The following is a 144,179-nucleotide window of genomic DNA, read 5'->3' as shown; positions in this document are numbered from 1 at the left end:
GGCTCCCTTTCCGGGGGGGTACTCAATTTCGGTCGGGCAGGACCGGGCAAAGTGCCCCCTGCCGCCGCAGCGGAAACAACTAACCCCGGGGTTCCCTGGGGCCTTCTCCACCTTACCTCCCCGGGCCTTTCGGGGAACATCTTCAGCCCGCGGTTTTCCCCGGCCCGAGCGCCGACCCACCTGGGCTGCTGTATATTGCTCCGCCAGCTGTAGTGCCTGCAGGGAGGTTGTGGGGCCGTGACACCTCACCCACTGTTGGGTGTCGTCTTCCAGGTCCATCAGGAACTGCTCCAGCAGAACTTGATCACATATTTCTTCTTTCGTGGTCTCCGCCGGCCGCAGCCACTTCATCATTTCGTCCTTAAGGCTGTGCCACAACACCTTGGGGCTCTTTTGGTCCTTGGTCTTGTTTCCTCGGAACGCCTGTCGGTGCTTTTCCGGGGTGATGTCAAGGCGTTGTAGAATCTCAGCCTTCACCCGCTCGTAGTCGCTGGCTTCAGCGCGGGTCAGGGCTCGGTAGGCTGCCTGGGCTGGACTGGTTAGCAGGACCCCAAGCCTACTGGCCCATTTCGTCCGGTCTATGCCTGCGGCGAGAGCCGCTCTCTCGAAGGTTTCGATGAATGCCTCTGCATCGTCCTCCCGATTCATGCGGGGCATGTTCATATCCCTGCTATACGGGCCAGCCCGCGTCTGCTGCTGTTGGAGCAAATGCTCCTGCACATTCGCTTGTCTTAAAGCAGTCTACTGGTGTTGCTGCAGCAGCTGGGCCACCAAATGCAGCGTCTGCTGCATCACATCCGTGCTCGTAGGGAGCTCCATGGTATGGTAGTGCTTTCCGAGCTAGGCCGGGTTCAGTTTCCCGGCCAATGCATCAGTTGTAAGGGTTGGGGGTGTACCACGTACCGTGGGACCCCGAACCCCGGATGTCCCCTGGAGAGGAGGGGTACTCGGTGGACCGTCCCGCTTCGCCGCTCTCGCCTGCCACAACTTGATGGAAAATATGGGGTTCACCCGTGCCGGGAAGCTGGCGGTCCACGTGGGGTACGGTACCTCCAAAGTCCAGGGGTCCTGAGGGCTCCTCCTCCCCTACACCCTCGCCCGGTCCTCCGGGATGAGCCTCCGTGAGGGGCTCCCTTGGTAGAGTCCCAGTCCGGCGGGGAAGGGGGGGTCCCTCCCCCGGCCGGACCCTCACCGATGTTCCCGCGGCACCTAGTCCCCCTGGTGCCGCTGGCTCCTAAGGTCTGGGGTTATCCCAACCCCCGTACGTATGTCTCCTGCCAAGCGGGTTTTCCACGGCCGGCCTTCCCCGCCCGCGGGTCGTCCTGCGCGACCACGTGTCCCGAAGTCTCTGTAGAAGGGTTCCCCCGTCGGTGGCCCCCTTCCCGGTTGCCCCCGGGGTCTGTGTTACCTTCAGGTCGTCGCGGCCTCCGGCCGTTGCTGGTTCCGCAGTTTCCTGCGTCACTGGTCCCTCTAGGGCCGTGTGGGGCTTCACCGCCCTCCGGGACGCCGCTGCTGTCTCTCACCGCGTGGCTCCCGGCTCCGTCTCCGCCGGCTGCTCAGCGGCCGGCCCCTGCTGCGGGGCTCCCGGCTCCGCCTCTGCCGGCTGCTCCACTGCCGGCCCCCGCCGCGGTGCTCCCGGCTCTGCCGCTGTCGGCCGCGCCGCCGCCGGACCCCGCCGCGAGGCTCCCGGCTCTGCCGCTCCCCAACTCACCGTCCGCGGATCCGCGGCTCCTGGCTCCGCCGCTGCCGACTTCCGCCGTGTTTCTCCCGGCCTCCCTGCATGTGGCTCCGCCGCTTCTGGAGTAGGCTCCGGGTGGAGCCTCCGTCCCCCTCTGCGGGTAAGCGTTGCCTTTTTATCCTCCCGCGCCGGTCCCGCGCCGGCGCGGTTCAGGTTCCGGCAAACATTAAGTTCCCCGCCGGGTTTCCGGGTCCTGGCCCGGAAACGGGGCGGAACTCCGGGGTTCTTCTCTCGGGCCGAGCCCCGCGGGGTCCTGGCCCCCTCACACAGACTTTTTAAAGTCAGTTTTGTCTGAACTGAAATGTAATCAAATAGTGATCTTTGTAAAATCTTCATTTTTTAAATTAAAATGTTACTAATATTAAATCTTAACATCTATGTTCTTTATCAAACTAAAGTTGATACAACCAATAATAATTTGCGATGATGCAGAGTAGACATCACTTTTCTTTAAGCTTTCCCATTGTGCAGTCAGAAAGGAAAATATGTGGGGACAGCAGGGAGCAAGTAAAACAGAGGAATTGTAGGTCAGTGACATGGACATACCTGTGAAAAGGTTAAGATTTCCTGCTGTGGCCCCTTCTCCCCTTGAGGTAGAAACTATTCTATTGATAATTATCCAACAAAGATTAAATACAAGATGCAGGAAAGGTGTTGGAGGTGGGGCAGCATACACATTATTTATCCACACTCTTTCCAACCTTACAGCATCCTCCTGGTCCTATGCATCTTGCCCTCTTTGTTACACAGACATCCAGGTTAAATGGAGGGTGTGTTACCTCACCAATGATGTGTTGATTAGTTCATTTTGCTGGGAAGGGGGAGATGCAGGTTCAGACCCTCATCCACCCACCCCCAAGGTAAATGTGGCTTGGTACTCAAATGCCTTGTTACCAGTTCTGCACCAGCTGTAGCTTCCATGCGGTGGCTGATCTTAGATTAGGGTAAGACAGTAGTTCTTGTGATAGAGAGCCTTTTACAACTTTAAGTTATTCTAATTGCTGTTTGACCTGCAGGTATAACCTTCAATATTCTGAAAGGTTCTCTCCTCCCACTGATGCTATTCATTGCATTTATGAATCATCTCAAAAAGATCCTTTGTAAAACAGCGGAATGGGTGAGTAAAATTTTCATGAAAAAAATAACTTCAAATGCCCTCTGTGCCTGTTGGCAAAGAACTACTACATTAGCAGTCAAAAAGGGATCAGTGGTCAGCCTTAACTAGCACAAATAATTGTGCTTTATTCAACGTGCCTTCTGCCCTAACATTTAATCAAAATTGGAGTTTAATGCCATGGGTGCAGTTGTGACCGGCAGGTAGATTTGCTTGTTTATAAGGAATGTGAAGATCCTCACCTACTCCCACTGGAACACTTCAGGGATGAGAAAATAGTGGGGAAATAATCAAGAAGTAGTTAGGATAATGGTTATTTTACGTAAGGGATCTTCCTCTCCCTGCCACTTCGAAAACTTACCTTTCAACATGACCCCTCCCCTGTACATTAATTTCTGTATCTATTCTAGCACCTTAACCTTAACATGCTATATTGCATGACTCGGTATTTCACAAATAGGCCAAATTTACATTCAGAAACAGGGAGTACCCTACTTTTCCCAAGGGGTTTGATTTGGTATGTTTGATCTGAAAGCACCTGTCATACTTTTGGCATTTTGCTTGGAGCCTCATTCAATAACAGGCACTGTTTTCTTTTAAATCATGATGATCATTCCTTTCCCCATAATACAGTTCTGCAGTGGTTAGAGATTAACCCAGGATAGTTTCATCATTTCATAGTTAGTAGGGTCAGAAGGGACCTGAGCAGATCATCAAGTCCGACCCCTGCCACAGGTAGGAAAGAATGCTGGGATTAGATGACCCTGGCAAGGTGTCTATCCAGCCTCCTCCTAAAGACCCCCAGGGTAGGAGCCAGCACCACTTCTCTTGGAAGTTGGTTCCAGAACCTAGCCACCCTGACTGTGAAGTAATGCCTCCTGATATCCAGCCTGAATCTACTCTCTGTCAGCTTATGGCTGTTGTTCCTGGTTACTCCCGGTAGTGCTTGGGGGAACAGGGGCTCTCACATTGCCTTCTGGTCTCCCTTGGCCAGTTGATAGATGGCCACCAGATCCCCTCTCAGCCTCTTCTTGTGGAAGCTGAACAGGTTCAGATCCCGTAGCCTGTCCTCATAGGACCTGGCCTGCTGCCCCCTGATCATGCGAGTGGCCCTCCTCTGGATCCTCTCCATGTTTTCCACATCCCTCCTGAAGTGCAGCACCCAGAATTGGATGCAGTACTCCAACTGGGGCATGACCAAGGTCGTATAGAGGGGGAGGATCACCTTCTTGGACCTGCTCATGATGCATCTGTAGATGCAGGACAAGGTGTGGTTAGCCTTCTTGACTGCATCCCCACATTGGTGGCCCCTGTTCATCTTTGAGTCAATAATGACTCCAAGATTTTTTTCTGGCTCTGTGTTGGCAAGACAAGAGTTCCCCAGCCTGTAGGTGTCCTGCTGGTTCTTCCTCCCCAGGTGCATCAGCTTGCACTGGTCAGTGTTGAAACCCATCCAGTCTCATCCACCCACCTCTGTAACCTGTCCAAAGCTAATTGCAGCTTGTCCCTCCCCTGGGAAGACTATGTAAAATTCAACCAAACCTACAGCAGTGTTCTAACCACTAGGCTCTAATTTCCTTTGGAAACTGTTCTAGAGGAGGAAAAAGGAGGAACCGGGGTATGGGAGGATCTAGGATTTTGAAAGGGGGATGCAAGTGGTGTTATATATCATTGCATAACACAAAACATATTTTTCTACAATTAGAAAAAGACTAGAAATGCTACTAATATGCTAGGGGTCTAGGTCTATATTATTTAGTTTAACATCCAAGGGAAACCTAATATAATTGAGCTGGGGCAGGGTAGGCATTGACTTTCAATTTCCAGGGTAGGGCATGCACCTAGTGTCAGGGAGTATAGCTGTTATGCTCCCCACCCCCAGTCTAGTCTAGAAGTTTCCCTTGCACTTCAATGTGTGTATCACACAGACATTCAAGCATGATCCCTAAAATGCCCCCCACTACCTTTTACATAGTGCCCTGCCAACTCACATGCTTCCTAGCTCCACTCTGTCTCCTGTTATCTACCAATTTATCTATGCTCAGCCCTAACCCATCATCCCCCCATTGCTCCACTAAGTCCTACTCTGCCCCATCACTGCCTCCATGAACTAACTGAATAGACACTCACCTATCATGACCCAAGCCCCAGACCTCTCACCATCTCCCTCATACCCCACTGAGACTTCACATTCCCTTTAGAGCACCCAAACCTTATTTTAGTCCTTTATGCCCTGAGCAACTCCCACTACCCTGAAGCCCTTTTGCTCCCAACATCCTTCAGCCCCAAACTCCGTCTTTCCCTCATCCCCCCACCACTATAATGCCATTCCATATCTCCCCATGGCCTTCCTCCCCAAAAAGAGCTTTTTGGTGCCCATGACTTGATATCTAGCCCCTGATGCCTGCCTTATAGCCTCCAATTCCAGCTGGTGCTAAGGCTATAACTGCTACTAGCATGCCCATAACTGGCTTCTGCAGCCTTCCACCCTTAGCTTACATTTGGACCAGGGGAGGACTCCCTCCATCTGCTTAAAGCACCCCTACCCAGAGCAGTCAACTTCTCTGGATCCACTCATGTTCACCTTCAGGCCATCCTGCTGGTTCAGTTTCCCATAACACCTACTTTATGCTACAATTAATAATACAGGAAAGGGTCACAGCAGTGACTTTGCAACTCTCTCCTACATTTGACTGCTGTTCAGTCAAGAAGCTGAACCTACCTTTAACCCTGCTCCTTTCTTTCCTGTTGCTGATTTATTGTAGGTTCAAATCCCCTAGCATCAAAGGCACCCAATTCAGGTTGCTAGGCACTGGGTGGTTTTGTTCCAGGTACTGGCTCACTTTGCTGGACATGCTGAGGGGATGATTAGATATACATTACCAAAATAGATAACAGGATAATTATTGAAGAAAGGGGAGCTTGATTAGTAGAGAGGAAGGGTTGTTAACATATAAAGAGTGAAGTGATTGACAGGAATCAGGTAGTTAATAATTAGCTTCATCTCTGCCTGAACAGGAATGCAGAAATCTGATAGTTTGGTTGGGTTTTTTTTTTTTCATTTTGTTTTGTTGTACTCTGAACTTTGAGTAGAGCAGAAATTGAAGGGGCAGGTGGGGGAGAAGGGGACACTGCATCACCAACCTTCCCCCAACCCTGGGCTCTATCCCTGAATGGGGGATGAAAATATGGACACTTTCCAGTCCTTGCTCCTTTTTAGACAAATATGTGTTCCTTTTTAGACAAAATTATTAAAGTTTGATTTTGGGGGTCATAGAATGCATTTATAATCTGGTGGTTAGCACACCCTGAAAGTAGTGGGAGGCCTAGATTGAAATCCTCCTTTGCCTCAAGAGAGATTTATGCATTTTATCCTATTACCGTTTCATGTAAAATTGTGAATGTTAAGTGGAGTCAGGTACCTACTTGCAGCCTTGAGAAAAACTTTTGACAAGAAATAAAAATAATCCTGTAAGTATAGACAGGAATCCAGCATTCAACTCTCCCATTCGACTGTATAATCAGACACTCTGTTCATCGGATCATAGGAAAGTATAGCTGGAAGGTACCTCAAAAAGTCATCCAGTCCAGCCCCCCTGCTCAAGGCAAGATCATTTGTGACTAGACTGTCCCAGCCAAGTGTCTGTCTAACTGCTCTTGAAAACTTCCAAGGATGGAGATCCCATTCCACAATTTATTTAGGTGGCATCCTCAGCATCAGTAAGTTCTTGACCTCCTCAGAGTTTAAATTTTCTTGCTGCAGCTTGATGCCATTTCTCCTAGTCCTGTCCCCTACAGTCACAGAGAAAAGCCCATTTCAATCCTCTCTGTAATACCTCTTCAGGTATTTGAAGACTGTTATCAACCCCACCTCCCCGCTTCTCTTTTCCAAACTAAATAACACTAGTTTTTTTCAGCCTTTCTCCATAATTTTTGCCTCCTAGGTTCTTCTTCATCTTTGTTGCTCTTTGCTGGATTCTGTCCAAACTGTCCACATCCTTCATGGAATGTGTGGCCCAAAACTAGACATAGTTCTCAGTACTGGTGAGGCCTCACCAGTGCTAAGTAAAGCAGAGAAATCACATCCTTTGATTTGTAAATGACACTCTTGCTAATGGAACCCAGTATGCTGCTAGTTGTTTTTTCAACAACAGTACACCATTGACTACATTGGTATACATTCTTGACAAGCTGCCACAGGTGGGGTGGTAAATAGTCACACCCAGGCAATGTGTTGCCTGTTAGAGAACTCCCCACAGCATAGGAATTGAAAAATATGAGTTAGCCAGTCTTCAGAATAAGAAGGTCCTAGAATGCTCCAATCATTAGGCTTATACTTAAGTTGGAAACTACCTTTTCCTCAGGCTGTATTTATGACAGTGGTTATGGTTGGTTCATTTTGTACAGAGGTCATGACTGTGCATATATCAACAAGTGCTAAGTGAAACACTGTGGATTTAGGTGGGTTTTAGGTGCTGAATCATCTCCTACCTGTACTGGAACAGAGCTTAGGTAAGATTTAAGCATCAAACTCCTCAGATTTGGATGCTTCTAGACATGCATGGAAACTTAAATTTAGGTATCTAGGGACCATTAAAAAAATTAAAGTGACTGAATGAATTTAGTCCCATAAAGATTTTAATGCCGTAGAAGTATTCTGGATTACTTCTTGTGATTTAGATTACTAAATTTCCTAAGACCTATTAGGATGCCAATCTGGATCTGGCCCCTTGCCCATAGGGTTAGGTTTTTTCAACTGGTAGCTGCTTTTATTTCACTCTTTAGCTGCTCCCTTCTTTTAGTGGTTCCACAGTAAGAACCATAATATTTTTTCAGGTATCTGAAACAATATTCCTACAGAATAAGGACCACTACTATAAAAATATTAAAATAAAGACATTAGGGAGTTCACAAAAGCAGGTACTATATTGATGCTTACATTCAATTACTGTGCTGTAAAGCATTCATTCCTCTAGAAGACCCTATAATTTTAAAACATAATACAAAACCACAGCAGGTGTCACAGTGATGGGCTGTGCCTACTGCATCTCACTCATATTACAGACAGTATTAGACAAGCAAGTCTCTGTGTGTATTCTGTAACACAAGTCAACAGTCCCTCTATCATCACTTCAAACCACTTACTGAGATCTCATTGCTGAGACCAAGACACTCATTAGTAGGGACTAAATCCTTCATTACAGTTTGTCATTTTTTTTAAAGTAATAAACTAGCCTAAACAGAATACATAAACTAAACTTCCAACATTAAGGGTTTTTTTAATTTCAAATAATATCACTCACATGCACACACATACCACACATACCTGCTATATGAAGAAGCTTGGTTATTTGATTTTTGCAAATCTGTCTGTTTCATACTGAACAAAAAAGTATATTTCTTCTCATCTCTTAGCAGGTATTTAATAATGGATGCTGTTTTACTGTCTAGTTTGTTTGTTTTTTTGCTAATATACTAAGTCACATTTAGTAGTCTATTGTGAAATATTAGCAAAAACAATTAAACCTAAACCACAGTTGACAAAATGAATGATGAAAAATGCATTTTGTGATGTCTTTCTGTTTTATTTAATATCTGAGTGAATGTACTCACTAACTTCTAAATTAGGCCCAGCATAAAATTAAGACCCCACATAACTTCTTGGATTGAGGATTTAAGTAAGTCACAAAGGACACACCTACACGTGTGATTAGAGTGGCTGAATAAAGTCCAGTGTAGTTCATACTAGAGTTTGTTGTTCCTGGGAACAGCATTTATGTGGGCATGAGACCACAGCACATTGAGCCAGGATGGTGCAGCCCCCACTAGCAGAGAACCCAGAGGTCAGCCTGCCAGCTCACAGCTGCTCTGCCCCAGCTAATGTGCTGCAGAGGGGCTGGTTGGCGCAAAAGGGTGCGACAGTGTGGGGTTAGTCAGCAGGCAGCCCCTGCACTCTAGCACCCTCATGCCTCAGCCAGCCCCAGACACCATCTACATGTACATTGTGGTAGAGTAGATAACTTCACTGTAGGAGAGTACTTGTGTCATGAAGTACTATCCTATGGCTGAGTTTATTCGTTTACTCTAGCCTAATAGCACTGGATGTGAAGATGGTGATGCTTTATTGTGGAGCTAATTAGTCAACTTGCAGTAAAGCGCATATGTAGATGCCCCCCAAAGAGTGTCATAATCACAGTTTGAAATTAGTAAGGCTCTTCCCTACATGAGGATATGTATAAAGGAAGAAACTGTTCAAAGAACATGAAAGTTTCATGCATGTATTATAAAATAGTCATTGACTGATAATGGTACTATGTCTCTAGTAAATAATACCAGAACTGTAGCTAGCTATTGACCAGTGGGCCATGGTATGGGCTCACTGCATACTGTGGCTACTACTGCTACTGCAGATTTGGCAGCATGGGCTTGAACTTCTGTGGCTGTGTGGCAGGGTCTCTGAACACTGGTGGCAGCAGCCCCTGTAGGACAGGCTCCTGAGGGTACACCATTCTGGCATCTTTTCCAAATGCGCACTTCTCAGAGAAACCTAAGTGTGCTTGTCCCTAGTTATGCTTTTGAATAATGCATTCATAATGCCATACAAGATAGACATATAGACTGTTGGACTGTGAGATATGTTGATTGTTCCTGATTTGCTATCACCTCCAACATCAGCAATCTTCAACAAACAGTTTCATGTCAGATGTGAATTTTTTTCCTAAAATTAGGTCTAATGTGGGGATGAAGGCAGGGCAGCACTGACGCCTCATCAAAATTAATATCTGATATAGGACATCCATTGGGTGGGAAATGATGCACTGTACTATGGGAAGATTTATTCTTTTCCATGGGACTTAAAGGGCTGAAGATGCCAGTCCAAAACTGCAAAAAAAATTATAAACAGAAATTATATTTCAAATAGATGTATAGCTATATAAAATGCACCCTTTATCATTTTCTTTTCCCTCTGATTCTGATACAGTTGGAGAGTGGTAGCCAGATTTTAGAGACTCAGAGATTTGAAAAATAGGATCGATAAAATTGTTAAAACTCCTTAAATCATTTCTAAAATTTTTGTTCTGTAAAATGTGCACCATGTACTGAATACATGATGATGTGATATGGTACAAAGGATTTATTGGTATGCATTCAGGATGACCTACATAATTTCTTCATGATTTCACTATGCATATGAGTAATGCCATTCTTCCCAAAACTCAGGGTGATAAAACTTTTATAGTATGCTACTCTTCTACAACTCCATTAGTAAGATGTATGGTCTTGATTCTGGGCTCCCTGTGTAAAGTGAGCACTGCAGCTATAGTTCCACAGATACTGATTAGTAGGTTGCATATCACATATGCACAAATGCAGATAGGACCTCCTTTACTTAATAGAGCCAAAGATGTGGATCTTGAAACCATAGTCCTATTTTCCTATATGTCCCATTGTCTTGTCTTGGTGGCAGCATCTGACAAGAGTATTGTATAAATGTAAAGTGTTTCTTGTCATGAAATATGGAGAAGATACTGAAGGAATATGGAGAGTACTACAAGTGTCAAAGGCAGAACCCAATTTCACGAAGTAGACATAGGTGCCACTTACCTGCCATTTACCCAGCTAGCTGTATAAATGCAATTTTACTTCTTCCCCTCCCCCACAAAAAAACCTGAATCATGGTTACCCAGCTAAGTGTATACCTGGCTACACCTTTGCTGTATAACTTGGATTTGTGGCCACTGAGTATGCTCCATAAAAATCTACCTCCTCTTTGGAGAAACTCACTGTCCATTTATACCTCAGAGTGCTTCTATTCCCCTCCTCTGTGCATTTAGAGGTTGCTTGGAGCCTGTGCACACAGAAAAATGATTTTGTATAAAAAGCACAACTACTAGCACGTAGCTGCTCACAGTTGGTGCTGCTATTGGTATACTGCTTTGCAACTCATTTGAACCTGGATTATATATAAAAAGCCCTGAAGGCCTCATGCACCTGTAGGGCAAGTGGCAAACAGTGGCAGTATAAGGTAGGCTGTGTGCAAGAGTCAGTGAAAGGAGATCCCAAGAAAGCAGAGCGCTAGGTATAGGGTAAGCATGATAGCTGTAGGAACCAGGGAGAAAGGGAGCAGATTAGGGGCCAAAGGAGGTTAGAGGGGCACAGGATCAAGTTACAGACATTTGGGTTAGGTAGTTACGGTCAGGAAGCAGAATACACCTAGCCAGAAAGCTTTTACATGCAGGTGTATAAGTGGCAAAACGTGTGTCGGTACCAAGAAAACGGCGATGATGCACTTTTGAACTAAAACACCTAAAATGTGTTTTAGTTCAAAAGTGCTGCTATTGGTATACTGCCATTTTCTGCACGCTAACATGTGTTTTGCAGCTCACATAACTGCATGCACTGCAGCACAGCATGGATCAGCTCTCATAAGAAGCAGCCTCGATTATACTGGAGATACAGATTCAATTAATCAAGTCTGCTCCGTTCCAGCACAAAAATGCATGTGTATAAATGCCCATATATCTTAATTATCAGCAATCACTAAATGTCTTTATGTGACATCGTTCACATCCAGTTTTTACCAAACCTTCACACCAGATAGGGGAGCCAGTTAAATAGAACACTAAGTTCTATTTTGGTATCTTAGACCCAATTTATCCATTGTTTTTCTATCCTTTCTTATTTTAATGTATCTGGAAAAGAGTACTTTTAACTTCCCCAGCACTTCTACTTAGGCCATACACCTTTCTGGTCACTGGGAGAACTTTTCCATGTGCTCCAGGGGTGGGGGAGATGGTGCTTTAATTAGAGCAGCTCTAAGATCCACTCTGATTAAAATGATTCCATGTCTCCTGTATCAGTATTTCCACACTTGAAAGTGGCAGCAGGGGTGCTTGAACTAAAGCTCATTCAACGAGCTTTAGTTCAAGCACAGGGACATTGATAAATGAACACAGGAGGCTGTTAGAGCATGGCAATTGCCATACTCCAACAGATTCGATTAACTGGAATTCCAGTGCATTGGAGTAGCCTTGGCACTGATGAATAGACACCCAAGGTCTGTGACTCAAGCTGTTACTGATGCTGACTTTAGTTCATGCTGCCAATTAGCCTGCATGTGATTTCTATATGCACTGGCCAATGGGTGCACCAATTCATACTCCATTAAGGTCTATGATATGCACTGCTAGACATCAGACCAGCCATGTGGAGGTTTTTTGTCCCAAACTTCTGTTCTGTTATGGGTATATGCTGTTTCTGTGCCAAACTTTTATTCTTCTATGGGCATAGGCCAGTTTCTGATCACTTATATGGGTAAAAGTGCAATATCTGTACCTGGCCTAGGAGATGTCTGGGCTAAAATAGGACTCCCCTCTTCTGGAGATATTCAAGCAAACCCTAGTTCCTGTAATGGGGGCATCTATATATCCAATAAGGGGAACAGAATATTAGATACTAGTTTGTGAATATTAGGCAGGTGAATATTAATTGCATGCTATACTTACCATAATACTTGAAACATTACAAGAACATTACAGATTGGGAATCAATTCACAATTGTCCTAGTTTAGAGGTGTCCATATGTACACTTCCAAGGGTTCATTCACTTCTACATCCTCTACTGATTCTTCCTTCTTTGTGAGCAGTAGGTCAAGAATAGCATGGTCCTCAGTTGATCTCTTCAACACTTGCACTAGGAAGTTGGATCCAACACTCTTCAAAAACTACCTGGATTGCCTGTGCACTGCTGTTTTGCCCTCCCAGCAGATGTCAAAGTGATTGAAGTCCCCTATGAGAACCAGCCTACAACTAGTTTAAAACCAGCTTAGAACCAGAGAAGTTTTTAACCACTGATATGATGAGGTAAGATAATTATTGTATAATACAGACCTTAAAAGCAGCTATAGCATAAAAGTATAGAGAGAGCACAGGGGAGGGGGTAGTGGGCACAGGCATTTTCCCCCAAAAGATGTATTCAGAATTTGCTCTAGAAACTGTTTGTGACTACCTGCATGTTCAGTCAGCTGAGATCAGTTTGGGCAGGAATCCTGTTTCATCCAGTAGATCAGGGGCAGGGAAAGTCCAGTCTGTTGGCCAGATCCAGCTGGCAGGGTACGCTATTTCCCAGCAGCACCTGCCCACGTGGCTAAAGCCAGTTTCCATGGAGACCCCAATAGTAGCCGTACTGTGATAGTGTGGGACTGGTGTTTCCATGAAGACCAGACCCAGCAGCACTGGCAGGCAGAAATGGTGCCAGCCTCTTCCTGGTGGGAGAGCTGAGCGGGGACTGTGCTGTGGGCAGGAGTGGGGTGGGCTCAGCTGCTGCCATTTGTGTGGGGAGGGCAGTGGTGGTTCCAGCAGTACTGCTAGGAGGGGTGGCTATGGGGGGCTATGGGAATTGTTGGGTAGCTATAGGTCCCCCAAGCTCCCTCTGGCACCATCTCTGCTGGCAGGACCCATGGCAGGGCAGAGAGTTGTTCTGGAACTGGGCTTATATCCTGCAGGAGTAATAGCATGGTCCAGAGCCAGGACAGGGCCATTATCTGCAGCCTGCATGCCCTGGGCAGGGATGTGCAGGCAGCAGATCATGGCTTTGTCCTAGCTCCTTGCAGCGGTGACAACATAGTCTGTAGCCACTGATTCACTGTCATAGATGGACACCAATGTTTCCATGAACAGTACTCCAGGCATCCTACACTGCTCTTTTCCTCATCCTTCCCCCAACCCTTACATGACAACTAGTTATTCTGGTATGTACTCTACTGTCCCAACCTACGTTGCTTACACTTGACCTAATCTGTATCATCCCAGGCTGATTTGGGCTGTGGGAAGAGGCATGAGTCCAGGTGGTTAAAGAGGTCACCCCAGTTTCCAGCTTCCTGGGGTGCTCTGTGCTTTTGTGACTGTCCCACATCACTGAAGTTTTTAAGCAACATGTTCCCCCAAGCCACCTATCAATTTCATTCAATTGGTGGCCCCTGACCAAGCTTTGGGGCATTTCAGGCTTATTTGGCATCTGAGGGTAATTAAGTGAGTTCCTTTGGCACTTTCCTCCAAGCTGCTTTCAGTTCTATTCCATTTATGGCAACTGACTGTGGTTTAGGATATCCCAGGCTGATTTTGGGGAGGAAGAGGAGTGTCTAGGTGAATAGAGGAAGTACCCCTGATTCTGCATTGCTCAGGTACTACTCAAGGTCTCTGCAACTTTTGAGCAATACTTTCTTACAAGCCACTGGACAATTCCATTCTATTCCTCAAAACTGATGTGGAAACTTCAGGCATCCCCAAAGAACATCCCACATCCAGAAGCAGGTGTACCCCTTCTACTCACCTGAACATTCCTCCTTCCACCATAATCAGCATGAGATGTCCTAAAGCATGGCCAGATGCCACTAAATGAATGAAAATGAAATGCCTCTTCTGGAAAACTTTTTCTAGAAGTGGTAGAGACCTTAGGCAGCCCCTAGAATACCCAGCTCCCTGGAAAGTCAGAAGCAGGGGTCCAGATATCTTCCCTTGCCCCTGAACATCCCTAGGGAAAATCTTCCTAAGGCCTGAGCAAGAGACCTTGGCCTCCCACAGCACTCAGTCCTCCCCTCCCCTCAGGAAAGAAGCAGCAGGGGATTGCTGTCCCCACCCCCAACCATTCCTTCACCCCAAGTCAGCCTGGGATGCAATGGACTCATTTTATTTCACTTTGTGTACATTATCAGAAATTGAAGTAAAGTTGAAGACTGGCTTGAGGGAAAATGCTTTTTTAAAGCATCAGGACCCTAAGGTGTTAATTTACCCTGCCTTCTTTTGGTAAAGAGAGAAATCAAAGGAGGGAGAAAGATTGGAGGAAAATTAAGAGAGAGAGGAACACCTCCGCAGCATGCAGATTCAGGGAACTGACCATATATCTACTCATGCATCACTCTCATGGCTTGTGACATTTGTATGAAATTACAGCCCTTTATGTCACATCTGATTGTTGTATATGGTATATAAAATAGTCATCCTGTTAGTTTAAAGTGCAAAGTTGAAATCCCCTACTGCACATCAGTATATATGAATGTGATAAATGCATGGGCATGCAGGTTTAAAATTCTTTCAAAAGAATGTCTAAAAAGCAGAATAAGCCTAGCTAAACATGAGAGCTACTATTTGTCTCTATTTTTCCCCTCTTCGTCTGTCTGTGTATGTGTACACATTAATTCATTCCATAGGTCTCCATTTTGTTCCTAGCAGTATGTAGTCATAGGTGTCTATTTATGTGCTCCAACATATTCTAATTAGAATGTGTAAGAGCAGACTCAATTAGTCAAGACTAATTACAATGCTCCAGTATTCCTAACCATCATGAATACTCAGTGTCCTAGGTTTCAAAATGGTGACGAGGGTGCTTTAACTAAAACTCATCAAACAAGCTTTACTTAAGGTGCCCCTACTGTCACTGCTGAATACACATGACACTAATGATAACACCATAAAGTGGCTGTCTGGGAGCCACTCTAATTAAAATGCTTCATCGCCCCACTGTGGAGCATGTGTATAGACACTCAAAGTATATGTGCAAAAAATCCCTTTCTCCCTTGTGTTGAACCATGCCATGATGCTTAAAACAATTAACTTTATAAAGAGAAATAATTTTATTGTAGGTTAAAGAAAAAATGTTTAAACTATAATTCTTGGACTAGTAATGTCTATCCAGAGACAAATACTTTGATTTTCATAGTACTTTAAATGTATAACTAAAAGAATAGAAATTAAGCTTGTGTACAGACAGAATTGTAAAGCCAGATTCTATTTTGCTGTGCCACAACAACAAAAACAAAGTAATTGAGACCATTTACCACTGCCATTGTCAATGTTCAAGACTTAACTGATAAGGACAGCAAACAGTGCTTGTTAAACAATGGGTGTTAAGACATGACTTGATGAGTATCAGGATGAAATGACTTGGAGTTTTTCACATAGATGTACATACCTGTCTTCATGGCCAATCACGTACAACAACATATCTAACCAAAGTGTAGACTGAAATGTAATTAATGACTATATACGTGTGACTGAACCCAGACAAGTTGAGGAATCCAGGAATCAACAAGCGCTCAGATATTTTAGGGTTCCTGTCTCCTGGCTGTGTCTATCTTTGTATTGCCATTGCCTAATCTGAATGCTAGCTAACCTCTAGTCTAGCTTGCAATAAAGTCATTTTCTTGTGACAGATGAAAACTATAACTCTAACAAAAAGGCAAGGATTTCTTAGGACAATAACTTTCATTGGACCAACTGTACAATTTGGATAGAGTTAGACAAGTTTTGAGTACAATACATTCCTTCATTAGGTCTGAGCAATAAGAGTCAACACACCACGGAAAAGGAGGAGAGAAATTCCCAGGTGTAACAGACAAACAATTAGCAGAGGAAAAGAAGCTGATTACTGGGAGATCAAAGCCTATGAAAAAAGAGAAGCATCTTTCTCATCGTTCATGTGTGAGCAGAGTTCAGGGAACAGTTTATAATGAGTCACATAAGTGCCCAGTCCTTGCTGATTAGTGCCCTGCTACTTTGTGAATTTTTGTTCCTGAGTTCACCTTTTAATGCTGTTAGGTAGATTCCACTTGAGCACAAGAATAGTGAGATCCAGGAGAGTGATTGTTCTGTGAGAAGGGTGCTCATATATTATGTATGTATTTCTTTGTCCTTTATATAATATTTTTTAGAGAGCATATTTTGTTGTGTAGTGGGTATTCAGGTTCATCCACATAGTTGCCAGGAGGGCATTTATTGAATTGTATCAGATATATCGTGTTTTGGGATAGGCAGATGTAGGAACCATGGATCCTAATGATTTCATTATAGAAGGTATCTAACCAAGTGAGCCCACTTTGTCCCAATTTGTTTACAGAGGACTTGTGTAGTTTAGGTAAATTTACGGTCTAAGTGTGATGCAGAAATACACATTCTAAATACTATAAATTGCTATTTTTAGAGCAATTGCTTGGTCCTGGAACCCAAAAGAGATGAAGCAATTCTTAATTTGTTAGGCTCCGGAGCAGTGAGAGACACGTGGGTGAAAGCCCACTGCGTCCCCACTCCCCTGAAGCCCCCCTGACACCCCAGACACCCCCAGCAGCCACAGAGCCCACTGCTGACCCCCAGCACAGCCAAAGGCAAGTGGGACTTGTGGTGGCAAGGAATTAACCCCTTTCTGAGTGGGAGGAGGAGGCTGCATGGAGTCAGGCCAGGTCAAGATTCCACCCAGGCCCCAACTTGTCCCAGCCCCCCAGGGAGAGAGAAAGGTAGGAGGGGGTACTCACCAGCCCCCTCCAGTAGGGCAGGGCCCCCCAAATTCTGGGTAGGGCCCTCCCTTGCCCAAGAGCAGCTTTCTGCGATGGCAGGCCCAATGAATATGCGTGCAGTTTAAAAGGGCCCACCAACAGCAAAAAAAGCCCCAGTTAGGCTCCAGAGAGGCGAGAGATGTGTAGGTGAAATCCCACCATGCCCCAGCTCCCCAAAAGCCCCCCAGACACCCCAGACACCCCCCAGCAGCCACAGAGCCCCCTGCCGACCCCCAGCACAGCCAGAGGCAAGCAGGGCTCATAGTGAGAAGAGGTTAACCTCTCTCTGAGTGGAAGGAGGTGACTGCGTAGAGCCAGGCCGGGTCAAGCCCCCACCCAGGCCCCTACTTGGCCCAGCCCCCCAGGGAGCCATGCAACCGGAGCTGCACAAACAGTCTGCACAAACAGGCTCACTTGTCTCCTGGCACATGAGTTAGAGCGGAGTTTGTGCAGGAGGGGATGCAGAAGGGCCCGAGGCCCTGCCTGCAAACTCCCCAGGGTAGACAGTCCCAGCCATAGCCAGCCTGCCAGAGGCATGACATGGAAGGGCATATGCTGCATCCTGAAGGTACCCTCGGGTTCTGCGTCCTCCCCACACCCGGGCACCTCAGAGACCGCCACCCAGACGGAGCCCATGGTTCTGGGCCCCATGCAGATGGAGCCCCTGGATCTTGTCTGCGGGGACTGCCTGTCCCTTTTTCAGGCTCTGGGGCCTGGGAGCATGGCCACATCCCCATGTGGCGTCTGCTCCCTTTTGAGGTCTCCAGCATGCCAGATGGAGGAGTTCCAGACCACAGTCCAGAGACAGCATGCCATCAGGGACTGTGAGCAGGAGATTGACTCCGACTGCACTTCTCCCCCGACATCTCATGGGAGGACCACTCAGCAAAATCCAAGCGGTCGCAAAGCTTCCTCTCGTGTGTGGATGACCTCTACATGACTCAAGAAGTCTATGGGCCAACAAGAGGCAAAGCTCTGGTCGACCTGGTACTGGCTACAGGGGTTAACCTAATCAGTGACCAAGTGATTGATGGGAAGCTGGGTGACAGCAACCATGAGCTTATCACCTTCACCATCCACTGTAAAGCTGGCAAGTCAGTCAGCAACACGAAAGTCCTTGACTTCAGAAAAGCCAACTTTGACAAGCTCAGGAGGCTTGTCAGTCAGGCCCTAAGGGAGCATGACCCCAGGGAGAAGGGAGTTCAAGAAGGGTGGTTGCTCCTCAAGGGAGCAATCCTCAATGCACAAGCTAAGTCTATTCCATCTTGAAGGAAAGGCAGCAAGAGGGCACAGCAGCACCCCTGGTTCTCCAGGGATCTAGCAGACCTCCTAAGTCTAAAAAGAAAAGCCTACAAAGGATGGAGGACAGGATTCACCTCCAAGGAGGATTATTCTGCACAAATCCAGTCCTGCAGGGAGCAAACCAGGAAAGCCAAGACTGCAACTGAACTCCAACTAGCTTTGAGCATCAAGGACAATAAAAAGTCCTTTTTCAGATATGTGGGGAGCCGGAGGAAAAGCAAAGGCAACATTGGACCTCTGCTGAACCAGATGGGGCAACTGACAACTGACACCTAGGAAAAAACCAACCTATTAAATGGGTACTTTGCGTTGGTCTTTCATCAGTCCCATGGGACACCCATGCCTGCTATGGGGCAGGGAGGTCTGGGTGGGGAAGATCCCCGGCCCTCCATAAATGCTGACCTCGTGAAGGAACATCTTGACAAGCTGGATACCTTCAAGTCAGCCAGCCCTGACAATCTACACCCCAGGGTACTCAAGGAGCTCTCCCACATCATATCCCAGCCCCTGGCATGGATCTTTGAAAACTCCTGGTGCTCTGGTGTAGTGCCTGAAGACTGGAAGAAGGCCAATGTGGTGCCTATCTTCAAGAAAGGGAGGGAAGTGGATCTGGCTAACTATAGGCCCATCAGCCTGACTTCTATCCTGGGTAAGATCTTCAAAAAGTTTATTAAAGAGGCCACCCTTAATGGACCGGCCAATGCCAACATCCTAAGGGATAGCCAGCATGGGTTTGTTGTGGGTAGATCTTGCTTGACCAATCTCATTTCCTTCTATGACCAGGTGACCTATCACCTGGACAAGGGAGAAGAGATTGATGTCATGTATCTTGACTTTAAAAAAGCCTTTGACCTGGTATCCCATGATCACCTCTTGGCAAAACTGGCCAATTATGACCTTGGGTCCACCATGATCCACTGGCTGTGAAATTGGCTCCATGTTTGGACCCAGAGGGTTGTAATTGATGGCAGTCAGTCATCATGGTGTCCTGTGACAAGTGGGGTTCCATAAGGCTCTGTCCTTGGACCCATATTATTCAATATCTTCATTAACGATGTGGACATTGGAATCAGGAGTGGACTGGCCAAATTTGCCGATGACACCTAACTTTGGGGCAAAGCATCCATGCCAGAAGACAGGCGGGTGATCCAGGCTGACCTGGACAGGTTCAGCAAATGGGCGGATGAGAACCTGATGGTGTTTAACACCAAAAAATGCAAGGTTCTCCACCTTGGGAAGAAAAACCTGCAGCATCCTTATAGGCTTGGCAGTGCTATGCTGGCTAGCACTATGGAAGAAAGTGCTTTGGGGTCATCAATGACCACAAGATGAACATGAGCCTGCAATGTGATGCTGTGGCTACTAAAGCGACCAAAACACTGGCTTGCATTGATAGATGCTTCTCAAGCAAATCCTGGACATCATTCTCCTCTTGTACTCGGCCTTGGTGAGGCTGCAGCTGGAGTACTGTGTTCAGTTTTGGGCTCCACAATTCAAAAAGAATGTGGAGAAGCTTGAGAGAGTCCAGAGGAGAGCCACGCGCATGATCAGAGGTCAGGAAAACAGACCTTACAACAACAGGCTGAGAGCCATGGGGCTCTTTAACCTGGAAAAGCACAGGCTCAGGGTGATCTGATGGCCACCTGTAAGTTTATCAGGGGTGACCACCAGGATCTGGGGGAACGTTTGTTCACCAGAGCGCCCCAAGGGATGACGAGGTTGAACGGTTATAAACTACTGTGAGAGAGTTTCAGGCTGGACATAAGGAAGAATTTCTTTACTGTCTGAGCCCCCAAGGTCTGGAACAGCCTGCCATCAGAGGTGGTTCAAGCACCTGCATTGAACACCTTCAAGAGCAATTTGGATTCTTATCTTGCTGGGATCCTATGACCCCAGCTGACTTCCTGCCCTTTAGGCAGGGGGCTTGTCTTGATGATCTTCTGAGGTCCCTTCCAGCCCTAATGTCTATGAAATCTATGAAATTTAGTTCTGATTATGACATAAGATCTGGTTTTAGCAGTAACAATAGATAAGTTAATCTGTAATACCAAATTATAATATAACCAAATTCAACTTCTTTACAGGAAGGGATAGGACAAAAATTCTATCACAAAAACAAGGAACGACAATGTACTTTTTCACAAAATTAATATTTCATATATGAAACTCACTGCTACAGGGTGGTATGAAGAACAATAATATAACCGGCTTCAAAAAATGGATTAGTAAAATGCACAGAAGGTAGGCCCATCACAGGTGGTTAAACAAAAGAGTAACTGATATAACCTACTGCCAAAGACTGTGAAGGCATGACGGTGGATGGATTTGTCTACAAATTCCTCTGTGCTATTTATGTTTCCTCTAATGTATGTGTCCCTTACTACTGAGAGAAGCTGGGCTAGGTGGACCTATGACCTGACCCAGTACAACAATTCTTATGTTTTTGGGCTGTGTTCTTTTTAACAAACCTAAACCACATCTACAGTAAGATAAATGCCCCGTTTGTTAGCATGCATATGCCTGTTTCAATCATGGGCTTCCTACACATATGCTTGTTTGCATTCAAATTAGAACACTCCAGCATGACCTCACCATCATGGCTTTTAAGACCCCATGCATCTTCAAATGTCCATAGAAGTCCTTTTTCTAAACTTTGTTGAATTAAGTTTAAAGTGTCCTGCCACCACTTTTAAACATGCAGGGGCTTTATATATGTGACAATATGCCATTTTAATCAGAGCGGTTGTCCAGAAACTGCTGTAATTAAAATGCCTGAAAGAGATCCAGGGGTCATGGTTGACCACAGAATGAACATGAGCTACCCGTGCAATGCTATATCCAGCAGAGTGAACAATACACTGGCAAACATCAATCAATGCATCTCAAGCACTGGTGCAACCACAACTTGAGTACTGCATCCAGTTCTGGGTGCTACACTTTGAAAAGGATGTGGAGAAGTTTGGAATAGTCCAAAGGGGGGGCCACACAGATGATTACAAGTCTGGAGAACAGGCCATACAAGGACAGGCTGAAGGACATGGGACTGTTCAGCCTGGAGAAGAGAAGACTTAGGGGGAGGTCTTTGTGGCAGCCTATAAGTATATATAGGGCAAACATCAGGAGCTGGAAGCACATCTGTTCACCAAGGCACCCCAGAGGAAAACAAGGAATAATGAACATAAACTGTTAGAAGACCGCCTCAGGTTGCATATAAGGAAAAACTTCTTTACAGTTTGAGTGTCCAGAGTCTGGAATAGACTTCACCCAGAGGAGATGTAGTAACCTACCCTGGAGATCTTCAGTAGATGACTGGATGCACACATTAATGCCTAAGAGCAGGGGGGCTGGACCTGATGATCTTCTGAGGTCTGTTCCAGCCCCTAACTTCTATGAATCTATGCCAGAGGATCATTGTTGGGGTAATCCCCTCACCCTGGAAGAGTAGGGAAATCCCCAGGGCTGGAGGTTCACTGTAATCCTGGGATTTCCCCACACTCTTGGGGCAGGAGATCATCGATGCAGTGATCCTCTGTTTCCAGGAGTTTCCTGCTCCTCCACAGGAGGAAGGGCAGAAATTGCCCTGCAGCAGTCATTTGTCCCCAGTGGTTTCCCCACACCTTTGGGACAGGGAGACAGCCACAGCATGGATCCTTCAAGCTCTCAGGAGTGTGAAGGGTGCCCCTTCAACTGGGTGTGTGGGGCTCCAAGCCATGGGAGCCTACTTCTTACCAGTGCAGGGGGAGCCTACTGTTAACAATTTAACCTACTGTTAAAAATAGACAATTAGGTAGATTCCTCACCCTCCATATGTGCTGTGTTCGAGAGTTTCATTATCCTTGTAGTTAGAATGTCTTTTATAATAATCATTTTAAATCTTGATAGCTGAAAATTAATCTATTTTTTCTCTCTTCTTTTCCCCAAAAGACTAGGAAAACTGTTGATCATCATATATCTTATTAACACTCTTTCACAAGTTGGTAGGGAACAAGCAAAACTGCTGTAAAGAATATCATAAAATACCAAAACCCTATGTACAAAATTCACATTATGGATTTAAATGGAGAATAAAATATAATAATTTAATAATCTAGAATGCTTTAAAAGATCTAAAACAATGATTAAATATTTAAACCACTTCTTTCCAGGGAATTTGCAACATTGGAAGTAGTTAACATTTTGCATTATGAAATAACTTTGGAAATTATGGGACTGGTTAATTATAAGCCCTCAATGATTAATCTAATATACTGTTTATAGATTAATTATTCACTCTGTGTTAATGGACTCAGTTATTAGATAATTGCATCCTAATTGTGAATGGAATAAAAAGAAAAAGACTAACTGGCAAACAGAGGGGAGAAAATCAGATTAGGAATCTAAGTGCTACTGGTTGAGACAATTAAATAGCTAAGGTCAAACAATCAGTTCTGATTTGAGGTGTTGCAGTATTTATTTTTTGTCATTAAGGTTTTGTCAGGGTTTTTGAAATACAAAGATGATCTTGTCAGTCTTGCATTCTAGAACATTTGCGAATGGAAGGTAGCTGCATAACCATATCTTATATTTCTGGATGGTGGAAAGAGAATGCAGGACTTGATTCCAGGTGACAAATAATGAAAAAAAACCATACAATCCCAGCTGACTTTTCATCCCGAGTTCCACATTAAATACTTGAATATTTCTTTTCTAAATTATTCTAAAATCATTATGATTGTGTACAGACGCCAAGATAAACCAGGAAATCATGAAATAGAGTCTCTATTTTCAATTGATTCTCTTGTAAAGACAGGATAAAATACTTATATGTAATAAATCCTGCATTAAATGCATTCATATATTCAATTTAGTTAAATAAACATTTACAATGATCATTTGTATCAAAATGCAAGGAAGATGTGATGACACCTTTCAGACAGATATATTTTTCAGACTTCAGATATGTTATGTAAGGGAAATTGTTCTGTGGAAAATATGAATGCATCCAGGTGCATCCAGATACAGCTTTGTAGGGATGGATGGAAAGACTAACAAGATAGACAGATTACACTGTTTTAAATTAAATATCACTAATTAAGGGATAGAAACATAAAGGGCATTTTATCTTTCCCAAAAAAACAATTGTCTGGAGGAAAAAACTATGACCTGCATTATACAAGAGACTAGATGATCTAATTGTGCTTTCTGTTGTCAAAATCTGTAAATGAATTAAAAACATTACCAACATGAAATACTCCAAGTTACAATTAAAGTAAATCCAAGCATCTAAAATATGGATAGAATGCTTAAGGTAATCAAACAATCTTCATTCTAACTTGTAGTGATTTCAATAACAATGCCATTAGTGTACTATTTAATGAGTGTATAATATTGTTTATTGCCCCTGATGAGAATAAACTAATTTTTAAATATTTTTTTTCCTGATTTACCTCCCCATGGTGTCACTATAGGGCTCTTGGTATTTTAAATTCAAAATCAAAGACAAATGGATTGCTTGTTTACTCTTTATTCACACTGGGTGATAATTCCTAGTTCATATATTTCACAAAACCCAAGAAGTCTGTCACTTTTCTCTTATTCAGAGTAATGAGTAGATAAAGAAAATGTTAATAAAACTCTTACTCATTTTCCAATGGTTTAAATATGTTTTTTTAATCTGAATTAATGATTAATATCTCCCAGAATAATCCTATGATTACTTTTTCTGAATGGCATAAATGACCAGTCTACAAACAGCTATATCAACCATATAAGCAACAGCATATTGCTTATGGGTGCACAGTACATAAAGTTACACATAAACTGTGAAATGGAGTTATCATTACATATATCTCAAAAAAAGACACTGGAAAAAATCTGAGCTGCACTGAAATCTGTAACAAAATTCCCAAAACAAGGCCTGGGTTTTACCTTAATACTTGAAGAATTGGACAATGACCTTTAGTAAACTGTTCCCTACATAACCAATTTCCTTAGTTTAGAAAAAGACACCATCAAATGAAGATCAGCTATGCAAGGATGTGTCCCAGCACAGCCAATACACTTCACTGAGCAAAATGCAGTTGTCCATTACAACAGATGATGTGTTTTCCTGGGGCATGAGAAGCCCAGTTCTACCCCAGGAATTCCAGAGCAGGATCAGACTCCTCAAGCCCCAGAAGTGCCAGCCTGTGTTGTATTGTGATGTCATACAATTATGGCAGTTTTAGAGCAATCTCAGGTGAAAGCTTCATGTTGGTTCAGATCTTATATACACCTCTGGAGGGGGGCTGTGGGTCTGGGCATCCCACCTCTAGATTGCTGACATCTAACACCTAAGAAAGACAGCCTCAAAGTGAAGCCTGCATCCTGGCCAGATGTACTTTGACTCTGGTGACGGCCCTAGGATTTGGTAGACATATAGAACTGTTTGACTGTTTGTATTTTTTGTTGTTGTTATCACTGTGTATCAATACATTTGCCTATTATCAAATGGAAAGGTGTGAGGGTGGGTCCCCTGCCCTGAACATGGGATCTGGATCCTAAATCCAGAGGCAACAATGGTCTCCGTGGTCTCTTTGCAATTAAGCTCAGAGCAGTTGCTTTCAGCATAGGAGAGATGGGAGGGCAGAGGGTGCCACTAGAGTTGTGGATGGTAGGAAGGGGTAGAACAGCTGGGAGCTGTGCATCCTGGGAAGCAAAGCATTTTACCTCCCTTGATCATTCAAGCAATGCCGTGGTAGGACATGGATTCCAGGTTTCCAAGGTAAACCTCCTTTTGTGTGGCTTATCTTTAAAATGTTTAGAGGGTACTTATAACAGTTGAACACCCCGTAACTAATGATTGCTCTCACGTTAAATGCCTTTATGATGTTTGTGAGGTAACTTGTGCCAAGCCTCTTAGTCATTCAACCTGAAGTTGACAAATAAATTGGATATTAAAATGTTCATTATTCTCATCAAATTGATTCAAAATTCTATCTGCTTTTGGATCCAATGTTAGTAGATAACTGCAAAATTTAATGGACTCAGCCTCTATTTCCTTATAGATGTCTTCAGTGTTCTGAGGATCCAGCCATCCGTTGTTGCTTTGGGGGGGGGTGTATATATGTGTGTGTGTGTGTGTGTGTGTGTGTGTGTGTATACACACTCACATATACATATATACATATATGTATGATAAAAACCACATTTGCCTTCAACAGGGCTTGAACTGGGGAAGTGAGTGATATAATCTTCATTCCCAAGGAAAGCACCTCCCACTAGGAAATATCTGCTAATTTGCAAGACAAAAAGCTAATTACAAAATTAGCAGATCCTCAAAATACAGCTGTGCATAATTGGCTATCCTCTTTAGTCTGCTTTCCTTTCCCCTTCCCCCCTCCCCCATGTCCCCTCCCATATGGAATTATAATGCGATGGTTAGGGCAATAACTCAGCTGTGCAACACTTTCAAAAGGACAGTTTTCCTCAGAGCATGGTGTAGTAGTGAGCATGATCTCCCAATAGGTAGCATAGTCAGGTTTAAATCCCTCTTTTATGTAGGACACAGACTGAATAGGAACACAATTTATGGTGGATGAATGGATCTTTCTGAGTTATAAGAAGATATTTCTCTTTTAGACTGTCTACTTCATTTTGATTCTTATTTTCAATATAACGTTCAATCTATAAAAGATTTGGAACATATGAAAAGTATTAAAAAATCATTAAGGAAATAGACTATATAGAACTGTAATTCATTTTTTTTTTTAAGTTTCCTGCAGAGATACTGGAATAACCAAACAATTTTTTTGTTTCTCTTTTTTTTTTTTTTGGTGGTGACATACCTATCCAGCCATGTAGGACAAACGTTTCTTCATATTCCAGATATGAAGTAAACATTCAATACTATAATATGGACACTTCTTAAAGTATACCCCAAACTAGTAAAATCTAGTTATTTTCATAAAAGAAGGAAACTTGAATGTTTACAGTGCTTATTAGATTGTCTCAGACAAATTTAAATTAGCTCTAGAGAATGCTAATGATAAAAATATAGCCATTAGAAGTCAGTGGGAATGAAGCATCTCAGACTTCTTTGTCCAGATTCTGGATAAAGTGTCCAGGTTTCAACTCTGATTTGGCAAGTTTCTTACATGTGTTTACATTTTAAAAAATTGCTTTGCTGAATAGAGACCCAGGAGCTCAAGAAGTGATTTCCTAGCGCTTGGTAATTACAGTAATAAAAAAATGCAGGGATTGTATGGAGACAGTTCTTTGGGTAAATCCACTCTCTCTTTTTATACCAAATAAAATAGTTTGAAATATTTTTCTTTGCAAGCGTTCAGGTCCAAACATCCTTCCTTCAGGCTGAGGAAGTGTCTGCAGTTGGTCTGTGCTCTTCCTGAATGAAACAGAACAGAAATCAGAGGCCAGTATACATTCAAGAATGCCAGTCAGTGAAAATGTCATACAAAAAACTAGAACCCCTGGTTCCAAAATGATACCTTTTATTAGACCAACTGGAAAATGGCAAGAAAATTGTCCTTTTCTACAAGCTTTGAGGATCAAAGTCCAATCCTGACACAAGGAAGTTATTTTTACCTCCCTGCCTGCCATCTGACACCTCCAGGGATGGAATTCTACCTGACCAACACTTCAAAAAGCTACTCAGCACAGCTCACAAAGACACTCTTATGGACCTAGAGGGGCAGCCATCCATCTTCAGCTCCCTCTGTGCAAAAATGAAGTTTTTTTCTTACCTATGAGGACTTTTGACCATCTTGTACCATCTGCACTTTTCCCAGAGCCTGACAAAGGGACTTTGTTCACAAAAGCTTGCAGAAAAGGACAATTTTCTTCCCATTTCCCAGTCTAATAAAAGGTCTTATTTTGGAACCAAGAGTTCTAGTTTTTTGTATGTCTTTTTGTCTCAGACCAACACAGCTACCAAGTACACCCCTAAAGTCAATGAAAATGCAATTTGAGACAGTCAATGGGTGACAAACAGGTGAAGGGTGGGGAGGAAGGAATGTAGACCCAGTAGTAAGAATATAGCTGGTAAATAGTGAAGATGTTACCTGGGGTATGAGATGTTAGGCAGGTTATAATGTGTCATAAATCCCATCTCTATATTCAGTTCATGATGTTTTGTATCTAGTAGGTTGATAAAGTAAAGCTCATAGCCACATCTGCGCAAGGTGTTTTGTAAATTCCCTTTGAGGATTAGAACTGAGAGACTGAAGAAACAGTGGTTGTCACGGGAGAAATGTTTCCCACAGGTAATTGGATATTCTTGTCTTTGATAGATTTTCAGTTACGTTCATTCTGGTGTGCAGTTATGGTTTGGTTTCTCCTACGCATTTCCCTTCACAGCATTTGGCACACTGGATGAGATATATTTTTGGAGGTGTATGTATAAGATCCAGGAATGGTGATGGTTTTATTGTGGGCCGTAGTTATTGTGGGGGTGGTGGAGATATGTTGGCGGGTTTTACATTTCTTGACATGGCCTGGTCAGGATCCATCTGATGCGTTTTGGGCCATAGGAAGTTTGCTGGAATTGTATGGCAGTATTTACATACAGTTATACCAATTCACTTCAGTTCTGACCACTAACTTCTCACCATTTCCATTTGGCCTCTTCCAAGTAGAAACTAGGTGATTATTATATAGTAAAATTTAGCAAATGTTTCATAATGCTAATTTAGGGACCCAATACATGAACTCATTGGGCTATTCATTAACTGTCTTTAAATGTTTTATGAAATTACATCATATGGCTAGCTATATGTCAAATCATTGCCACAGCTCATATCTGAAATGGTTTCTGTTTAAATCTGTGTTTTACTTCTTTTCATAAGTCAGGGGGCCATATAAGCTTTATAAAAAAGGTATCAGAATACAAGGATAATTAATGACAATATTATATTTTGAATAATTTGAGGATGTTTGCTAATATGGCACAACTACAAATACAAAGCACTAGATCAATCAAATTTAGACTACTGTCTGACCTAATGACCTGTAAGGATATATTTAGACTGCAACAGCAGCATATCCTGGCCAATGCTCCCAGGTACTCCTGGATTATCCTTTCCTGTTTGAAAACTCCAAGCCTGGAAAAATGCCAGTGCAAATATAAAATATTCCAGTGCATTGTTCTGCAGTCACCGGCAAGACCATGGTCTCTGATAAGCTTGAGGGTATGTTGAGACTACAGATATATTTCTCAAATGCATTTTTGGATATAGGGCATGTAAGTGGGAGAGGGTATGCAGAATGCACTTGGAGGCATGCCAACTGGGACATATTACCATCACATGTCGATACACGTTAAATCTCTCATTATATCTTTCCTTTAGAATGAAGTGAGAATATTCTCTGTAACAATACTTGCTCCTCTTCCCTCCCTTTTTGCTAGGCCCCACACCTAAAGGTCTACACTACTTGACCATGAAGTTAGTTACACTGAAGTAATTCATTTGTAAAGAGCTCAGTGTAAAATATGATAAATAAGGTTATAATTAAACAACAATCTATTGAGAAATAGGAATAAGTGTGGCCAAAAATAAAGTGATCATTAAGTTGCATATCAACATTAAGCATTGATAAATGTGGAAAGAAAAAGTAAAGAAAACATTTAAAAAACAATCAAACAACCAAACAAACTCCAGCGTTTTACCAGAAAAGGAATTGCATGAGTATGACCTGGCTCCCCAGTATCTATATATCTCATGTGCTTCAGTGGGGCTTTCTGGTGCTTTTATATCTAATAGCTGATTCAATCAGCTGTTAGCTATAAGTGCCAAAAAGCCCTGCTGAAGCACACAAGCTATACAAACACTGGGTGAGCTGGGTCAAACTAACATGATTCCTCTTTTGGGCATGGGCTGCACTTGGTGCAGGGGTGCAGCAAGCTGAAAGTAAAGCACTGGTTTTTTTTTGTTTTTTCCCCACATCTATTAGCAGCCATACTGATATAACATTGTAGTCCCTGCACAGGAACCATCTTCCCAAAACTAAGTGACTTGAAAAGAGAATACCTTGAAAGATGTTCATGATAACCTTTGAAAATGTAAGTTGTATATACAATAGTGTCTAAAGCTGATTCACCAACTTGCTAACAAAACACATAGAAAACACATATTTATGATATATCTGTGGTTTGCAAATCATTTACCATCAAAGCTTTAATAATAATATCACATTTGCAATCCTGTTAAGGAGAATGAAAGGTCAAGGCTGGGTCTCAGTTTCCTAAGCCAACTAAAGAATATTATTTTTATATGAGCAATTTAATGAACTGCCAAAATATTTCCTTGTTAGCATAATAACCCCAATGTTATAAATAGTTCAGAGCTGAGAATTATCCCTTCATACCTGCTATGATTTAATAGCAATCTTTTAAAAAGATGGTTATGGTAGGCTGCTTTCTTTCCTCTTTATTTAACAGTTCCTGCTAAGACAAGAAAAGAGAAAACTTAAAGGAAGAGAAGGAAAGGGAATGGAAAGAATTCTACTGAGAAATTTATTGAGTAGAAAAGCAAACAAAAATCACAGGATTAACCTTATGGAGAAAATTCATTTCAAGCACAATTATTCTGATTTCTACAGCTTTCTTCAAATCACCATCTTTTCAAACCAACTATGAAATTAATGAAAGCAAGAAAGCTCTATAAAAAGAGCAAGGAAAGAAAAGTTCAGCTCAAGTCAACTGGAATCTTTAATTCTGAAACATTTTTCATGAAATCAAGTGTCATATTTCAATTTAAACCTTTTTATTTTTATAATCTTTTTATTTTAACCATTACATTCTAAAATTTAAAGTCGTTTCAACTTAAAAATACTTATTTTTGACTATTTCAAAACATTTTTCAATTGTTTTGTAGACGGAAATTCTTCAGTGCTAGCCTTTTTCCATAAGCCTTTCAGTTTCACTGAGTTGTCATTTTCTGGTGAAGAACATTTCATGAAGGTTATCTGACCAGATAAAGGTTACTGGGAACTTTTTTTATACCCACAAATATCTTCAGTGTCACAAAGATGATCCTGATTTATATTAGCACAAGTATTTATCCCAGAAGAAAAAAAGTCTACCAAATGTAGCACCTTAACATAGAATTCTTCTTCCTTTCATAAGTATTTCATCATACTGTTAGTTGCTACTGCCCATGTCTGAATTCAGCATAAGATAAACTAGACAACATAGCTTTGGATGACTATGGCATGCCTCAGGTAAAGCTATATGGCAGAAGGCTGAAGGAAATAAAACTATTGCTGTTCAAAAATGCAATAATGACATTAAAACAGATTGCCTAAAGTGTCTTATTGCTATCGTTACACAAATGATGAAAACAGACTTACACATTTTTGTAGGATTATTGGTTTTGGTATGACACATCTGACAGCTAATTATAAAGTTCCTGTTATGTCCCCTATAGAGCTTTATAGCAATTTCATATTTAGCTGCTTCTTATTTATAATTTATTTTGATAATGCAGGTCTGACAAGCCTCTTGCCTGAAGCAGGGTCTCTTCCACTCAGGCTCAGACTATCTGAGTTTTAGATAGGTACAAATTGGAAAGAAGAGTAAAATAAGCCTTCTCACTTCACAATCTGTGAAAACTAAGCAAAGCTACAATATAGAGAATACAAGAACATCTTCTCCTTATTGACATCAGCTATATGATGCTTTAAGTTGGAGGACCATAATAGTCTTGATGGAAGACCAAGATTTATGCACTTACTAGCAGAAATAACCAGCTGTGCAAAGACCTAAACATTTCGTTGTCAAAAGAGGTATAATAATCAAAATAGTTTCAAGAGCTCCTCTACAATGGCAGGGTTGTAGTGCTTGCTGTTATGATCTGTGCCTAAATGTTAAGTCAAAGTAAGTATTTTTTAAAATTGTTAGAAGATTATTCAATAAATCCAGATGTCTTGTATGATATATGTTTTACATTAAACACCAGCGATAGATTATTACAGAGTGGCCTCTCACTTGAAGGTCCAGGAGGCCACTCTGTAATAGGGTAAGCCAAGATGACCCAAGTTAAAATCATCCTCTACAGTTTTCTGATGTAGAAGACAGTGGAAGTCCTATAGCAGGAGACTGGCTACCTGGTTATATCCATGCCATAAGATACCAGGAGCCAGGGACTCCTGTAAGTGTAAGAACAATTCATTGTCCTCAATCCCTCAGTTCAAGTATCATCTCTACTATGCTTGATGGGACCTGAGATGACAGATTCATCCTGAGAAGTTCGTCTTTCCACAGGAGAGAGTAGGCTGAAGGCTAGGATTCCTCTTCTTTTCCTTCCTCTAGTCTCTCTCTCCCCTGCTTCAAGGACAAGATGTTTTACCTTGAAATAGGCTGCTTCTTGTTTGAGTTTGCAGCACCACTGGTCGTGGCCAGCAACACCTGATATCGCTTCTCAATGTCAGCATCTGTTTTCTTGAGCTATGCCTTCAATGTGTCATTGTAGCATTTCCTTTAGCTCTCAGACTTTTACTAAACTAGGAGTAGAGCTCTTGTTTTGGGAGTGGAGAGTGAGGCATCCCCACACAATGTCCGGTCCAGTGACATTAATGCTTGAGAACCACCAAGTCACTTCTGGTAATACTCGCTTCAGCAAGCCTGCTGACATTTGTGCAGCAATCTTCCCATTTGATGTGGAGGATTTTCTGGAGGCATTGTTGGTGATACATCTTTAGGCTCTTTAGATGATGATGGTAGGTCACCCACATTTCAGACCTGTAGAAGAGGGGATGGGGGTAATGACTGCATTGTAGACCTGGATCTTCTTGTCTTTCCAGAGACTGCAATGAATAAAAGATGCTGAAGGAATTTTACTTTTCAATGTTTATTCTCTGGGAGAAGTGGCGATTGAGTTATGGGAAGTGCTTAACTACCTCTAGGGTCTTTCTCTTAATGGTAATTTGGGGAGGAGTGGGTCATATTCGTGGCCCAGAGAAGGATAATAGTTCACTTCAATCTTCTCAATGAAGACAGAGAGGCCCAAAGTTTGGTGTGCACTGGAGGCTTTCCTTAGTGAAAGCAAGGATGGTGCAGTCTTCATGGGTTTTTATTCATTTGTTTTGGCGGGGGTTGTTTTTTTGGGGGGGTTGGGTTTTTTTTTTAGTACTTTTGTCTTTGATACGTCTATGAGTAGAATCTGAAAACTATTATAGCCCTGCAAGGGTCTGAATGAGCTCCAGCCACATTGGCTAACACTTTTTGTCCTAGCTACTTTGTCTTTATTTAAGTTTAAATGCTAGGGAACAGGTTGTAGCTATAGTGCAGGTGTGGAGGCCACAAGATTGCCTGAAGGGATGCCCCATATAAGGGTCAGGAACTTCAGGGCAGTACAGATCAAGAGCAATCTTGTCTGGGCCAGGAATGCCAGGGCCTGACAGAGAAAGAGAGCACTAGAGCAGCTTTGTTCAGTTCAGGGACCAAGGGGCTGGTATAGAGAGCAAGATAGGGCTGAAGTCCAGGAGCTCAGGGTCTGTAGAAGTAGCTTTGGGCTGACTGGGCTCAGCCAGAGGAAAAAGGGCTAAAGCTGGAAAGGGTGAAGCCTGTACAATGGCTCTGGGACTGAAGTGGCCCAGTGCTGGTATGGGGCGAGGAGGTCCCTGCAAAATGGCAACTGAGAGATATCTGCAAGGTATGGGCAAGGCTATGGGGATAGCTGGAGGCTATGATTGTAGCTCATAAGAAAACTAGAGTTGTCTTAAAAGGGGAATTTAGAGTTTGAAGCAAGAGAGCCTCAAGGATTGAAGTTTGGAGAAAAAGAAGCCTTGAGGGCTAGATGAAGAAAAAGATACCACCACCTCTGGAGTCAGCCTTCCCATTTACATCAGACGTCAAGGATGGATCCTTTGAGCCTGTCACGTATAACCATAAGGAATGGGAGATCTATAAACTAAGAATTATCTGCAAACCTTGGCCAGTAAGAGACCCTAGATCAGGTTTGTTGCATTGGATAGTACTCAAGAATGAGTGATGAAGCTGGAGAAGTGGTTGCAAATGGAGTCTATCTATAGAGAAAACTTGAAGATTGGGCAGCTGGGCCATTGAGAAAAATATCCAACGGTTGATAGGCTTCAGGTAAATGGTGCAATATTGTTGTCCTGTGGAGCCAGGCCAACTCTCAGGATCTCAAAATTGGGAGGATGAGACACAATTACACATATATACACACAAAAATCAATTATGCACATACACACACACTACCAACTCAGACACATACACATCCAACATTACCAGTCTATGCACATACACACCTATCACCAATTCAAGTACACACACACACTATACACACCAAAAATTAGTTGTCAATATCCACACACTCAATACCACATACACGGATCACTAACTCATATATCACGCACACAATGATATATACATTTGCCAGTTCACACACACAACACCCACCTACACATACATGCAGGTGAGTTCTTAACCTGGGTGGTATGGTGTCTATGTGTGTGCTTGGGGTACCTAGGGTAATCAAGTGTGAAAGATTTCCAGAAGGAGAGCAAGGAGGGAGACAGATGGGAGGATAAGATGAGAGAGGGAAAAATAAGACAGTGAGAGTGCCAATTGCCAGGATTAGATCCAGTAGACAGGAGGGGAAGCTGGGGTTACTTAAGGTCAAGTGGCCCCAGAGTTACTCGAGGTTACTGAGACTTGGGTTTACTTAGGGTTAATGTTCCCCAGGATTACTTGAGGTCACCTGGTACCCTGGGGTGGAAGCAAGGAAAAAAAGCCCAGTGGCAAGGAGGAGACAGCGAGGAAACAGAGAGGCAGAAAGCTTGGAGATGGGTCTGGAAACTGAGAGGCAGAAAGCTAGGAGATCAAGGATCAGGGCTGGGAGGTCAATAAGACAAAAACCCAACTCGGAGTTTCAAATTAACAGGTTTATTAAACAGACAACACACTACACAGCCGCACAAAGTTATTGGTTCCCGCACACACACAAGCACTCACATACACACCCACACAATGGTAGCAGGATAGAAAAAGGCTTAATGGAGGGATTGAAGTCAAGGTGTGTAGGGACAGAGTCCAGGTCCTTTGCTTGGGGATGGAAGGTGGGTGATAGCTACCTATCCTGGGCTGCGAGGTGATCCTTGATGGCCAGTCAGGGTCTTCTCCAGCAAGGTGTTGTCCAGAGTGGGTCACTGGCAGGGCCAATGAGTGGATGGGTGGTGTGGGATGGTGCTGGTCCAGATGGTGAGAGTGTCCCAGTGGGTCTGTCTTCACTACCCCTTTTTATAGGGGCAGACCTTCTATGCCCTAGTGGCAGGGCAAGGCAAGGTTGAAGCCTGGTATACTGAGCATGTCCACTCCAGGCAAGGACGTGCAGTTCAGTTGTCTGTGTTGCAATAGTGGGTTGGCTAATTTCTGTAGGGTCTTTGTCTTTCATATGCGGGGGTTCATGGTTCCTGGGTGAGTCAATGGTCCAGTTGTTGAGCTGATTATTCAGTACATGCCTCCTACCATTGTATCTCAAGCACCCTCATTCATCCCCATTCATTTGGAAACCAATTTATATGAGTCTGGTTAGACATGAGTCATAGGTTACACCCTGTCAGAGGACACAAGATGGAGGCTGGACATTCAAAATTGAAACTTTACGTAACTTGACATTACTTATGCTAAATCATATAGTATCAATTTAAAAAAAACAGTAAAAATCAGAAAAAAAGTAAATCACACAGTAAAAATCAATATAAACATAGTAATTATACAATATAAAACAGTAGATCAAAGAAGGAGAGAGAGAAAAAAACTTGCTACAAAATGCTAAAGCTTATCTTGTATCTTAACTTACTCATACCTATCTACAGGGAATACAGAGGGAGAGAAAAAGTCAGAAATAGTTGGGGAAGGAAGGGAATGCATTTTAAAATTAAAAAAAAAAAAACCTGGGGGTTTTGCTACAGGATGACTGGGAAAGAGGATTGCAAGACAGGCAACAGAGAGTACCTTTAAGTAAATGTGAAGTAAGAATCAGTGAAGTATTAAGGGGAAAGTCTGGAACTGCTTCATACAAGGTGTCTGGGCTCGATTTAGAAACTTTAATGGAGAAGTTACTAAATATGCAGATAAAACTATGAAGTGATATTTGGGAAGAGATGAGTTATTACAAATTTGCTAACCTATAAATTTGAGAAGATGAGTGTGGATGGCTGGAGGGTCAGTCATGAGCTCTGCAAAAGGGACTGAGATGCGAAGGTTGCAATATCAGTTTTCTCCAGAAGCAAGTGCTCCAGAATGGTATGGCTACTACATGGATATTTTGTTATTTCTGATTTTAAACTTCTTAGCTTTCTGTACAAATATTCTGTCATCATTAGTATCAGATTTTGTAAAACAAATGCCCATATCAAATAATTACATCATTTCATAGTTGAAGAGCATAAACATTACAATGACTTAGCATTTTAAATATGTGACCCCAGATTAACCCAGGAAAATGTTGACAATAGCGGAGGTGGGGGTGGGGATGGGATTTTTTGGTTTGTTTGCTTTTAATGTTGAGCTTATCATTGATGTGGGATTCTATTTTCATCGCTGCTTCTGGATGATGTTTCAGTTCAACATTTGTAATATCATCCATGGCCAGTAACATGTTCTGTGTAATGTTGCATTGATACCATTAGTCTGTTCTGCTGATGGATTCTCCAGGCTTTCAGGATGCTCTAGTTGTTTGGGGCTTATGTACTGACAATCATTGCATGCACCACTGCAGGAAGTACTCACTAAATGAATAAACCATGCTTCACCCACAATTATATATAACACCATATGCTATAGAGATACACAGGGTTATACTAACATAATCAGAAAGGCAAAGTGATTCTTCAGCCTCAAACTTAAAATTGATAGGTCTGCCATGCTAGGGAAAGTCTTGGAGCTCAATACAAATGTACAAATGTAAGAAGTATGTTATTTCTTTGAATTACAATGCTAGCTAGATGTCTGAGCTAAGATTAATGGAATAAATGGATCTGTGTCAACCTGGTGGAAGATAGCCAGTGGGGTCCCCCAGGATTCGGTACTTGGGCAAGTGCTTTTCAACATTTTCATTAGTGATCTGGATGTGGGGATCAAAAGCACACTGGCAAAGTTCATCAATCACACTAAGGTCTAGGGAAGTGTGGCCATGCATGAGGGTAGGCTGATGATGCAGGTGGACCTAAACATATTAGTCAGATGGGTGGACCAGAACCAGATGCTGTTCAAGACTGAGTAGTGTAACGTGTGCCATCTAGGGAGGAAAAATCTGTGACAAACTTACAGTTGTGGTGGTGCTACACTAGCTACCACCATGTCCAAAAGGGATCCGAGGGTCATAATTGAACATAAAATTAATATGAGCCACCAGTGTGATGTTACAGTTAGCAGAGCAAAACAAAAACCAAAAAAAAACACTTGCATGCATCAACCAAAATGCATTTCAAGCAAAATTAAGGAAGTTATTCTCCTGCTGTACTCAGAAGTGGTGAGGCTGCAGCTGGAGTATTGTGTCCAGTTGTGGGCACCGCAGTTCAAGAAGAATATGGAGAAGTTTGAGAAGCTTGAGCCAGAGGAGAGCCACTTGTATGGTTAGAGGCCTGAAGAGCAAGCCATATAAGGAATGGCTGACACACATGGGACTGTTCATCCTAGGAAAGAGAAGACTTCAGGGGGATTTGGTGGCAGCTTACAAATATATCAGGGGAGAACATCAGGGGCTAGGTGAACAGCTAATCACCAAAACACACCCAGGTAAAACCAGGAGCAATGAACATAAACTTCTAGAAAAAGGTTTCAGACCAGATATAAGGAAAAACTCTCTTACTGTTTGTGTGACCAGACTCTGGAATAGACTCCCAGCATAGGTGGTGCAGGTATTAACCCTGGAGATCCTCAAAAGGGGATCAGATGGACACCTTGCTGGGGTTATTTGACCCCAGCAGTCTTTCTGGCCCAGAGCGGCCAGAGTGATCACATGAGGTTCCTTCCAGCCCTAAGCTTCTGTGAATCTGGGAAACTGCTAAAACTTCTGAGTCATTGAAGAACTCCGATTGTCTTTTACTGCCATCAGTAGGTTACTAAAGCTGCCTCCATTATGATCACTTGCAATTCTGATTGTTATATGAGACTAATGCTCATGTTGCTTGTTTCCAATTCCTGTCATAAACAAGCATGTGATTTCTATACCTAAAATCAGAATGCTTCCCTTTTATAGCTTGTGAGGATGGACTTAACCTCATTTGAAAAATGTAATAATGAGAATTTTTTAGATGAACTAACTAAGATTAATATGCATGCAAAATATTTTGTAACTCAATGTAAGCCATATAACCAATTGATTTTTGTCCATTGGTTTTAATTATATTAAGCATGGGCACAGTCAAATTTCCATGCTTGCTTCAGATAAAGGATATAATTCAAAGAAAATGCAGAGTTTTAATATAAATGCATGCAAAGAAGGCAGAATTACACAGTTTTTTCAGAGTAAAAAAAAAACAAGAAGAGAAAAAGCATAAGTTTGTAAAATATGGTTCTAACAATGTGCAAAATGTATTGCAACTTAACACTCAGATGCATTGCCCCTGTAGTGAGCTGGCTAATTAAGAAAGACAAATCTCTTTCATTGTAATTACAAGGCATTATTTTAGCACACAAACATGAACTTGCCAATATTTAGATTTTTCCATATATAAAGATACTTTCTACAAGACACTTTCTACATATCCAAAGCATGTTAGGCAAGATAACATTTCATTATTCTCTGCCATCCAGTTACAGGACCAATTTGAAGTTATTTACTGTAGTATTCATATAGCTACAGATTTATAATATTTCTGAATTTCACTTTTCCCCTCATATTTATACTGCCCTAAAGTCCTGTTGTCTAAACTAAGGTGAATTAGATTATTTAAATTAAATTAGACTGTTGAAGGTTTTCTTTTCCTGTCCAGGGAAGTGAGAATATACACGTTTGCCTTTTATCTTGGCCCAGAAAGAAAGTAAGTAAAAAAAAAGTTCCTTTTTTTCCCCTTATGAAAACTAGCTTTTTTACTAAACAACTTTATAAAAATTGCTTCAAAAGATTTCCAAATATCATATGAGACACCTCTGCTGTCTTGAGATCAAGAGCAGCAAGAAATTATCTAATTGATAGCAACATTGATAACAATTCAGTATAAAGCAAGCATCCCCTGTTTGTTCTTCAGTATAGCTAGGGGTGCTTGCCTTTTGCCAGGAGTGTTAAATTCACCGGGAAAGAATGAGGAACAGATAAGCAAGAGGAAGTAGAACTATGACCCAGGGAATAGAATATTACTCTCAGAGTATGGAGTCATGGGTTTTGACCTTGATGCCAGCATACAGATTTTACATTATATAGTTACTATCTTAAAATAGTAGGACAGAAACAGCTCCCACTAAGTCTAGTCTGTAGCTTTATTGTTAAGGCATTCTCCTGAGAAGTAAAAGCTGCATTTTTTAAAAAATTTCCTTAAGGTAAGGAGGACCCAAAACATAGGTCATCCACTCCCTGGGTGATTACTCTAAACACTACAGTATTGGGCAACAGGTGGACATGATCTGCTCTCTCACTAGTTGGCATTAGGCAACAAGTAAGTTACAACACTACTGATTTAGGTCATAGCAGACCTCCAGAAAAAGTTAAAGTTGCTAGGTCTAGATCACAGTAGCTAAACTCTAGATGCATAGTATACCCATTGGGCTTTGTGCAGCCATTCCTGAGTGACCTGGGATCAGTTAGTCCTATCCTGTCTCTGTTTTCCCTCGGGCACCTTCATTGATAGTGTGTCACCTCCCCAGGGAAGTCCCTAATACTTGCCCGCCACATCTAGATGTCTGAGAGTGGGAGGTTCCCTCAAAGCTGAATTTGCTAGGTGTTGTCAATGGATGTTCCTGGGGATCCACCTCCTCTACACCCCTTCCATATGCCAACCAGTTGGATTCATTTGGATGTTAGCCTGCCAGAGCACACTGTGTGCCAGGCCTACAGAATGCCTTGATATGGGCTTCAAGTGTAGCAATATGTTCACAGTGTCTCACTACAGGCTGCTTACTTCACAGAGGTCCCTTCCTTCTGGGCTTGGCCTAGGATGCCTGAGCTGCGCTTGGTGGCCTTGATTGCTGCTTGGGCCTTCTGGGCCCTGGGCAGCCTAATAGCCTTTTGACCAGGAATTCACCAGGAAACTGGCTGAGGCTTTTAGTCATAGGATTGTAGGGAAGGTCCACTAACGGTTTGGAAATTGACTGAAGGAAAGGGAGAAAAAAGTGACTAAGTGGTCAGTTTTCAGGATGGAAAGAAGTAAGTGAAAGATCTATGTTGGGACTGGTGCTGTTTAACATATTCAAAAATTATTTGGAAAAGTGGGTGAGGAGTGAGTTGGCCAAATTTCCAGATAACACAAAATTATTCAAAGTGATAAAGATCAGGGCAGGTAATAAGGAATTATTGCCATGAGGGGTCAAGCCAATGCTCAGGATCTCAATATTGCACTATTAGACAGGACAGTGTGGTGTACAATTGCACATGCACACATAAAAATCAATTAAGCACACATACACAATAATTAGTCTAGGTTCATGCACACCTATCACCAGTTTAAGCCCATACACACTACACACACCAAATTTAGACAGAATCATTTACCAGTTACCAATACCTGCACATCTAATACACATATGTGGATTACTAATTCACACACAATGATATCTGTATATGTATATATGTGTATTCACTAATTTACACACATACTACCCACCTACACATACACACAGGTGAGTTCCTAAGTTGGGTGTTGTGATGTGTATGTATGTGCTTGGTGTATTTGGTTAAGATAAGAAAGGTTAAGGTAAGAAAGGTTAAGGTAAGAAAGGTTAAGGTAAGAAAGTAAAAGTGTAGAGAGTGAAAGTTGCTGGAAATTAAAGTCACCGGGACCAGGATTAGAAATGGTAGACTAGAGGGGGGTAGACTAGAGGGGCCCAGGCTGAAGAACTGAGGCTTGGGGGGGTAGGTAACTTTAGGTTAATTGATCTTAATTGATTAAAAGACAATGCCCAAAGCCTACAGAACAGGTGAGCATGCTGACACAGAGGCTGGGACTGGAGCCAGAGCTATGGGAAGGTAGAAAAGGTAGATGGGGAGAGGGAAAATGGGACTAAGGGAGAGTGTGGGTGTTAAAAAGGTGCTCTGGGTGTGGGGACCTAGAGGATGTCTCCTGGGGCAGCTAGAGAAGTTGCGCAGAGTGGCAGTAGGTGCTGGAAACTGGAGAAAACTTTAGGACAGCTAATAGGAGTTGGGAAGCTGCAGGAGGGAGGCCAGGGGAGGATTACAGAAGGTGCAGGGGAAGCCTGAAAACAGAGAGACGGACAGCAGAAAATCACAGGAAAAGCAGCAGGTGGCAGGGCAGCAGGAAAGCAGAGAAAGGCAGCAGAAAGTTACAGGGAAAAAGGCAGTAGGAGTAGGGGAGGCTGCGAGGTGGCAGAAAAGAGGAGATGGAATCGAGAAGAGATCAGGAAACTAGCAGAGAGGGTGGGGACTGGGGCTGAGAGAGAGAGAGAGAGAGAATGAGGCTGGAATTTAAGATAGGGAAGGGACTGGGATTCAGTAAAACATGACCCAACATGGGACCCTTTAGCCTGGAAAAAGCGCAGGCTCAGAGGTGATCTGATGGCCACCTATAAGTTTATCAGGGGTGACCACCAGTACAAACATTCCCCCATTTCTGACTTTTTCTCTCCCTCTCTATTCCCTATAGATAAGTATAAGTGAGCTCAAACTTAGGATAAGCTTTAAACATTTTTATTTTGGCACCTTGAAGAGTAAATTGGATGCTTATCTTGCTGGGATCCTATGACCCCAGCTGACTTCCTGCCCTTTGGGCAGGGGGCTGGACTCGATGATCTCCCGAGGTCCATTCCAGCCTTGATGTCTATGAAATCTATGAAACTCAGGGTTGCAAATGACAGTATTTTTATTGAACAGGGGAGATGGTGACACAATGTCAAATTGGTTCCCTTGCATCCACACACGTATGCATACACAATGGCAGCAGGGGTTAAAGAGGCTTGGTGCAGGGGCTGAAGTCCACTGAAGTCCAGGAGGAGAGAGAGACAGAGAGAGAGAGTCCAAATTGTAAGTGGAGGTGTGCAGGTAATATCTTCCTATCCCAAGCTGGAAGTTGATCCTTGATGGCCAGTCGGGGTCTCCTTTAGCTCGGTGTTGTCCAGAGGGGGTTGCCGGCAGGGCATCTGGGGTTCACAGGTGATGGGAAGCTGGTCTGGTCCAGATGGAAATGGCGTTCCCACTGGATCTGTCTTCACTGCCACTTTTTATAGGGGCAGACCTTGTGTGACCCTCATGACAGGAGGCATGCCCAGGCAAGGGTCAGCCCCTAGAGTACTGAGCACGTGTGCTCCACACGGGGATGTGCAGTTTTGGGTGTCTGTATTGGTGGGGTACAATGGTAGAGTTCCTGGTTCTGCAGGGTCTTTTGTCTTTCAAATGCTGGGTTCCTGTATCTGTTCCTAGGTGAGGTCCATGGTTCCTGAATGAATCAATGTGAGGTGATGGCCCAGTCATCACAGACGATTCAGCAGAGGCCTGCTACCATTGTATTTCAATCATTCCCAATCATTCTCATTCATCGGGGAACCAATTTACATGGGAAGGGTACAATGAATCATATTGTTGCAACATGGGATACCCGGGCAGAGGACACAAGATGGAGACTTGAGATATAAAATGGAAACTTGACATGACTTTGGTTCACTTACAAACACAGGCCTAAACCATACAATATCCATATGAAACAACTCAAATCAATACAACAATGATAATAATACAATATACAACAGTAAAATTAATACAAACCTAATAATTATACAATATAAAACAGTGGATATTCAAAAACTTGCTGCCAAAATAAAAATGTTTAAAGCTTATCCTAAGTTTGAGCTCACTTATACTTATCTATAGGGAATAGAGAGGGAGAGAAAAAGTCAGAAATGGTTGAGGAAGGAAATGCATTTTAAAATAAATAGAAAAAGAAAAAACTGGGGTGGGGGGGTTGCTACAGAGCTAAAGAAGGACCTTGCACTACTGAGTAGGCAACTAAATAGCAGATGAAATTCAATGTACAGAAGTGTAAAGTGATGCACATGGGCAAAAAGAACCCAAACTACATGATCTCTGGACTGTTCACTAAAGGCATCAATTTATTGACCGGCAACTGTCAAAATGATAAACTAAATGTTAGAAATTATTGAAGAGGGAATTTTGGCAAAACAGAAAGTAACCTTATGGCTCTCTCCAAATCTATGGTGTGTCCACACACTGCAAATTGTGTCTAGTTTTGGTCCTCCCCCCCCCCACAAAAAATAGGAGAACTAGAGAAAGGCAACAAGGACGTTTAGTGCTATGGAGGGGTTCCCATATGAAGAGAGACTAGGTATACTCTGTTTAGAAAATAGACACTTGCCAGGGGATAGGAATGATAAAGCCTTACAATATAATAAATGGTAAAGAGAAAGTAAACAAGGATTTATTATTTACTCCCTCAATACAAGAATTAAGGGCCATAAAATAAAACTAGTAGGTAGTAAGTTTAAAACAAACAAAAGAAAAATCTTTTTTGCTCAGCAGAAAATTCAAGTTAAAAACCACAGGCATGTGTGTTTAGTGTTTTGTTGTTTTCGTTGCCATTGGATGTTGTAGAAGCTGCCAATTTTCTCCAATCCCTTTTCGAGTTTGGCCAGTTCTTGTAGGAAAGGGGCATCGGTAGCTATTGAGCATGGGAGTTGGGACTACAGCCACTCAATCAAAACTTTTTAGATCCCAAATACCAGAGGCCACAAGTGAGAGACAAACTGGGAAAACCCTGTCTATACCCCTCTCGCTCTCCTGATCAGCATATCCATTCTGCCACTGTGCGGCATGGGATATTGGGCAATATAGACCTAATGTCTGAGCCAGTAAAATAGCAAATCTTATGAACTCCCCATTCCTGTTGTACCATGCCTTCAAAAATGTATCAAGCTGAATTTTAAAATGATTCAGTTTCCTTGCTTTCACTTCTTGGCTAATAAGACCATTCTGAAACTTCATGCCTCTGATAGTTCTAAGTCTTCATATGTTCATAGCCAGCATGTAGGCATTTAAGCTTGTGCTGTTGCTGTTTTTCAGCCTAGAAAGCTCTGCTCCTTCTCTAATAAGCACCCCACAAATATATTTGTAAAAACTAATCGCATCCTTTTTTTGTTTCCTTATTGGTAAGTTAAACAAGACAAGATCCTTTAATCTTCTTTTAGAAGAAAAGGTCTCCATTTACTTACGATTTTTGTATCTAATTCCATTTAAGTTTATCTGGAAACCAGATCTGTGTACAATATTCTAAGTGGGGTTTTTCCTATTCTGTGTACTGGTACTAGTACCTCTTTGTCTGAAAAACAGGCATATGTGTTTTGTTGTTTCCCCTCCACCCACTTAGCTTCTACTCCCTTTGCCAAGCTTAAAATAACAGCAGCAGCTGGGTGCTCTGTATCACCGTTTCTGTATAGAAGCACACTTTGAGAATATGCATTTGTCATAATGCTGAACTAAAACTGTGATGTTAAGTACCCTTCCCTCTAGAACAGTCAAAGCACTCACAGAAACAAAGGGACTGAAAAAAGAAAAATGTATTCAAAGTAAGAACCAACAGCACCGCTGCCTTAGCATTTAGAAGTGCAACATAGAACAGTACTAGCAAACCTGCAATTTAAATGGTTGATGAGAGTAGCAATACATCTGTCTTTAAACAGGTGTGAAAAACACAGGAGACAGAGCCATTTCACTCATTCTGTAAGTTCACATGGTCAGGTATCCATCATCACTCGGCCATTTTTGTATGAGAAGCGATGACTGTAAACATGACCATATGTTCATATACTTGCTAATCACCCACACCCAGAAGTCACTGGTTGCTTTTAGAATACAGACGGGTTGATTTAATATCAAGTGTACTGATACTTAATTAAATTTTTAAAAACAACATCAAAAAGATATAAGCTGTTAAGATCCAACTATTATCTCTGAATGTCCCTATAGCAAAACAATTGGAACTTTACTATTTCATTTAGAATAAAGTTACATCAATTTAACTAACTTCTTAAATTAGAATAGAATGCAGACAGTCATTATGTCTTAAATGCTGGTGCATGCTCCCAATCAGTAGCTGTCCATCACCATTTAATGTGATTTAAAAGTTACATTTGTCCATAGCCTTTGTGCCCTTAAATCACAGAAAGCTGTTGCTGCCAGCTCCCTTCGTATTGTCCCTAAAGTCTTGCATCATGTTTAGAATCATATTATGAACCCTGAATCGAACAACCTCTCACTTTTCCCTCTCCTGAATCCCTTTAGCTGTAGCCCAGGACATCTATTTCTGTTCAAATATCTCCTCTGGAAGCTCCAAAGGCAGATTGCACTTTCTGACTATTTCCTTTTGCTTCCCATCATAATATTCCCTCATCTCCTCTTCCTTCTGCTTCTCTGTTTGAGGACAGTAGTATAACTGGTCCTTGGATGCAGATGATCCTGTTAAAGCAAAAACTATAAACTATTACTTTTGTTTGTTTAACTTTTTGTATCACACCAAGCTATACTTTGAAACTCAAATGTTCACTCCACTCCAGATACAATGTTTGCAATTTTACAGTTGCATTTAAGGCTTCCTAATCAGACTGACAATGATAAATGCTTTAATTTATAAGTAAAACAAAATAAATTTTATTTTTGTAAGGATCTTGAATATGCAAGAAGAGCATAGGCCTGAGACACCAAAACAGTAAAAATTATCCTCCTGATGCTTTTTCAGACACTTTTGCCTGTAATTGTCCCTTTGTACCCCTTACCCACTCTGGAAAAATGAAAGGTAAAAGAGAGAAGTCCTTTTAAGAGGAATGAATCAGGCTGGGAGATCACACCCTGGTTGGGATAGATATAACAGAAAGAGAGATGGCAAGGGGAGGCCTGGGAAAGGGCATATCCTTTGATGTAGAGAAGTGTAAGATGCTGCACCTTGGTAGGAAGAACCCTCAACATACTTACAAGGTTGGCAGTGCTACACTCACTAGCACCACAACCAAAAGAGACTTGGGGGTCCTGATTGACCACAAGAAGTATATGAGTCACCAATGTGATGCTGTAGCTGGCAAAGCACACCGAACTCTGTGCATCTACCAAGCAAAACCAGGAATATCATCCTCCCACTTTACCCTGCTTTGGTGAGGTCGCAGCTGGAGTACTGCATCCAGTTTTGGGCTCCCCACTGAGAGAGGGATGTGGAAAACCTTGAGAAAATCCAGAAGAGAGGCATTCATATGATCCAAGGCCTGGAGGGCATGCCATACAAGGAGAGGCTGAGGGATCTTGGACTCTTCAGTATGGAGAAGAGAAGGCTCAGGGGGGACTTGGTGGCAGCCTACAATTACATAAGAGGGGTACATCAGGACCTAGGAGAACAGCTGTTCACCAGAGTTCCCCAAGGGATAACAAGATCTAATGGCCATAAGTCTGATTTAGACTAGACTTAAGAAAAAATTCTTTACAGTGAGTGTGTCCATGGTTTAAAAAAGACTCCTCCCCCTCTCTCCCCTCTATTCCCCCAGAGGTGGTGCAAGCACCTACTCTGGACTCTTTCAAAAAAATCTGGATATTTTTCTTGCTGGGATCACATGATCCCCCAGCTGAATTCTTGCCTATGGCAGGGGTGCTGGACTTGATCTCACTTCCAGCCCCTAATGTCTATAAAATCTATTAAATGAAATCCTGAGAGGCACCCATCTAAGACTGATTAAACCTAGAGAGAGGCCAGGGGGCAGAGGAATATGAATAGGCCTAAAGAAAGGCCTAGGATTGGAAGCACAAGCCAAGTAGAGAGAGTCTAAGGAAAACCTAGGGCCCGGGAGTCCTAACAATGTACCAGCTGTAAAGCAGAGGTAGGAGGCTGCGTCTACAAGGAGGGATCTCTGAGCCCTGAGTGGCAGATGCGTGGCTCATTCCCAAGAGCAAACACTGTTGAGGAAGGAACAAAGTGATGTCGGTGCTGGTCTATAGGTGTTGGTTTCCTGCCCCACTGCAGTTACATCACTGTTCCATATTTCCTGCAACTTCTGAAGGGCAAGTGCACATCATGCCACAGACTTGTTTTCTGTGATGCTGCCATCTTTAAAAATACAGAATCCCTACTTAGATGCTGAAATACTAATGCCCCTGTGAAAGAGAGCACACTGCTATAATTGTACTTTGCAGCTGCTTCTACTCTCCAGGGACCCACATATAAACATGTGCAAATTTATATTATTAATGCCTCCTTTATACATATGCAGCTATGTTTTACATCTGGTTTCTGGAGAGGGAAAGAGAAAAGAGAGAACTGGAAAAAAGGGGTAGGAGCAATTACAGCTATCTGGCAGGGAAAAACATGATGAAGGGTAATGGTAATGGACTGGATAGAGGGGGCAATGGTAATTCCTTGTGTCCAGCAGAGAATGGGGGATGCAGCAGTAGCTGAAATTGACCTCTGGTGGCTGAGAAGGGAGACTATGTAGAGGAAGATGGCTTTGTTATGCCCAAAAGGGAATGCACAAGCTGGATTCACTGTTGCAGGGGAGAAAAAGTTTTAGCATCTTGAAGGGGAACTACCGATGACATTTCTTAAACATCCCTGAGAGTTTTGCACTTCCCAATTCTTTTCCCCATATTTTATATAGTATCACCTGCTTTCCACCCTTTTACCCACTCAGCCATATCTGATACAGCTGCACAACATCAGCATCAAGGATGCTGAGACTGTCAGGGCACCTTAGATTCTTTACCAACCCTCCTCCACTCTACCCTGTGTCTGGTCATCAGCATGCAAAAGAAATATGGTTGCATGGTAGCAGTTTCTTATTTTCACAGAATAAATTTATTTACTTATTTTCTTACATTTTCAAGTGCTTATGATCTTTTTTTCTTCTGGTTCTAGCCAGTATAGCACCTACAGTAATATTAATTACTGAATTCCCTTGAAAAAAAATGAACAAGTATCAGCTCGTAGTACTTAAAAAAATACAATTCTTATACAATACTTACTAAAATAAACACCCTTATCTAAGACTTAGGAACTCCAACTACTCAGCAGAGGTCTGGACTCAAGTACTCTCTAGAATCAGCAAGAACTAAAATAATCCTCTGCTGATAATACTTTTACTCTTAAAGTGTAATTCACAAATTTACACACATTGACACATTGGAAAATTTTTTCTCTTGAAGCTACTATGCAGATTTGGATGAAGTTATAAAAATACATGTCTGAGATTTATTTTCCAGTTGTGATCTTCCTCTTTAAGAAATGGAAGTGTCTAAAATGAACACGGAGGACAACTTAACTTTAATTTTTTGGCTGCTCTGTGTCATTTAGATTGTCCAGTTCCCTTCATGCCTACAGCAGCTTCTGTGACTGGAAGTTGTGTGTCTATATGTGTTATTGGATATTTGAATATTTTCTGGCTTCCCAATGTTTGAGGCATCTAAGTCATAAATTTTTCAGATGTACTCCACTCCAGCAGCTTCAAAGCCAGTAGGTGACAGGATTCTCTAGATACTTCTATTCTAGGCCTCAAAAGAACCTATGTATTGCAGGGCAAAAAGGGTTGAGATTCCTTCCTCAGGGCTGAAACCATGTCAAAGAAACCCCACAGCCCTTGAGGCATGGTCCCAAAAGCCCTGTAATGGAGACACACTTACCTGCTGCAGGTGCAGCATCTGGGGAATGATGGCAGCTTGAGAAACCGTGTGTGTGGTTCACCAGCCATTTATCTATGCAGCTGGAGCTCACATGGGGTGGTGATGTCATCAGAACATGCTGGCCAGTCCCAATAAAAGTTGGCTGCATGAGGGAAGCCGGGAAGCAACACTTGGGAGGTGGCTGTATGCTCCAGCTGACATGGCCTCCACACTGGGACCAGGGACAGGGTCCCAAAGAAGGGAGGGACCCAGGATGGGGTTCTGAAGGGTTCACTCCACATCTGGGTGACACCAAGAAGTAGGGATGGGAAGGATGCCAAGGGATGGACTATAGCACTGCATGGAGGATGTGTGAATAGGGAGGAGGAACAGTTCCTCCCTGATGTTTTCACTTAGTTTCTCTTTTTATTATTTCAATTACCCTTGAGTACGGAGAATGGCCACGAGGGATGAGAGATTATGGGCCCTTGGGGACTCCGGGCAGGGATACTTCATAGATTTCATAGACATGGAGGATGGAAGGGACCCCAAAGGATCTTCAAATGCATCCCCCTGCCCCAGGGGGTCAGCTAGGGTCAAAGGATCCCAAGATAAGCACCCAAATGTTTCTTAAGAGTCCAGAGCAGGTGCTTGCACCACCTCTGGAGGGAGTCTATTCCAGACCTTGGGGGCTTGGATACTAAAGAAGTTTTTCCTTATGTCCAGCCTAAAAGAGTCTTGAAGGAGGTTTTGACTATTGGATCTTGTCATCCCTTGGGGTGGTCTGATGAAGAGGCATTCCTCCAGATCCTGGTACACACCCCTTAAACATTTATAGGCTGCTACCAGGTTACCCCTGAGCCTGTGCTTTTCTGATCATGCACGTGGCTCTCCACTAGACCCTCTCAAGCTTCTCTACATCCTTCTTGAATTGATGAGCCCAGAATTGGATGCAGTACTCCAATTGCGGCCTCACCAAGGTTGAGTACAGCAGGAGGATGACATCCTGAGATTTGCTTCAGATGCATCCATGGATGTAAGCCAGAGTTTTGTTCACTTTACCAGCTGCAACATAGCATTGGTGGCTCATGTTCATCTTGTGGTCATCCATGACCCCCAAGTTCCTTTTGGCCTGGTGTTAGCGAGCCTAGCACTGCTGAGCCTATAAGCGTACAATCCTATGACTAAAAGCATTTGAAGGGAGACCTTGTGTAGTAAGTACTGGGCCCAAGGGACGGCCATACAGCTCCTGCTTTACCGTGGCTCTCTGTGTATCCCATACTTTTCCCCCTGTCTGCCACACTTTGATGTAAGTATTTAATTTGGAACAGGGAGGCTGCCTAGGGGTCCCAGAGCAAGCACTCCTCTCCTAACAGGTGATGTTCCATCACCTTAATAGCTAATGCCATGACCTCTGACATCCCCTCTAGCCAGCTCCATGCCTCACAAGTGTTGCCATTCAATCACTTTCCTTTTGATGGGACCTTGGTCTTCAACCCTTTTCTCTTGCTGGGACTTTTAGCCCAAGTCCCCTATATTGGACCCAGCTTCTAGGCTCCAGCCTCAAACCTGCTTCCAAGCACCTAGCCTGCTTTGGCCCTGTTCTCCACCCTGTTCTGAGCACTAGGCTCTCTGGCTTAGGTTTCAACTTTTTCACAGCTGCTACCTGATAGCTCCTCAAGATCAGCCTCTGGTAGGGCTCAAACAGCTATGTACGCTCTGGGTACTTTAGGACCTTCTCCACTCCAATAATCCCAACCCAAACTGTTGGTTTGGACTATAACAATACCCAAGACCACTGGCTGTAACACAAACTAACCCTTCACAGGGTTCAAACATAACTCCAGCTGCTGGCTGTACCACCAGGCTTCCCTTTACCCTGTGCTGTATTCCTTGCAAGTCAGCAGGAATCTACCTGCATTACTCCCAGGGTAGTCCAGATATCAGCCAATAGCTTCTTTGCCACACTTCTACATCCCTTTCCTTAGCAGCCTCCAGACCAAACTACTGCCTGTATTTAGACCTGGGCTCACAAATTCCCTAAGCCCTGTTCCCTTCCAGTCAGGTGACTTTCCCAAACTGGCTGCAGGTGTGCCCTTTACCTTGCTGGGCCACTTACAGCTGAGGCAGCAGCATCTCTTTGCAGCCTTCCCTCTTACAGCTGGCCCTGTTTAGTTGTCTGGGCTGTAGATGCTGCAGTTTCTTCACTTAAAGTAACAGGAGCTCTAAGATCCATCTTGCACTTTGTCAAAGGATATTTGGAAGTCCAGATATACAATATTAACTGGGTCACCCTGATCCATCTGCTTATTGACACCATCAGAAACTAAGAGTCTATAAATTTAATATGAAAGATATATATAATCATGTATTTGTAATTCCCATATTTTTGCTTTTGTTGCTTCTCTGTAGGGGTCAGGAAAGATTTTTTTCTCCTCCTGAATACTACCAGCGTTTAGGAAATAACCATCTTCCTCTGAGGAACTGTGACTTTCATCAGAGGTAACTCTTTAGATTTTGCCTGGAGAGTTGGTATTTATAAACAATCAGAGATTTCTGGCTACAAATGTATAGAGCCAAAGAAAAGTAGGACCGGAAGGAACCTTTGGAAATCATCTAATTTAGCCTTTTGCCTAAGGCTAGATGATCCCTGTGAAAACCATCCTAGACAACTGTTTGTTAAACCTGCTTTTAAAAACTTACAAAGATAGTGATTTCTCAACTTCCCTGAATAGACTATTTTAATGCTTAACCAAAATCACTTATTTTGACTTGCAAGCAATGCTTCTATTATTTATTACATTTACACACATAATAGGTAGAATGGAATCGGACACTTAAGGTGGAATTCTGTTTCCCTCTGTGCCTCTGAACAGCAGATTCCCATAGCCAAAAAATATCACTTGTGTTCAGATAATGATTCTGTTTCTTTAGCCATGTGGTCACACATGCAGTCAGCTGTGCATGGTCTGGGAAGATATGCAGCTACATTCCTATCATCAATATGTATCAATGTGTAAGACACAAAAATGTAGTAAGCCAGAAACTTATGACTAGCAGGTCCAAGGTGGAGAAGGACCTTCTGATACTTTAGTCCTAGTATCTGAGTGGTTACAGCCCTAGCCAACAGTAGTCTTCTCCTCATGCAGCAAAGTCTTCTCCTCATGCAGCAAAGTCTGTCTACAAGGCTAGGGACAGACATTACACATAAATTGATTTAAGTGACCAGAAACTGGTTTAAGCCTGTAACAGAATAGACATTCAATGCACACAAACCAGTTTCAAAATGGCCCAAACTGATTTGAGATAAACCTGGGTGAATATAGTATCAGACTTAACCGATTTGGCTCAATCCAGTTTATACAGTGTCTGCCTCAGACCCATTCCTGGTTTAACTTAAACCAGGGTCTCCCCCAGAATCCCAGTATGCTCTCTGATCTTCAGCCAGAGCAGGGACAGGCAGGAACAGAAGTCTAGCCAGAGAAGGGCTTAATTCCCCTCTCCCTGTCCCACCAGCAGGGACCTAAGCTGGGTCTGCTGGGGACTCCCCCATCACTGCTGCAGCAGTGGGCTGCCATGGCCCCTGAGGTACAGGGGGAAGGGAGGGGGGTTACTCCACCCTCCACCCCTGGGGACCACAGCTAGGTCTACCCACTCTGACCACTGAAACCTCTGAGCATCCCCTCCTGTCCCCTCCACTAGATGCCAGAGGGAGGGGGAATTAGCCTTGTCCCTGCCCCCATCAAGGGGCCGTAAGCCAGCTTCTGGTCATGCCAGGTGGGGCTGGTTGGGGAGCAAGCCCCAAGCCTAGCAACCACCACTGCCCGCCCCCCTGCCCTGTGCAGCACCCAGGGCTGTAGCTGCACAAGCAGCTGTGGGCTGACCAGAGTGGGGTCTGTTCTGCCCCTTTTGCTTCCAGATGCCAATGCTATGGCTCTACCACACCACATGGCTCTAGGTGGGAGGGGTGGAAATCTTATGCTTAGCATGTGGAGCTCTGACTCCAGATTCTGGATGCCTTGGAAGGTACAAGGAGCCCAGGTAGAAGGTTTCAGTCTGGAGGCTGCAGCCAGAGCTCCACATGCAGGGCAGAAGCTGCTGGGCTGAAGCTCCTACTCACCCCCTACCACCTCCAGGAGCACCAGAAATGGGAGGGGAGTAACTGCTGCAGGTGAGGGGAAGCTGACTTGGCCCAGCAGGTCTGTTTTTCTCTCCTTGCCTCCAGCGGTGGCTCATGCTGCACTGCACAACAATTTTTGGAGCAATTTTTGAATGACTGACCCTAGCCTAACTGTCTGATTACCTAACACAGTGATTGAACCATGCCACAAAACAGGCTAATTCTGATGCTTCTCTTCAGGTTGGCCCCCTGGGCAACTGAGAGAGGGAGTTATATGGAGCAAGAAGTGCTGCATGGAAACAAGCAAGCCTTGATTATATCATGGAGCTTTGTTTCTTATTGGGCAGATCTCCCCCATTGTACTGTTCTCCCTCCAATTAAGCCAAAGACTATGAAATGGAATAGGCAAAACCTCACATTAAAAAGAAGTGAAGTGTAGTCTGGGTTTTACACCCATAAAGTAAGATAGTAAGCACTGCAGCTTTATAAACACTGACCTTCACAGAGGCCTTGATTGCTTGTTACCTACAGACCTTCTTGGTCAATTTACCAAAGGCTGTATGTGCCTTCAAGATATGGGAAATAACTATTGACTCAATCTGTCAGTACATAGGCCAAGTAATGAGAAAGTTGAAAATGTTGTCCTGCAGGTCACCAGATATTGTCCTGAAACTCCATGGAAGTTATCAGTTGTGGTTCAGGAAAGTGCAGAATTAAGAACTCAGGAATACACCCCAGGAGGTGAATACCTTTAGTAACATTAGTACTAAGCATTCAATAATTTAAAGTTCATTCAAGAAGCTGTTCCTTGAGGGGTTATCATAGACCATTAAGTATTTTTACTGAAAGGTCAAGTTGTAATGATTATCTACAATGACCCTTAAGTCATTTTCTGGGTCACTGCTTTCCAAATGTGTCCAGCCCTACAGAAATGACTTATATACTTGGTTATAGTATGCATGTGAGTGTATTAAAATAGGTTTTATAATATTGTTGCCATTTAACCTAGTCTTTGAGATCACTGTAACAGTAACTTATCATCTGTGTTATTTTCTACCCCATCAGTCTTTGTGCAAAAAGCAAATGTTACCAGCAAATAATTATATCCTGGTAACTGATGGGAAAAAAAAATTAGTGTTGGCTCAAGAAGTGATCCCTAAGGGACCCTATTAGATACAGTCATGCTCATTGAAAGCAAATCTGAACTTTGCCCAATAGATTAAGCTGCTTATTAAGCTCCCTGCAGCCTACTAAAGGGGTAAGAAAATAATGTTTAACAGGAATAGCAGCTAATAATACTTTTAAGAGGTAGTAGTAGGTCACTCCCTAAATTAGCATATCTCTTATTATACTTTATGGTCCTTGGAATCAGAGTTCTGAACATGCTTATACTGCTTCAAAATAATGAGAAATCTCACTGACATATATGCTCTTAATCAGGGATAAAGATTCCCTTAGCCCCTTGGTATGCAAGTTGTCTTTAAGGCCTTTATCACATGCAATTTACACTGCTTTCTACATAGACCTTGAAGCCATCTGGAAGTCTTAGAATAAACATTGAAAGTATTTGCAATATAAAGCTATGTAGGAGTAGGATCTATGCACTGGAAAATAAACAATTACTGATAACAAGAGGATGGGTGGGAAAATAAAGATAAATTCATACTGACAAAGCAAGGATGCTAAAGAGGAGAAAGTAGGAAGACAGCTGCAGCTAATGTATCTGAAGTTTCCTCCCCAGTACTCTTATTACCTTAATTTAAAATGAGTTTACTGCTAATAAAGTTTATAAGCAAAACAAGTTTCAGACAACAGACAAGGGGTTGATTCTCTGGGGACAAAGGATGATGACTACACAGGATCCAGCCCTCTATTCAGGCAAAGAATTAGATTAGTTATAGAATGTGAACTCTTTCTGCTGTAGAGAGTGGTAAACAAACATCCCTCTCAGCTTCACCTAGTCACCTTTGTTATATGCATAGGGAGCAGAGTAATTATATCTGCAGTGTAAGAGAAATAATGACATGCTCAGCTGTTTGGCTTTATTTTTTAAATATGCAGTTTGCTAGGAAAAAAAAATATATGCTTCACGGAAGTCACAGGAAAGGTTGATGTTGACATTAAATTAACGTTTTAAAGTGAATACAATTTTGGCCAAAAGTTAAATGTAGAAAGTGTGTGAACCTTTAAAGAGATAAAAATATTCAGCTTTGTATACCCAAAATCTGACTTTCTGAATTACATTAATATTTTTAATAATTGCAATAATTTTGTGGCTTGCTACTAATATGTTTTGCATGAGGGCATCATATTTGACCTTTCCCAAATGTCAGCAATAATATTTAATATTAATATGCTTCACAGCCACTTTAAACACTCATATAATGTTTAATATTAAAAGATAATAATCTTGGTATTTGTACTCAAAATGTCACTGCATATTGCATGAACAGTGATCATGCTGACTTGACTCTCATCTGAAGATGTGCATCCAAATCCTGATGCTATCTGATGGACTGAGAAATTGATATGGAAGAAAAGGGAACTTGTTTCCTTTCCTCGCTTTTCCTCCTACCTTTTTTCTTTTCTTTCGCCTGTAGAATTACTTCTCAGTTAACTTATTTATAACAATTAAAATGTCAATACTGTAAACTGTTTCACTTGATAATCAAAATGTGCAAAAAATAAGAATACTTCTGCTGTAAAGGTTTGCAAAAATACTGGGTGACTTCTCATACTGATAGCATAAACTTGATCTGTGAAGAGAACTTGGAAGAGTACCATCCTTTTTTTTTCATCCCTGATTCATGTTCCACATTGACTAAACTCCTTTAGCTCTCACTACATTTCCAAAAATGGCTACAAAAAAATCCAACTTACACCAGCATTATCACATAGTCTACAGAATACCTGCACTATAGCCTATGTCTGATCAGGTATTAGTAGCTACAGTGAGTGGCAAAAGCTAAAAGCAGAAGGCAAATGTTTGAATTAACAACAGAGCAAAGGGTCAATGAGCTCCCCTTTCCAATTAGTTTGCCAAAGAGAGGGAGACAGCACCTGGAAGAGGAGTCTCCTGCAATGCCTCACCTGAGTTTGCCCATCATACTGCAGGCTGATCAAATTTCATTCATTATTTCCTTCATTCATTAGCAGCTTAACTATTTAGAGGAGGTATTCTATTTGTCTTCATCCTTTCCCAATTGAAAAGGACCATTTTGATGATTTTCTTCTTGGTTTCTGACTCTTTCCTCTGTTTTTACAAATTAGTTATATTTTTATTTATCTATTTGTTATTTATTTATTGCTAGACGTTTATTCCGCTATCTTGTGAGGTTGTGCTACCTGCTGCAGAAAGGGATCTAGAGTATAACAAATTATGTTTACTATCTTAAGTAGCAATGCTTTCAATATTACTAAATTAATATGGCAAGAAATAGTGTGGTAGACAGGTGAAAATTTACTGCATTTAAAACAAAAGCAAGCAAACAAACAAAACCCCCAAGTTGAAATTAATTTATGGGAGGATGGGAAAAGAGAGTATAGAAAACTTAAGAGGATACCTATGATGGCCCATCTATGAAGGAAGAAAATAAAACAAAGGATTTCTCCCATCTCTGTACCTTCCACTTTCTTTTTTAGAAGCAAAACTCATATTCTGTCCTCTCCCTCAAGATGCAAAAGCAGCAATTTCCCCATACAATCCATTTCTTCCTTTCTGTCAAGGGAGGTAACTATGATAATAGAAGTGATTAAGAATGGCACCAACTCTTCTTTTATACAGCATAACCCCCTACAAATATAGAGTTAGGTGGAATATAGAATAATATGGCTCCATTATTATTGTGTCATAGTTTCCCATACTCATTAATTGATCGTACTCTCTCAATTCTTCAGTGAAGCAACAGAATAGTAAGCAAAATAGAGAAATAACATACGAGACGGATGGAAAATCTACCTAAAATTTATGTGTTTAAGCATTTCTTAAATACAGTTAAATAAAACAAATGTCAGGACAAATATTTCTTTCTTTAAGAAGTATCCTTGTAAATACACAAGATAAGAAAATGGCAAACAATAAATAAATAAAAATCTTGCAAATGTCTTCCAAATGGCTAAACTGAAAATTTTACCTAAAGTCAAATGAACAGCAGAGAAATGATGATGAATTAACCCTCATCTGTTCTCATGAAACCGTAACCATTGTTGGTCTCAACTTGTTATCCCACCTGCATGAACGAAATGGTACCAGTGACAACAGTAAATGTACCAAAACCTAAATATTATTTAACTAGATCTATGAACAAAATTTACACTTTTTTTAGAGTTTCAAAATGTAAATGAACTATTTACTTAATTTGTTAGTTGCAGTTCACACTGTTTTCAAACTAACAATTACTTCCAAAAACATTTTCTAACTGTTTTAACTAAACATTGTATTCCACACAAAACATCAGTGAAGTAATCTGTCCATGGACAAAAAACACAATGTCCACTCATGCTTGCAGAAGGTTCTACTTGGGTGTATAGTGGCAATTTGTAATTTAGAACAGTCGTACCAAACTTGACGGATTTAGACAGATTATTTGTATCCATCATTCTTACTTTTATTTGTCCGTTGATCAACTGTTCAAACTCCTGCAAAAAAAAGTGCCATCTTCTTAAATGTGATCTTTGCTTCCAGTTTGTGTTGTAGTCTAGCCAAGTGATGTGGCTGGCAGTGGCAGCCACATTCATCATATTGAAAAATAGTGTCATTGGCCACCTGTTAATTTTCTGTCTGCAGGTAGTCATGCTGACTAAGTGGTCAAGGGTATCCACCCCAACCTTGTTTTTACTGTTGTCATGGATGGTGTCTGGGTTTCTTTGCTCTCCGCCCACTGATAGGTCATGGTGCACGCCTGACAGCAAGAGCACAACTTTGGTCTTCTTTGGAACATAGGAAACTAGGGTGAATTCCCCATCAAAAACAAAGGCAGAGTGGATGATGGCCATCCATTAGTTACCCTGAATACCTCAAGTGAACATGAATGAGGTGTGAGTGAATGCTGACCTTTCAGATGCATCCAGCCAAAGTGGCCAAACAGGTCTAGGCCTGTTATTTATACAGAAAATGCATTGGGGTAACGTGTTACCCCAGGCATGACTGTATTTTTCCATATGGAGTAATGATTTACCCCTATCCCATGTTAACACAGTGTTACCCCAAAGCATTAACACGAGTTTGGGATAAGTTGTTACCCCATGTGGAAAAATACATTCAAGCCTGGGGTAACATGTTACCCTGGGCAGTTTTTCATCCACAGAGAGCAAACCATTCATGTAAGCTGGTTGTTCTTTGGGGATATTGTGCAATACAGTGCCAGTGACAATGTAGTAAAAAGATTTTTTTTTTAGGTTTAATTAACATTAAGATACTACACAAAATATGTGTCTAGGGTAGGAAATTACCTCATGTGAAGATTAAGACAACAACAAATACAACCTTAAACTATCATTAAAAAATTAGCAGCTCTGAAAATTGATAAAGGTCCCAGAAGTGAACAACACCCTACAGTGTTAATGGAAATGGGAACAAAAATTGGAAAAGCCAGCAGAACACCACTATTTAAGAAAAGGTCTAGGGACACAGCAGGAAATTAAAGACCAAATAGTATAATTTCAATTTGTAGAGAAAGTATTCAAAACTATTTTAAACCATCAGGTAAGAAAATGCATAGAAAAGCACAGCTTGATTAAGAGATACTGGCATGGATTTGAAAAAGGAAGGTTATGCCTTACTAATTTGTTAGTTCTCATTGAGAATATTATTGTCAGGTAGACAAAGAGAACACAGTGTAGACATCCTACTTAGAAGTTCAGGAAGCCTTTAATATCAGACATTTATGTGTTAGGTCTAGAGTCACTAGAGAAGAGAAAATTTGTCTCATTCAGTTAAAAGAAAGTGGGTAAAGGACAGAGAACAAGTAGCTATAAAATGGGAGCATTGTCAGGCAGAAAAGAAGCAGGTAATGAGGTTCCACTGAAATCAGTTCTGGTCTAGAGTATGGAAATGAATATATCTCAGGTTCAGAACAAGATGAAGCAGAAGGATATTAATGTGTGAAAAGGGGCTCAAATAAAATGAAGGGCAGGTTTTTATAAATTCTCCAAAAATATTTTTATTTTTTTAAATAACCCTTTTCCCCTAAAAAACTAATTCTCCCTACCTTGGAAAACTGCCAATTCTTGAGAAAAATTATGGGTTGATAACACAGTAAAGAAAAGACTGTGGGTGTTTATACATCTGCTGTGGGTGTGGAGGGAGAGCACTTTGGCTTTGAGAGCTGCTCTAATTACAGCACCCAGACCATCACATGTATGTGTGCCCCCACACTGAAAAATGTCGGTGGTGCAGTTTTAACTAAAGCTCATTCAACAAGATTGAGTTAAAGCACTCCTATTCCCATTTTTCAGCTTAGGGACACTGATACACATAGCACTGGAGTCTGCTGGAGCATGGTAATTACCACAATACAGCAGACTCAATTGATTGAGTCTGATCTTATGTGCTGTAATTACAGCACGTGAGAGCAGCCTTGCTGCACATGTATAGGCACCCACAGGGATTCCAAAAACCTTGTCTACAATAGGTTGTTGAAGCATTAGTGAAAATGTTTGTATGTGTTGTTTTAGGGTTGTATGATATAGGTTTTAAGTCTTACTGAAGACGAGAAAAACAAAAGAATCTCTTTTCTGAAAATGCGTGCTTCTTTGTACTATGTTTAGAGCTAGATATATAATGGGATTTCTGTTGGGTGCAAAATAATGAAGTTTTGAGAAATAATATAGATGCCCTGATTTGGCATTTAGAGTAAAAAAATAAATGCTCAACATTGTTGCAGGACAGAAATTAAAAATAGAAAAAAAATCTTCTTTTGGAAAATAGAATTTTTCAGTTGTTTGCCTAGAAAGCTCTGCCTGTGCTAGTTATCAGACAAGAGGAAAGGACTAGGGTCACAGTCATGATTCAGGCTTTTGAGGCTAAGTGTTTAATGCAAAGAAAGATCAGGAATTACAGTCATTGACTCATGGACAGGCAATATTGAGAAAGAGTTTTGTTGCTTCCCTGTAAGATCCTCAAACAACTGATCAAATTTCTGCTTCTTCTGTTTTATGGCCTCATGATAATCAAGAAAAGGATAGCCAATCAGACCACAGGAATATAGAGATGACTTCTGATATAGATGAGGAAGGCCATGTCTAAACTGCAACAGCAGCATGCTGTCAGCATATACCTAAGGATGCTACAACCACAGTTGGTTGATACTCTTCAAACCAAGTTTGTCTATAAAGATGCTAAAAGGATCTTGCTGCTGCTACTATTCATGGCATTATTTGAGGGTTGAAGCAATGGATGGGTTGGGGAGAAGGCTGTACCTGTGCTTATGACCTTCGTGGGGTAGGCTGCTATTGTGATGCAGACATGGTAAGATTGATCTTAGTCTATGTGTGAGGATGGGTACCACAGGTTTTTGTCAATATATTTATTTTTTGAAGTAATCTAACTTTTCTCTTTAAATGTGAGATGTTTTATCTTTTTTTTTTTCTGGACTATGGAGTGGTGCTATTAGAAGTCCTTTCAGAATTGTGCCCATAATTTAAATAAGCTAATGTTGCAGGACACTCAGGTGTGCCTGCTCCTTAGGCCATAAATTGCCTAGAGAGAGGGCCCTAGGAGCCAGGCAGAACCATCCCACAGGTGAAGTTTACCATGGCAGCAGGCTAATGAGGGAATTAGCTAGCACCTGCACCTGGTCAGCTGACCAGAAGAAGGCAGGGCCCTGGGCATATATAAGCCTCAGGGCTGGGGCTGGGTCTCTGGCAGCAGCCTGAGGGAAAGGAGTTTATGCAGAAAAGCTCCACAGAGATAGCTGGCTGTCTGTTTGGCTGCTGGTAAGACTAATAGGCTCCAGGAGCTCCTAAAGTACCTTGGGATAGTAGGCACACATTGCTGAGGGGGAAACTGGCCCTCTTAAAGGTGTAGAGTGTGGTCTTCAGTGTCATTGGTATTATTACTTGTATTATGTTATAGGCAAGGGGCTCATATTTATGTTGTTGTTGTTTTACAGTTATGGACTGAGCTGAGGCTATTGGGAAGGAGGAAGCCTCATTGGGGCACACTACAGTGTAGAGGGCCCTGTGCCACTGAGGGCATGCAGACAGAGGCCAAGGTCTCAGTGATGGTAGGAAGCTGAGCTAGACTAAAGCCTCAGAAAGACAGCATTTGAATACCACCTATGGGGCATGGTAAAGGAGTAGTTTTGGATCCATGCATCTAGCCCATAAGGCTCAGGGTGTCTTGAGAGGTACGGACTTTGAGTAAGTTCCAGCAAGGGATCCATGCACAGCAGGAACTAGTGGGGTTCAGAAGAACTGTGACCACACACTCATTAGCAGCCTCCCAACCTACTATTTCAACCAACAAGACATGGCATGTGAGATTAGGAGGTGCTCACAGAGTGAAGCTGCCATGGTTATGGATCCCTTGGGGCATCACAGTCATGCCTGGGGACCCTGTACCATGACAGCTAATTAATGTTGACAAGCAACACCTCAGACACTTTCCTCATCTCTGATATAAGGACATGTAGTTTAAATACAGGATATTTCACAAAATGGCTACAGTTATATATAGTATGTAAAGTTTAGTAATTAGCTGGGGACATAGCTGATTATAAATCTTATATAAAATTACAGTGAACTGCCATGTATATTGTGGCCTATTATATAACTTCCACTGTTTTTATAAGATATGCTGAATAGTCACAATAAATATATTTTATAACTAAACACCTAAATTGAGTTGTCAGTTCATCATTTGCAGCAGAACTTATTGTTTCATATATTACAAAGCAAAACAAATTATTGCTTATCTTAATTTCTTGAAAAACAGTGACACTTCTAAGCTACAGATGCTTACTGAAAAGTAACTGTATGGATTGGGTTTACTCACCAACAATTATTGCAGAATGTTTGTAGGAAATGCTTATTGAGGCCTATACTAAACTCATTTTCTTTATCATGGGGATCAGGTTGCCAAGTAGATGCTTATGTTTTATTACATGTTTAACTGGAATACATAAAATAATAGAAAATGAAGTTTGAAAGGGACCTCAGGATGTTTGAATAAAGGGTTGGACTAGAAGACAAGTACCTTCCCTAATTATATAATCCCAGTCAAGGCTTTGTCTACCCAGGTTTTAAAAGCCTCCATGAATGGAGATTCAACAAAAGGAGCATGGCCTCTAATTGGTCTTTCCAACACTTGCACCAGGATGCAGGTTTGGAAGGAACCTCAGGATGTCAACTAGTACAACCCTCTGGCTAGGGAAGGATTATCTCTATCCAACTCATTCTATACACATCCATAGTGCATGACAAACAGAACCAAGGAGGTGATACTCCCTTCTATTGGGCACTGGTCAGACCGCAGTTGGAATACTGCATCCAGTTTTGGGTGCCACACTTTAAGAGGGATGTTGATAACCTGAAGAGAGTGCAGAGAAGGGCCACTCATATGATTAAGGGCTTGCAGGCCAAGCCCTATGAGGAGAGACTAGGGCACCTGGAGCTCTTTAGTTTCCACAAAAGAAGGTTGAGAGGCGACCTTGTGACTGCCTATAAATTCATCATGGGGGTGCAGAATGGAATTGGTGAGGCTGTACTCACCAAGGCGCCCCTGGGGGTTACAAGAAATAATGGCGGTAAGCTAGCGGAGAGCAGATTTAGACTGGACATTAGGTAGAACTTCTTCACAGTTAGAGTGGCCAAAATCTGGAATGGGCTCCCAAGGGAGGTGGTGCTCTCCCCTACCCTGGGGGTCTTCCAGAGGAGGTTAGATAGGCATCTGGCTGGGGTCATCTGAACCCAGCTTTCCTGTCTATGCAGGGGGTCAGACTCAATGATCTATTGAGGTCCCTTCTCACCCTAATATTTATGGATCTATAATCTAAATTATTAGTGAAATTATCATCAACCCTGACACAAGGCATAATACCTAACCTCCATAGATAAAGCAGAAGGACCATGACAGCCTATATCCTGCTTTTGTTAAAGGTTGTTAATATATGCTTGAGCTCCTAGGTAGAAGGCCATACCCCTTGTTAAAGAGAGAGGCACAAATCCTCACTGTCCATACCAAATTGGCCATGAGGTAAAATGCCTTCCTCACTCCAGATATGGTGATCAGTCTGACCTTGAACAGAGGGGCAAGACCCTCTAACCAGGAAAGTCTGGGTTAAAGTCCCATCAAGTGTATAGGCACACTTAACTCATGGTTCCCAGTCTTGGCAGCAGACCAAATATAATGCCTCTGAGGGAGGCTTAAAAAATAAAATAAAACAAAAAGCCTGTCACACAGCAGAAAACTTAGCTACAGTTTCAAGCCACTGTGTCCTCCTCTCTACAGCAAAAGAGAACGGGTGTCTTTCCTCTCCTTTATGGAAACTTTTAAGTATTTAAAGGCTGATACCATGCCTAGCTTCTTTAATCACTTTTCATATGATTTGTATTTCAAGTCCTTTATTAGTTTTGTCACCTGCTTTTGGATTATCTCTAATACTCCATATGCTTTTAAAAATGTGGAGCCCAAACTGTGCATAATACTCTAGATGGAGCTTAACCAATTCCGGGTAGAGAGGTACTATCAACTCTTGTGTCTTGCATCTAACGCCTACCGAAAAACACTGGGTCTTTTGTGCAACTATATTGCACTGAATACATGCATTGAAACTATGACCTACCAAGGTTCTTGGGAGTCACCCAAGCATCTGCCATCCAGCCAAGGATCATGTATTTTGTTCTGGTATTTTTATTTATTCTTCTTGAGGTGTTGCACCTTGCATTTGTCAGCATTGAACTTCAGCCTGTTAGTTCCAGCCCAGCTTTCCAATCTTTTAAGATTCTTATTAATTGTCCTTCTGTCCTCCAGCATGTTCATAGCCCTTCCCAGGTTCATGCCATCTGTAATATTGCTCAATTATCTCTTGATTCCAGCATCCAAATCATTGGTGATGTATAGGGGGTGCACACAGGTGCACATTTACCACCCGAGTGTGGTGGTGCACCCCCTCCCCTGCAGACAGTCGCCACTCGCTGTCATCCTCCTCCCTTCCTACTAACACTGCCAGCAGTCTGCGGGTGGTCTATGATCATCGCTGGCTGCCGCCAATGCGGCCAGCAGCATCTGCTAGTGGTCACCAACCACTGGTCAGCACTCACTCCCTGCCTCCCCTCCCACCACTGATGGCACTGCAGCTGCCTGTGGCAACTCCCCACTTGCCTCTGCCATGCTCCTACTGCCAAAGGCACCACTGCTGCCTGCAGGAGAATTCTAGGGCATGTATTGTTCATGCTTCAAAATATTAATAAACACATTGAACAGCACTGGGCTGAGGCCAGACCCCCATAGATGCCACTAGAAAACTTCTGACATTAATTCATTAATAATAAACCTTTGCTTGCAGCTATTGAACCAGTGGTCTATTCACCTTATAACGGGGATTTTTGAGCCCACAGATCTTCAATTTGTTGGCAAGAAGGTCATGTGGGACCTTGTCCAAAGCCTTGCTGAATTCCAGATACACCATATCCACAGCATTCCCTTCACCCACACAAATAGTTACTTGGTTGAAGTAGGAGATCAAGTTTGCTTGATATGCTTTGTTCTTAGTATATCCCTGCTAGGTGATTGTTATCAGCGTTTCCTTGTCCAGATGTTTGCAAATGGACTTCCTTATGATATGTTTCAGATATCTGGTATTTTTCCAGATAGTGAGGTGAGGCTAACAGTTTATAGTTCCCCAGGTCCCTCCTTTTACGTTTTTTAAAGAGGGGTGTTATGTTGGTCTTTTGCAATGCTCTGATACCTCATTTGTCTTTCGCGACTTCATAAATATTATTGTTCAGGGCTCCCAGATCACATCTGCTAGTTCTTTCAGTACCCTGGTATGAAGTTTCTCTGGCCCTGCCAACTTGAATTCATTCAGGCTCATCAACAACTGTCTCTGTCTGTCTGTCTGTCTGATTTGTTATCTAATCTCTCAGTTTGTCCTTTCCCCCTTAACAGCAAAATAATCTTTATTAGGTGTCTGGTTGCAGCTTTATTTTTTTGTGAAGACTGAGGCTAAGTAGCTATTGAGGACATTTGCCTTCTTTGCATCTCCTGTTAAGCATTCACACTACCTATTAAACAGCAGATCCACAGATTCCTTGCTCATTTAATTTCTGGACAGCATGCCTATAGAACCTCTTCTTTTTTGTCTTTAACTTTTTTTGCCAAGTGCAGCTTACTCTTTACCTTCACCTTCCTGATTTTTTGTCCCTGTAGTTTCTTGCTGGCTTCTTAGTCCCAGCATTATCCTCTGCTGCCACCTCATCCTTGTTGCCTCCTCAGGGCTCATGCCCTAGATTTTTTCAAGCTGATGCCACAGGCCCTGTATCCATTCCCCAGGTCAAGCCTCCAGCCCCCTTTTAGCTTTCTTTTGCCTTGGGGGGTGTTTCTGTTTCCTTAGAAACATGGTTTGAGGCAAGGACCAAATATCTACTCATTTCCAAAGTAGCAATCATCTTACTAGGATATGCCTTGTAAACTGAGGTGTTTTTTTCCTGGGCCCACATAGCTCATCTTAGCTGTGAACTTGCTTAACCTATGAGTCTCCTCCTCCCCTTTAAAAGCTTATCTGGAAAATGAAATATCTTGATTTAACATAGTGGGAAACTGAAACTGGATCTTCATCTGTCCTGGTGAAAGAAGGCTCTAACTACTAATCTATCGTAAAAGAGGGAGAATTTCCTTCTCCAACTGTGCATCAAAAAAAATATTCTTCCTGTCCCAATTTAAGCCTGGGTGTCCTTTTTGTGTTTTGTTTTGTTTTTTACTCTAACTTTCCAAATCCAAAGGAAGTGAGTGCCTATATGATCTATCTTCTTCTTTAGGTCAAAGTGTAAAATTATGGTAGTAATAGGAAAGCCAGAATTGCTGAAGCTTAATTCTATCTGTCTATACAGCATTTTTTTCATCTTCTCATGGAAGGAGCTATTGAAGTGCAATGTATTATATTTTAAAGAGGCTTTAAAATGTGGTAAAATGCATCTTTTGAAAATTTGGAACATTATCTGCTGGTCTGGTTTAAAGAAGGCTTATGTGAATAGCTAAAAGTCCATTCAGACAGTGTCAGAACAGATAGTAAATTGTTCTGTTATTTTCCAATGAAAAGATCAAATAAAATAGTTGAATTCTTTCCTGAAATGATGGGCAATGGCCCACAGGGGAACACTTATGCTAAATTGGATAAATTACAAGATCTGAAGCATTTATAGTATTTTGGCCAATGACTTTAAGGGAAAAAAGAAAAGGAGTGGAGTAGTATGCTGTCAAGAGGATGGTACCACATCAGTATTGCTATGAGATGAAATCCTGGGCTGTATTGCTATAGGAAAGGAGACACCAGAGAAGGAAAGGGTTTTAAATTTTACCTTTTATCAGAACTATAGCTGAGTGATATCTAATACACCCTGTCAAAGAGGGTGGGGTCCATCAGGGGCATGACCACACCTCTCATTCAATGCATTTAGTGTTATTTTCTAGTAAAGTGTTCAAACTTGTTCCTAGAAATAAATATGCTTTTTGTTCTGGTTCAGAGCACTCTAGAAATCTTTGAACCCTAAATCTATCCTTCCTAGAGAGATCACTGTGTGTGTGTGTGTGTGTGTGTGTGTGTGTGTGTGTGTGTGTGTGTGTATATTAGAATACTGTGGCCATAGGGGACAGGGCTAGGAACAATGGTTTTAAACTGCAGCAAAGGAAATTTTAGGTTTCCCTGTAATGAAGAGCGTGGTTAAGCATTGGAACAGGCTACCTAGACCTCCATTCCTCCATTCCTTGACTTTTTCAAGACCAGGTTAGAAAAAGATTTGACTGGGATGGTTTGGTCATGAATGATCCTTCCTTGAGTAGGAGGCTGGATTAGATGACCTCATGAGGTCCCTTCCAGACCTATTTTCCTATGATTCTATAAAAATCTCACGGTTCTGAAAATAATTTGAAGATATAGTGGATATTTAAGTTCTTTATCTCACAGGACTAACCTATTAATTGACATGAAATTTACTCTCATGACTTTGGCAAGTAAAGTTACGATTAAAAATACTTTAGAAATATATGTACAATTGCAAATCTTTTGAAAGTGTGATAGTTAAAATACATTAGTTTATACAGTACAGATGTTAACTCAGCTGTAAAAGTGGTGAAGCCAGTCAAAAAAAAAAAAAGGGGGTGGGGAGAGGGTCTTCTTTTTTCAAGGTGAATCGAGTCTTTGATGTAAAATAGCTCCTAAAAAGTGACGACTTTATTCATCTTCCACCAGTGTTTGTCCAATTAATTAAAGAAGATAGTTGTAAAAGTCTGGAAATCTGGCCAACAAATCACATTTGACTGCTCAAAATAATTTGCTGTAAACAATTGGCTCTGTAATGTGCTATGCACAGTCAAAAAGGGATTAATTGTGCCTCAATGCTGCCTCTGATGGACCACCTCAGGGGACTTGTCTACACTAGGAAAATGAACAGTTTCTGCAATGGATGCAAATAAACCAGAACTGAATGCAATATTCCTTTCTGACAAGAATAGTTAACCAGAATTTGCTGTTGTATAGTAGCTCCCTTTAAAAGAAGGAATTGATGATGGAATTGGGTATGTCCCTGCCAAAACCGTGTTTACTTAAAGCCAAAGTACAAAGTCCCCTTCACCTGAATACAGTAGGAGCAAAACAGGTGCTAGTTTTTGCTGACAGTTCCAAGCTCATCTCAGCCATTGCTTAGTCAAAGCAGATCTCTGCCTTAGCTTTTTCTCAGAAGCAGACCACTGCTTTTTTTTCTGCTGGATTTATTTTGCTTTCTGTTCCTCTTTTGTGGTATGAATCGGTGACCTTTTGCTCTCTGTGCCCTAAACATATTGTTCAAGTCCAACCACAAGTTTATAAACCCAGAGTGAACTACCCTTGGAGTATATGACTAATTTGTAAGCAATCAAGATATGCAAAAGGGGGGATCTAGGCAGCTACAGATTGATTTAGCCTCACCTCAATACACAGGAGATTACTGAAGAATTATCCTAAGAAAAGCCATTTGCAAGCATCTGGAAGAGGAAAGACTGATCACAGGCTCCCACCAGGGATTCACTAAGAACAAAGCATGTCAGACAAACTTGATCTTCTTTGACCAAGTAATTACTTAAATGGATGAAAGGAATGTTATGGGATAAAATGTATCTGGACTTCAGCAAGGCTTTTGTCAAGGTCCTGCATGACCTTCTCACAAATAAATTGCAGATCTGTGGGCTAAAAAATCTCCTATCAAGTGAATAAGCAACTGGCTCAGCATCCACAAGGAAAAGACAATTATAAATGGATGCATGTCTGAATTTTGCAGATGACAAACCTGGGAAGGACTGAACATGTTGGAAGACAGGAACCAAATTTAGAAGGACAAAATGGGAGACTATGGAGAAGGATTTGGGAATGTTAGTAGGTCACAGTGGGTGTGTCTGCATGAGACGTTGACTGCCCAGTAGCCAAAAATACTGCACAGTAGCGTGTCACAGCATAGATAGTGTTAACATGCTACTCTGCAGTATTATTAGACTACTCTACAGTAGCATCACCTAGAAGACCTTTGCCAGAGCTACTGCACAGTAACTCCCAGTGTGATGCAGTTGCACAAAAGGCAAATGTGGTTTTGGGATATATCAACAGAAGCATTTGGTGCAAGACACAGGAAGTGATAGCGCCCTTCATTGCATTGGCTATACCTCATCTGGCATCTGAGCTCCACATTTTAAAAAGGTTGTGGAGAAGTTAGAGGTTCCAGAGGTGAGCAACACAGATGGTCATTAGCTTGGAAGGCAAGTCTTATGAGGAGGCTGAAGAAGCTTTTCTGCAGCTTGCAGAAAAGATGCTTAAGAGAGTACATAATAGCAGTCTTCCTGAAGGCCTGGCATAAAAAGGACTTTAAAGCACCTTTTCTCTCTTGCTTCAGGGAAGAAGGGACATACCAGTGGCTCAAGGTTACAGCTAAGTTAGACTAGATATTAGGAAAAACCCCTCAGTGTTAGAACAGTGAGGCAGTAGGAGAGACTGCCTAGGAAAGTAGTGAGCTATTCATCATTGGACATGTTCATTAAAAGGTTGCATAGCCATTGGTTGGGAATGATCTAGGTATAGCTATGTCTATGTTTTTTCTGTGGGTACGTTCCATGCTTCTGGGATTTGCTGGTTATCAGATGGGGCCAGGACTGAATTTCTCAACCCTCGTCCCCTTTCCCTGACTAAGTAGTTTTGTTTTTTTTGTCAGTGTTCCTCGGCAGTATTGGGTATCACCTGCAGCCAATTGGGGATCATGACTGGGGTTTACCAGTGCTCATTTTGGGACTTAAGCCTAGAGTTTCCTCGATAGGGGGGTCTTGCCCTTCTGTACAGGGTCATTCCTGATCACCATATTTGGGGTCAGGAAGGAATTTTACCCCATGTTCAGATTGGTATGGATTGCGGGAGCTTTTTCCTTCATCTGTAGCATGGGGCTCTTGGATCTTTCAAATATAGTTTAACAAGCTTTGGAGTAGCAGGACATAAGCCACCATGATTTCCCTACTTCACTTGTAGCAGTTTAGGGTGTTGTGTCTTGTTGTTGTGTCAGGTTTGACTGTACATTTTGCTAATAGTTTAGACAGTGGATTTATATAGGGTGTTTTAGATAGAGATGATCCTGCCTCAGGCAGGGTACTGGATCAAATCACCTGTGAAGGTCCCTCCCAGCCCTATATTTTTATGATTTAATACTCCACTTTGCATAATCCATAGATGTGTGGATGTATATGTATTAGCCTAAGTCATTTGTGCCAGAACTGCAATTATGTAACCATGGCATGTAAGGGGAAATAGGGTCTTCCATTTAGTTTCTCAACATTGATTTGTCTTTTGCTGTCATTATTGTCAAGCCTGGGCAATTCTGGGATGCTTCTGGAGAAGAAAAGATTGAGTTAGGATTTGATAAACAGTCTGCAAATACATGAAGAGCAGTTATAGAGAAATTGCCTTTTTTTGTGGCTAGAGGGGATAGGAATGGGACCAATGGCCTCAAGCTTCAGAAGGGAAATTTAGGTTGGAGATTAGGAGGAGCTTTCTATCCGAGTGTCCATACATTGGAACGGGCTACCTAGAGACGCTGTGGAATTTCCAACCTTGGAAATTTCTGAGGACAGGTTAGACAGACACTTGGATGGAACGGTTAAGTCACAATGATCCTGCCTTGAGCAGGGAGTTGAACTAGATGACCTTCTAAGTTCTCTTCCCTTCCTACTTTCATACCATCCTATGAAGCCTAGCTTAGCATCTACTTTGAGAAGAGAATTCAGGGCTGTGGATTCTGGGTTGACAGAAGCTGTGAATAATTATACCTCAGGAGTATAATTTAGGTCTCACTTCTGTTATCACTGTTTTACAATGGGCTACTGGGTTATGTGCAGGAGAAACAATTTTGTAGAAGGCGAAGTTTTGGTAAGAGTCCATTTATTATTGTGTGTGCATTTGTGGTCATTAAGGTTAAAAAAAGATTAACTTGCCTTGGATTGATTACAAAGAAGGGCCACTGAGATGGTTAAAGGAACGGAATCTTCTGATGAAAGAAGTTTAAAGAAGCTTGCCTTAACAAAATGGAGACACAGAGAATATGTTCCTACTTGTTAAAAATACATTTGTGGTGTGAATGTTAGGAAGGGAAAATCCCTTTCTAGCCTGAAAAAACAATACCAGCACAAGATCAGAGGGCTACAAAGTCACTATAAAACAAATTTAGATTTGTGCGCTAGAAGATGATTTGTAACTTATCAGAAAACTGTTTCAGAATGGTCTGCCAAACACTGAGAGCAAGGAGTCTGAATTGCATTAAGACTGAACTGGATCTGTGTTCTGGAAGAGGTGAATAAAATAAAATAGAGAAACTAAAATTACTCTGAAAACTCAAGAATTATCTTCACTATATAGTCTACCTAAGAAAAATTGCTATTTTAGATACCCACTGTTAGCAAAAAGGGCTGCCTAATTCTAGACAAATATGCTTTAATTACAAGTACAAAGCAGGACAAACCCTGTTCAGCACTATTACAGAGACCTCCTGAAAAAATCTTTTTGGTTCACTTTTAAGGCTGCTAAGACAGTAAACATTTGGAAGGAGGTTAATTAACCTCTGTAAAGGGACTTATTTGAACAGCAGATAATCAGCCTGGGGGAGGAAAGATGATGCAAATGTTAGTTGAGAGATAACTACCATAAAGGTAACTGCTTTTCCACTTGCTAGATGTTAAGAGGTACAGTAGAAAGTGGAGCCTGGAACTTTTCATCAACAGCAGCAAATAAAATCCTGTATGGCTAAAGAAATGTATAATGGAAATATCAATACCTTGCCCATTTGTATGTGCATGTATTTGTGTGCATGTTTGTTTGTCTATGTTTTTTTCTCTTCTGATAAAAATGTGGCAATTTAATGACAGGACCTAGTGCAATAGCAATCTAACAGAGTTTCCTGTTAATTTGGTAATAGCTTAATTAACAAAATCAGGATTTGGTCTCACTTGTAGAGTTGGAGCTGTAAACTCTTTATCTTTTCACAGTTTATTAATTTCAAGATCTGATGATTTCTCCAGTTCAAACATTGTTAAGTTTTCATTATAAATCTAATAATTTATGCTGAGGCTTCCTTAAGGTACAAATACAATAAGAGAGTCAAATTGTATATACGGTCTGTTATAGGTTGAAGCATTCTATGTTTATACAGAGAGCAGGATCCTATTTCATTGTACGTGCTCAAACGGCCAGCTCCCAGCTGCCCAAATTTCAGTTTTGGGACTTTTACCTAGTTTGTAAGCTTGCATGTCCTCACTGAATGTAAAGTAGGATCAAACTCATTGTTAATGCCAACAGTGGCATTTACATAGCTGGGAAACTGCCATTTTGGGTACTTAAAGATTCTAACCTAAGTATTCCCTGTCATTTGACACTCTGGATATTAAATTGTTTTTCATGTCTTCATATCATCAGGAGCTTATACATATGGTGGGCCATATTCTATTCCATCTATCGGGGTTCTTAGTGGAACTAGGCACATAAAGGATTTTTAGGACATGAACATGGAGTAGAATACACTTAAGGCATCTAACTTGGTAACACTCTTATCTTACTCTTAAGTATATGTAAAAAAAAAAAAAAAAAAAAAACAGCACACACACACACACCAGCAAGTAAAGGAGGATATGCTTACTTTTTATAATTTCTGTTCTTTAGATACTCAAGGAGATTGGCATAGAATCATACTTAAGTGCCTCAATTAATCACTATGCCTAAAAGGGGAAATAGAATTTGGCCTCTAGTGTACAGTATGGCTGACTGTATATGATATATCCTACTCGATTTGTGTTAGGAAAGACAAGTTTTTAAGAAAAGTTAAAAATGATTCAACAAATGCAATGCTTTGAACTTGTATTATATAGTGTGCATGTCACCTTAAGCTTTCATTGCTCCCATAGAGTCCTGCCCCTGAGTTCTGCTTTTCAGCAGATTTTTTCATCATGAACGTAATTAGTGAACAGGAGCCCAAAATGCCTGACCCTTTTGTGAGTTCAATGGAAAAAACCAGCAGAGAAATCATAGCAATTTTACCTTCAGAGTGAAAGTGATGATTTTCCCTATTTTGTTAGGTTAGTGATGGACAGTACTTCTGAATGTACTTGCACTAGAAGCAGAGTCTATTAATGCATTTCTGTGATTTTATTTTTTTTATTTTTTATAAAGGTGTCTCATATAAAATGCACCCAAAACATCCAGGAAAAAGGAACAAGATTAACTGGACTTACATTAATATGGAAGCTACTGATTAAGTAATAGGGATCCAAATTCAAGTTTTCATCACAGATGTCCACATCTTTGTTGTCACTTCATTCACAAGTGACACATGGCTTTTTCAGCCTGCAGCAATGCTTATTTTTCCCTTACTCCAAAGGCTTACTGGATTCCAGAGAGTGATCCAATTCCACCCTGACACCCTCAGTGGGCAACCCCCCTGCTTTCTGTTACGGTGAGATCCAGCTAACTCTGAACAGACACATCTACCTAAACCAATATTTCTGACAGATAGCTAAAGAGACATCAGTGTAAAGGAAGCGGGGCATCCTTTATTGGGTGTTTATCTTTTTGCCCTCTTGTCTAAACACTATGTTGGGAAGTGGGAGTCCTGTATTCTTACCCCAGCTCACAATGCTGTTTACACACTTTTCATTATATAATTCTTAGATTAAATAAAGAAACAGAATTGGAACCAGGAGTCTGGAGAACCCTCGCAGCAGAGCCCTTTTTACTGGACTACAGTCAGATAGCATATTCTTTATTCTTTCTGTCCCCATGACTCTTGAACTCATCCAATGGCTCAGCTTCAAGTGGGGAGCTGGAAGATGAATTCAGATCTGCCTAGCCCATTGTAGGTTGTACATAAACCTGTGCAGCAAAGCCATGGATACATAGTTGTCAGATTTGACCATTTTCAAGAGAACTGGCCCAAAGTTGCAGGAGTGTAGCTAAAATAGAAAGCCTCAAAAGCCTGTGTTTGAGTGGCCATAGCATGAACTTTTGCAGGTGTAGCAACTAACTTGGTGAGCAAAGGAAGCCATTCATATGGCTAATTAGATACAATCAAACAGAGCTCAAGGCCTAAAAGGAAACACTATAAGGAAGAACCATATATCAAATAATCCAAATATTCTATACTTTACAGCTTCATTTTAAATTAATTAGAAGTAGTGATTGATGTAACCAAATGTATTGAATGTTATTTTGCTATAATAGATATATACTTTTAGAATGCTTAGACAAGTTGTGGAGGGAAGAAAGTCATCAGACAGTAAACTAGTAAACAGAAGTAGTAACAGACCAGTGTTAAAAGGTATTCCACAAAGGGAAGGGAAAGGAGATAAAGAAACTCTCTCCCTTTTACTTCTGCAGAGATATAAATCACATCTAAGTGACACTTTCCAGAGTCCACAAGAAACTGAGTTTAATCCAGTTCCAAAGATTTCATTGAAATAAAGAATTTAAAAAGCAAACAATCCAAGATCATTCATTATAATATTTGCACCAGCCATCTCTAAATATTGGGCATAGGCTGGAGGGAAATTTGGACCTCTATTTTTGGGACTTTTACTTTTGGACATCTAAATTTGGACTTCTTCAGACCTCATCAAACGAACTCGAGTCCCCAGGGGAACAGAGAAGCCTAGCCAGAGGATCAATTCAATTTGGGATGATTTACATCTTCGACTCCTATCTCAAGTGGGGCAAGAAAAACAGCACCAATGTGGCCTAATGGAATTGACCTATCTATAAAATCTTGTCTGCTAATTACTGTTGATATAGAAATTGCCAAGGTCAGGGAGAAATTACTTGCTTCCCTCATTATTTATGGTGCAAGAGGTTCTGCTATTGGATTGATTATCATCAGAAGCATCCATCAAATAGATTTCTCTACTAGTCTGTGTGATCGTTAAGCTATCTTTGACTTTTTGCTCTTTATCCATCTCCCTATCTTTGTTATAGACTTGGGATATCTTTTTTGTGGACTGAGCTAGCTTACTATTTCCCAACTCATGTGGGTCCAGATACCTATACTCCTGCCAGTAATTGTTCCTATCTTTATGTGCAGTTTCCCGGGAAGGGTTGAGGTCTATGGATGCTGAACCTGGGAGCCATCTATAGTTATAAATTGTCCCTGATGTTTCACATCCTGATTTATTATATTCACTTCTAATTCTAACAGGAATGCCACAAACTCTTCTCTCCCTCTCAAATTCAAGTGAAGTGAATTTAGATAGGAGAAATAACATTTTGAGTTATTCCAGGTAACTTGTCAGAGGAGGATAGGGATCTCAAGTCCTAATTCTCAGCAAGTCCCTTACCTAGGCCACCCATTTCCATTCCTAGCGTCATGTCAGTTTCTCCAAGCTGCTGATAAACTTTCTGTTGCTAGATAGTGGGGAAACATTATCCCTTCTATGAAGCCCCTGGAAATTAATTGGGTTTATCAATGTTACTCTTACAAGGGGTAATTACAAGGGGCCTCTTAATAAGTAGATATTCAGGTTGGATAAGAGAGGTCTGTACCACTAGATGATCTGGTTTTCCCCTCACCTCCTCCTTATTTTGAATTGAAATGGCCAAAGGATCTGTTTCTTTTTTGGAATCAAGACTACATAAGCATTGTTTTTATTGATCCACAGATGTCTTTGCTATTCTAATAAAGCTGTGAAGTTGCAACTGGAATGGTGTCATTGATTGATCAATCTCCTTTTTCTTGATTTAAAATTTAGTATAACATAATAGCCTTTTTGTTGTCTTTCCCAGATGTTGATTCAAGCCCTCCCAGAGTGAGGTGAGCCTAGAATTCAGGCGTCCCACTTCTGGGCAAGTTACTGACTCTTATTTCAATACTGGGTCCTAATGCCAGCACCTCTTTTTCTTCCAACAATTACTTAGCACAGTTTTCATCTATCTAAGGATACTTGACTTGTATGTAGATTATAAGATTGCAACAGAGCTTTGTCAAAATAAACAGATGAATGGAGCGCAAGCATCCTTAGTGCAATAGGATCATATTTAGTGAATTAAATATCTAAAAGCTGTCTCACCAAGTCATATTAGAGGCAGAATAGGATCTGAGGCATAGTGCTGGGTTTTGGGTTTTTTTTGGTTTGTTTGGTATTTTTAAAGCAAAAATCTGCCATTTGAAATTTGACATATGGGAAGGGACAGAAAGGAAATACCCATGCTTACAATCCAAGGCCCAATGTGTCAGCCCAAGGCAGAATGGTTGCTGGAGCCTATTTGCATGGAGTGCAAAAATAACACTGTTGCTCTATGAAAAGCAACCTATCTCTGCCATGAATTCCCTTTGCTTGAAGACTACAGTAGAACAAATTGTATCTCAACATATCCACAAATTGATTGAAGAATAATTGTTTATGTCTGTGAGAAAGAGAGTCACAGGGCTCAAAAGCACAAGGGCTAAACCAAGGGTCAGAGGCCTCAGACCCACAGCCCCAAAGAGACTGGCAGAAACCCTCCTTACCCAGGTGTTTCTGGAGGGGAGGGGCTGGGAACTCCAATACTGGTATAAAGAAGAGCCCGGAAAAGGCAAGAGGGGGTGGGACCATGGAACTGGAAGGAGGAGGCCCAAGCCAAGCCACGCTGCAGGGAACCTTGAGTGCAATGTGGAGAGCCAGTAGGAGACTCCTCCAGAAAGCGAGCTCCCCAGAGGGAACTTAGAGGGAGGACTGTTGACCCAGCAGTACTTGGAACTGCTTGTTACCATGCCAGGAGCCAGCAGAGTCCGGCAGAGTGAGTTACTGTAAAATCTCTAATAGAGGGGTACTCTAGAAATTTGGTACTGTAAAGCACAGGCAGAAATGGTGTCTCGGATGGACCTAATGGGATGAGGGGAATCGTGATGACCTCAATAAGAGGTTAGGGGAGAGCCACCGAAGAGACGGTAGTGGAAGAAAAGAGAGACTGACCTCACGAATGTCAATTTTGTTTGTGCTCTGCTAAAAGGAGGTGTAACAATAATCTAGACAAGGACTGCTTGTTTTGGGGTTTTTTTTGCTTTTTTCTTCTTGGGATGGAGGTCATGTGGAAGGACCAAGCAGTCGATCAGAAACCAGTGGAACGGGCGAGGGTGTAGGGGTGGTGGAGCCCTCAAACATAGGACCTTCGTGGGACAACTCACTGAACTACATATCTACATACTGAACCAACCCCTTTAAACACCAAGTCGTGGGAGATGAAAGCATGGGTGTGTAGAACTCCAATTAGAATGTGTTTCACTCAAGTCGGCCAGCAGGCGGTGTCCTACAGGCCTGCAAGTGAAGGAGAAACTTGACAGTGTCATTTGCAACAAATAGCGATTCTGTGTTATCATTGGTTGGAATCTTGGGTAAACAAAGGGACAGAAGAAAAAGAAAATGCCCATTACAGGCTTTCTCTGACAGGCAAGAATTTCTCCATCTATTTTAACTAAAAGAAGCTCTTTACTAGTGGGAGTGTGAAAGAGCAAGAGTGTGTTAAAACATCTGTTTTAAGGTATGCTATATAAAGGGATCAACGTTAATGTTTCTATATTAATTAATGCATTTGCAGAAAAAGTAGAACAAGGTTTTTAAAAAAATGGGTTAAACTGACATAAATTACAAGATTGAATGAAGTTAAATGCAGGGATGGTTATAATGTTCCCTTAGATATTCTGAGCCTATTATAGGCACAGTTAACTTCCTTTGCCTCCTATTTGGTTTAGAGCCAAAAAGAGAAGCAGCAGTCATATTAGATCAACACATTGGTCATTGTAGGCCAAAAAAGAAAACTCATTCAGAGATTAGAGATTCACACAGCCACACAGCTGTGCCCACAGGCTTTAAGGAAAAAGCCATGTATTTCCTACAGGTGTCTCTGTCCTTGCATCACAAGAGGATGTACATGAGCCCACTGAAGACAACATGTTTTTAATGTTTCCTTGTTTACTTTTCACCGCCACAATAAAGAGAATAAAAACCAAAAATGGTAAAAGCCTAGTTTACTCCCCATAAGACTTGATATATGGATGCATTTATCACTAATATTCAGAGATGGTATGAGATACTACCTTGCTCAAAGTTTTAGTGACTCCAAGCATGTCAACAGGGCGACAATGCAGGAAGATAGATTTGCTATTAATTCTGATGTATTATAGTATAGGAATTCACTGAAGAAGTCAGTCAGATTGACTAATTAAAACTTTATTCTATGCAAAAGTTAAAAAGTAGAATCACTGTTCAGCCTTTCATGTTACTTTCTGACAGTCGGCAGATAACTTCAGAGACTAGCTTGAACTGTCAAAATAATTTATATATATTAAATGTCAATGCAACTCAGGAGGAAGATAAAAATTTGCTTTCAGTATGACATTTATATGCCAGTGCTTGATTTAGATATGCAGAGGTAGCAAGACATGTTAGCTAAAAGTAGTTATGCAGCATATTTCTAAACATGATGTCCCATTTATGTTCAAAATGATGTGGACTGAATCAATTAGGAGAAACAAGTGAGTTCCAAGAAGTACTTCTAAAAAAGCTGTGAAGCTGCTTAGTAACCTGATGCTATACTTCATTTCCCAACACAGCTGTAAAGCTGTCAGGGCTGGTAACGGAAGAACTTTCCAAGATAAATCAAGTCTCATGTGTTCCATCAAGAACATGACCATATTAAATGTTAGACCTCACTGTCAGGAGCAGTACATATGAACCTAGTAATACATGCAGAAGGACAGTGATTGGTTTTACTTTCACTTTAACATTAAAAAAAAGAGAAAATAAAAAACCTGGGGTTTTGCCTCCTCAAATGCAGTATTTTGTCACACGGCAGAATGCAGAGTATCTAACAGTCCTTAGGAAAAACATTTAATCCAACTATTTTTAGTGCAGTATTAGCTGACATTCATTTTGTTCCTCACTGACAGTAATCTAGCATAATCTACTATATGTATGCTATACTTAGAAATTTAGTTTTTCATGTCTAATACCTCTGGTGAGATCCTAGAAATCTAAGTAAAAAGTCTATCATCATCTTAGGACTTTGCTTTAACAGGATAGTAAAATAAGTTTGAATCTTTTTTTTTAAACTTCAGAGGAAATTCATGCTATTGTGATGTATATAGCATGAAAAATGCATGCAGATGAAGGGGCAAGAGATGGATTTTCTATCTTCAGTAACCAAGTATTCAGTTCCTAGATGTGTTTCCTTTATAGTAATGAAAACAATATCATAGATCAAAAGAAACATGTATATTATTTCTTTAAAAGACAATCTAAGAAACATCTGCAGCACTTTATAGTCTTGGGTGACTTTGCCATTTGTATATTCTACCATACATCCAGGTTTTCCTGGACATGTCCTCTTTTGGGCCTTTCCATCTTCATCTGGGAGGCTTTTAAAATATCAACAAATGTCCAGGATTTTGCTCTGCTCCACTTCAAAGATTTTCCTGGAATTTCCCAGCTTGCTCTAGCAAGTTTCTGCTTGGGGCTGGGTCGAGAGCAATTGGAAGGAGTGGGCATTATGTGTATATGTGTGTGCACATGCATGTGGCCAGCATGCAGCCAGGTAGGGTGGTGGAAGCAGCCCGAGCAGCTGGATGCAGATAATTCTATGGGAGGGGCGGGCGGTGGAGGGCCAGGGTTTGGGAACTGCCCAGGGCAGGGGAGGCAGAGGAGGTGCCTGCCCCTCAAGCAGGGAAAGGGCATGGGAGAGGGGTGGGGCAGCCAGGAGACACTGCAGGGTTGGGGCAAGCAGGAGGCTGTGGATCAGGAATGAGAGGCACCAGTAGCTCTGGGGGGCAGGCTGTGGTTTGGGAGTGAGGGACAGTGGCAGGGAACAAGCATATCACTGCCCGCTCTGCCCCAGCAATCATATTATTCCCTCCCACCCCTCAATCCTGACAGCTGCACTTTTGTTAAAAACTGGAAATATGGTAACCCTAGTATATTCCAAATATGGTATGGTTTCTCCAGCAAAAATGGGAATAGGAGATTTGCTATGTCACTTATAGGGCCAGATTTTCCATTGTGGTAAATTAATATTCTGTGGTCCATGAAACTTCAGGTTGGGTGTGAGAATGTGGTTTGTATAAGCAATAAGACATTTTTCTCTTCATAAAAGTTAAAAAAAAAGAAGAATTTGAAGCCATATTTATGCATTATACATAAGAAAATAACACATTTTCAGAAGCAGTTATGGAAATTAAAATACAAATTGTATTTATTTTCAGTGGATTCTATACTCTTATGTCATTAAAACACATTTGAAAATCACAGCTATACCTTTCCCTTCCATTCCCTTTTTGATTCAGTTCACCTATAAATGGAGAATAGAAGTAAGGACAACAAAGGAGAGATATGAGTGGAGGGTATCAAAGTAGGCACAAAAGTTGGGCTTTCTAAAGACATGCAGACACCAGATGTCCCACCAGTGGAAGGGTGCCTATTCACTGTATCTGGCCCAGCTTTGGGCTGCCCCTGCTGTGCTTGCATGAGGCCAAGGACTGCTCACTCCCATGGGGGCAGCAGACTCTGCACTCCTACCCTTGCCTGAGGGATGGCCCTGACCCTGGTCCTGCAAATAGGGAAGTGATGGTGGGTGGAGGAAGGGTGGTGGTGGAAACGATGGCAGTGGCAGCAGTGGGCAGCAAGGGAGGAAAGTGGAGGTGGCAGCGGGTAGGTGAAGAGAGTGGAGTGGGGTCAGCAAATGGGCAGGAGGGTAGGGAAGCAGCAAGGGAAGCATGACAGCAGTGTCAGGCGAGGCACAAGAAGTGGTGGCAGCAGTGGAAGTGGTGGGCAGGTATGTCGGGGGCAAGGTAGCAGCAGTAGTTTGGAATGAAATACCAGCTGGGTGGGAAAGCAGGGCCTGCACTGGTGCTCAAGGGCTGGAGCCAGTGGGGACCCAGGACAGGGTTACAGGAGGGTGGAGCCCTCGCATGCTGTTTCTGAGTTCTGAGCTGTGTGCCTCTGAGAGGAACCCTGTGCAGTGGAGCTGGTGGCCTGCCTACTCACTGCTAGGCATAGGTCATGGGGAACAGTGGGGCGCTACATGCTATGGAGCTGGGCTGACTCTGCCCCTCTCCCTGTCACCCTGGCCAAGCCCCATAATCTATACCATTGCTTTCATTGTGTGGGGCTCCCCTGGTGGTGTGGGGCTCAGGCATGTGAGCCTTGCGCGATGGAGCAAGCAACCCAGGCACATGCAGTTCTGGGGCTTGCCAGGACTGTGTGCCACTGGGGGGCTCTGCCTTTCTGGGCAGCAGGGGCCATGCACAATGGGGGACCCACACCCACCCACCATACACATACTCCTAGCCATCCTCTCACTTGACACACCCAACCCCTCATACACCCACAGTCCCCCACAAACCCCATACCCACCCACTCACCCCCACCATGTACATATACACTCCACACACACAACCCCAACACCTACCCACACCTCCCATAAATTGCAAGCACATCTACACGCTCCCCCCACCCCACATATACACACACCCATACACATACACACATAGCCTCCCACAAACCCCATACTGACCCACCCATAACCCCCACAACCTTCCACTCCACTATACAAGAGTAGGACTTTATTTTGAGTTATTGTGTTATAACCTCTACATACATGTTGCAAACACACACAAATCATGACTTTTTTTAATAAATAAAATTAAAATACGTTATTGTAGATGTTTGATTTTTAGTCTATAATTTGGGTTTTTTCCAGTTCCAAGCAGGCAAACGCCCTTCTCAAAAGGATTACTTCCAGAAGCAAGGGGAGGGACTTCAAGTGGCAAAAGTCAGGTGTTATGGGTGGGACTTCCAGTCTCAATATGGTGACCAGGGGTGGGGCACCTGTCAAGGGGTAGGGCTACCCTTGCAGCATTTGACAGAACATCAAAACTTGTTAAACTGCCTTCCAGCTGAAATAATTGCCCAGCCCTGCTCTGCATAATATACACATTTGATTAAAACACCACTGAGTCTTAACTTGTATTTTTGTTTGTTCCATATTTTACAGTTGTTTTTACAAGAAGAGGAAGAATAATCCAGTGGTTTGGGTGTCGGTCTGGATTTTGAGAGACCCTTTCTCTAATCCTTGTCTTGCCACAGATTTCTGACATAATCTGGGGCATCCCATGTAGACCCATATCCTCAAAGATATGAAGTACCCGACTCCTAGTTATCACTGATTAAAATTCCTGTGCTTCAGGTCCATACCCCAAATCGCATATGTTTACCATGACTCTGAATATCAAGGCCATGTGCATCCTTCAAAATATGACTCCGCTTCCCTTTTACTTTTTATAAACTAGAAGAAAGGACCCAGGTGACATGACTTATCAACATGAGATTTTATTACTCTAATTCATAAATACATCAGGAAAACTTTTCCCCTCCCTTCCCTTAGTTGGCAGTTAATGGTTATCTCCCATTAAGGAAGGACTTTGGTAATAGTTGACTGACCACAATAAAATACGATATGTGCATCTTATTTCAATGCAATAGAGGATTTCTGTACTATCACCTTATTTTTTGGCCATTCCCTCATTTGTTTTGGGGGGACCCCACTTCCGCAGGTTTAAAATCCAGAGGAAACCTCACAAATGGAATATTGCAATGTTCCTTTCATTTCCAGCTTAGTATAAAAACTGGAAAATTAGAAATTAAAAATCTGAGTTGTTTTTTTCCTTTAATGAGTCAAACTGTTCCTTCTTACTAATGCAGTTGATTCTTATGCCTTAGGCAAATTTCTCTGCATAATATATTAGAATTTCTTCACAGTATTTTAATTTGTTTATAATCAAATCTTGCAATGCCTTGCTGTGGTAAGTTTTTTTTAGTTGATTTTTTGGATATATTTTCAATCTCTCCTCAGTAGAATTCTAGAACAGCATAGAGAAATGACAAAGAAATTGTAATAACTGTATTTTTAAATGTATGATGAAAAACTTAAAGACAATTTCAATATTTATGATATCAATAATGTAATGACATTAAGTAAAGTCTGAATGATGATTCAGCAGATCTCTATCTTATTCAACCCATTCTGGTGTACAAATATGTTAGTCCAAAAAAAGGAGGTAATTTATATGTTGGCTTAATAAAGGTGTCATGCCTCTTCAAATCTGGGTATATATGATAAAAAGCTGAATGTGTTCATATTTTTAATCTTTGCCCCCTGCTCAAAAATACTACATGATTTAGTAGAATTTGGGTTACTGGCTATTTCAGTACTGACAACTATAAGGTGCTATATCTTAGAAAAAATAAAAAAAATACCAAAGTAAAATTTGTCACCCATTGGTTGGAGAGCAGCCCTACAGACAAGAATGTGGGAGTTTAGTAGATCACAGACTCTATATGAGTCTGTATGTGATGCATCTACACAAAAGGTAAATGTGTTTTGGGATGCATCAATAGAAGCGTTAGTTAAAAAACACAGGAGAAGAAAGTGCCTCCTTATTCAGAACAGATAAGGCCTTATCTAGGGTACCATGTGCATTTTAAGACTACACATTTAAAAAGGAGGATATGGAATAGTTATAAAGGGTCCAGAGGCAAGCAAAAATGTTAAAGGACGTGGAAAGGAAGTCATAAGAGGAGAGATTGAAAGAATTAGGCATGTTCAAACTGCAGACAAGACACTTAAAAGGGACATGAAAGCAGTCTTTAAATACTTGAAGGACTGCCATAAAGAAGAGGGACAAACCAATGGCTTGAAGTTATAGCTAAGTTAGAGTGGTTATTAAGAAAAAAAACCATATATAATTGAATAATTGGTAAGGTGTATATTCCATGGGCCAATAGGTGATAACTACTCCTGCAGGGGGAGGTGTCATTATGGTCAAAAGTTATAAAGTTAATGGAGTCTATGCCAGATATGTAAACCATTTCACACTCCCCTACTTCAGCTGCTGCCACAGCCAATTCCCACCTACGCTGTGATGTGAAAGGTTGAACTCAGCAGTGAGAAAAGTGGTTACCACTCTAAGGGTTCCTACACTGAGTGGTGTGAAGCTTTGGGCTGCTGGCCACATTAGTAGTGTCTCCCACGGAGGGAGAAGAGGAAAGGGGGGGAAGGAGGGGCTGAGAAGGGGACTCTTGTCCCCACTCCCTGAGGCTGGAGCTTTGAGACCCACTAATACCATTCAGGTGTCTTTCTGCCTAGATTCTGGCACCCAGCCCCACAGAATGCCTTACATCCTGTGTGCTCATTCCTAGTTATGTTGCTGCCTTGCACAGACCAAAAAAACCCTTTATTTTCTTGTATACAACACTCACCTTTCTACCAAACTCAGCTGTTGGAAATTGGGAAGCACATTATTATTGAAGAAATATGGTAACAGCAGTTCCTTCTGCTTAAGCTCTGGCAGCAGTCAATGGAAGTAAAGGTGCATCAGCTGCACGCAGCACTTCCTAGCTTCTGACTGTGAACACCATCATCACCACTAGGGCAAGCAGCCCATGTATTTGCCTGACCTCTGCCACAAGTCTCAGTGGTACCCCATGCTGGAGCTGCCCTCAGAGTGTATCGTGCCAGAGCTGGAGCCAGAGCCTCTGTTTCTAACAGCTGCCCTGGGTAGGAGCCAAAGCTGACACTGCATGGCCCCAGCTGGATCCACCCTGCAAGAAACCCCATGGTCCAGATCTGGCCCAGGGCACAAGTTCAGTTTGACACTAGGCAAAGAAAGTACTGCAAAGTGTCAGGGTTAAGTCACATGAAAAAAGTTATTCACATATATATTTTCTCTGTATTAACCCACAGGCATTTGCACCATTAAATGTAATCTGCCATTTTTTTTGAATGAGAGAAAATAAGTGAAAGATTGGAAGTTCTGAAATGATTTGTTCTGCTTTCAGTCAAAATGTGTATTTTTAATTAAATCCCATCTTAAACATGCACACAAAGGGTTGTACTTTGGTAATGACACAACACCTTGAACTAGCAGTAGAACAATGCAATGTCTTCCTGGTCTTTTTGAAGAGTTATAGTGGTGTTGTAATCATGATGATCCAGGAATTATGCATGAGGCAAGGATTTATTTTTATGTCTATTTTTATATTGGACCAACTGCATAACTGGCCTTATTGCAGGGCTGAATAAGTTGAGAAAAAAAAAATCTGTCTCTTGTCTACTTGTACACATCTAGGAAGCCATTGCTTTTCTCTGCTGAGATACATATATAAGTGACATCTACACAGTTCTAGGCTTTCTCTCAGCAACATTTTGCTTTGCGCAACAGCTTGAAATACATGCGAATGGTTACAATTTTGCCCTTTGCAATTCATTTAGTCTATATTGCTCATCTGGCAGCAATTCAGTAGTGCCCTGGAGGCATCTCCGTATGTTTATGTTTTGTTTTAATTCAGCTGCATCATGGATGCACAGAAGTGCAACATCAAAGTGTAGACAACAAAAACTGTAACTAGCAGATTTAGGACACCGCTACACATGTGCCTAACCTTTTTGCCCGGCTTTCTATTGGTTAAGTCATGTGGCCAGGAGAGGGAAGATCAGTAGGAAATGCACCTGGGCCCACCTTTCAATGAGGCTATTTGATAATGTAGAAGGTCACAACATAATCAGTAGGTCACAGGTCAGGCGTAGCAGGAATGGCCTTGAGGGTAGGCATTAAGCCCCTCATTACTACTCTGGCTCTTCAGGGTACCCTCCATTTTTCTGCCTTTCCTGCCACGCCTTGATGGCATTATAATATTTATTATAATACTTAGGGAGGCTGTCCCAGGCTCCTTAAGTGAGCCACAGTCCACCTTAGCTTGCTGCTCAAGCAGAACCTTGGTACTATTTGTGCCCAACTGGCACTAGTCTTACTCCTTGGGCACAAAATCTCAGACCTATCCATATCTTAAGGGATAAGCTACCTTTGGCAGTACTTATGGTCTCTAAGTGGCCCCTAGCCATGCCTATGCCTTGCCAGTGTTACTCCAATTCCTTTCACAGGAACTCCTTGCCCCTGCTTAACTATTTTAGCCCCTGGGTCTCAGACAAGCAAGGCTTCTCACCCTCACTAGTCCATCCTCAAAGGCAGCTTGGGAACCTCTCCCCAGGATCACCTTTTCCTGAAGAGGACAGAACCAAACTGCCCACTTTGGTTCAGATGTTGGGCTTATATAGCCCAAAGCACCACCCCTTCTGGTAATGTGGCTTCCCAGCCACACACAGGGGTTTTCCCTTTGCCTAATGATTAGTCTACTCTCCTCTGCTGAAGCAAACCCAGCTGCTTTCAGCCTTTACTCCCATGGCTGCTTGGAGTTCTGCCCCTCGCTGCCTATTGCAGTGCAGTTAGCTTCAGAATAGTCACTCCCAGTGGTAGCAACTATCTCTGTTGACTCTGAGCTACATGCTTTGTAGCAATTGACTTTTGCTCACCTGCCTGCTATACTGAATTCTCCCCTTAAAATAACAGAAGCATCTGGCTCTATGTTACACCAGGTTGGACTGGGAGACTGTTATATCTGGATAGGCTAGCAGACAAGCAAGATGGGAAGCACTGATAGGGTAAGATGGAAAATAAGTCTAAGGGCGGTTGGCCAAGAATGGACAATGCTGCCCCAGCAGAGGGAAAATGATACTTGGCTTTCAATGCAGTCTGTGCCTTTTACATTTCTCATGGCACTACTCTGCTTAAAATTCCCTGCTAGCAAGGCCGGCATTGATGTACGGACTGCATTATTTAGAAAACCTTTGCATAGCAGTTCTTATCATAGTAATTCTTCATTCAGGATTGCCCTTTTGGAAGATGACTCATTCAGGACTGAACTCTTGGAGGATGACAGAATACCTAACAGGTAAGAGTAGATGCTGGGGCTTGGAGAGAGAAAAGAAAGCATAGCGGATTGGTACAAGCAAGACTCAAAGTTTCCAACTTTCTTTACAGAAAATCTATGTGTATTATAGTCAGCATTTTTTCAGCCATCTGTTGCAAGCCCAGCCCACTGCCAAATTTCTCCTAAAATCACACTTCTTTTGTGATACCTCTTGATGCACATCAGTAGAGTGTTGTGGGCATACCAAAGATTGGTGATCCAGTTGTTTTTTAAATTGGTCCCTTTTAAGTACTTTGTCTACTGTGCACTGCAGACCAGAGTCCCTTTTCATTTCTCCTGATAGAAATCCATTGGTCCAGATCCTGCCCTCCATTACCATAATTCATGGATCATATTGCCAGTACTTACAATAGCATAACTCCAAATATATCAGTTTATATGCTGCATTTTACTTTAAACAGTCATTTGGCAAAATACATAACCAACATTGGCAGGAGGGATTAGAACAAAGGCTTTTCCTCTTTTAGTCGAGGCAGAAACCTCTCTTATGAACTCTTGGGCCCATAGAATTAGGCTTCCTCCTATTTGTTCCTTCTAACCCTAAGGGTCTTCTTTAGTGGGCTGGCTTATAAAGGAGAGAGACGGAAAAGTTTTGAGCCATAGCTTGATTAGAGCACTCAGACGAGGCTGAAAGTGGTTTAAAATACAGGTCTCCTAGGGCCTGGACTGTGCTATGCTCTAATTACTATGTTTTATAGGAAGGAACATGATACCAATGTAGTCATATAGCTTCTCAGGTCAAATGAAGTTCTGCTATGAGGTGTACGTATTATGGAGTTAGGAAGAAGTAGGATTCCAAGTAGTTAAAATTCCTGATTGTAATGACTAAAGTCACATACTTCCTGTTTAACCAGTGATATCTCTTCCACAATGTCTAAGGGACATCTGTGAACTGTTGAACAACATAGTGGAATTCAGCTCTGGATGCAATCTTGTTCCATAAAAAAATGAATGGGAGAACTACAAGCTGCAACTACAAACCACAGCTACTACAAGCTTGGGGAGAGGGCTTGTGAGTGCTGATGAGTAAGAAGGCCTGCCTGGTTTAGGCTTGGTGGTGTAGCTTTATTTGGAAGCCATTTTGCAGGCTTTTTGATGGAGTGAGCTTATTGTGCCTGATCATGGGTGACTGTGGCTGATCAGGGTTGACTGGAATGTGTGCATGGAGGTGGCTTGCCTAGGCAGAAAGGCTAGGTTTTCTAGATGTCAGTGACACAGGAAAAAGAGGTACAGGACCAACCTACAGCCAGAAACAGGGGGTTTCAATTGGGACTTGCTAGGGAGTTTGGCTGGACAATTTCATTCTTATCTTTTTTTCACTGAAACCTTGCTGAGTGGAAGTAAGTGAAGGAGGAACAGGAAATGTAATTTTCCAGGACACAGCAGGAGAAGAAAAGGATCTAGCAGGAGAATAAACAGGATGACTGCAAATTTCACAATGCAAAAGTCCCTGCCACTGTCAGCCCTTCTTCTTTCTGTACCTATGCAGGCTCTGTCTAGACATGGCCACTGACCACCAGGACTTCCACTCAGGTTATGGCCTGGAATTTCAAGCATTTCAGCTTGCATGTCCTTGCCAGATACAACTATGTGGGAGACTGACTGTAGTGTCAGATGCCTCCTGGTGGATTTTCTCAGGACTCAGGTAAGAGAGCTTCAGAAAGACATGGATAGACTCAGAAGCATCTTGAGAGCATTGGGCCTTCGCTGACTCTAGGCACAAAGAGACCTCCAGCATCATGGAAGAGGGACAGCCAAAGAAGGTACTGGAATACACAGAAGACGCACATTCTCTGGAAGGGGGAAAATGGCAGCTTGTCACTTCTGGCAACAGACAACATGCCTCTTTTGAACCTCCAGCTGTCCAGCTGGAAAACACATTTGAATCCCTAGCATTGGAGGAGAAGAAGCCCACTCCAGTGGCAGGGGAGGCCGGGTCATGAACCATTAGGGGATGGGGGGGGCAAGGGGTTGAAACCACTGCTATCAAGAGGAAGCTCCTTCCTGCAGGTTATGAAGGTATCCATCTGCTTACTTGATCTGTTGGCCTAGGCAGTCTGTTGCCAGCCAGGATTTCTCAGCTGAGACATTTTAGAAAGATTGCCCAGACTCATCCAGTCCTCAGAGTAGTATCCCTACTGCTCATCCAGGTGGGCAATAAAGATACTGCCATGGGTAAATTCAGCAGATCAAGAATGACTACATGGCTTTAAGTGCAAGGATGCAGGGAACAGGAGACCAGGTGGTGTCCTCATTGATTCTTTCAGCCAAGAGTACAGGCCTGGGTAGAAACATTTGCATTTTGAAAATCAATATGGAAATACATAGATGGTGTCATCTGTAGGAATTTGGCTTCTTTGAACATGGCTTGGTGTTCCAGGAAGATGGACTGCTGGGAAGAGATGGGGTGAACCTGGCAAAGAGACGAACAGTGTCTTTGAGTATAGGCTTGGTAACCTAGGGAGGAGGACTTTAAACTAGGCCAGGGGAGAGAGATGAAAACCAGGGGTAAGTAAAGAGTCTGAGGACATGGATAAAAAAAGTTAGTAAGGGGAAGCAATAACAGAAGCCTTAGTAGTGTACTCAGGGAGAGGATACAACAGTCAGTCTGATATCTGAAATGTTTACATACTAATCTGAGGAGCATGGGGAATGAACAGAAAGAATTAGAGGTCCTAGTGTAAGCACAGAATTATGATATAATTGGGATTATGCAGATATAGTGGGATAGTTCACATGACTGGAGTACTACCATGGATGGGCATAACATGTTCCAGAAGGAGTGGTGTTCCAGAGGAGGAGAAGGAGGAGGTGTTGCCCTATAGATAAGAAAGATGTAAATTTTTTTCAGAACTACAGAATAAAGTAGAAGGCAAGCCTGTTCAAAGCTTCGGGGTAAAGGTCAGATGGGTGATCAATACAGGGAATGCAATGACAGGCATCTGCTACAGGTATTCAAACTAGGAGGAGGTGAATGAGGCCTTCTTTACATAGCTGATAGAAGCTTCCACATTGCAGAACTTAGTTCTCATTGGGAACTTCAATTATCATGACATCTGATGGGAGGAAAACACAGCAGTTCTCAAACAGTCCAGCAAATTCCTGGAATGTCTTCATAAGTACATTTTTGATATAGCAAGGATGACCAGGCAGATCCACCTAGCAGGGAAGCTCTTCTTAACTAGCTTCGGGCAATCAGGGAGGAATTGGTTGAAAATGTGAAAGTGGAAGTTAATTTGGGTCATAGTGACTATGAAATGATAAGCATTCAAGAGCCTAAGGGAAGGAAGGAAGAAAAGCAGCAGGATAAGGACAATAGACTTAAGGAAAACAGACTTTAACAAGCCCAGAGGAGTGGTGGGGAAGATCCCCTGAAAGAAAATTCTGAGGGGGAAAGGAGTCCAGGAGATTTGGCTGTACATTAAAGAGGCATTCTTAAGGGATCAAGCCTAAGCTATTCTAATGAAACAGAAAAATGAGAAGTGCAACAAGAAACCAGACTGGCTAGACAACAACATTGTCAATGAGTTGAGGTTCAAAAAAAATTCTATAAAAAGTGGAGATTTGGTCATAGTACTAGAAAGAGTATAAGAGTATTGCATGAAGCAATACTGGAGCTGGAGTACTGCATCCAGTTCTGGGCACCACACTTTAACAAGGATGTAGACAAGCTTGAGAAAGTCCAAAGAAGATCCACCCTTATAATCAGTCTTAAACAGCAAGCCATATGAGGAAAGGATGAGAGATCTGGGACTCTTCAGCCTGAGGAAAAGAAGGCTGAGAGGGGACCTGGTAGCAGCTTACCACTACATTAGAGGAGTACATCAAAGGCTCAGTGAACAACCATTCACCAGGGCACCTGAAGGGAAAACCAGGAGTAAGGGCCACAGACTCCTGGAAGATTGATTTAGGCTGAACATTATGAAAAACTTCTTCATAGTCAGGGTGTACAGACTACGGCGTAAGCTCTCTCCAGAGGTGGTGCAATCATCTACCCTTGGAATCTTCAAAAGGAGAGTAGACAGTCACCTTGCTGGGGTCACTTGACCTTCAGTTATCTTTCCTGCTTAGTGCAGAAGGCTGGACCCAAGGTTCTTCTGAGGTCCCTTATGGCCTCACAATCTATGAATCTATGGGTGCAGAGAGAGAAAATTAGGAAAACCAAGGCATAATTGGGGATTTTACAACTATGTCAAAAGATGACCAAATAAACCTTTAGGGATGAAGAAGGAAATTTATTTATGGATAAAGTAGTTATTGCATTTTTTAGTTCAGTTTTCACAAACAGGGGCAATTACCAGATGGTATGTGCAGTTAGCAGCAAAGATAGGGAAAGAGACAAACAGCTTAGAGTAGTGGCAGAACAGGTTATTACTTACAGATGTTAGATGCCTTCAAGTCAGTATAGCTGAATGGAAGGCACCCATAGCTACTGAAGAAATTGACTAAAGTAATCTTGGAGCCAATATGTTCTCTTTGACAATGTCTGGAAGTTGAAGGAGGTCCCACATGACTGGAAAAAGGCAACCTAAGTGCCCATCTTTAAAAAAGAGAAAGACCAGTTAAGCTAATTTCAATACCTGGACAGATCATGGAGCAGGTCCTCAATGAACTATTGTGAAACACCTAGAGGAGAACAAAGTGGTCAGGAAAATCATCATGTATTCACCACGAGCAAGTCGTGCCTGACCAATCTGATTTTCATCTATGATAGCCTGATTTTGTGAAAGACTCTGTGAAAGTGGGGACAGCAGTGAACGTGATATACCTTAACTTTAGCAAGACCTTTTATACAGTCTGTCATGGCATTCTCATTAACAAGATGAGGAAATACAGATGAGATGAAAGTACTGCAAGTTGGACACATAACTGGTTGGATCATGAGGATCAAGAAGTAGTCATCAATGTTTCAGTGTCTAATTGGAGGAGGTATCAAGTGGAATTCCCCCAGAACCTGATCTTGGCCCAGTACTGTTTGATATCTTCATTAATTATTTGCATGATGGGTTTGGATATACACTTAGCAAATTTGTAGATGATACCACATTGGGTGATGTCACAGATACTCTGGAGAGTAGGGATAGAATCCAGAATGAGCAGAAGAGGTTGCAGAAATGCACTCAATCAATCAGATAAAACTCAACAAGAACAGGTGCAAAGTCCTGCATTTGGTGTAGGGGAGGGCAGGGCGAGGGGGGAGGGATACTGTATGCTCAAATATAGACTTGGGAATCACTGACTAGGCTGCAGTACTGCAGGAAAGGACCTATGGTTTACAGTGGAGTATAACATGAATTTGAGCCAACAGTGTGCTCTTGCAAATAGGCAACAGAATACTAAGCTGTATCAACAGAAATGTCACTTGCTGATCAAGAATGTGATTCTTTCAGTACTGATGAGGCCCACAGGGATTACTGTGTCCAGTTTGGGCCCAGTAATCCCTGGAAGGAAGGATGGGAACAGTTTGGAATGAGTCCAATGCAGAACAACAACAAGAACAACAAAAAAATAAGGACCTGAGAAACAAGATTTGAGGAAAGCCTAAAAAAAATAGATCTATTTAGTCTGGAGAAGAGAACATGGGAGGGGGATATTTGATACCAGTCTTTCAGTCCCTAAAGTACAGTTACAGAGAGGATAGAAAAGGTTTTTTCTCTGTGATGTGTAGGGAACAGGACTAGGAACAATGGCATAAAGATGCAGCAGGGCAATTTGAAGATTAGGAGGAACCTTGAGACTATGATGGTGGTCAAGCATTCCTATTTCCACCTGTATAGAGCATGCTCAAAAAGCTCCATTATGGTAACCTATGTTTTATGGTAAAATGGGATCTCTGCTCAGATAGGCATGCATCTGTGTGTGCATTCTCACAATTATGAATGAAAGGGATGGGGAATGGTAACACAACTAGTGTTTTTTTGACTGACAAAGTGGGGTTTACTACCTTTAGCCCAATGGCCTAGTGGTTATGGTATTTTTTCCAGGAAGTGGGAGAAACAGGTTCTGGCTCCCCTTAGCCTTAATGAATTTTGAGCCTACATCTTCCCCTTCCTGGCGAAGTGCTCTAACCTAAAAACATGCATCAACAATTTCCTGACTTCCTTTTCAGTGTGTCGCTGGACAACCAAGAGTGAAAAAAATATGTGGTAAGGAGCTCAAATCTCAGGAAGTGTGGCTCAGTAAGTTGGCCACTGTCCTGAAAAAGAACTGAAATTTAGTTCTAATGTCTGCTCTTGTCTCCAGCAGAGCAGAAGATCTCCTGCTGCTTTCTATCTATTCTATGCAATGAATATTACATGCAGAAAAGCTATTGGAAACAAACCATCAGACTAGTTTCATATTCATTGTCTAAAGCCATTGGATAGCATCTTCCCCATGGAGAAGCATAACAGTTAGGGGCCAGAACCCAATCCCCTGCCTCAATTCCAGGTCATTGTCCATCTCAGTAGAGCAACATGACCTATTGCCTGGTGGTTTGGTTTAAAAGGAAATGAAGGCAGCATAACGGGCTGGGTCACCGTCATTGGCTGGAAGATATTGATTCAATCCTTATTTTCCTACTTCCTGGAAATAGGCCTTAGCTAATAGATTATACAGAAAAAAGGAGGGAAGGCCTTTCTTCTTTTCACTCCTTCCTATCATGACCACATTTTCAAGAATGTGTACACAGATATGCCATTATTCTGGTCTTATTCAGTCACTGACCACACTCAGACATAACAAAGTAAGTGTAGCTATACAGATGGAAATAAGATGTAAAAGCCCTGTAAGTGGCATTTGGGGTACATTTGGTGTTTTTAGATTCCTAAGTAGCATTTAGTCACTTGGCCTAGGGAAAGAGATTAAAAAGGCCTGAGCCTGAATTGGTTCACTGTTTGCAGGTTAGTCTAACCTGGATAGGCTGAACAGGATTCTAATCAGTCAGGCATTCTATCTGGAGTGAGGAAATTCAGGTACATGCCTGCAGTGGCTCAGGCTAGAAGCCAGGGGATGCTAGAGCATCTCTCCCTCTCTTGCACAGTGCTGAGCTGAGGGGAGCAGGCATGGGGTGGAGAATTCCCTGGTAGGGATTGAATGTTGTTTAGCCGGATGGCTTAGATTTTATGTTATAGCCTAGGGGCTTTTGTTTTTGTGTTCTCTGTTTAGACTGGAGGACCAGGTGACGTTATTAGGGGTTGGAGGAGGCCTCATAGGAGCTCCACGGTAGTGTGGAGACCCCGGTGCCAGAGTGGCTACTGCATTCAGGGTGTGGTGACCCCAGCCCCGAGAAGGGGAGAGGAGAATTGGAGACCAGGTAAGGCCGAGACTGCCTGAGCCCAGTGGGGGTTCGAGACCCCGAGGAGGAGAGTTGGGGGACAGTCATATCTATGGTCACCTCAGCTCCAAGGCTGAGAGAAGCCCCAGAGCAAAGGGGGCAGCGAGAGAAGCTCCAGAGCAGAGGGGGCAGTGATCAATGAGCCCCTGGGGGAGGGGGTTGCAGTTGTGAGATGAGGCTGCAGAATGCCAGAGCACCAGAGGGCACAGTGAGAGGTGAGGGCTGCAGAGAGCCCAAGTTCCAGAGAGAGCACAGAGAGCGAGACTGACTGAACAACATCCGGTACATCTGCGAGGCTTGGGCTGCGGTGTAAGGGGAGGAAAGGAGCTGCAGATAGCGCCCCCTGGCATTGGGGCAGAAAATGGGCAGCTTCCCACTTAATTAACATCCTTTAATTAAACAATTAACAACAAGGCATGCCAGGCGAAAAGGCGGGCGGTTGGCCCATAACAGGTTGGTGGGGTCACTAGAGGACAGACCCCAAAGAGGCACACCTGTCACACCATACAAGGGTGAAATAGGATTTAGCCCTCAGTTTAATGATAGGTCTCAGTTTAAATCAACTAAAAAGCTTTTAATTTATGAAATATTTGAATTAGGGTGAGGAAATGGTGCTTAAAGCGTGTCAACAGTTTAATCAGTGAGTAATTTACTCTTAATGTGTGAAGGACTTTTATGGTTTAATTTATGATAATAGATATTCAAAGCTCAATCAATGGAGGCAATAGACTTATGGTATATTTTATTTAATCATCACATAACCCAACATAAATACTTTTGTTTCTTACCATTTACATTTTTTGTCTCTTGATACTATATACATCAGATAACTATAATTATATAAAATGTGTATCATTATTTTTTAAGTATGACATTTATTCACATCTCTTTAAACATATTTTTTTCATTCAGATATTGTACTTCATGGCTCAAAAGTGCATTATTTTCCTTTCATACCTTCATCATCAGAGTGTTTAAACTGCATTCCTCCCTCCCAAATTTATAGAAGTGATTAGGAAAAAAAAATCATTCATAAGGTGTTCTATTACTCTGAATGTTTCTTCTTATGTGTCAAAATGTTAGCTTATTAACTTATGTATAATTTCTTTTCTAATGGGTTCCTGATTCTTCTTTTTAAGTGAGCTGCCAATTGTATAACAATAGATTTTAAAGTTGCTTATTTTTCAATAGAGTAGGAGCAAACCAGGAAAGCCAAGGCTGCAACTGAACTCCAATTAGCTTTGAGCATCAAGGACAATAAAAAGTTCTTTTTCAGATATGTGGGGAGCTGGAGGAAAAGCAAGGGCAACATTGAACTCCTGCTGAACCAGATGGGGCAACTGACAACTGATGCCCAGGAAAAAGCCAACCTATTAAATGGGTACTTTGCATCAGTCCCATTGGATGCCCATGCCCACCACAGGACAGGGAGGTCCAGGTGAGGGAGATCCCCTGCCCTCCATCATTGTTAACCTCATGAAGGAACACCTTGAGAGTCTGGATACTTTTGAATCAGCCAGCCCTGACAATCTACACCCCAGGGTACTCAAGGAGCTGATGAGAATCATAGCCCTGCCTCTGGCACGGATCTTTGAAATCTCCTGGCACTCTGATGTAGTGCCCAAAGACTGGAAGAAGGCCATTGTGGTGTCTATCTTCAAGAAAGGGAGGAAAGTGGATCCAACAAACTATAGGCCCATCAGCCTGACTTCCATCCTGGGGAAGATCTTCAAAAAGTTTATTAAAGAGGCCATCCTTAATGGACTGGCTGATGCCAACATCCTGAGGGATAGCCAGCATGGGTTTCTTGTGGGTAGGTCTTGCTTGACCATTCTCATTTCGTTCTATGACCAGGTGACCTATCACCTGGACAAGGGAGAAGAGATTGATGTCATATATCTTGACTTCAAAAAAGCCTTTGATCTGGTGTCCCATGATCACCGCTTGGTAAAACTGGCCAATTGTGTCCTTGGGTCCACCATGATACACTGGCTGGAAAATTGGCTCCATGGTCAGACCCAGAGGGTAGTAATTGACCGAAGTCAATCGTCATAGTGCCCTGTGACCAGTGGGGTTCCCCAAGGCTCTGTCCTTGGACCCATGTTGTTCAACATCTTCATTAATGATGTGGACATTCGAGTCAGAAGCAGACTGGCCAAGATCACCGATGACACCAAACTTTGTGGCAAAGCATCCAGAAGACAGGAGGGTGATCCAGGCTGACCTGGACAGGCTCAGCAAGTGGGTTGATGAGAATCTGGTGATGTTTAACACTGAAAAATGCAAGGTTCTCCACCTTGGAAGGAAAAATCTGCAGCTAGCACTATAGAAGAAAGAGACTTGGGGGTCATCATTGATCACAAGATGAACATGAGCCTGCAATGCGATGCTGCGGTTAGTAAAGCTACCAAAACGCTAGCTTGCATCCATAGAAGCTTCTCGAGCAATCCCGGGATGTCATTCTCCCCTTGTACTCAGCCTTGGTGAGGCTGCAGCTGGACTACTGTGTCCAGTTTTGGCCTCCACAATTCAAAAAGGAAGTGGAGAAGCTTGAGAGAGTCCAGAGGAGAGCCACGCGCATGATGAGAGGTCCGGAAAACAGACCTTACAACAACAGGCTGAGAGCCATGGGGCTCTTTAGCTTGGAAAAGCACAGGCTCAGGGGTGATCTGATGGCCACCTATAAGTTTATCAGGGTTCACCACCAGTATCTGGGGGAACATTTGCTCACCAGAGCGCCCCAAGGGATGACGAGTTCAAACAGTTATAAACTACTACAAGACTGTTTCAGACTGGGCATAAGGAGAATTTCTTTACTGTCCGAGCCTCCAAGGTCTGGAATAGCCTGCCATCAGAGGTGGTTCAAGCACCTACATTGAACACCTTCAAGAGTAAATTGGATGCTTATCCAGCTAGGATCCTATGACCCCAGCTAACTTCCTACCCTTTGGGCAAAGGGCTAGACTCAATGATTTTCCGAGGTCCCTTCCAGCCCTAATGTTTATGAAATTTATGAAATCTATATGTGTGTAAGAGAGGCCAAATATAGTAAACATGGAACAGTGAGGAGTGAGGATGGATGAGTGAGGAGATTATCTGATCACTACTGTGCTCTGACAGTTGTGATCACAGTTCATAGGTTGCCTTGGGAATTAAGTGAGAATAGTTTAGCAACCAGCTGCCTCAGATCATGAGGAACACAATGATAGCTAAGTAAAATTATTAGTTTGTCTCAATTCCTTCATTTATGATAATGAAATCATAGAAAATTAGGGTTGGAAGGGACCTCAGGAGGTCATCTAGTCCAACCCCCTCTCAAAGCAGGACCACCTCCAACTAGGTTATCTTAGCCAAAGATTTGTCTAGCTGGGTTTTAAAAACCTCCAATGATGGAGATTCCACTATGTTTCTGGGTAACCTGTACCAGTGTTTTACTACCCTCCTAGTGAGAATACATTTCCTAATATCTAACCTAAACTTCCCTTGCTCCAACTTGAAACTGTTGCTCCTTGTTCTGTCATCTACCACTACTGAGAACAGTCTAGCTTCATCCTCTTTTAAACCCCACCCTTCAGGTAGTTGAAGACTTATATTAAATCCCCTCTCATTCTTCTCTTCTCTAGACTAAATAAACCCAATTCTCTCAGACTCTCCTCAGAAGTTATGTGCCTCAACCAACCGTTTTTGTTGCCCTCTGATGGACTCTGTTCAATTTGGCCACATCCTTTCTGTAGTGGGGGGGGCCCAAAACCAAGCACAGTACTCCAGATGTTTTAAATAGAGGGGAAGAATCACTTTCCTTGACGTGCTGGCAACACTCCCACGAATGTAGCCCAGTATGCTGTTAGCTTTCTTGGCAACAACAGCACACTGTTGACTCATATTCATCTTATTGTTCACTGTAACCCCAAGTCCTTTTCTACAGAGCTGCTGCCCAGCCAGTCAGCCCCCAGCCTGTACTGGGGCATGGGATTGTTAATAAAATATCGATCCCAGACAGCGTCTAATGATGAAGACTTTCACATGCAATTGACCTGCACTGGATACAAAGACAATATTGTGAGATCAAGCCATTATTAGCTATTAATAATTCTCAGAGGGATCTTTCCCCTAGTTTCATGTAGTTTGTATATGGACTGTGTAACATACTCTATGCTGCAACTTTTGATATTCATTCATTCAGTCATTCATTTACTCACTTCTGTGGCCCAAGGGGGAAAAAAAGTGAGGAGGAGGAGATATGCATTTAGTTTGGAGAACCATGTATAAGTAAGTGGTCCCTAATTCGATCTTCCTAAAATTGACCATATTGGCAAGATTCAGTCTTCCAAATTGTTCATGTTAATATCGACACCCACTGACAATGTGATCATTTAGTATTTGTACAGTCCTTAGCTGTGAATATGTTGTTGCTATTAACAGACTGACAACTTAATTTGACATAGTTTTAATAATACATTTAGAGAATGTATGTAGACAGTTTATAATTTTAGCTTTTTGAAACAGCAATTGTAATTCATTTTCTATGAGGTGGATAAAATGTTTCATTTGTATTGCATGGAAGTATGTCACAATATCAAAAACAAAACCAACAAGTAATTAACTTGTTTTGTTGGTGTTGTAATTGCCCAATTCTATGTGAAAAGCCAGAAGTAAGCTATAAAAAAAAAATGACGTCTTGAAACTACATCTTTAAACTGTTTTCTTGTTACATATTTTTTACTGGATTTTTTATTTATTTTTAATTCTATAAATCAATTAATAAAAATACAATTTAAAGAAGGGTTGAGGTGATGTGATAAAACTCTATATAGGTAAGTGTCAAGAAACAGGATATTAGAGAACAGAGTGAATATTATTTATATTAATCCCAGAGAGTAGTGTGTAAAAATTGAAAAGGCTACATGTAGCTCAAGTATTTAGAGACTGCAACAGTGAGCCCAGAAGTGTCACTATAGAACAATTACTTTGCATTTCCTAAGCAAAATAATCTACATTTATTAATTACATTTTCTGTTCATACAAGTAGTTTTGTACTGAAACTTTCAATTAATTTGGAAGTGGTCTCTTATCCTGATTACATGATTTTCTGTGCAAAAGGCAGAGATTCCTTTTGGTCACTGGATTCTGATTCTGAAGTCCATGCTGAATTCATCATATTTTAATTAATAATGATGCCTTTTCTTGTACTATTTACTGGATTGATTCTTTTGTTATATCTTTAGGCAGTCTGTAAGGAGGTGATCAGATCTCATGGGGGGCTGAAACCCCAGCTGAAGGGAGGTGGCAGTCTGTTTTGCTGGAAGGCTGGGAAACAGCTGCAACAGATAAATAGTAAATGGGGGGATGGAGCTAGAGACAGAGAGTGAAGAGCTGCAGAAGCAGTGTGCAAAGGGCTATTCTGGAGAAAGACAGCAGGTTTTAGTTTGTACGTACATATATGATTGAGCAATGACCTCAAGATTCAGCAGGGTAAATTTAGGTTGGGTCAGGGATGATCCTGCCTTGAGTAAGGGGCTGGGCTAGATGAACTTGTGAGGTACCTTTTGAGCCTTACTATTCTATGTTTGCTTTCTTGATTTACTGTGGGAACAAAGCTACCCCATGTGAAATGAACTGGCTGGGAACCCTAATCCTCAAGCTGCCTGATTTTTGATAAGGAAGCTGGGTGAGTGACCTATTTACACAGTCATTTAGTACCCGTACAGTTGGAAAGCTTTTCCTCTCATGGGCTTTTATGAAGGAAGTAGATAATAAAGAGAAATTATACTTTTCTCCTCTCTTCATGTGGCCAGTGTTTTGTGTATATTAGCGCTGGAGAGAGCTATCTTCAGTGCTGCTGTTGCTGCATTAGTGTGTTTTCTGCTGAAGAAACTGAACAGCTGTAAGCTTGGTTTGGTGGTAAGGGCTTAGTTACACTTATTATCTATAAAGTACCTTCTCACTAACCCACCTGGTAAATGGGTTTTTAAAATCCTAGTCCTTGTGATAGGTGTAAACACAACTAAGATAGTGTGTTCCCTAGGCCTAGTATGACGTTTCAAGAGTTTCCATTTCCTCTATTACATCGATCATAATAAATTCCACCTACCTCATGAACATCCTGATCCACTAACTTAACAAAACTCTGCAAGATCCTGTGGCTCCCTGTGAAAATTATCCTTCTCCTTGTAAATCCCATTGTTATCTTGTGTGTTCTAAGCTATCCAGTGACAGCCTTATTATTTGATTTTTTGATTGAAGATGCACCACTGAATCGTGTGCATATTCCAGTTTAAGCCTGCTTGTGTATCAGCTGTATCTGTAATGATGCTTATGCTGGTCAATGCTTCAGCAGACACTTTGAGTAACTACATACACACAGTCAAAAAACCTGAGGCTGAATTAATTCAGTCTCTGCAGGTTAGTCTAAACTGTGTAAATTTAACCAAGAATCAAATGAACAGACATTCACTTTTGATTCTGGAAATGCAACCACATGCTGGCAGTAAGCCCAGGTCAGAAGCCAAGGGTGCTAGACCATGCCTTCCTGCTCAGCTGGAGCAGACAGCTTGGACCAAGTCTAGCCTGTCCACCCTACAACAGGGGTTTTCAGGGGTGATAAAAAGCATCTGGGGATACTGAGGGATTGTGAGTTAATTTGAATTTGGAGGGGATCTGTGACAGAAGTTCAATAAACCAATTAAATCTGATACTACACCCATCCAGGTTTATCTTAACATGGTTTTGGCCATTTTGAAAGTGGTTTTTATACACCAAACTTCTGGCGTGTGTTAGATTTGAACTGGTTTCCAATCACTTATACTAATTTATGTGTTATTTTTGTCCCTAGCCCAAGGGATCAATATAGTCACTGATCAATACTCTAGTGAGAGCCACATGTGCTACATTTTGTCATTCTCACCGTTCATATTGGCACAGAGGTGTGACAGATGAAACAGAGAGTTTGTGTATTATGGCACTAAAATCACCCATCTTCCTTTTTTACAATTGTTTGTTTTTGTTGTTTTTAACCATTATACCTGGAATTGTAGAAGAAAATATTCTTCTCATCTGTAGCATCCAAAGCCACCACTAGTGATCACTTACTGTAAGGAATTTTCTACCTACTTTCCATAGAAAATCAACATAATCTGGATTGTTTACTGCATTCCTAGGTACCAGGTTAATGCTGTGGGGAAAAACTCATAGTAACTTTTGTGATAAGTCTCATTTTCTTCCTTTATAAGGCACCCCCTACTGCTGCTGGGGCACATACTCCCCTATGCTCCACCAGGAGTGCATTCAGTGGTAGGGGGCTGTCCTGCCACTGTCTCCTGGATAAGCCACCTATGGCTCCATCTCACTCCCTGCCCAGGCCCTATGGACACTCATTTCCACCCCATGCCCAGGTGCCACGCACTGCCCTGGCTGTGCAGCACCCCCGGCTTTGCCATATTCCCTTCCTTCCTCCCTTCCTCACTGTAGGGGTCTCATTCTTTCCTCCCCCTACCCCATTGACTTATCTGGAGGGAGCTGCTCTTCATGCTACCTGGCTATCACATGCATGTTTGCACATGTATGTGCATACAGTGCCCCCTGCCTAATTGTCCTCCTCCTCATGAATGTCCCCAGTGGTTGTGGGGGCATGGCTGTGCTGGCAGCAGTGGGAGTGCAGCAATGGTAAGCACGGAGCTCCCACAGACACTGCTGGTGCTTTTGGCGGTGGGGGAAGGGGGTGGTGAGTGTCCACCAGGGGTTGGTGACCACCCGCAGTCACCACCGACAGCATGGGTGGCAGCCAGTGGCAATCACAGACGACCTGCACATGCCATCAGCAGTGTCAGCAGCAGGGTGGTGAGCCTCAACTGCCCACAGGCACTGCTGACAGTGTCGGTGGTACCTTTTTGTAGGGGGTGCATAGCCATACTCAGGGGGTGCACTCTGTGCACACCCTACACGTCACCCCTACTCTTCTTGCTCCCCACACGCCCTTGCAGGGGGTTTCTCTCTGTCAGCCTGCAAGGAGAAACCGGCCATTTGCTATATTTTTTATTTTATCCTTAAAAGGAGAAAATCCACATTTTGTCATGGTGAATGGAAAGTCTGGATCACTACTGATCAACCAAAAGTTTGTGAATACCTATGCTTACAACCTTCACTCAAAATTTCTGAAGGGATCCACACCTCCATTTGAATTTTTTTACATGTCTGAAAATATTAAAAAGTTGAAAACCACCAGTCTAGACAATTACAATAATTTTTCTTTGTTATCTCTGTTTTTTAATGTCCCTGACATATATAACTGCACAGTGGCTTATACAGATAGCCTACAGGATGACTTGAAGGTTACAAACATTTAAGAATACAACTACCTCTGTTCTATTGGGAGGTAATTCATTTTTCTTCTCCTGTGAAGCCAGATTTTATTTCAAGTCACCTTTTACATATGTTTGTATCCATGTTACATTTAATCTTTATGGTTCCATGCCTTGACTGGCAGCAGTTCTAACACTGTTTAACAATGCAGCAATTAAAAATAGCTGAGTTGCTTTTGCTAACATACCCCAGATAAGAAAGTTGGGGGTTGGCAAGAAACTGTTCTCAATGTGGGCCACTTCCCCTCTTGTTCTTACAGCATTCACATTCATGCTTTATATAATCTATGTAATATAATAAAAGCCTTAGTGAGTCTGTCTGTCTGTCTGTTTGTCCAGAACACTTTATTCACACTCTGGTTGGCTCAGCAGCCAATCACAATGCTGACTGAAACAACCAATCAGAGTGGTCCAAGATTGTTCCAGACAGGGAGTGGTGGCGGCAAGACGGGCCACCTCCATGATGTCGGGGAATGAAGGGGATGGAGCGGGGGGGGGTGAGGCCATCAGTGGGGGCGAGACCAGGCAGCCCTCTGGTTCCCTGGAGGAGGCGGCAGCATAGGGTGCTGGCTGAGGGGGATGGAGGAGATGGCAGGGCTTTTCCCACTCCCCTGCTCCTGGGAGGCAGCAGCGGCATAGGATAGTGGGTGGTGGTGTTCCATCCCTGCCCACCCTTCATTCCTGACAGGCATTTAGGTAGTTGGCTAATTTCCCTAATGCAAAACTACTTACTCTAATATTTCTTTTTCTGGAATAGTTTTAGGGTGCTAACCCTTTCAACTTGGTAGAGTCAGGTGGCTGAATCTCTGAAGTGAAAACTTAAATTTATGACTGTTTATTGAATCTCTGTCCTTTGCTCTGTTAGTTATTTACATAATTTTATTTTTGGTGTATTACATGTCCTTACTGACCCATATTTGCATAGGTATTTTATATGGGAAGCTAATGGCAACTGGAAGAGGAACTAGTCATTTCATTAGGCAGCCAAGTCCCAATGTAGAAAAGTTTATTTAGAGTAAGGTTTGACAATGATTAGTCTCTTTCTTGCTTCATCAAGGATGATAGCATTTTAGTTCATTCCCCTGACTCCCTGTATAAGGAGCTTAATGGAGAAAGAAATTAATTCTTAGTGGCATCTACCTGTGACTACTGAGTAATTCATTCACACCTTCCTCTGCTGTTACATTGTCCTCTACTTCCCCTTCTGTTTGTCTTGTGTTTAGACACTTGCATATTAAATCATACATTGTGAGCCTGCTGGTGTTATGGATATATTTATAAAATGTGTGAGCCCAAACCTCTATATATTGTTCAAAAGCACTGTACCATAGAAATAACAATAGTAAAAATGAATAAGTCATCTTTCCCTTCCTGAGCACCAGGAAGTCAACAGTTAGAAGTCTAGTCACTTTTTATCTTTTGCATTTGCAGTGTTTGCAACTTCACACAGGAGATGCCTTTTTAAGATGGCTTTCTTTTTTGACTTCAGATTCCTATAGGTACCTGATTTTCTCTGTGTGTGTGTGTGTGTGTGTGTGTGTATCCATCCACATACCCACAGTGGCCCCAAAACTGTCTTGTCAAACTTGATTTGGAACTAGAAACCTAAGTATTTCTTCTCCAAAGTCCTCAAATGATCCTTTATTATGAATTCTTAGAATATACCTATGCATGCCAATGTGTTCAGGATCCCTATAAAATGTGGTAACAGACTTTCTTTTTACATTGTTTATGATCACTTTTCATGAGCTGGAAAAAATATCCAAAGTAACATTTCTGAGGATTAGGTTCAATAAAGGTGACTGGGCATGGATTTCACTAGAGACACCTTAGTTCATTGCATAGGTTCTCTAAAATATGAAGAGAAAATGTTAAAATTATAGTTATAACTTGGGTTGGTAGAGTTGAAAGACAATACAGGATCCCACACATCGTAGCTCCATAGATACATAATTGGTGTATATTGAGACAATCTAGGACATGTTGCTAGTTATGCATGCTGTGGTAGCCCAGGGTTAAAGTGATTATAAGAGTGCAACTGAAATTGTTTGGGGAGAGAGAGAGACAGGACCATGTGCATGGTAACTGTATTGGTACAATGTTTTAAGATTGCAAGGAGTTCTAATCCAGTGGCTTCACCATGTAGCGTATAATTGCTGTGGAGGAGAATATTAAATCAACTTAGGAATTTTTGCATGTCTATAGCTCAAGGTAGGGTTCAGGGTTACAATCTGTATTTTAGAATCAGAACCAAAAACAGCCAGCATGCAGAGCAGCCTGATGTCTAATGCTAAACAATAGAAAGCATTAAGCACAGGTTGGGTGATATTAATTCTGTCTTGACCTTGTGTCCTGGGAAGCAGGATACTTACCTGCAGTCCAGGATGAAGCTCACAGAGAACAGTTAGAGGAACCTGTGCAGCTTGTGAGCCACCTCTATGTACAGCTGCGGTCGGCCGGTGACGTCAGTGTCAGATAAAAATAGTGGTGGCTCCTGCGGAGGGGGCGGATGGCCCAGAGACGAAGTTGCAGCAGACGTCAGAGGAGGAGCGAGCCCCGAAGAAGGATTCTACTGGAGTCGGGGGCAAGGTTCAGCGGGGATAGGAGTGCCCCATTGACGTCCCTCACCATTCACCGGTGCACTGAGTGCTGGCATGAAGGAGGAAGACCAGAGGCACCCATGGGAGCACAATGAGACTCAGGTGGAGTGTCGGGATGATGGGGTGTGGAGGATGCCACACCAGGAGATGAACCCGGGACGATCCAGACGGGGGTCGTAATCAGGGCGGGGTTGCTGCCAAGGCCCAGGAGGGTGAGCATGGATGGGCATGAACTCAGGGGCAATGGATAGTGGGGAGAAGCCTCTTGCTACATTAAGGGGCTAAGAGAAGTGGAAGCGACAGTGGGTTGGTGGAGGAGCACGGCATTTTTTTCTGGTGTGGTGGGGGGTGAATTACCCCAAGTTGGGGAGTCTGAGTTCGGTGAGGGCCCCGGGGTATGGGGCATAGGGAAGCTAGAGAGGAGTTCTCATGAGGTAGTTCCTCGTGGGACAGGGACAAGGAGTGAGGCTCGGCCGGAGTGTGTGTGACCTCCCACATAAGGCATTAGTACACTCCACCCACTGAGGAACACCAAGACGTGGCAGGTGAGACCGGGTGATGCAGGAAAGAAGAGCTACCTCGATGATAACGGAAGGCCCTGAAGAGGCAGAACATCCTGCAGGAAAACCCGAGCCACCACAAAGCGGCTAGCGGAAGCCCAGTGGTCGCACCTTGCAATGCAGAACAGTCTAGAATACTTTTCTTTAGGTAAATATAGCAGTATCGATGAGTAGTGGTGGTATCCTCAAATTTTATACAATAGTCTAGTGGGTAGATAATTTGGCAAATAAATTGCAAAGCCAAGTTTCCTTTAGATTGGTTTCCCAGGAGAATTCCTTTATCCTCAAGCTGGAGGCTATTTTAAGTTAGTGTGTTCTTCACCTTTCCCATTGAAGTGGTTCTAGGTCTGTTTATGTATTTCAGTCAATGGATAAAGTTCAGAACAACTGCTCATGTAAGGTCTAGAATTAAGGATGCACCCTCTTCCCAGGTGACCTGTACTTGCTAAGCTACACAATCATGTTGGTTTTGTGTGCGGGCACACATGCACTCTCTAGCTCAGAGACTCTTCAGTGCTTTTATACATAATGGCAAAAAACTGTAAGAGGAGGTCTAGAAGTTAGTGCTCTGCCATGGAAAAAGGAATAGGTGGTTTTGAAACATCCTGTTTGACTGAAAACAAAATATTGTCTTTCCTTGTCTGACATTCTTAGCAAAAACTGTGGAATAAGGACTGACTTAATCATTCACTAGGCTTAGAAGCCCATTCATTTTTACTTTAGAGCCCAATACTTAGGGCATTAACCCAAGGTATAGGGCAGGTACAATTTCTTCTCTGCCTGAGAGATTACACACCCACACCAAGTACAGAAGTTACACTTACTCTGTGGTAAGCATGCAGAAAATGATCTACAGCCATGATGAAACAGACAGTAGTGTTATATAAGGCACTGCAGAAGTGTCAGATTCTACTTTAAGATAACCCTGGATAGGTGTAGCATCAGATTTCAGTGCTGTAGTTATGACACTAATGAACAGCTACACCAGATCCTATTATGGCTCACGTTAGGTCGCATTCTACCAGCAACCCATGGGGCTTTGTGGTCCCCATTCTCACCCCTACCCCCTGCACAGTGGTACTTGAGCTTCAGCCAGAGATTATGTGTTCTGCCTGAATACTGGGCCAACCCTGCCTCCGAGCTGTCACTGACAATAGTCAGCAAAACCTCAGTCCCCAGCCCCTGTCCTTTCTCTCCATGTGGCCTTGCTGACTCCCCATGTAGGTATAGCCTTGTCAAGGATGGTTTTTGCTCTCATCCCATGTCCTGCCTTTGTTCATTTTCCCCTTTGGACTTACTTTTTCCCCCACTCCAGCCCTTCCAGTTAGCCTGGGGCCATATACATAGGGAAGACTACTTATTGTTGAATTTCTCTTATAGTTCAGCCATGGGTGGAGGTGAGCAAGTACCTCTGTTCACAATTAACACATCTTAATAATTGATTCACTTTACAGTGTAGCACGTCAGAGTCCCAGGGGTAGCTGTGACACCTCCCTGGTGGCTCTGTGGCTATGCCGTATGCTGCCCCTAGGGTGGATAATAAGAAGGAGGTTGCTCCCCAGACATTTGCTAGGCCTCTGTCCCACTGGTCTTAGGCCCCTGGCTGGCACTCTATAGTCTGCTGTGCATCGCTGGGAAGCTAAAACCTTATGAGCTAATTGCATGGCCCCATAGCCTCCCCTTTACCACACCCCATGCTTCATGGGTGTTATCAGTGTGACATCCCTTTGTTGGGGCATCAGCCCCTTGATCTAGCTAGGTCTACCAGCCTAGGCCCACTGGATAGGACCCAGCTTCAAGCCTCTGGCCCCTCTGTGGCTCACTTAAGGCTCAAGGTGATCAAGTGTCCCCCTGAACACCAATGAGGCCTCCACCTTCCCTACAGTCCCTTCCACAAAGCACCAGTGAACAGAACATAAACATAAGCCCCTGGGCTATAACTTAAATAAGAATATGTAGCATCCTTCTGCCCGTGTAAGAATGTAAGCCTCTATTTAACCCAGCTTCCCTAAACAGGAGCTCCTTCTTCAGTGGAAGCCAGGGAGAGACTACCCCTTGTAGCCAAACCTCTTGGCTTAAACGCTCCTATGGTGCTGCCTTGCATCTGGTCACCTGCCTGGCTGTAGGTGCTGGCCAATTACCGTATTGGCCAGTTGCCCTGGCAACCCGCAGCTGCAGCCTCCTGCCTTTCTGAAGAGCTCCCTGACTGGGCTACTTTCCTTTTTAGGCTCTCTGTTATTTGCCACAAGCTCTCTGTTATTTGCATTAATTTCTGGCAATGGGCAAGTTCCCTAATGGAAGTAAAAAACATACTTGAACATGCCCAAAATGTACATTGGCACACCTACCCATACTTATATATAGCATCATTATTTACCAACTTGTCCTGGGGAAACAGTTTTTATCTGTAAAATCTAGATTGAGAGAAGCACTTACACTGCCTGTGCTCAATACAGGATTCAGAACCAGAAACCCATAAGTCCAGCTCACAGATCTGAAGTCCCCAATGTCTTGGATACATTCACTAGCCCATAAAGAAGCAGAGAGTATGTTTCTCTGTTCTCATGTCTTAAACTCAATTTCTAATGATTCTGGTCACTAGAGTAATGGTTTGAAACCATTTGCACTTGATAGAAACCTCATTCAGGCATCCCGTTACAGGTGTGCTTCTGAGAGTCCCATAGGTACATACAAAGGTCAGTTAGTTGGTTAATGCTTGTGTTTCTTTGTTTTTTGTCAAGCTCCCACTTTTTTTATTAATTACCATTTTTCAGTTGTCACATTTCCTGGCTAATTGAATAATGCTATCCAATGGCCTTGCTAGCCTTAATGTAGTGTTCCTTTCTTAAAGCTACTGAGAAATACTAAATAAATAAAAATAAAAAACCTCTAGGTCACGGTGTCTATTGTGTTCCCTTTAGCAAACACCAATCTTCAATGGGAGGAGAGGAATCTCTGCCCAGCTTCCCAATTTGCTGTCTGCAAAACAAGCAGTGATGTTGTTTTCTCTTCTGAACCCAGTAGTTTCCCTAAAATCTGTACAGAATTTAGGAAGTCAAGACAGAAACAAGGATACCCTCAGAAGCCCTAGTATCCTTAATCCTAAATCATCCTTTCTGGAGCCTGAGCCAGAAAATGCAATAACCTGACTGATTCGTAATCCATAAGGAATTACGAATCAGTACCACATTTATATTCCATCAGTTCTTTTTTAATTGCCTAATTAGCTGGAACCGTAATATTAACAGCCAATAGGAGGCATTGTGCATCTGCAGACAGTAGAGTCATGATGTGCAGTGTCAGGACAATACATTGAATACTAAAAAATCCTTTGAAGGTTTTCAAATGCATTGTTTAGTTGCACTCAGGGCAATAACACTCCCATTGTGTTTTCTGAACTGGTCTAATGGTTAGTGCAGTGAACCTTGTGGGGCAGGGGCTTAAGTTTATCATGCAATCCTGCAGTCACATGCAAGTTGTTGATACTTGTTGTGGTAATATTTAAATCTGAAATGGGGGTCATTTTTCCTTGATTTCAAGTGGAGCAGGATTGGGTCTTTCTACTGTATTGTTTAAACTATAAGGTATATCTCTACCCTGTCCTTACTTTGTCTCCTAGAAATGAATTAGAGAAATTGCCTGAGCTGGGGAAAATCCCACCCCAGCTGGGTAATCATTAAGATCACTTACAAATATCCAAAAAGTCTACAGTTTGAGAAGGGTTAGGAAAAATAGCATTTTCAGGTGTGAAAGAAGCCAATTAAGGCTTATCAGGTGAAGCTGATGAGTTCTATACAGCTGTAAAGAAAGTAGGTACATATGTGGGTGCTAATAAGGAAGCAAAAAGCTGCCTCACCTATTTTAATGGCATTTCACTTCCTTACTCCATCTGCAGGTTATTGTGGGAGGAAAATAACAAAAATGTGAACTGTATTTCTCGTTTACAGTATCTGTGATGCATAATATCTAGTCTCAGCATCTTGCATTCTTCAAAGAGACTTCAGATGCACCTGATGCAGTAAGCAGCTGCTTACTCTCAGAAGTAACTGGTAGGTGCTGGGTGCTGTCGGGGAGCTGGGACAGGAAATGTGTTGTATGGGAGTCGGCAAAAGGTAGGAAGGTGTCCAACAATGTCTATTCTGGGGAACAGCAGTGGGCTAGCAGAGCAGGATCCAGCTACTTAAGACCCAGTACCAAGGCCATCAATGAAGCTGCTGCCTTCCAGGCCCAATTCACTAGCTCCAAATGCTGGTAGTCACTCTGTATGCCCTGACCTTCTAGGTAGTTCTGAAGAGGTGAAGAAACACTTAGAATGGGGGTAAAGTACAGCCCACCAGGCCAGGTGGTTGCTGGGCCAGCTTCTAGCAGCAGAGACCAATGGTCCCAGCTTGCCCATTACATGCTGGGAGGCCATGGGCAGCTGTTTTGCTCCCTATGGCCTCAATCCTGGCCCAGGTCCCACTAGAGACCTGGGCACTGTAGCCTAGACAGGAATAGACAGCCCCCTGGGTCAGCCCAGCTGCCTGATATGAGTCCCAGGCATTGATGAGGGCTGCCCCTCCCTTAAAGAGGGAGACATGGCCACAGAAGTCAATGAGCTGGGAGTATCATGTTGTGGGGCCAGCAATCCTGGCACCTGCTGCAACAATGTCTTCTGACCTGTAGCTTCCTCCCACACCATCCCGGTAGCCACTTCCTGGCTTGCAATTTTCTAGACAGTCATTGAGTTTGGGATCACACAGTTGTCCAGGTCCAACATGGAGAAGTCCCTGGCCTTGACTCTAGACCCCTGAAAGTAAGCTTCCAGGTCAAAAACCCCATCCCCCATCCCTCCCTTCCAAGGTTTCAGAGTTCAGGCTCTGTGGCATTCCCTCTGACCCCAACCCCCCTTCCAGGTTCTGATCCCATTCTCAAACTTCCCCCACCCCATCCCACTGCTGCCAAAGATTTGCTGTTTTGGAAGGAGGGACCAAGCTGAGACAGGTAATATTCAACAGGTTTTTGTTATTAAAAGCACAGCTAAAGTTTAGCAGCCACATTTAAAATTCAGACACTTCTCTTTCTCACACCACATTCTCCTGCATTATGGTGTGTGCCCCTGGGGAGGGTTGGGAAAGGAGAGAAGAAGGGACTGTTGCCTGGGCAGCCTTATTTCTTGGCAGCTGTGCCCATGATGCATGGCCAGAAGAGCCTGTGGCAGGAGACCCATGGCCTGGTGCCAGGTTGTGGGTGCTCAAAGCCCTCTAACCCTACTCATTTGCGGAGGGCTCCTAGATCACATGGGTGATGAAGCAGTCAGACAGGGGCTTTGTGGACCTGGACAGCCTGCCATTGTGTGGGGCCAGAGACACATACATCAGTGGGAGATTCACTCTTTCCCCCTTCTCTGCACCATGTGTGCTCACAGTTTGAGGCACAACCTGTAGTTGAGGTGCTCCTGCCAATAGTCTAGCTGCCTCCCATAGGATTTCATGAGCTAGGACAGGAGGGTGTAGGTAGAAAAAGATACCAAACACTGGCTACAGCAGTGACATCACCAATGATGAAACCAGGGACCCTGGGAATCTGTCCATTCTCCATCAGCCCAGGGAATGGGGAGTTGTACAAGAAGTGGGCATTGTCCTCATCAGCAATTGTGAAAGCCAATTACCCAGTAGTGCCTGGGATACCTGTGTTCTGTGTGGGTGTGTGTCTGTGTCTGTTTGTGTCCTGAACACACACTCTCATTTGCAGAACCCAGTCATCTGGGACACACACACACACATTTAGTAGGCAAAGGGAGCATTGGGTAGGCATGTGTGGCACAGCTGGCTGGTGACCATGAGGGCACATGCCATGATGAGCTGCTGCTGCATCAGGTCCAGGTGGGTTGGCTATGCCAGCCAACAAGTGGTAGCTTAGCTGTTCAGCTCTGCTCAGGAATCTTCACCAGTCTGGGGAGCTGGCAAGGCACACTGGGAGGCAAGTGACAGCCCCCTGCTACTGCTGTACAGGCAGTCTCTGAGCCATATCTCCCTCCCCCCCACCATGAAATTATATTTTCTGCTTGATTCTGACCTAACTTGGAATGCTTAGAGTAAAGTTTGAAAGTTAGAGCATTTCCACCTTAGCCTTTTTGAATGCCTGTCCATAGCCCCAGTTTGTATCTGAGTAACCTAAAAGCCATGCTTTAAAGTTGTGTGTGGTATTGTTGATTTTTTGTCTTATTTTTTGTGTTTCCATGTAGGCTGGAAGGGATCTCAGAAGATAATTAGGTCCAGCCCCTTGCACCAAGCAGGAAAGACAACTGCAGTCAAGTGACCCCAGCAAGTTGACAATCCTATTTGTTATTCTTGGAGAGTGAAATAAATATTATTCAGTGATGAGGGCACTGTTTTCCTCTGCACCTGTTTCAGTCCCTAAGTTAATGAAGAGTTAAATATTTTACAAAATGAGATAGTATTAGAACAGATAGTGAAAAGCTATTTCAAACTACTCTAGACCTGATGGTTAGGGTATTCCTCTGAGGAATACCCTAGGAATACTAGGGGAAATTAAAGATCAGTTTCTTTTTGCCTGGTTCAAAAAAAGATGTTTAAGCCAAACTCTTTCATCTTTCAGGAATGGAAGAGCAATGGCCACAACAGTGGACAGTGAATCTGGAAGCCTAAATGTATATTGTTTGTTTTCTTTTCTCCCCAATTCTACCAACAGACAAATCTAATACTCTACCTGAAACTTGTTGTGACAGCTGAAATAAGCAGTGATTCACTTGCTGTTGCCAGAAAGATTTATGACAAAGTAACAAAAATGCATATTTAGTAACCCATAATAAAATAAAATAAAATATTGAAAACTCTTTAAAAAAAAATAAAGTTTGAAATATGTAACGATATTAATCTTGCTTCCTTCTTATTTATGAATACCAGTTAATACCAATCTGATTGGACAATTTATTTTCTATCTAATAGGTAAGTGGGACAAAAGACAGATATTTGGGGAGGTTAGATCACATAAAAAATGGCCACCTGATCCAACTTGTTTCACACATGTTCAGGCCTTTCACTTAGATTGACCAACCTACGGACCCAAGTGTAAACTGTACAAAAGTTCAGGAAGGTTCAGATTACTTTAAAAATGGCCAACTTGATCTAGGTTAACTGTACCTCTAAAGTAGTCTAACTTAAATTTGGTCAGGCGAGGCCAATCTAACTGAACTTCTGTACAGTTTTGAGTGTAGTTCTGGGACTGGGAAAGCCCAAACCACTGGCTCCAGCCCCAGGAAGTGTTTTTACTACACTCCCCTCTGGCATTGGGCTATTTTTAGCTCCCCAGCCCCTTGCCGCTCCCCCAAATGGTCCCCCACATGGACCAGGCAGACCCCTCTGAGCCTGCTAAATCCTCCATCCTGCAAGCCACTCCCAGTGCCAGTTTTACCGGAGTTCACCGGTGCCAGGAGCTGATGGAAGTAAGCCAGGGTAGGGGAAGGGAGGGTAGGATCAGAGGGTGGGGAGGTTCACCACAGGGGTTATTCATCTAGGGGTGGAGGATCAGGCAGTAAAAATAGCTGGGGAAGAGAGTGTTAGGTAAGAACAAGAGCTCCCTATCCCTCAAAGTTCCCCCAAGGACCCTACTAGCCCCATATCCTGTAAAACCCTCTCAGTCCCTATAACCCTTCCCCCCCAAACTCTGATAGCACCCACCATATCCCTTAAAGCCCCAAACAAACTTCACCACCCCTCCTGATCCCACTGAACCCTCCCAGTTCCCACCAACTGTCTCCCTGTGGATCCCACCATCCCTCCCCCCCCATCCTGATCAGATCAGATAAGGATGGGGGGGGAGGGATGGTGGGATCCACAGGGAGACAGTTGGTGGGAACTGGGAGGATTCAGTGGGATCAGGAGGGGTGGTGAAGTTTGTTTGGGGCTTTAAGGGATATGGTGGACTTACTTTAGATCAGATGGCCATTTTTATGTCTATTTGTACCTTAAATGGATTTAGGCATCACAGTGAAAACCTATCCCACTTTCCTCGAATCCCTAAAAACCTCAACATGTTAATTCAACAAGTGTCTTCTTTCTCACTGCTTTTTTGTGACTTAGTAAACACATCACTATCTTACCTTTAACGCTGAGGCATTAATAGCTTTCAGAGACTGTAAGAGGGTGTAATAGAATTGTGCTTGGGTGTATAAGTTGTTTTAAATGCTCAATAAGTGGAATGGACATGTTAAATCAGATTCTATTTCTTTTTTAATAGAAAATAATCCAATTCAAACTTAACCAAACCAGTGCAGTAGCTACTGAAGGTGGGAGAGGGCAGGAGTAAAATTGTTTTTTTCCTAGATTTTTTTCTTTTCATAACATTTCTTCCTTCACAAAGAAAGCTAGATTCATGAAGTTTGTCCAAGAGCAATATTTTATTTAAGGCAATACTTTTGTCATTTCTCCTGATCTTAGAATTTAATTACTTGTAAACAGCATCTGAAGCAATGTTAGAAATCTTGATGGAAGAAGAAAATATATAGGGTAAAGTTAGGCTGAATTTTGTTTAATAAGACTGTTCAGAGTTCATAAGGTTACATAGGTGCATGTGTCCACGATAGATTTTAATGACAGGTTGCATAGCCTCTATCAGGAATGCTTTCTGTGCTTTTACCCAACAATAATAAAAGTATATTTTATTTTAAGAAGTTAGGTACCATTTTGGGGGGAATCAGAATAAGTTGCTTTGGTCAACAGAGATAAAGGTGTCCTGCTTACCAACTATTGAGACAGAGGTCCACTGTTTCTTTAACCTTAAAACCTTGCATGATAAACTTTAACCTTTAAAGGACATCTCCTTTCATATGGGATACACCACAGTTTAGCTGCCTATCCCTCTCCAGCTCCAGATACCCATTGGAGATGTGATTGAGGAGGCTTTAGGGCTATGTTGGAAGTAGAAACAATGAGGAGAAACATATTACCATCACCTGGGATCAAGCCCAGGTCCTTGTAGTCCATAACCAGTTGCTCTACTGACTGTCCTACATGGATCCTGATCAGCATAGATTCATTCATAGATTCATAGATACTAGGGCTGGAAGGGACCTCAATGATCATCAAGTCCAGCCCCCTCCCCCAGGGGCAGGAAGTCAGCTAGGGTCAAAGGACTCCAGCAAGATAAGCATCCAAGCATTTCTTGACTATTCCAGGTCTTGGGAGCTTGGACAGTAAAGACATTTTTTCTTATTTCCAGCCTAAAATGGTGTTGTAGGAGTTTATAACCATAGGTCCTTGTTTTTCCTTGAGGCACTCTAGTGAACAGACATTTTCCCAGATCCTGATGAATACCCCTTGTGTACTTATAGGTAGCCACCAGGTCCCCCCTGAGCCTGGGCTTTTCCAGACTAAAGAGTCCCATGGCTCTCAGCCTCTCTTCATATGACCTATTCTCTTGCCCTCTGATTATGTGCATGGCTCTCCTCTGGACTCTCTCAAGTTTCTTGAAATCCTTCTTGAATTGCGGAGCCCAGAACTGCATGCAGTACTCCAGCTGTGGCCTCACCAAGGTCAAGTACAATGGGAGGATGACATAGTGAGATTTACTTGAGAAGCATCTATGGATGCAAGATAGGGTTTTGTTTGCTTTACCAGCTGCGACATTGCACTGGTGGCTCATGTTCATCTTGTGGTCAATCATGACTCCCAAGTCTCTTTCAGTAGTGGTGCTAGCAAGTGTAGTGCTGCCAAGCCTATAAGTATGCCACAGAGGAGGCGGGGTTTTGAGGTGGAGTACCTTCCATTTATCAGTATTAAACATCATCAGGTTACTAAGCTTATCCAAGTCAGCCTGGATCACTAGGCTGTCCTCAGGTGTGGATGCTATGCCCCAAAGTTTAGTGTCATTGGCGAACTTAGACACTGCACTTCTGACTCCAATGTCCACATCATTGATAAAGATGTTGAAGAGAACCAGTCTAAGGCACAGCAGATCAAAGGCTTCTTTAAAGTCCAGGTATACGACATCAATCTCTTCTTCCTTTTCCAAGTGATATGTCACCTGGTCATAGAAGGAAATGAGATTGGTAAAGCAAGACCTACCTGTGCTGGCTTTCCCTCAGCATGTTGCCCTCAGCCAGCTTGTCCAGAAGGGTCTCCTTGATAATGTTCTCAAGAATCTTACCCAGGATTGAGGTCAAGTTGATTGTCCTGTAATTCCTGGGATCTACTTTCCTCCCTTTCTTGTTGGACTCCTCTATCTGTCAAGTCGTGATCCCTTAGGGCCTCAACAATGAGTAGTCAAGGACTACTGTTTTGCTGACTGACTTGCCAGCTTTGCAATAGATAGTAAGGGTGCTCACTTTGTGGTCACTATCACCCAACTTTCCATTCAGTTTAAGGTCACTGACTATGTCATTCCCTTTGGCCAGTACCAGGTCCAACAACGCTTTGCCTCTCATCGGCCCATAGACTTCTTGAGTTAGGTAGAGCATATCCATGCATGTGAAGAAGCTTTACAACCAATAAGAATTGGCTGAATGCTCTTCCCATGAGGTGTCCAGATAGTTGAAGTCTCCCATGACAACCATACACCGAGAGAATGCAGCCTTAGCTAATTCCCTGGCAAATTCCTGGTCCAGCTCTTGTTTATGATCAGGAGGTCTGTAGTAGAGTCTTACCATGATGTCCCCTGAGCCATGTTCCCCACATATTTTGACCAAGAGAGACTCCAGTAATCCCTCCTGGGTGCCAATGTCAATTTGGAGGGATGTGTAGCTGTCTTTGACATAGATGGCTACACCTCCACCCTTTTTATCTTCATGATCATGCCTGTACAGGGTATAGCCATCCATACCTCTGGCCCAGTCAGAGGTGGGTCTCCATTATCCCTATAAGGTCATAGTTATTCTTGTTTAGCAGGAAGACCCATTCCTCTTGTTTATTCCTCAAGCTCCTGGCATTGGCGTACAGGCAGGCAAGTGTCCCATTGGGGGCCCTTGCTTTCCCCACTGATTGTTCTAGGGTAGGGGTTCCCTAAAGTGCCTTGGCCCGATGGATTTACAACAGTTACCCAGTGGGCCAGCAGTGGCAGTAATCCCCCCAACCCCTGGCGGGCTCAGTTTAAATCCTGGTTGAGCAGGTCAGCCAGTCTGGCTGAGAAGAGCCTCCTCCACAGCAGAGTGAGGTGGAGGCCATCTCTCCCCAGCAGACCACCGCCTCTCTTACCGAAGAGTGGACTGTGATTCTGGAAGCCAAAGCCTTCACGATGACACCAGTGCCACAGTCTTTGGTTGACTACCTCAAACCATCTTTCCCTCCAGAGTCCATGACCCACAACTGGGATGAGCTAGGAAAAGACCACCTGCACCCCCAACCCCCTAAGCTCCACTGCCAGAGCCCTGTAGTTTCTCATGATCTGGATAGGATTTCTCCAAGCTGTGTCATTTGTGCCTACATGGATAATGAGAATAGGGTAGTGGTTGGAGGGATGGATAATCTTTGGTATCCTCTCTGCTATGTCTTTGATGTGCATCCTGAGAAATAGAAGACCTCCCGGGCGAGGGGGCTAGGGCAGCAGATTGCCCCCTTAGTCCCCCTCAGGAGGGAGTCTCCCACGATGACTGTTTTGTCTGGCATCTCTGCAGGCTCAACTGGAGCTGCAAGAGGTACCTGTTGCAGAGCCCCAGAGGGTAGGGGACCTTGGTGCAGTGGGCCTTGGGGACCTTGAAAACCTTGATCCGACTCCCTGGCTGAACAATATGGGAGATCCTTGAATCCTTCCTTGTTCTAGGAGGTGGCCTTGGTCTACCCTCTGCCTCCAGTGGGTGAAGGGCCTGGCAGTAGGAGTGGATCTCTTGCTCATCATCCCTGATGGCACGCAGTATCTGGACTGCAGCCTGGAGCTCCTCAATCTGACAACCAGAGACTCCAAAGTGGAGCAAATCCCACAAGTCCTGAAAGCCTGGAAACATGCCAGGCAGCTCCCACAGCTGAGATCCAGGGGCTCCATCTGCATGGAACCTGGAACCATGGTTTCTGTATGGGTGAAGGCCTCTGAGGTGCCAGAGGGGGAGGCTACAGACTCCAAGAGGACCCTTGGGTTGTGGCATGTGCCCATCTGCATCGTGCCACTGGTATGCCATCTACTGATGGGACTGCCTACCCTAGAGGGATCGTTGCCAGTGCTGCAGACCCTCCTGCTCATCCTCCTGTAAACTCACATGCTAACTCATGTGGTAGGCCTAGAAGTGCACCTCTTCATGCGGCCTGTTTGTGAGGCTTTGGTTGAACAACTCCCTGGGGTCCTGGGTGAAATAGGAGCCGGTGGGTGAGGGGTGTATGACCCTCCTCGGCTCTGCTCAGCCACATTCCAGATGGCTATGTCCCTCCCACCATGAGCCCCTTCTTACCTGCAGGGATCTTCAGGGGTGCTGGGGTCTCTTCTGGGGGTTCCTGGGCTCAAGGGGGTGCTGCGGGCTTTCACCTGTGCATCGTATACTAGAGCCATGATCTGAGTGTGGCTTCTGCTATTGCTGGGCCCTTTTAAACAAGGTAAATAGGTTATAGTCTTTAAATTAAAAAAAAGAAGAAAAAAAAAGCTCTGGCATTTAATTTAAAATTTAAACATAAAAAAGTTATATTTTTCCTTAGTTTTTTTTCTGTAGGAAAGTATTTACTCAAATCCAAAATGAGATCTTCCCACTCCCAAAACAACAAGGGGGAAGCCTCATCTTGCATTCAAGTATTGGCCTGGGGCAGGTGGCTCCTCAGCTTTGGCTTTGGCCCTGGACTCAGGGCTGAAGCTGGAACTGAGCTGCTGCCTCTCCCAAGCTGAAATGGCTCATTTGGTTGGGGAGGATGCACATGGCCAGGGGGTAGAGTTTAGGGGAGATTGCAGGATGCAGGGTAGAGCGGCCATTTCTCCATCTTACATGCTGCTCTGGCTCTGTTCCTCCCAGCCTTGAATGGCTTAGCTGAGAGCTGCTACTACTTCTTCCTGGCTAGACTGAGTTGGAGACAGGCCAGGAATGTCACTGCCACTGACTGGCCTGGAACTGTAGCAGAAGGTAAGGAAGGTAGGGTTTTCATGGAGTTGTGATGGCAGGGAGAGGCATAGGCATGGGGGAGCAATGGCTGAGGAGGGCAGTCACAGGGGGGAAAGCAGTAGGGGGACAGGCAGGGAGGGCAAGGAGCAGGGAAGCAAGGGATCTGTCCTCTCATCCCCTGTTGTTGTTTTCCCTGCCACAGCATTTGGAAGAGACACAAATTTGAAGATGATCTTCCACCAGTTAGATTCAATACGTGGGAATGTATAACACACTTAATAAAGTGGAGTCATCTCAAATTTGAAATTAAATGGATTTCTTTAATATGGTAGTAATTGTTCCATTTCAAGTGATAACTATGAATAAACTAGTAAAATAAATAAGTCCTTTGTTAAAATTTTAGTGTTCCTTTATTGTTCCAATTATGAATGTCCATGTTGCTAATCTATGAATGATAGCAAAACTGAAGTTTCATAATAGCAAATAAATGTAATTGTGCTTTTGAACTACTGGGGAGAATTCCTTGGCAAAATCAGTCTGCATTGATCATTTTCTCACAATAGTAGAGGTATCAGCAGATACAAAAAAGTTTAGACCAACATAAGAAGGATACTTCCATGTGTCGATATTAAACATTATAGTTAGGGAGACAGTATATTGGGACTTCCCAGACCACAGAATGCTGTACTCTTTAAGGAAAGGGGTAAAGGACAGCTCATAGGAACTGCATACATAATCTTTCCTTTAGTATCTAGCCCCTGCAACACAGAGATAAAGACCTACATATTACATAGCAAGGGTGGGCCCAGTCCTACCAGGAACTAAAAAGCCCTTTCAATAGCTGAAGGGAGGCCATTGAATTTCTAACTACATCCTTAGGACAAAAGATGATAAAACAGGAATGGGACACATGGAGATACAGAATACTGTGCTACATGGACCTGAAATCTGACCTCATATGACGCTTTATCTTTTAATATCATAATAAGCCTTTCAGCAGGAAAAAAAAATATTCCTCAACATACTATAATAATAACATGGTTCTTAATAATGTTATGTTGAGTAAGATCAAAATTGTAAAGAAAATAAGGAAAAAAGAAATGGAAAATACATTTTTCCCATGCTGTGTAATCTTAATGTCACAGATTACTGTCAGCATTACAGATGGAGTTCTATTTTTTGCCAAAATGATCACATGTTTTTTTTCGCATGAAGAAAAGATGCTTCAGTATAGAATTTCTAAAGTAGCAACACATACTAAGAAAAAAAAATACATAGAAGAATGTATATTGCCTGGTGTCTGCCTGTCATGGCTAAGGATAGAATAAATACCAAAAACTGAAGTACTTTGCCCTATAATATACTTCTGTTAGCCTGCTGCTGATGGAACCCTTGATAATTTTCTCCAGGATCTTTCCAAGGATGAATGTTAGACTGATTGGTCTGTAATTCCCTTAGTTTTCCATCCATTCCTTCCTGTCTTCAAGATTTGGACCACATTGTCTCTTTTCCAATCCTCTGGTACCTCTCCTGAGCACCATGAGTTCTCAAATACCTTTTGCCATAGGGAATGCTATGATGTTTGCCGGCTTCTTCAGGACCCTCAAGTGCATACCATCCAGGCCTGGGGACTTGTGCATATCGAGTCTTTTGAGGCGTTCCCTCACTTGATCTATGTCAATTGTGGGCCCATCTCTTCATATACCTTACCTAAAAAGAAAATGTAAAAGCCCCCTCTACATTGTTTTCAGACATCCTTTCTTTCTTCAGGGCCTTCTTACAAGTTATATTGAACTGCACAAATGTTGATCAGTCTTGGTGTGTCTACATGTACAATTAAGGGGCTTATTGCTTATTGCTCCAGAGTTTATTGTCCCTAGGAAGCATGATTTCATGTGAGCTTCTGACCATAGCATGTTGAGCTGGGTCAGAGCAACCTCAGCTGGCAGAAGGCCTGGGGGATATCTTGTCAGCTCAAGGTGCTGCTGAGGGACCGGCTGGGGTATGGGGGAGTTTCAATGCAGGGCTAGCTAGTAGGCAGCCCCTGCACTGAAGCACCCTTGTACCCCAGTCAGCTGAGGAAGCATCCACACTTGTGTTGCTGCAGAGTTTTTTTACTCAGCAGCAAGATACTACTTGTATTTACAAGAGTTTACAAGTAGTGTCCTGCTGCAAAGTAAATTAGTTTGCTCCAGCCTAATTTCATAGATTTCATAGATTTCATAGACATTAGGGCTGGAAGGGACCTCGGGAGATCATCTAATAGGATTGTACACATAGAAGCATGATGTTTACTCTGCAGCTAATTAGTTTACTGCACAGTAAATGTGTCCTGTAACTTGCCCAATTAGTGCTAGGCCAGCTGGTGCCTTAGGGACTGAAAGGTAACAATCCCCCCACCCCACACACACACCCATTTCAGGCTTCCCCCCTCCCTCCACCTCAGCCTACTTGTAGTTCCTCTGCTGCCTGTTAACCCTTCTCTGCCTGCTCCCCTAGGACAGACAGGGCAGGCAGCCACAAGTAAACAGAGGTGGGGGAGAGTTAGGAAGTGGGCAGTGGGCAGGGATCTAAGTTGCTGGGGAAGGAGCGGGGACAATAGGCCTAATCCAGGCCAGCAGGTGAGTGGGGATGCATGGGGGGTTTACACTATACTTTAGTGCAACATGACATTTGTAGCATAAATCAGACAAAACACTGCCAGGATGTGGCAGAATTTTAAGCTGCGTAATGAGCAGCAATCCTAGTTTTCTGTGATTTAAAAATATCTCTAATTTTCGCTTTAAAAAAAGTAACCCCAAATTCACATTTTTTCATGATTAAAATGAAACACCATTATCTATATCTATATCTATATCTATATCTATATCTATATCTTATTGGTGTTTCATTAAATCACAGAGAAATTTGGATTTAGAAAACCTTTTTTTAACTGAAAGTATGGGATTTTCTAAATCACGGAAAACCAGGATCCCTAATAACGAATACTTCAAACCAGTTTCAGGTGTTAATGTGAGGACAATACAGGTATTAAGTGGTCCAGGAGTTTTCCAAAATTACTGTGTAACAAGGCCCTTGCTTGCATAATCAGTTTATCTTTATTCTAGCTCCCTCAACATATTGGTTTTAAAATTTCTGACTTATTTTTTCAATTGAAGATCATTAAAGATCATTCCTACTAATATTTCTTTATACTTCTTTTAAAATATTGGTTATTAAAATTAAATATAGAAATATCTATCTTCTTTATAAAGGAATATCATGATTCTCTTTTTTCAAATATTTCTTAGGAAATCATTTATTTTACCTACAGCAAGTGTCTGCTGAACATATTTCATTATTGTCAAAGTTTTCCAAAATGTTCAATGTTAATATCAGTTCTGTTTGAGCTTTTAGATTTGAGATATTGTTCCACTGCCTTAGTTCAATTTTTGAAGGAAAAATAAAATAGTATTATCTGAAGCTTTTAAAGATAGCAGTTGCCTGCCAACCTATTTTTCCTACCAGTGTTCCTTCCAATGGCCTTTAGGACACACCAAAATGTTTATAATTAAAAAAGTAATGCATTAAAGTCATTATACACATGCAGAACATGAGAACCTATGCCAATACAGCTTGGATACTTAGTGTGTCTTTTACCATGGAACTATTTTACACTTTAATCCTGTTGAAATACTTGCACAAAATCTTGGATATATCAAAATTAAGCTATTTTGAGAGTTAGAAATGTCTTATACTTTTCTAAGTTGTTTCTCTTGTATGAAAATTATAGAAGGATATAGATCAATCATTCCTTTTATTACATTGAATATTTTCCACTGTAAAGTTTGAAGTGTTTGCTTTTATGCTGCATTGCAAGCAGGTTCTTTTTCCAGGCGGTAGGTTCCAATATAATATATATTTAAGCTGGAAACTGTAAGTCATTTTCTATTATGGAATATATCAAAATAAAATATGAGTATGATGATTTACCAAAAGGTCCTTTACCGTTTGTGATTGCAAAATAAAAAAAAATTATCTCTTGGTCATATGAAAAAATGGTAAATTATTCTTCTTGGTACCTGACCAGTAGGGAATGAATTAATTTTATTGAAATGGGCTTCAGGAAATGCTCCTTTAAAACAGGTAATCAAATTAGACTTTCTCATTTTAAAATTCACTAGTTACAGGCAATTCTTGAAATGGCTGGTTGCTTTTTTCAGTTGGAGTTACTTGCATTACTTTAAAAATGTTCGTGTTATATTATTTGTTTTGTATTTATTTACTTTTCAATTGGATCTTAACTATTCTTTCAGACCCTCTAAACTTACTGACAGTTTAAAAATTAAATGGTAATAGACTATTCAGATGAATGATGGTAAACACTGACAAAACCTCAGTGTTGGCCCAATCCTCAACCTTTTGGAGTTAATGGAGTCAGGACCAGACCTATTATTCTTTCTGTCACACAGAAGACTTTAAAATAAAACAAAATAGCATTAGGTAAGAGGGAGCTCTATTATCAGTAAAATTATTTGTTATTTAGTCAAATGCTGCCTTTGCATTGACCAATCTTTTATCACACCTACTAACATAACTCTGATATCTGCTGGAGTTATAATAGTAATTATGAGAATAATGATAATACCTGAGAAGCTTGGCATAAACCAATGCATGGGTAGAATGTAGCAGACCATGCTAAGCCATGCCTGCTTGCTCACAGAGGACCTATGAGGTTGGGCATGCCACTTTTTGGATAATTTAATCCCTGTGAATGCTTGTACACCAGGGCATTTAGATCAACCTAAACTTTATTAGGTTGATCTAAATGTAACATTTGTATGTACCCAAATGCTTTGCATTTGGAATCTTGCCCAACTTTATCTCAGTTATGCAGTTGGTCCAATAAAAGGCATTGCTTGTCAAATAATTCTTGGGCCATCACAGCTACAATATCAATGTAGCCCTACCATATTAAGTGGCACACTTTATAATGCCATCTGTAGGCCTGTGTGAAATTTCACTGGAAGTTTCATTTCGATGCTGTTTTGACTTGTTTCAAGCTTGAAACAGTGAAATCAAAATGAAACAGAGAGCTTCAAAACAGCCTCAAAATGAAACAAGGCAAACTGAAAGGGCGTCTGGGAATGCCTGATCACCAAAAAAGTGGCGTACACTCGGTGAAAGGGGGATGCTATCTCCAAAGAGGAGTATACCTCCTCTGCTTGGGCCTGTAGGGGGGGCTGTCAGGAAAACTAAGGTGGACATAGAGCTAGGACTTACATCCAAAATCAAAGATAACAAAAAGTCCTTTTTCAAATGTATAGGGAGGATGAAGAAAGCACCAGGCAATGTGGGGCCACTGCAAGATCCTTTGGACAATCTGGTGGTTGTGCCAGAGGAGAAAGCAGACCTCTTTAACCAACTCTTCACCTCTGTTTTCTTGGCAGGGACTGGGACTTCCCCACCGTAATGCAAGATGGACTCTAGGGGAACGCCTCCAGACCTCAGATTGAGGACGACCAGGTTAGAGAGCTTCTGGAGGGGCTGGACGTGTTCAAATCAGTGGGTCCAGATGCTCTCCACCCCAGGGTGTTGAGGGAGCTAGCAGGGGTTATTGTAGGGCCCTTGGCATGGCTTTATGAGCGCTTGTGGTACTCGTGCCAGGTGCCGGATGATTGGAAGGTAGCCAACGTGGTCCCCATCTTTGAAAAAGGGACGAGGGAGGACCCAGGCAACTATAGGCCCGTCAGTCTTACCTCAATCCTAGGGAAACTCTTTGAGAAGATCATCATGGAGCACATCTGTGATGGGCTGGCCTCAGAGATGATGCTCAAGGGCAACCAGCACGGTTTCATTAGGGGCAGGTCATGTCAGACCAACCTGATTGCCTTTTATGATCAGGTCACAAAAGCCTTGGATACAGATGATGCCATGGATGTAGTCTTTCTGGACTTCAGCAAGGCCTTTGACACCATCTCCCACCCAATCCTCATTAAGAAATTGGGTGACTGTGGCATTGATGCCTACACAGTTAGATGGATTGCAGATTGGCTGAAGGGTCGCACTCAGAGGGTGGTGGTGGATGGGTCATATTCAACCTGGGGGGAAGTGGGCAGCGGAGTCCCCCAGTGCTTGGTCCTTGGGCCCACGCTGTTCAATCTCTTTATCAGTGATTTGGATGATGGGGTGAAAAGCACCCTGTTTAAATTCGCTGATGATACCAAAATTTGGGGTGAGGTGAGCACACTAGTAGGGAGGGAAAGACTGCAGCAAAACTTGGATAGGTTACAGGGGTGGGCTAGCAAAAACAGAACACTTCATGCGCTTCAACACTGACAAGTCCAGGGTGCTGCACTTGGTCAGTAGTGACCAGCAGCACACTTATAAGATGAGAAACTCCCTTCTTGAGAGCATGGAGGCAGAGATGGATCTTGGAGTCATTATTGACTCCAAGATGAACATGGGCCAACAATGTGAGGTCACAGTTTGCAGGGCTAACCGGACCTTGTCGTGCATCCACAGGTGCATCTCTAGCACGGCCAAGGAGGTGATCCTCCACCTCTATGCGACACTGGTCAGGCCACAGCTGGAGTACTGTGTCCAGTTCTGTGCGCCCCACTTCAGGAGGTATCTGGACAATATTGAGGGGGTCCAGAGGAGGGCCACCTGCATGATTCGGGGACTACAGGGCAGACCCTACAATGAGAGACTGCAGAACCTGAACCTGTTCAGCCTTCACAAGAGAAGGCTGAGGGGGACCTGGTGACCATATATAAACTCACTAGCGGGGGACCAGAAGGGTTTGGGAGAGACCTTGTTTCTCCTAGCACCCCCTGGCATAACAAGGAATAACAGCCACAAGTTGTTGGAGAGTAGGTTTAGATTAGACATCTGCAAGAACTACTTCACAGTTAGGGCAGCTAGGATCTGGAACCAACTTCCAAGGGAAGTTGTGCTGGCTCCTACCCTGGGGGTCTTTAAGAGGAGGCTTGATGCCTACCTAGCTGGGACCATTTGGGCCCAGTTTTTTTTCTCCTGCCCTGGCAGGGGGTGAGACTTGAAGATCTATAAGTTCCCTTCTGACCCTACTTCTATGATTCTATGATTCTATGAAATGTTTTGAAATTTTCAAAACATTTAGAGTTTTGAAACTCAACCTGGGCTTGCCTTCAGGGAAATAGAAAATACAGTAAGGAGAGGGAGTGGAAAGAGTGGGGAAGGAACGCTCTCATTATTGACTGTGTAGTTGGCCAGTGACTGATCCTTCCAAGGTCCCTTCCAACTAGAGTGCTCTGGGGGAGGGATGGAAAAAACTACATAAAAAGCAGCATTGTTTTGCCTGTCAGCAGCTGGAGGCTGGAGGCTCAGGGCTCCAGAACCTGGACTCCCCCTGCACCTACCTCCTTGACAGCTGGCAGGCTTCATGGCCTAAGCAGGGGCTAGTATGCCTGCAGCTTTCACCCTGCTTCACCTTAAGACACACAGTTTTATCCATGTCATGAGTTTTGCTTGTCCGCAGCTTGAGGTGCAATTTCCCCCAAACCCCTGTACCTATCTCCTTGAAACTTGGCATTCTTCATGGCTTCTGCAGGAGCTAGCATGCCTGAAGTTTCAACCCCACTGTGGCTTAATACGTACATGTGACATGAGTTCTACTTTCAAGAATTTGAGGTACAGTTTCTCCAAACTCTCTGCACCTATCTCCTGAAGACTTGGCAAGCTTTGTGCCCGTAGAAGGGGCTACCATTTCTACACATTTCATCCAAATCAGGCCAGAAATGGCAAAGTTATAGGATGTTTTGAGCTTCCTCATTATAGCCTATGGACAAAACATCAAAACAGTATTGAAATAGCAACATTGTTTTGACAAAACAAAATGAAACAGCAGTTTTGAATCAAAACAAAATTTGAATGAAATGCTGTTCCATCAAAATGTTGAAATGCAAGATGAAATGGAACAGTGCCATTTCGCACAACCTAGTCATCTGGTGGGATGGCAACGTCAAAAAGCAGGATGTTTCATAGTTTCTAGGGTCGGAAGGGACCTGAATAGATCATCTAGTCTGACCCCCTGCCATGGCAGGAAAGAGTACTGGGGTCAAACGACCCCAGCAAGGTGTTCATATAATCTCCTCTTAAAGACCCCCAGGGTAGGAGCCAGCACCACTTCTGTTGGAAGCTGGTTCCAGACCCTAGCCGCCCTGACCGTGAAGTAGCGCCTCCTGATATCTAACCTAAACCTACCCTCTGCCAGCTTGTGACCATTATTCCAGGTTACTCCTGGCAATGCTCGGGTGAATAGGGACTTCCCAATGCCTGCTGATCCCCCCTGACTAGTTTGTAACAGGCCACTAGATCCCCCCTGAGCCTTCTCTTGTGGAGGCTGAACAGGTTCAGGTCCCATAGCCTTGTTATCCACAGCCAAGATATAGGCAATATATGCTTGGACATTTCCCCCCTTCCCCCTCCCTCCTTTGTTCAGTTACTTTTGGCTTGATGAAATTTGTTTCATTCTGTTTCTTTCTTAGTGAAACCCACATGCTGTCCATCTTCAGTTCCTAGGCATAGTGCATACATTAACATTTTTGTTCTGGATGCATGAACAGAGCTGCCATTTAGAGAACCACAAGTCAAGCCTGGGAGGTTGTCCAAGGTCTAGTTGGTGTGAGTTAGAAATCATGTTAAGCGCACAGAGCAACACCCCCCTGATTTGATGATCTAACAAGTTTTCACCACATAGCCTGGGTAGGAGTCAGACATGCTCTCCTAAATCTATCTGAATGTTAGCTTGGACGGGAACAGGAGTAGTTTGATTTTTTTTTCAGTGTCTTGTAGTAACTTCTTATTCAACTCCACTTTAAGTATGACCACTTGAATATATAGGGCCATTCCCCTCAGAAGACAAAACTCAGCCACTTTTGTTGTTGTTTGCGTTTTGCCTGCATCCATTCTAAATCTTTCTCTTGATATATTTGCAAATACTTCTAACACCACAAATTATAATTTAGAATGATTCCCTTGTACAAGCCTTCATAAGAAAGATAGCATTATTTAATCAGAAACTCCCTATACTATGCATGTAGCAAGACATTTCAAATTTTATTTCACATGGAAATAGAGACTCTGATAAAGACAACTGGATCACAATATTACACATTTTACATGACAGTCCAGTCATCAGTCCAAAGAGATATAAAAAAAACTGTCCAGAAGATTATACAGTAATAAGGAAAGGGAGGGTACTAGATAGCAGCCAGCTGTAAATATCTGTTACTGAGCTGGCAGTGAAAATGGACCGTTTGACTAGGAAAATGTAATGCCGATTGACAGCAGGCTGATCTATAATCTGAGATTTACTGAAAATATGCTTTTCTCATGTATGATTGAATTTGACCTTCAGAACATTGTGAGGAAAAGCGGGGTGGGGAGGGGTGGGAATGTACTTCCTATTTTGGCCTGAACAGCCATGAAAAAGAAATGACAACAGACATGTATCACATCCTGACAAGCACTGAATTTGAAGGAGTGGCCTTGACCATTTGAAGTAGTTAAAATTACCTCAAATGTCTAGTCTCCTGGTAAACAAGAGCCAGATGCTCTTATCATAAGAGATGGAAAGCCACTGGCTTGTTGTGACCATGTTATGGAACCAGGCTAAAGACTTGGTTTCAGTAGCAATTTTGTCTGGTTGCATAATATGGTTTGGATCTGTATAAATAAAGGGAAGATAAACTATGTTAGAATATAGTCAGCTCATGAATATTTTACACCACATAATCTACCGTATTAGGCATGGCCGGCAAATTGGTGGCCTATAGGCCACCTGCAGACTGCAAGGGATTATCATGTGACCCACAGAGCCATCTGGCCATGGCTTCTCCAGTTACTCTTGCTGCTATGGCAACTGGCAGCTCTAGGCTTCCACTCTCTCTTCAAGCTTCTGCTTCCTACCCTGCTCCCCAGGATAGGGTGGCGTGGTGGTGGGAGAGAACCAGGCAGGGCTCCTTGCTGCTTGTGCTCTGTGTGTAGCCAAGAGGAGTAGAGCCAGGCTGAGCACATGGTTGGGAGTGGAAATGAGCTACCTGAACATTGTGGGTGGAGCCCCAGGAGGTCTTTGATTTGGATGCAGCCTGCAAGGTGTGCACCCTCCCTCCCACTACCACCCAGAAGTTAGACAACTGTTGTATAAAAGATCTAAGGGTTTATCGTGAGGGGGGGTTGTTGAATGAAGATGAATATATATGTTCCTGTCATCTCTTTCTTCAGAAGAAATCATAGAGCTAAGCTTTAGTGAAATGCTTGTGCAATGCTTGGTTTATTCTCAGCTTGAACAAGTTAGTAACATTGTACAGAATTGTAAAAATTATGGCATCTATGTAGGCACTTAAGTAAATTCCACTGCACAGAACAAAACATTTATCAGCTTAGGCAATGCCATCTGAAAATATATAGAATATTAGTGTTAGTATTACATAAGCTAAAGCTAATTAACATTAATATTATATAATACTTACATAAATATTATATTCCAGTTCACTATAAGAAAGATGTCTTTTTTGTGGCAATATACTAAAAAAGGGCTGGTTAGGTTTGATTTTTGAAGGTTCTTGAGCCTAAGATTTTGCTCAAGATCAGTTAAATTCTGACCAGCAGTCCATTTTGCCCCTGCTCTACACACCACAAAACTCATTAGTACCTATATTCGGCTACTTATGAATAAATTTGGGATTGCAAGGTTCACAGTGCGCATACCCATAATCCATCCAATTTGATCATTCTAAGTAACTAACTCCATTAAGACCCAGTTTGATACTGTGGGAGTATTTGATTCCCAGTGTAAAGGAATTAAGATATGCTTCAAGGAAACCAAACTCGGGTTAACAGCCCTCAAATAAGTTAATATTACAGTTGATTGACATCCAGCCTATCTTTTCCCTACTAAACTAGCAATTAATAGGATAGAAACAAGGCCTTTCTCATCCCACTTTCAGGCAGACTGCTTCATGAGTCATGATTCATGACCACTGCATCAGACTGTCTGGGTGGTAGGTGTAATGAGGCCAGATGAAAACCCTGGACCCAGCCAGTCCCAAGCAGGTAAATTAATTCCCTGAACAGGTGCCACCTGCAGCAAACCCAGAGCAGTGTACTAGTCCTACTAGTCCTAGCTGGGTTGAGTGAGGAAATCGGGGCATCCAATGCCCTGAAGCCACAGGTAATACTGCCCACCCACTCCAGCCCTTTAAAGCCTGGCCCAGGTTGTTGTGTCCTTGGCTAGGAAAAGAGTAAAAGCCTTTGCTGCTCACTCTCTGTGCACTTCCTTATTGGTTATGCTGGTTTTTGATTCCTGGCTCTGGTTCTGGTAGGACTCTTGGTATCCGTTGATTATATGTTTCTGTTTTTGATTCTGGTTTGATCTCCAGCTATGGCTTTTTGTTTCTGATCATGGTTAAACCTCAGCTCATCTTGTCTCTTGTTCTGGGTTTTGACCCTGGTCTGTCTTGACTTTGGCTGTGAGTTCCAGTTCCAGTTCCCAACCCCACCCATCACCCCACTCCCCAGACACCAGCTCCTGTGAAACCAACCTGGACCTCATTCATGCTTCAAGTGCCTAGCTACTTGGCCACAGTGCCCATCATTGGTTGTTAACAGTGGACATAATCTACCCTACTCCTAAAGCTGGGTTACTGTGCAGTCAAGAAGGCAAAAAACAAGTGATTAGAAGAACAATCATTAGTGTCTGTTGTCTCGGGTTTATAGTACACTGGCTGTGAGGAGTGAGTTTTGGTCCCTATACTTACGGTCTAATTTTGTTTATTTTTAACAAATATGTAATGATAGTACTTACAACAGCATTTCTTTTAGTTCACAGTGGTGTAAGTGGTACATTAGGCATTCAATAAACTTTCATTAAATGTCTTAACTAATTTACTTGCAGGGTTAGAACCCAAGATTCCTTCTCTTTCATGGTAGTGCCCACAACTTTGCATCAAAGAATTAGGTTCTCTCTTGTTCTGTTTTCTTGATAGTAAAGTTTACAGTACTATGTATCAAAAACCTCCCAGCTGTGATATCTGAAGACAGCACTTAAAAAAATATAGAGAAATGAACTTTAATCCTCTAATCTTAATAAGGTCTCCATGATACCTTGTTTCTAAGAGATATCTTGGAGTAGGCCTCAGGAATCATCTTGTTCCTTTAATTAGAAATTCATTGCTTAATCAATTGTTGAAGAGTACTCCTTACAAAAAAGGAACAGAAACTAGAAACACGTATTATGGTGCATGATATACCATGGAAAGCATAGTGCAGTTTAAAAGGACATACCTGCCTCTGTCTTTTTAATATTAAATAAATGATGGGTCATGTACTGACAATGAAAAAACAAACAAACATTAGTTCATCTGCTAAGGTATCAGTAATAAGTGTATTTAACTAAAAAGAAAGAGATAAACCTATTAGGTCAGTGATTATGTAGTAGGGTGAGATGGATAATGCTAGAAACTACCAATAAACAGATAAAATTTCTAAGGGTGGCCTGTTTTGTTTTGTTTTGTTTTTTCTTATGGAAATTGGGCAATGTTTTATGATAAACACTATAGAGATAAAGAAACTTGGGGAGGGGGAAGAATTGTAGAAAGCAACAGAGCTATTAGAACTACTGGTTACACTATTTCAGTCATTTGTTAACAGTTAGGATGTCACTGATGTTGTTTTACATCCTGTAAGTAGATGGGATATGATTTTACAATTCCACCATGTTAATAGCACTCAAAACTTGAGTGACTTCACATTAACAAGCACTAAGGGCCTCTAAAGTTATGTAAATTTCAATCATCATGATTTTTGAGCTGTGCTGCCTAGATCAATTAAGTAAACTTCTGGCTGTTCACCAGGGATAAAGCCACCAATCTGTGGTCCTTCAGTATCCCATGAGGCACTAAGTGGACTAGTGACCATCTAGTACTATATGGTCATGGACCAACAGGTGGGGACAGCAGGCAGTAGGTGAGTAAGGAGATAGGGAAAAGTAATGAAGTTTCCTTCATTACTTTTGAAGGTGGGGACCAGAGGGAAGAGGGAAGGTCTAGAGGGGAGAATATGAAGGGGTGAGTGGGGATCTGCTGGACTGCTACCTCCTACACCCATGCTCTGGCACCCTGATCCTCCCTGACTTACTAGATTACTGCATTAAACCCCTTGATATGTCTCTCCACTCCTGTATCACCACCCTGGTCAGCTTGAGGGCAGTGAAGCAGGGGGCCTTCCCTACGTGCTCCTGGGTTCCCTGCAGCCCATGCTACTCTCTTTGAACCAACCCTGCTGGCCCCAGTCTCATAAATAAGAGTATGAGAGTTAGGGTGAGGGGAGAGAACCTGCCAGGCTGATGCAAGACCTGGAAGGGGCTGGATCTGGACACACAGGAGCAATGAGCTGCAGGGAACTTGGGAGCAGGCAGGAAAAAGACATCTCCTTTCCCCTGCCAGTCTTGGTCTGATAGGGGTGTCATGACAGTGATGGGAGGAGGGTGATTGGTTAGTGGAGTTCTTTGGAGGGTGGAGGGAGTGATCAGGGTCTCAGGGAAAGGCAAGCAGTGTGGGGGAACCTCCTGCCCTGCTTGGCCTAAGCAATGGATAGAGGCAGAGTGTTGGGCAGGCTCAGAACAGACCTGCAGCCCCTGCCACTACTGGCTATGCCTGTAGTAGAAGGAATGAACAGTGCATGTTAGGCAGGGTATTCAACTTGAATGTGCTACTTATCACTGGCATGTGTTTAACCTTAACAGGGACCAAAATTCCCTACAATTAACAATTGATAACTGTAATGTGTAATCTCACCCTCACTCACTGATAAACACCTGTGTTTTTATACCATACTCACAAGGAATCAGTGGTATAAAAACAGAGTTGAGACCTTAGGGAGTTGTAGTTCAAGAAGCAGGGTGGGAGAGGGGTGTGTGGTAGCCAAGAATTGAGGGAGAAAGTCCATAGGAGTCTTACTGGAAAGGACCATGAATGACTGGTGCCTTCTGAGGGGGCACAATTGAGGGCAGCAGCATTGGCGGTGGGGTGGTGTGTGGTGACCATCCTGTTACCTGTCAGCTCTGTTTTCCTGAGGGAAACCTGGCACCCAGCTTGCTGGACTTAAAAAGGACTTTTTCTATTCCCCACCCCCACACCTCATTTAACCAGAACTAACTAAGCAGAAGAAACGTTTAATAGGCATCTCAGTCCATACATTCCCCGGTCCCACTATGGGAGGCCAATTTAAACTTGATTGACTAAAACTCAGTTGCCAGGTTAGGGAATGCTGAGGCAAGAAACCAAGTCAGAGGGGATATGGGCAATATTTAAACAATGGTTAAGGGTTCGTCACAACATCCAGCCCATTGAAGCCCTGACCACAAATGCTGTCATACTTTTCCCGGGATGACTGGTAGAAGTCCACCCCACAAAGTTTATGAACATTCATGCTAAACTGAGGCTTATTCACAACAAGTAAAAATACAAAAACCTGGTTTTGGAAGCTATCTGAGAAGAAACATTAAGGTATCCCCTCCAGTTTTTCTGTTATCCATAAGAATTTCATGCTGGCTCCTAAGAGTCTGGTTACTCCTTAACTATTCAAGTTAAGGTCTAATAAAAGATATCAGATTCACCCAAAGAACCTTGTCTGCCTATGTCCTTAGACCAGCATGGCTACAACCTACACCTCTGTAACATGGAAGATATTGAATTCAGCCGTTTGAAATGGAACCCACAAGAAACCCACAGATCAACACACATATCTGCACAGAACCAGCAATCACCCTAAAAACACCAAGAAAGCTGTGATATACAGCCAAGCCCTCAGATTCCACCGAATTTGCACTGAAGAGAACACCTGGGATTCCCACCTCACCAATCTTAAAAAGGCTTTCACACAACAAGGACACTCCTTCAGAGAGAGAGATCACATGTTTGAAAGAGCCATCCAGATACCACAGAAAGAACTACTGCAGTACAGCAGAAACCCCCCCGCAAATCGCACACCGCTGGTTATGACATATCACCCCTCCCTTGAACCTGTATGGAAAATCCTCAAACAATTGCAACCCATACTAGAAAGAGATCCCATTCGTAAAAAGATCTTCCCAGAGCCACCCATACTAGCCTTCAAACAAGCACCAAACCTCGCTAACCTCATCACCAGAAGCAAATTTCCTCAAGCCCAGAGCACACCAAAAGGATCCAGGCCATGCCATGACAAGAAATGCAAAACCTGTCAACACATCTCCACCACCCCCACAATTACTACACCCCACAACAGAGCCATCAACATTCTTGGATATTCCAGCTGTACTTCCAAAAATGTAATATATCTCATCCAATGCACCAAATGCCCAGATGGAAAATACGTAGGAGAGACCAAACAACAACCGCTCACTAGAATGAATGCACACCGGAAATCTATCAAAGACAGGAATACTCAATTACCTATGGGGGCACATTTCTCACAAGAAAGCCACTCTCTCTCCAATCTCTCAGTTCTGATCCTCAAAGGAAACTTGCAAAATACTTCCCAGAGACTAGCCTATGAAGTCCACTTCATCAGCCTCCTGGATACTAAAAATCATGGACTAAATATAGACATTGGATTTATGACACATTATAACCTGCCTAACATCTGACTCCCTAGGTATCTCTCCACTATTCATCCCCCTTCTCTCTCTCCCCACACCCCCCAGCTTGTCTCTCACCCACTGACTCCTCAATCTATATTTTCACTGACAATCTGTCTTGTATGCAGCCTAGCCCCAGCTTTTGGCTTCTTTACTTTTAATTCCATTCAGGAAGAGCACAAACCAATTGCTGAAACTTCCTTAGCCTGACAAAGGGTTTTTGAACCCAAAAGCTTGCTTAATAATTGTTTTCCAACTATTGCAGTTGATCTAATAAAAGATATCAGAGTCACCCAAAGAACCTTGTCTGGTTAGTTCTTATGTTTTTCCTGGTTGTTAATCAGTTTCTTGGGATGTTACAAATGAGATAGCCCCTTGTCTATAGAAAAGACAATTATTTACACAATTAATAGAATGCTTTGAAGAAGCTGAACTGAGGGTTTAAAAAGATGTAAAATCAGCAAACAAGTGTATTTCAAGAGAGAAATCTCTCTGACACCATCCACTGTTGTTCTTGAGAAGCTGGAAGAAACAGATCATCTACCTTTAAGGACTGTGCTAAGAACTTTACCTGTCATCATTGGAATCTGAGTGCCTTGGACTGGTGAGACCCCAGCTCTCTGTCCCTCTGTTGGCATACATTTCTGAACCTGAATTGTGTTACTTAAATTTGGGCTAAGTTTCCTAAATACTCAATGAAACGAGGGTAGTATTGTGATTGTTTTGATTGTTTTCTTTTGCATGTCTATTATTACTAGTACTGCTATACATTTCATATACACTGTTATACATTTCATGTACTCAGCAATAAATAACTTATAGTCAAAGTGGTAGTAACTGAGTATATTTTTCCTTCTCTACTTCTCCTTCCCCACTTGCTCTGCAGCAATGCTTCTTTTACCTTAGCCAAAGATCTCTGTAAAGCCCAGAAATACTTTGGGGTCTTCTCATCAAGAGGCTACCACTACTAGGACAGTTAGGGCAAAAGATTGGGATGTGCTGAGTTTGAAACACATAAGGTGATCAGCTTGTATGGGCTGATTGACCCCGTTTGGCTCAAACATGCCCTTATGAACTGAATGATGGCCCATGATGGTGTCAGCTGGACACCCAGCCAGACTCAGAGGTATTCTGTTTACCTGTGTGTTTGTGTCTGACTGAATTTTATTGTTACCTTAATTAAATGATTCCTGGCATATGAGGTTGTGAACCTATCCATGCTGATCAACCCAGCCAGGTCAGGCATCTCACACTAATCCGTGTGTGTTTGTGTGTGTATGACTTATTTGGTGACTGGAGAAACCCAGCCCCGTTGAAAATGAGTCCTGCAAGATAACTTCACTGGGGGTAAGGTCTTGTAGAAGGTAGAGATACAGCTCCATATAGAAACACAAGTAATACAAGCAGGACAGTGATAGAATTACAAAGACCTTAGAAACATATTCCTAATAAATGAGCGCACCCCAAAGTGATGGGCAAATCTGGTAACAACCCACAAAAGCCAACAGCAGCAGAGATGGTGGGGTTGTGAGCAGCAACCACCAGTAGAAGCTGGCAGTGGTGAGTCGTGGTCAATCTCAGGGGGAGGGAGCATGTACCCCACCACCCATACACCCTGCTATGCATCACCTATGACCCCCCCTTGGCTGTGGTGGCAGCATCTGATACAGTGTATACTCTGACTCTTGCTTTCAAAGCAGCAGAACCACAGTCTGGGAAACTGGTGCCTCCTGAGTTTGGCGGGGTATCAGATTGCTGATGGGGGGAGGTCCCCTGCAGCTGATTGCTGATGGGAGGGGATGGCTAATCACCAAGCTAGTGGCAAAACCAGAAATGTGCTTCCGCCAACACTTCCAGTTTCATGGCTGGTGCTCCCAGGGGGTGCATGGCTGAGCACCCACGTGCAATCTCTATGTGCTGCCAATGACAGTGTCTTCCCACTAGCTGATGCTTTAAGAACAATGCTATGGGGCAACACTTGCTGCTGGAGTGCAGACTCCATAGGAGAGGAGATGATTTCGGTTCTCTCTCAAGTTACTTCTCAAGGCTGATGCCTCTCTTGCCCTCCCCTAGTTATGTTATTGCAAGGAATAATGCCTTATTTTATTAATTGTTCCAGTGAAGGTCATGAGACAACTCATAAGAAAGTTGCTACTCAACATTTATAAGACAACCAGAATATAGTGCCTAAATGGTGTTTTACAAATGCACATATCTTTCTTTTGCTTCTAGAAACCAGACTGATTGAATTTTAAGGGTGTTTGCACATTACAAAAAACAGATAAGATTTTTCTCAATCTTGACCTACAGTTGTATTTTGTTTCTATTGTTCTGTACTAAAAAATTATTTGAGCACTTATCCATTTATTTTTAAAAGGCAATTTATTTAAAATATACCATTATAAAATTACATATAATTAATAAAACCAGACAACAGGAGACTACAATGTAATACATTTAATAAACTAAAAGAATATTTATTTCTATAACTTATAGTGAAGATAGACAAAATACTAATATTGTTTTCTTTTAAAATACTACAAATGTTGGCATAGTGACTTTGTGTATGTTTATAGTGTGGTTTATCACAGAGCCACATATAACCATGACTTTGGGATTTGAAAGGATAAGGTTTAAAGTTACTTTAATTAATTTTTCATGAATGAATTTGTAGGAATGGATTACTTGATTTTTCTGCTCATTGATTAGTTTTCTTCTTTTCCACAATTAACTATATTCTTTGTTATCCAACAGTCATCAAACACTGATTTAAAAAACAGACAAACACACAATTATGAAGGTCTTGAAATAAAAGTAGTATTCAGTGACTGGTTCAGGACCAAATATGAAAATATGCAAAATATTAAATCTTAATATTAAAAAACAGCTTTTTTTAAACGCATCCCTTCTGAGCAGGCCCCCTCCATGATCCACCCACACCTACCCACATACCCCATGGCCCTCCACATCTCTCCACAGCCACCCACATTCTCCCAGCACACACCCTACATGCCTAGCTGCCAGACAGGATGAGACCTACTGGCATGAACTGTGGCTGTAGAGGCAGCTGTCCCCACATCCTGGTGAGTGAAAGGGTCAGGGGGAGTTCTAACTGCTCTATGATAAGAAAACCAAAGGCAAACAGCAAAACATATAGGTATTTAGAATTCATTTTATTATGATGATAGAAACATGGCTAGGCTTCCAAATTGCTTTCACATTGTGTTTGTGTGTGTGTGTATATGTATTTATATATATGTATGTGTGTGTGTATCAGTAAAACATTACTTAACTGATTTCTTTCTTTCTCTCTAGATTTTTATAGATAGCTATAACTCATATGTCGATATATCTATAGAGAAATATAGAGATACAGAGTTATAGATGTATATATCTAGATATATGAGATGTATCTATAAGATATAGATATTAAAACAAAAGACCTCTATCTATCTATCTATCTATCTATTGTGGTCTCTTATTTTAATTGTGAAAGGACATAGATTTCGGGGTATTTTACAAAGTGACTTTGGGATTTTTTTTATCCAGGATTTTTCAGTTTTTAAATAGGGAACACCAGAATTCCTGCTAGTGGGGCAAGTGGCAAGACCCAGGCAGAGGAGCCGGCTTAGAGCTGGCACCCAGGACCCAGCTGGGAGTGGCTGACCTCCTAGCCACCTGCGGCCAGGAGCACATGCTTTGACAGTTCAAAGCAGGCCAACACACTGAGAACATCTTCCAGGAGATAGCTGCCCAGGTGGCCATGCAGGGCCACACATGGCAGTAGTGCCACACAAAGGCCAACTGCAGCCACAGCCCACTGGCAACTGGCCCAGAGAGGCAGATACTGCTAATGGCCATGTGGTCCCCATCCAGGTCTGGCAGGCATGCAGCCTTGGGGACACATGCTGTCACACAAGGCAACAAGTCACAGCCAGGCAGCAGTCCTCACTGCCAGACTGCTGCAGTGGGTAGAGGGTGCAGGAGATGATCAGAGCTACTTCAGCAGATTAGCTAGAACATTGGGTAGTGTCCCCAGGTACCAAATGGCTGAGCCCTAGAAATTCCTGAAAGTGAGTGGAATTGAGCTACTTGCCAGAGCAATTTTTTGTACTGCTGGGGCCAGCACAGGTGCTTTCCCCAGGCTCTAGCTCCCCCTTGCTGTAGATGCAGGAGGAGCTAGATAGGGTTATTTTCCCCGACAACAAAGTGCTTGTCCAGGTACATGTGCTGAGGCCAAAAGCCCCAACTCAAATTTGCACCACTTATTTTTGAGCTATTGCAAGAGCATGTGCCTGCATATGTCCACAGTGCCGGATATGCCCACAGTGTTTCTGGTCACAGCCAGGAAACAATGGTGGCAGAAGTTCCAGCCCACGTCCAGAGCCAGTGCTGGAGACACAGCAGCTCTCTTGCTGGTGCATGATCTCCTCCATGCTCCCTCCAGACCATACTGTACAATTTTCCCTGTGCATGCCAAACCCACACCTTTCAATCTCCTTTGCACTCTTCCCTGAGCTCCCATCCTGCACTATGGTATCCCCCAAACTGTTCAATCTTCTCTGAGCTCCTGTGATCTATACTGCACTATCTTCTTCATGCTCCTCTCCTCTGTACTGCATCATCTCTGTTGTGCTCTCCCCCACCCCTCACAGGTCTCTCCCAAGTTGGGAACAGAGTTGCAGCTGGAGTCATATCAGTGTCTGCCCTGGCTGGTACTCAGATCCAAGACAATATTTATTTTTTAATCCATTCTGGGGGGCAGGGATCTCATCTTGGATTTGGATAAATATTGTACTTTGCTCTTGTCTTTAATAAATTTCTTCCTATTTCAGAGCATTATTTTTCCCAATTTATCACAGTCATTTTAAATCATAATCCTGTTGTCTAAAGTGTCTGCTACCCCAACAAGCTTGGCAGTATCCAAGCATTTATTAACTGTTCAATTTTTTTTTTCAGTTTTACTTTTGAGTGATTTAATCTATGAAATTATGTGATAGCTTAAATTTAGGTTTGGTTTGGGAAAAGTCTAATTTTCAGGTAAAACAGTGTCAAAGATTATTTTTAAAAAACAACAAACTATTGCATCTATTTCTGAGTGCATAATAATATCAACAAGAAAAAATAAAGAGTAGTTTTGCCTTCGGTTTTGAATACTGCACTTGCGAGCCTCTCAGCCTAGTCTTTTGAAAATGAATTTTCAACTCCTGTAAGAAGTCCTTTTTAGTTGTCACACTTTCCTTTTCCCACAATTGTCTGCAAGCCCCTGAGGATAAGCTGGTTTTATCATATAGTTCTCACAAAAAGCTACAAATGACAAGACTGCCATTAGTAGTAATGCTGACAATGGACACGTATATCGAGAATACAACTGCACACAGCAAGCAGGATACATTTACAACTGTAAGTATGATGCACTTTCCATATAAATCATACATTATTCCTGATGCAGGTTTTTACCTTTTTGGAGCATATACTATGATTGCATTTTTTCCCATGAAATGGCATGATTTAGTACATGAAGACCTTGATTTAACTACCCATTGGAGTCAATGACTTTTCTGTTTAGGGCATCTTTAATGCTGCTAATTAATAGTGTTCTTATGATGTGCTAAGAAATATTGAACCGAGGCACCTATATTCATTTTGTATTTCATAAACAACCATCAAGACTGTAATGACCAGGCTTTGAATGTGTTACCTGGAGAAGAGTTGTTGTAAAACACATTTAAGTAGGAATGGCAGCTGGGTTTTAATAACTGTGAGGGTGTGTATACATATCCTAACTTTCTGAGCGCATCTGTACATGCCATTATATCATTGTTGTTACAGCCATTATTGCTCTGTGCTGGTGGTGCATGGTTACGTTTAGTCACTACATCGTCGTAGTGACATGCTATAGTGAGGGAGCTCATCGCTACAGTGACATAGCTGCAGTGGCATGTTTTTTGTCCGCTGACACTATTACCGTAGCATGTTGCTATGGTAAGGTAGCATTTAATGTAAATATGCCCTCTGGCAGTTAACTTTTTAAAATCAACTTAACTTTCAGAGTGTACACATATGTGTAGCAAAGTCTATTTTAAATGTGGCATAAGATAATGCACCTCAAGGTGTATTATCTTGAGTTGTGAGCTATGTCAACTTAACTAAGACAAGATGACTGCCACTATGTCAAGGAGCTGTACGTGTTTATGTTTTGATGTAGCTCAACTTAAGTTGGCTTATTAGAGTTGATTTAAAATAAATTTTGTGTATACATACCCTGAGTGACCAGAGTTTCAACAAAAGCAATCAATTTTTTTAGAATTTACGTCATAAAAAGGTACACAAGATTAATTTACAAGAGGATGCAGAGATCCCAACTTGCTGACACTGTTTATTTTTTAGAGAAACTTGTATAATATGGCTTACATGTGAAAAAGCAAATTACTTTATTATTAAGGGAAAGAAATACTGGGTTCTGAAATTAAGCACACCAGGGAAGTAGACGCTTCATGAATTTCAGGAGATAGAATATATACATTTTTTTAAAAATCTCTGGCTATAACTGTCTTTTCATCTATCTATAAGGGCTAATATCTGGGATTATATATATTTTTTCTCTTTTGTAGTTTAAGTCTCTTATCACATGAGCTGCCCACAGTACTTTTTAAATTATTATTTAAATTCCCTAATCTAAAAAAAGTTATTTTGCACATACCTTTGTCCTTAAAGACAATCATATCTTTAAAGACGCCCTTTATTATTTTCCTAATGTGCATTTTGAATGTACAATCTCTGATAACTAGAAATAAATTATGTTACTGTTAAAAATTACTAGAGATTGGCAAAAATGAGATTTCAATTTGTCAGAGCCATCTCGCATTTGCTTTTGCCAAACAAAATCCCAAATTTGAATGATTAAAATCTTGATCCAGTTTCACTTTAACCCATTCTTGAGAAAGTTATTTTCTCAAGAGGTTCTAGTTGTAGTTGATATTTGATAAATGCAATGACATAAATCAAAAGAATATAATCTAAATTATAAGGAATATACTACTTGATTAATTTTTGTTATTGCCTAGTTAACATTATAAACCAAGGTTATCTTGGGTTCAGTCATGGTAACAAAACTTATGATTGATTATTCAACCCACAACTATTTTGTTAACAAGTGCTCACATTAAAAATGTTATTCAAGTCATGTGACTTTTTAATACTATGGATAAGTCTAAACTGTACTGAGTTTCATATGGGGAAAAAAGCTCTTGTATTTACAGTACAATTATACACAATAGTAAAACATGACAGCATACACAAATAGGTTCATAATAGTCTGCTTTGTGTATTTCTTAGGTGACTGGTAGGGGGTACATTGGTGTGCACATGCCCTGCAGGGGCCAGTGCCCCCCCCCAACAGTTGACACTGACGCATCAGCAGGGATGGTGCCCCCCCATGACAGGGCCACCACCACTGGTGGCTTATGCAGGTACTGCCCCCCCCTCCAATTCAGGAGGCAACAGTCACTCATGCTTTTTCCAAAGATCTTAAATAATATAGCTTTTTGAAAAAATGGTACTCAAACAATTATATTCTCACCTTTTTCTAGTATATATTTCTACAACTATTCTACAACCACTCCCTGTTTATGTTGGGGGGGGGTTAGCAAAAACATACTATTAACATTGATAGTGTATGGGATCCAGAAGATAAGTAATAATTTGAATAGTACTAGTGATTTAAATAAGGTCTACTAATTGGTGAAAAGTTAAGCATAAGTATTTTAAAAATAAATCAACTTTCAATAATGCGGTATGTGATCTGCCACACTTGTAGAAGATAAATGTTACTAATATATGAGAAAAATAATCATGTCCTCTAATTAAAACAACATCCTTAGGAACCAAGCATCCTCACATTAAGGATTAGTTAATATAGTAAGACTGTGATGCATCTGAGTTACTGGTGTACAATAGATCATACCAAGACATAGACGTTTTATAAGAACAAGAAATTTAAGATAATATATGTGAAAAAATTAATAAATTATGAGGTAAAGTTTAATTTACAATTTAAACAAATATAAAGGTGGCTTAGAATGAAATGTTACCAACCTTAGAAAGAGAATAATATGGGGAGATACTTTGTAGTATAATTATTATCATAAATATTTACACAATATAAATGATAAAACTAATATGTCTCCATGATCTGCTGACTGAGATTGCCTATTTCTCTGTTCTTCTATTTTTATTTCATAGAAATTCAAAAAGTAAGTGGAAAGAAAGTGTTGACAGAAGAAAATGGTACATGGAATTATCACAGCAGAAAGGATGACAGTTCAATCATTTAAGTACAGGTCCTGAGTGATCCTACTTTAAAATAATAATAGCAATTGAGAGAATTATCCATATCTTTTAAAGCTATGGATGTCCATTTTTGTGTGTAATACGTTTCTTGGACAATTTTCACAAGTCTTATATCAAACTGAACATTTATTTTTACAGAAGTGTAAGCAATAAATTAATTACATTTAACTGTGATTGTGTGTACCAAAGTTATTTAAGGAAAGAGGAGGAACACACCCAATGCCATACTAATATGTGTATATATACATCTCCACCCTTGGCAGAACCTATGCATATTGTAGCTATGAAAAAAATTATTATTTCAGACCAATATTATCCTTCTCCTGCCAGAGAAAGTAAGAAGGATAGCTTAAGAATAAAATATTAAACCAGCCTCTGGGTTAACTAGCATAATTCATAGTTTCATAGTTGGTAGGGTTGGGGGGGAACTAAGCAGATCATCTAGTCTGACCCCCTGCCATGGGCAGGAAAGGATGTTGGGGTCAAATGACCCCAGCTAGGTGGCTGTCTAGCCTTCTTTTGAAGACCCCCAGGGAACAGGCAAGCAGCACTTCCCTTGGAAGTTGGTTCCAGCTCCTAGCCACCTTGACTATGAAGTAGTGCCTCCTGATATCTAGCCTGAACCTACTCTCAGTCAACTTATGGCCATTGATCCTTGTTAACTTTGGTAGTGCTCAGGGAAACAGGGATTCTCCCATTGCCTGATGGTCCCCCTTGGCAAGTTTATATAGGTTGCCACCAGATCCCCTCTCAGCCTTCTTTGGTGGAGGCTGAACAGGTTCAGGTCCCGTAGCCTCTCCTCATAGGGCCTGCCCTGCTGCCCCCTAATTATGTGAGTGGCCCTCCTCTGGACCATCTTGATGCTGTCCACTTCCCTCCTTGGACCTGCTCATGATGCATTTTTTGGATGCATGACAAAGGGCAGTTAGCCTTCCTGACTGCGTCCCTACATTGGCAGCCCATGTTCATCTTGATTCCAAGATCCTTCTCTGCCTCTGTGCTGATGAGAAGGGAGTTCCCCAGGCTGTAGGTATGGTGCTGGTTCTTTCACCCCAGGTGCAACACCTTGCACTTGTCTGTATTGAATCCCATCTTATTCTCATCCACGCATCCCTGCAACCTGTCCGGATCCAATTGCAGCCTGTCCCTTTCTTCTAGTGTGCTCACTTCTCCCCACATCTTAGTGTCATCTGTGAACTTGAACAAGGTGCTTTTCACCCCCTCATCCAAATCGTTGATGAAGATGTTGAATGGTGAGGGCCCGAGGACTGAGCTCTGGGGAACCCTACTACCCACATCTCTCCAGGTCAAAAAAGACCCATCTACCACCACTCTCTGGGTGCAGTCCTCTAGTCAATTGGCGACCCATCTGACTGTGTGGGCATTAACACCACAGATGCCTAATTTTTTAAGAGGATGGGGTGAGACATAATGTCAAAGGCCTTCCTAAAGTCCAGGAAGACTACGTCCACTGTGACACCTGCATCCAACGCTTTGTGACCTGGTCATAGAAGGCCACCTGGTTGGTCTGACAGGATCTGTTTCTAATGAACCCATGTTGATTGCCCTAAGCATAAACTCCCCTGCTGACCACTCGCAGATGTGGTCCTGGATAATTTTCTTAAAGAGCTTCCCCAGGACTGAGATAAGACTAACTGGCCTATAGTTTCCTAGGTCCTCTTTCCTCCCTTTTTTGAAAATGGGGACCACATTGGCCCTTTTCCAGTCATCCAGCTCCTCACCAGAGCACCACGAGTGATCATAAAGATGTGCCAGGGTCCTGCAATGACATTTGCCAGTTCCGTAAGCACTCTGGGGTGGAGATTGTAAGGACCTGCTGATTTGAAAACATCTTGTCCTTCCAGAAGTTCCCTGACTAGGTCCTCACTGACCCTGGCTGCACCTCCCTGGGGTCCATCTGCACCTCCCTGGGGTCCGTCCAGAATCCCAGTGGAGGGGATGTCCCTGTCCCTGCTTGGAAAAATGGAAGCAAAGAATCTGTTAAGAGATTAGCTTTGTCATCTGGTGCTACCATCAGATTACCAAGCATGTCCTGCAGAGGGCCCAAATTACTGTGTACCTTCTTTTTATCCCCTATGTATTTAAAAAAGGACTTCTTGTTCTCTTTGATCTGGGTTGCTAGTCCCAATTCCATAACTGCCTTAGCCTTCCTAATAGCTGTCCTACAGTCTCAAGCCAAGGACGTATAATCCCCCTTGGTGATTCCCCCTCTTCCATTGGGTATACACCTGCTTTTTGGCTTTGAGTCATTCACCGATACTTTTGATGAGCCACAGGGGCTTTTGAGCAGTCTTGCCCACTTTGATCCACATGGGGATTGTCACACTTTGGGCTTGGAGAATCATCTTCTTAAAGAATGACCACTCTTCTTGGACTCCCAACTCCCTTCCCCTACAGGACCTCAGTGCCTTCCTG

General features: G+C 42.4%; 1 protein-coding gene across 1 annotated transcript; it reads left to right on the top strand.

Annotated features, from left to right (window-relative positions):
* The first annotated feature begins 33,252 nt into the window (after positions 1–33,252).
* On the top strand, positions 33,253–133,400 carry LOC149870177 (uncharacterized). The gene is made up of 2 exons (XM_090034498.1): positions 33,253–33,393; positions 132,495–133,400. Exons 1-2 carry the CDS (start codon positions 33,253–33,255, stop codon positions 133,398–133,400), a joined length of 1,047 nt encoding a protein of 348 aa, XP_089890624.1.
* The last annotated feature ends 10,779 nt before the right edge of the window (positions 133,401–144,179 follow it).

Source organism: Crocodylus siamensis, chromosome 2 (assembly GCF_052110815.1).
Source record: "Crocodylus siamensis isolate JL-2025a chromosome 2, ASM5211081v1, whole genome shotgun sequence".
Taxonomy (NCBI): Eukaryota; Metazoa; Chordata; order Crocodylia; family Crocodylidae; genus Crocodylus; species Crocodylus siamensis.
This window is presented reverse-complemented; position numbering and strand designations above follow the sequence as displayed.

Bases quoted from the DNA above. Each gene is read 5' to 3' on its own strand.
- LOC149870177 (XM_090034498.1), top strand. From the start codon at position 33,253: ATGAAGAAAAAGATACCACCACCTCTGGAGTCAGCCTTCCCATTTACA. The intron at 33,394-132,494 runs GTAAGAGACCCT...GGAACCCACAAG, and splicing joins TTATCTGCAAACCTTGGCCA to AAACCCACAGATCAACACAC.